The 103,072-nt window shown below is 39.2% G+C and overlaps 1 protein-coding gene across 6 annotated transcripts; it reads right to left on the reverse strand.

Moving 5' to 3' along the window:
• Positions 1-237: 237 nt before the first annotated feature.
• On the reverse strand, positions 238-65,492 carry ELAVL4 (ELAV like RNA binding protein 4). Of its 6 annotated transcripts, none has more exons than XM_074832082.1 (7): positions 65,292-65,492; positions 42,937-43,177; positions 20,054-20,157; positions 9,406-9,559; positions 8,787-9,012; positions 7,360-7,398; positions 238-2,983 (listed from the first exon to the last, which is right to left on the reverse strand). In XM_074832082.1, the coding sequence occupies exons 1-7, from the start codon at positions 65,337-65,339 to the stop codon at positions 2,656-2,658; spliced, it is 1,140 nt and encodes a 379-aa protein (XP_074688183.1). In that variant the 5' UTR covers positions 65,340-65,492; the 3' UTR covers positions 238-2,655. The 6 variants fall into 6 exon arrangements, with proteins under 6 accessions (XP_074688183.1, XP_074688182.1, XP_074688186.1 ...); XM_074832081.1 differs by lacking the exon at positions 65,292-65,492 and adding an exon at positions 64,858-64,992; XM_074832085.1 differs by lacking the exon at positions 65,292-65,492 and adding an exon at positions 64,632-64,745.
• Between the last annotated feature and the right edge of the window lie 37,580 nt (positions 65,493-103,072).

A 103,072-nucleotide genomic window follows, 5' to 3' on the forward strand; every position in this document is an offset into this window, starting at 1 on the left:
CTTCCACATTCAAATAAAGTTACAGTTTGGTATTTGGTGTTCAACATCATAAATGGCCAATTCTTTCTAACCTTCAGAAAGAAAAACGAATAATGAATATGCTCAATCTGGTTTGACTGGTATGTTTCTCTCTTGATGACCTTGCTTCTGAAATCAGACTCTAAAATCTACCTCGTTTGAGGTGTGGCTGGGATTACTAGAACATCTGAACACGGTTAAAAAGGTGGAAAGTCCATAGCCATTCTACACACTTTCATTTATTGTCTGGACAATTAAAGTACAAATAATTCAAACACAACAAGGTTATGAAAAAAACATTTACAATACTTTCCCTCAGAAATGATCTAAACTAGCAAGGTTAACATGAAGTCATTCATTATAACTAAAGTATACAACTGCCTGGTCCTAAGAAAGATTTTTTAAATTATTATTATTATTCAGATAGTAAAACACATCGTAGAGAAAAGATTCTGACATGCCTTCCCCACTAATGCTTAGCAAATGCATCAAAACTTTCCCAGCAAACTGCGCTCATTCATAGCAGATGATGTATAAAGGTTTCCCTGAACATTGAATGAGTGTTCCTTTAAACTAAAATCTAACATTGTTAAAGTAAAAAACGGATTAAATTATGATGCAGCCTTTGCTTTAGTTATTTGTCTACTACAAAAGTTTGCCTCTTCAGTGTGAAAAAACAATACTTAGTCTACATGCAGTTAGTGGGTATAGCATGGAAAAAATGCACAAAATAAGCACAAGTTATAAATAACCATAACGTTTTATTACCATTAAGACTAAACTTGTATTGAAAAGATTTTATATAACAAGACAAGAAAAGCAATAGCAAATTTAACTATCAACTAGATTATGCATAGCGAGTAACTGTTTCTAGTACTCAGGGAAGAGCATGACCCTTTTTTGTTTTAAATATATAACCATACAAAGCACAAACATACTAAAATGATCAGTGCACTGGACATGGGAGAGCACCCCCTCAGTCATTTTGTTCCCTTAGCTCTGTTTTCCCCAATCTGAATTACATTAAAATAAAGACCCAGTTGTTTTCTTTTCTACTGTGCAGTAAGAAAAAATATTCACAACAAACATGACAATATATCAAACAATATTTCTACACAAGTTACCTTGATACCTCTGTCACTTAAGTATCATAAGAAAACATTTTAAGACATATACAAACAAAACTAGCAAAGTGTTACAACTTATAATAAATTAACCAAAAGAAAAAATAACTTTATATATATATATATTTATATTATATATACACATACACACACAACAAAATGACACAATAATATGCTTCTTCCCATAGTTTAAGTAAACAAATAAGTAGACTAGCCAAACTAGCTATATTTGATTTTGGCCATATGCATCACATCGGCAATTAAATAAATAAGTGTTTCAAGCAACATAAACAGTGTTCCAAATGTGCCAACACAGCCCAATTATATTAGCTTGGGCTATAAAGTGAATTTGAAAATTCTTAACAAATTTAAAGCAAATGTATTTTTTCTAAACACATTACATTTAACTATGATACTAAGATATGTAAATAATTTTGTAGCACCTACTGCTCAAACCAAGGAAGTTTTTGATCAAAAAAATTAATTTTTTTAACTTTTGTTCTGCTGATATCCCATACTGATGACTTAAAGAAAAACCGTCTTGCAACTCATCTCCTTGCTTTTGGGTTTTGACTGTGGGTAACTGCGTGCCTGGGAAGAACACTCTCCCGTACTGTATTTAATATTTTTATTACATGCTATGAAAAGATACGAAGATCATCTGTTTGTAGCCCATCCTTCAAAAAACAATCTACTAATCCAGTTTAAAACACACATCTTGATCTCTAAAAAGTTACCAGTGCAGTATGAACATGACAAAGTTGTCAATTTCCCCTAAATTAGCCAGTCAAAATATTTTTTCTCAAATCCAGATTCTCTTGTAAAAATTCTTTATATTTTATAAAAATAGATTTTTCTTGAAACCCATTTTCAGCAAAGAGACCACCTCTTTGGCAACATTGTTAATGTTATTTAAATTGTTATGTCATCAGGTATCCCCCTTTACCCCATTCCCTAACAGAAGACTGTTTAGTTCACATGATACAAAAGAAAAAAGGAAAAATAAAAAAAGTTGCAAAATTATGTTCTTCTTTTTGCAATTTTTATTGTTCCTCTTTAATTTGTGGGGGGTTTACCAATCTGATTCAATCAATGTTTTGAAAAGAAGAAAAGAAAACAAAAATCTTTTTTCTCACTTTTAATCCCATTAGTTCGTAAAAATTGTTTTTGTTTTATTATTTTTTCAAATGAGTGAATGGTCATCTTAAAAAGACCCACCTTCAAGGAAGGTAGTAAAACTAGCTGGCCGGGTAAAAATCCCTGCACATTGTTATCTATGTATATTATATTCAACAACGACAGCTATGAAAGAACATTCAATGCATCAAAGGTTTTTTTTTTCTAAGCATTATAAAATCCTTTCCTGTTCCTCACAGGATATCCAATGTTTTAATACTTAGGCAACACTGGCTTATAAAGTCCATGGTTGAATATAAGCCTTGAAGAGTTTTTTTTTTGTTTTGTTCGTATATATATTTATATATATATATTTTAGTAAGTAAGGATATGAAATTCAGGATTTGTGGGTTTTATTGGTTTTAAAGGAAACTTGCAATACTCTGTCTCCTAAACGGTATCCATTAAGGCTGGCAATCGCCATGGCAGCTTCGTCGTAGTTGGTCATGGTGACAAAGCCAAATCCCTTGCACTTGTTGGTGTTGAAATCACGGATCACCTTGACATTATTGACTGCTCCAAAGGGACCAAACAACTGCCACAGCACGCTCTCATCGGAGTCGGGAGACAAGTTGTAGACGAAGATGCACCATCCAGTCCCAGTGTGACCAGGGATATTCATTCCGACAAGGCTCGTCATACCATCAATTGTGATCGGAGAAAACCTACCAAGTAAAAAGAGGGGTCTATTCTAAATATATCTCTTGGCACAGGCCACATGGAACCAAGACTTTAAAATAAATAAGCCAATGTTAATGAAGGTTCTTGATCCTATCCCTGGAAGATGACTACATAGCCACCCTTGGTCTCTAACTCCTACTTAAGTGGAGGGGAGCTGTACTAAACAAACAGCCCGAATCCGGGCATAAATGAGTCTCCCTTCAAGGATAAGCCTTACTTGGATGTATACAAAGATCTAATAAAAGAAATGCTTAAGGACTATCTAAGTCAAAAAGGGCCTGCACATGCTGCTATAAACACGAGTTCATTTAAAAAGACCTGTAGGAATCTGCCGCTTATTCCCATCGCTAAAATAACATCATTCAGGGCAATGGAGATCTAATGCTTTGCCTCTTACTAGTTTGCAGTGAAAAAACCCAAACAAACTTCAAGACTTATTTTGAAGATTAATATGAAATGCCATTGTCAGGATTCAGCTATAACAGTAGCCTCCTTAGCTAAAAATACTATTAGATTTAGAGAGACATCTGTAAGTAGTAGGTTTTAATTCTCCTCCTAACAGTCTTTAACTGACACACACTGGGAAAAAATCCAGTTAATAAAGAAGTCCTAAAGCTGGCCACATATTAAAGAAGATTTATGCAGCAATTGTAGAGCAAGTAAAACAGTGCATAACTAATGAGCATGTCAACTAATACCTTCATACCGTGACATTTCATGTCCGTGACAGGCTCTCAGGTTCTTTGGATAGTCAACGTAGAGATGCAAGCTCCTAGAAATCTAATATAGCACCCTAACTTTCCCCCTGCGTTGTCTTTTGGGACCCATTTTCTTTAAGTTGAACATCTGAACTGGGAAGCTAAAGCCAGGTAATGTTTATGAACACAGAAGCATCACAGAATAACACAGGCTGGGCAGGATCTATGGAGGTCACCTGATCAACCTCCTGCTCAGACCAAGGCTAACTTCTCAAATTAGATCTGCTGCTCGTGGCCTTGCAGAGGAAAGTTTTGAAAGTCTCCAAGGATGGAAACTACTTCTGCAGTTCCTGCTCCAGGGCTCCACCATCCTCACTGGGAATGATTTTCCCTTATATTCAGTTGAATTTCCCCTGATGCATCCTGTTACTGTTGACTCTTGCTCTTTTGCAGTTGACCTCTGAGAAGAGCTTGGTTTCATCTTCTTTCTAATGCCCCTTGTAGGTAGCTGAAGATGGTAGTCAGGGGCTAAACTCTACATTTGCCTTTCCTGAATTTCACTACATTCTTCCAGTTTGTCAAGGTCTCCCCAGTGACAGGCGTGGCCAACAGCACAGCACTGCCCCTGCTCCCTCACCAATTTTGTGTCACCCATTAATGCAAGCAGGGCGCATCGCAGCCCATGACTCAGGTTATTAATGAAGATGTTAAGCAGTATCAGCCCTCAGGATCAACACAATTTTCCTTTCATCAGTTTGAAAAAAAAAGTGACATGCTTTCTGAAGCTACACTTTGGGATACGTTTTTAAAATAACAACTGCACAGAGGAAATGTCTTAATAAAAATCCAGTTTCACATGTACTTTCAATATGATGAGTTTTAATACCAGAACTGAGTAATAATTCCTCAGGATTTTCTGACTGATGACAGAGGGAGTGGAGGGGGCAACTCAGTGTTGCTGAGTGAGGTCTTGTGCTCTCCAAAACTTCTCCTTTTATACTTCTAATATTTCTACACACATTTAGCAGTCTGAACAATATTATGCAGTGTATATTAAATAACCATAAAAAACTACACTCTTGATGGTGGCTCACCATTCTGTTGACTCCTGATGGCACTTCATATGTATATTCAAGTGAAAAAGACACTTGGAGTATATATCTTAAGCTGAGGAACATAACTGGGGTGTAGTTATACTATAAATGAGCAGTTCACAAACGCTCACAGCACTGGATCCTCAGACATATATACAGGTTTGTAGACAGTTTACTAAAAATACATGGCAGTTTTTCAACTGAACTTCATTTTTGCAAACCCTATTCTCAACATCTTTTAGTTTCTCTCCCGCATACTGAAACTATAGTTCAGTTCATAACAGTTCAGCATGGCTCTATCCCATGGTATTTCCCTGGCTGCTGAACACAAAGATGGCTGGACAAGGCCAATTTATACTAATCCTTCTGCTCTATGTGGGATTTTAAATAAAAAGGCCAGGACCAAGAGCTTGTAGAACCCAACAGCTTCAACTTTTTGAAAGCTGCAAGATAGGACTTGAAGTCCATTGCCAACAAGGGCCAACTGTGCTAGTAACATACTGCGCCAGCAAACGCTCCTCTTCTGCAATGTTTCACAAGTTAAGTACAAGACTAATGCATACACTACCATGTAAGTGATGCTATTGTAAAACCTGCACGATGTCACACAGTATGTTAAAAAGTTTTGCATTTTTAAGGAACACTGCACTGATGTAAATGGTTAAAAGTTTCACACAGTTCACTGGAGAGCAGCTTTTCCCTGGAAACCTTTAGGAGCTATGCAACTTTCAACTGTTTATGTACCACGAGCACAGGAGCTGCTGTAAATCTGAAAAACCATGCGCAAAACTACTGCAACTGTATTGACACAAGATAACCTATTGCGTAAGTAGCTTTGCTACTAGCAAGTGATCTGAAATTAGCATCAATAAAACCTTTGTTCCACATCAGCACATCTCACTTTCCATCAGTACCACATACTTAACACAGGGAAAGAACGAACCAACCCCCAAACCCAGGAATGCTGCACTACAGATGTTTCAGAAATCTTTACCAATACAGTATTTTTTGTGACCCTACACCTGTAAATACAGGGCTTGTTTGTGCAAGTACAGGTTTTCAAGATTTTCTGGGAAGAGATAAGAACTAATTTAAAATGCCTACAACACTGACTTAAACACTGTTGTGATTTAAAATCAACATTGCAGACTCCGAATATTAAGAAAGCAGATGCATAACCTATAAAGGCAGGTATCTCATTCTCTTTCCCTCTGCAGGTCCCATGAAATCAGAATTCAAATCCTCACTAGTTCAGACTAAGCCGTGTTTGTCCTGCACCACATGCCAGTGCAATTCTGTGGAAGCAGCAGCAGTGAAATCCCAGGGAACACTCCTGGAACAAACCCATCCTTGTGACACTGACTTGTACCTGACAGATAACCAAGGTTGAGAGTTTTGCCAGGTTTCTGGCAACGTATCAATAAACAAATGAGATGGGAGAACGCAGAAGCAGTACGTGATAAAATCAGGTAGTAAGTTCTGACTCATCGTATCACCATCACCACTAAGGATACTGCAGATGTAACAAATGTACTAATGAACACCAGAAGTAGTGCTTCTGGGAAGATATGCTGCCTCTGTTTTGGCTGTTGGTTTTGAAGGTAGTCTTAAGATTTGCAGTTTGTGTGACAGCTACTACGGCAGTAGTTAAAACCCATGTTACTGTCCACTACTAGCTAGTGTAAAGACATACTTACCATACCATTTTACAGGATGAGCTTTAAAAAGAAGCTCAAATAATTTTCAAGTGTGGTGAGTAGACCATTTCAGAAGATTAAGAAGTATTTTCTCATCTTAATTGTGGGGGATGGCTGGACATCTTACGGTAACATCAGGAATAAGACTACAGCTTTATTTTGCTGTAAGGTTCACTTGCGTTGATGTGTGCCATTAGAAGAAACACTAACACGTCAACTCATTTTAGCTATCAAACATTGAACATACTCATGAAACAGCATAAATGTTTACAAATCAGCTGAGCTTTATCACACATGCGTGCACATACATACAACACAGAACTATTTTAAACAGAAAAGAAATCTCAAGCATTGAGAAAATTTCAAAGTATTAAACCTGTAACAAAAGAAATTTAGGGCTGATTAAGGTGCACACAGCTGTATTTTCAAGTCAAACTTGAAGCCAGATGTAAGAGAAAGAAGGTCTTAATTGAGATTTAGGCAACAGTAGCTTAATTCTGGTTTTGACTGTTAAGTTTTCCATTATCAGATCGGAGATTAGTTAAAACCTTAAGTTAATAGTTCTGATTCTGGAAAAAGCGCCGTTTAGCAGGGCGACTGCAGTTTGAATGCTTGTAGCCGTTGCACCTAAACCATTTGAGAAGCCCACCTGTAAATAAAAAAAAGGTTGAAAGAAAACCCCACAGAATTTGCGTGTGTGGCCTTCAAAGTAACAAAACCAACTGAAGTCCAAACTTAAAAAGAATTTGACATGCTGGTGGAAGAAAAGAAGGAATTAAAAAAAAAATAAAGTTAGTGAATTAAAAAAAATAAATTGTAGCACCAATCTGTGCCAACACGGACATCTGGCAATCTGTGGAATTCTAATTACCTCTTTACGCCATAGGCCATATTAAGCAAATTGTCCAGCCTGAAAAGAGAAGGAGGGTCTTTGGGTTAATGTCTCACAGATGGCAAGATCGCTCAATGGAACTATTATTAATAGCGTTCCATTTTCAAAGAAGAAACGTTCAACAAGTTTCCCACACATCTAAGGAGCCTAACAACTCCCGGCCTGCTTTGTTAAGTTTGAGGTTGTGCTTAAATTTCCACCACAGTGTTTAAAGCCCTTTTTAACTTGTCTACAAGTCTTAGAGAAAACCTTAATTTCCAGGACTTGGTTTTTAAAAAAATCCACTTCCAATTTGTCTTTTTTAGACGATATTAGTACGAAATTTTTGCAAAAAATTCAACTGTTCACCTTATATTTACAATTAACTTGGACATAAAATGTTGCAATCCAGAATAGCTGGAACCAGAAAAATTCTTGATTTTAATGCTTTAACATAACACATTCTCCCCACTATATTACATGTATTTAGTATTAATCATACATGGTATGTCACTCTAAATGACCACCAAATTTTGCAAAATATAATCATCTGCTTTCCATGGGAGCACAATAAAGTCCTTCTATCTATTCAGTGATAACCTCAATGGATACAGCTGCGCGCCAAAGACAAAGACACATGTAAATTTAATGTATCCGATGACTGACTTCTTAAATGATCTTTAATTCATTAGCACTTTTCACCACTGAAAAACTAAAATTACTTTTGAATAATTCTCTAAAGCCAGTATGCAACTCAGTTATGCAAATATGTCCGAGTTTTTTCTGAAGGCAAACTTTTTATTTGAATGCTAGGTTGCCTGAAAATTATCAAATATAGAAGTACTGAGAACATCAAGTATTGCTAACTCTGGCTTATATGTCCAATGGAAACAGTCTATTCAGAATGCAAAGCATAAAATATCCCCGAAAGTATCTGAAGAATCACACCAAAGACTAATACAAGGTCTCTTTATACTAAGAGCAGATATCTCAGGCTAATAAATTTAATGATACTGCTGCTGACTAGAACAGACTCAGCTTTTTTCCTGCTACCAATCCACTGTCATTAACATCAAAGTCTAAGCTGCATCAAAACTGTAATAATATAGCAGAAAATAAGAGCATTACCAAAAAAATGAGAAAGAACAGGATAGCCGCTGCTCATTTGATTATCAGTATAAGTCTATTCTGTCCTCCCTTTTTCTATGAGCCTTCATGAGATCTGATTGTACAGTACTTCAGCTGTTTTAGTAAATACAACATGACTACAGCTGTCAGCAGATTTTCCTCCTCATTCTCCAGGAAAGAATATTTAATTTTACAAAGTAAATCAGGTCAGCCTATGCAACTAAAGCATGTTTTCCTGCGTAGCACCTGCCCCACATTGTCGTCACTGGTGGAACTTCAGTTCTTTTCCAGGTAATTACCTGAATCTCTGAGCCTGGTGGTGAAGTGGTCCAGGGTAGCGTCTGTTGGGAGACTGATACAGCTGTGAAAGGAGTGCCTGGCTTGTTTTCTGGCTGGGGTTATTGGCAAACTTCACAGTAATTGGTTCTGTAGCACCACTAGGCTTCTGGCCATTTAGTCCCTTTATGGCTTCTTCTGCCTCTATTCTCTTATCAAAACGGATAAATCCCACACCTCGAGAAACCCCTGGGAAGTAAAAACATGTGAACAGATGAATATTTGTAAGAACAGCCTCATCTATATAACGAACATAAACTGAATATTGGTTTTGACTTCGGAATACATGGCTTGCAAATTAAGGGAAGTCCTATAAAGAAAAATGCTCTTCCCCGTCTGTATTCTCCAAAATCAGCTGCTACCATATTTAATATAATGATTTTAAGTAAACAACATTCTGCATTTTGAGATTCCCTCATTAAAGAGGCAGCAGTTATGCCTCCAAACAGTTACACTTATAAAGAACCAGGTACTGCATTTCACACTAGAAGTCATTGTCTTAAAACCCAACTGCCAGCAAGCGTTTACAATTTTGCTATTCCCAGAAAAACATGCATATATCAAGAAAAGTTTTCTTTTAACCTGTGACTTGATCAACCAGAATCCGTGAGGTGATGATGCGCCCATATTGTGAGAATAACTGCTCTAATTCTTTCTGGGTCATTGTTTTCGGAAGGCCGCTGACATACAAGTTTGCATCTCTGATCGATGCTGAACTTGGACGGGCATACGACACCTATGGATTGAAGAAAAGGAAAGGCAGATTAGTGAACTAGAGCCACACTTTGCTTTTTAAACAGAGAGATTTTCTGTTCTTTCACAAGCAATAACCCTTGAGTTCAGACGCTACCTGTTCTGCACAACCAGAGCCAGGAAAGGCTGGAAGAATAAACGAAGAGCTAGAGAGACCTTAAAAACAGACGCAAGGGTTCTTTAAGTGCAGTCATAAAATAACTATTGTTCAGAGGTAAATTAACATGCATCTTCCTACGCACAGCTTTGTAAATTTACCCCTATCCGTTGTGGGTGTATGGATGATTTACTGTATCCAATGTAATAACCTTCACACATAGGTAGCACACTGAAGTTCTAGCATGTTTTTCTCTCTCCCCCCCCTCCCCAAGTGCCTGAAACAGATCAGGTTATTTGCAGAGTGATCTTTTGTGCTATCTCTCTTTGTGTTTCCATCCTGAGCTGGCAAGATCTGTTCTGGATGAACAGCAAAGTACTGGTGAAATTAGACTAAATGAACATCTGCTCAGGGAACTGTATACTGACACTCATTGTCATATCTGCAATTTATCACGAGAAGTTCCCTTGCACTATAATCCCAGAACCAAACCATAAAACGTTATGACCAAGCAAACAAAATCTAGCTGAGGCACTGCATGTATGCTGCTGGAAAATCATTAAATCAAGACTCAACTGCTCTTCTACCTATGAATCAGATTTATAATTATAATATGTGCATAAAAAGCCTTCTGCACTTTTAAAATAATATATACATTTAGAATACACACATTTAACATAGTAAAAATACTTCCTGGATAAAGCCTAATGGCAAGTATTCAGCACGGATCATTAAGAATTACTCTGCAGCACATCTGAAATAGCACTGGATCCAATCCTCAGTATTTTGCACTTCATCTTGATTTACTTAAATATAAACAGATCGGTACATTCCTGCATTATGTCTTAAAATGTGTCCTGGAAGGAAATGGGGGGGTCCCATCACAAATACAATGCGTTCAGCAGTTGTCTTCCCCTCTTCCTGAACCTTAGCCCAAACACAAGTGATGTCAAAATGGATGTCTTTATGTTTTATGTGTCAAAGAGTTGTCTTTATGTGCTCCACACCTAAAAATAGATGTTGACTCAACACAGAAAATGATGTTAATGACTAATATTTGCTTCTACAATCTTCTCTGCATAATAGCAGACAAACTCTAAAAGACTCTAGATTTTAAGGTTTTTGGCAACTTTTGTAACTTACATGTTTGTACGTAACCTTTTAAATCTAACATTTACGGAGAAGGCCAGAGAGAGGAGGTGGAAAAACTTAGGGAAAGAAATGTGAAAAAGAGGTTAGATAAAGCATTTGCCTCAACTGAGGCAAGCTCAGGCACTGCACAAAGGAACAAACAGATGTAACAAGCAGAGAAGCCTCCAGGTGCCCAGATCAGTGCTGAATAGAGAAGGATATTGGGGCAGAAACTATTCTGTGCCTCAGCAGCTCAGGACCTCATAGCCCATGGGCTCCTGATGGGGTGCAGCATTTAAGTCACTTAATCGCTAGTCCCAAACACTCCTCTGATGCTCCAGGACCAGAACACACATGGCACCGCCTGCCTTTTATGTAACTAAGATCAAGCCAGGTGCTTGGGGAAATTAGGGCTAACTACACTGTGCTTTCACCTACAGGTACTGTGCTGAAAATCACTGTTTTTGACTGTACTTGCTTTGGTGGTCTCATTGTTGGTGGCTTCTCATTTATACCCCGTGCCAGGGCATTTGGAAAAGCACTCTGCAAATGTCTTACCTTGAGAGGGTACTGTAAGGGTTCAGACACCTACGGTTTAACCTACTTTAGGAATAACAGTTTAAAAAACACTTAAGAGCCTCTCTGGAGTGGGGGTAGGGACCTTACCTATTCCTCAAAACTGAGAGCTGCAAAATTAATAAAGTTCCTGGGAAAACAGCCAGGGGTTTCCTTTGGGTTTTCTCACTCTGGCACATTCATTAACCAAATGCCACATTACAAGGAAGATGAAAAGTACTGGAATATGCAAAAAACATTACTTCCCAGAGCACCGAGTGCCTGACATTTTATATATATACACACTTCTACATACAGATGCTCTGTTCTTGTGGGCCATGCAGACACACAGTGGAAGGAGAGACTGCACACGCTCACAAATCCATCTACTCACAGCACACATAAACACGTATCGCCGCTCAGGTCTAATTTTTATTTCCTCCTGCAATCAAACATTTAGGTTGCAGGGGAGCCTGGGCCAAAGAAAGAAGCTGCCAAAAGCAACTCAGCCGTCTTTAGTATCAAGGAGAAAAGGTTGCGAGCTGAATGGACTCAAGGCTAGTAACGTCAATTATTTATCTGCTTTTGAATCTCTATCTTTTCTCTCAGGTCAGCCAATGACAAATCGATAGGTTGGGCTGTGTCATCCTGCTTTCAAGCTATTATTCAGTTAGTACTGAGGATGGGAAGTCTTCCTGTGTATAAATTATCAAAGGAAGAAATCGCCAAGCCTGACCCTCCACCAGACCAGAAGCTCCTTGTGCTGTGAAAGTTAAAATGGGAGCCAAAACTGGCTCCCATTTTATCACTGAAAACTGCAAAGCACTGGGTGAGAATGCTGCATTAATTCTTTATATTCACACTTAAGAATGATTTTTTTTTTTTTTGCTCACAGCAGTGTTAGCACCCTGTAATGAAATAGGGTGTTGAAAAAGAATATGGAAATCCTAGCCACCACAAAAAAAATCAAATAAATGAGGTAGAGAACACCAAACTACTGTTTGAGCCAGGCATTTCTCAGCATTAAAGTGTCTGTCCACTTGTATGACATTTGGAGGTCAAACAATGGCGTTATATTTCACTGCATAAGATCATTTAGGAGTTCTTCAGTCAAATTTGCAAGGAAGATAATAAAATATTGTACAATTCATTTCATGGGTTGCTGGCCCCTGATGTTAGTTTCTATAAATATATATATACACACTAACTGTGAAAAACATTTGCTAGGATATTTGTCATCCGACATTGAACATTAGCCTGTGTAAGGGCTTCTCTTCAGTATAAACAGCTATCTCAGGAGTCTGCACCACTGTCTCCAAACACTACTGCAGAGTCATAAGGTCCAGCATTTCGTATCTTCCATGGTAATGCACATTTTTGTTCAGGAGTGCAGAAAATACCTCCAAGTTAAAGTAATTATCTTCCCTATTGGTTTTGTACTCATTTTCCCATGTTAAAAACTTTTTGAAAAATTTCTAACCTCGAGACTCTTCAGAAGGTAAATTGAAGCAGTCTGGTCTTTCCAAGTCAGAGCCCACAGCAAAGGCACCCAGAGGCATGAACGCATCCCATTTGTCTTACACAGGCTGGTGCTGGACATGTAACAACAACCATTTAAACACTGACACTTAACCACTTCACTGCTGCTCATCATAATAGATGCCTTCAGCTCATATGCTAATCCTGGGCTTCTCAAACATTAAGTCCATTTCTAGAAGCCTCCTCCCAAAATTCAACTCCTGTCTGCTTCAAAGAGGAGCAGCATCATCCTTCCCTAAAATGATGTGCTCTGCCAGCACGACCACCCTGCCCCCATCAAAACATCTGCTGACAAGCAACCTAGCAGCTCACATCTTTCAAAAACTAAACTCCTCCACGGAGATGTATGTCTTGCTCTGCATCTAGTGTTACTCACCTGGGGAACATGAGACTAGCCAGAGGCCTTTAATCAGTGCTGATGGGCAGCACAGGCACAAAACCAAACCACAGGCCACCAAACCACCCACCAGTGGTACCTGCAATCCCTGGGACACCTCTCCAGCCACAAGCAGGTAAGGTGCAGTTGGTGTTAAGTGACTCCCTGGGCAGTTTTCAAGAAAATTTGTCTAACATTCAAAAAGCCTAAACTTCTTAGTGACCTTAATTCTGAAAGACTTCTCTTCGTCTCTTGGCGTGACATGCTCTGAGATGTAGGATTTCTTGCATGACTTTTGGGGTGAGTCACTTTGCTTTTTTCTGCCTGAGGTCCAAACATGCAAAATGGGGACAAGCCTTCCTCCACTTGCTGCCTCTTATTCCACTGGTATGCACTGGAAGTGCTTTAACACGACCATCTCGAAGAGCTTCACACGTGTAAATAAGCACAATCTCACTTGTTTCACACACAGAAGTAGAAATAAAAGCCTGATTAACACCAGAAGATGGGCTACAGCCAGAAAAGATGCTTCCCCACAGCCACTTCCAGGCCCTCATCCATGCCCTAATTTTGTGCAAAACACAGATTTGAGAAACCCTCCTGTGAAAGCTATGTGCTTTGTCAGAACACACAAAAGCCCTCTGGTCCATAGGCTGAAGACCAGAATCCAGAATATTTTCACATCCACCACTTGCACTGCTTTGTCCTTTCTCTTCTCCAAGCCCCTGGCTGGGGGATAGAGGGGAGTGACGATGCACTTTACTGTTGAGCAGTAAATTTTACTGGGATTAATTATGATTGCAGGTAAGATACAGTGGTCTATCCCATCATTTCAGGGAAGACATCCCTAGATAATAACCTAGAAGCACTCCAGCTGTATCAAGAGCAGGGCTAAGAAATAATTGCTCCGGCTCTGTGGAATGAAAAGGACTCACTGGCAAAACTGAAGCAGTTAAAAGAGAAATCTTGATTAAGAGAAGATGCACAAAACTAACAGGTAAAGACACTGGTGCCTGCTGAAAGCAGCAGAGTCAAATCTGAACCTTCAAACACAGCACTGAAAGGTCCTTCAAGCCACAGCTTCACTATGGGCACAAAGGGTGGAGAACGATTTGTTAACAAGCACTACGAAGTCCAAAAGGTTACACAGACAAGAGGCTCCTAAAGAGCAAAACCGAAGTAAATTTAGTTGAGGCTTTCCAGATCTGTGGTATCTTTAAAGTTTCTTGTCCAAGGCTTTGTCCTGGGGTGCAGCAGTCACAGCAGATGACCCCTCTGATGACTAACTCTGAGCTACCACAAAACAGAACAAGCAATTACTTTAATTTTAAAAGGACCTATAAAACAACTACATCCCAAATCTGCAGCTTGCAAAAGCTTCTAATCTGAATTTTCAGGGAAGGAAAAGGAGCACACGCTCTTCTACACTTCTAGCCTCTACAAAGCTTTGCCGGAGCTCGGGGGAAACGCAGCCCAGAGTGCCTGAAGGCAGCTGACGAACTGGGAGAGCACAGGGGGTGCGGCACACACTGTGCCCCTGTACCCACAGGGGTCCAATGCAACTGCATATATGGGAAACTTAAAACACAAATCCATCTTTCCCACAGCCCAACACACTCAGCTCATCCCAGTATCTTCCACTCCCCCCAGACCCTCCATGTCCTCTCCCTCACAGAACTAAGCCCTCTCTGTGCTTTACCCCTTTTTTTTTTTGTTTTCCCCAGCTCCCCACAAATCACAGTATTCCCAGATCTCTCCATACACCCTCTCTCCTTACCACCTGGCCTTGCACAACATTCCATTTCTTCACTGGAAGAAGCAGCTGCAGGTGGTGTCCATTCAGCTCAGTAGCAAGTAGCCTCTGGGGAGGCTACAGGAGAATACAGGTGGAGAACACAGGGTTTTCAGCAGAGTATTGCACCAAGGGCACCCAACACCAGAGCTCAGGTACCATAATTATCACTTTCTGGCTGCAATTCAAACTGCTGGGTTTAACTCCCCTCCATACCTCCCCCAGGCAGGTTGGGATGGGGTGCAGAAAATGCAGCTCTTCCCCATCACTCGCTGCCACAGCCTTCCACCTCCCTACCTTGTGCTTCCCACACCACCTCTATCGCTGAGCACAACTGGAAGGCAATCTTTTTGACAAATGACTTTATAGGATGGAGAAATCTGAGGTTACTGTTATTTGTTACCCTACAGTGACAGGTTGGTTTGTAGTTTTGCGGACAATTACAAGAATTAACATGGACAGACTTAGAGCCTAGATTTTATAGAAATATCTAGCATTTTGAAAAATGCCAGAGAAACCAAGATAAATAGGAAGATCTTTGAGCAGTAACATTACTACTTTAAAAACAGAAAAACACAGGAGTACTTCCTCCCACAGCCCTATTCACTGTTTTTAAACTAGGCCCATTCAGTCCTATCAATCAAAATACAAGAGTAAAGCAGAAAAACATTCTGAACTAACAACAGGAAGTGTTAAAATAGCAGGAGCTATATTCCATGTTATTTATTCATTTAACTGAAAATTAAAATAGTTACAGAAAGCCTCTGACCACAGAGGAATGATCCTATCTGTTTGGTATTTTATCATGCAATAGCTTTGATGGATTTAAAAACTGGAAGGCATCAACGGCTTGGAGAACCCAGATTCCTTTTCCCCTCACTGGAGGCTTCTCCCTTTGCTCCAGCAGTGTCACAGCATGCTACCTACTCCTGTGCAGGAAGAAAGAAACAAACCTATTTCTCAGGCAACAGAGAAAAGGAAGGAGAGTGGGACACAAGACTGCACTTCAGGGGGTCATTGGCTCTTTTTAGATTTCAAACTTCCTTTCAAAACTCTGTTCTGCCCTTGTTCCAGCATCCCCACAACATGAAGCCAGGTCACCTGAATCCCTGTGTAAATTGTAAAATGCTTCCATTGCATCCTTTCAGACGTCCTTTTTTCAGGGCAAACCAGCACAGTTTAAGCAATCTGTATCCCATGCATCACACATCTTACTCTCCTTAGAATATCTGATGCAACTGAATTGCCAGGCAATCTTCAACAGCAGCAGTGACCTTTCATATGCTTTTATGGATGGGCAAATTTAATTTCTAAAAATAGATTCAATTTCTGGAATATGTATTTATTTCACACATGCTGTATCTTCCCTCATTCTAAGCTGTTTTGTAGAATTATGTCAAGCTTTAGCTGTAAAAATAAAGTGAAGCCCTTCTACCTCACAAGATGATGATGCTACGAAATGGCGTAAATAAAACATGCACTGTGATCAGCTGAGAAGGAACATAACGTGTATAACCTATTACCACCAAACACACAACACTTCCTTCAATGCTTTCCCCAAACAGATATTCTGTAAATAGTCACCTCTCGACTTTGACTTGAAAGGGCATCATTGACTTAAATAAAATGCACATAAATATTTTAGCTGCTACAGTGAAAAGGGATTATTTATTGTAACAATGAAATAATAAAAAAACCTTTCTTTAGTTATTTTAGTCCGCACATCTGAGAGCAGACTGTGCCTAGCTGTTTTGCTGATCCTGCTATAAAACCAGTTCCTCCTGTGACTGCATGGCTGTTTTGCAAGGCATCAGGAGAGAGAGAACATTAAGCTGCCACGAAAATGTTACTGAAGTGAAAAGGACAGGATTTGGGGACACACACAGAGCATATATATAGTTTTCTTTAAACAGGAATTAAGCCTTGTGGGGTCAAAAAATGAGTGCAAACATGACCCCCCAGAGCCAGCTCATGTTCAGTCTAGGTACAAGGGACAGCAGAGCCCATGACTGTTTGAACAAGGAGATGGGACTCAGCCAGCAGGACCAAGGTGACCTTGGCAAGCAAAAGTAATTTGCCCCTGTAAAAGGGCTTTCACAGATTATTCATTTCGACTTTCCATCAAAACAGCTTCCAAACAAAAGGGTAGCCAGAGAAATGCTACCTGAAGGGCTGCAGCTACCCAGCGTACATGGGCAGAGGCCAAGGTTCAGCCTATCCATCAACAGGCCATTACAGATTCATTCTGGGGCATAAAAACCCACCACACTCATGAAGAAAACAGAATAAAGTAATGCTCAATACTGCTCCAGTTCAATGTTATTCCAGTATTTCATTAAATATTTTTTAGCCTACAAAACTATATGCCACCAAATCCCTTCCTGTACATTCTTTTGAGATAGGCTTTTTTAATGCACTGAAAGTGCATTTTTAGTAACTGTAAAGGGCATCTAGCTAGACTAAAGCAATCGGCTCTGATAATAAATATAGTCATTCCATAAATTAAAATACTTCTACCTTATAACGAGTCACAGTGAGATGCTGGAAAGGGGCGTATGGGGCAATAGGCAAGCCAGGAGACTTCAGTGGTGCCAAGTAAGATTTCTCATCGCTTTGCAACCCTTTGGAAACTAGGGGCATCTCTGGCAACAGGGGCACCGCCAGGAGCAGCAAAAACACATGATTCACCACTCAGTGTGAACACTGGGAAACCTCCATCCCCATCACACCGTACCAGGGAAGCAGACCTAATTTATTAAGATTTCTAAGAGCAAAACATAATTAAAAATACAAAAAAACCAAGGGGGTAAGGTGAGGTAATTGCAATTTTGCAATTAAAAATTGGGTTGGAAACTGCCAATTAGATGTCCATGTGTCCAAAGCTTGGCTATTTGAATAGAAGCTCCCTTGGGTTGGTTTTAAGCAACTGCATAAACACTTACTTGAAAACAGTTTTATTTAAAAAAGCTTACACATATCTTCCCAATCACTGAACAAATTATGCAGCTCCTGTGCATGTAGGTTAGGTCAATCCCTTTGCTGATTATTATTTTTTAACAGCTTTCAAGAGCCCAACAAAATGTCATGTATTCTATAAACATTTACTAGCTATTAATAGCATGAAAAACCCAAACCCAATAAACCATTTGTACTCGTAGAACTTACATCAAATTGAAAAAAATTGAAGAAAAAACATTCTGCAAGAATGTTTTAGAATGGGAAGTTCCTGGATAACAAGAATCTTACTGTACATGATAAAAAGGAAGGCATAAGCTTTTCATTTTGCATGTGAGATAAGTGTAAAATAATAGTTGAGGTGGGTTGGAGTTTTTGGAGGCCTTTTTGTACCTTACATTTCCTGTAACCTTGGCATATTATGAATACAATAGCATTGCTCTAGCTCACAAAATCGGAAACAGAGGCAAAGAACATAGGTACTTCAGAGAAGTGTATTGCCTTTCCTAACGCTGAATAATATCCAAAATATAGAAGTGCTGCATTAAAAACTGATCTAGATTTTTCAAGTTCCACTGAGTTTTTAAATAAAGTGTTTAGAAGATAGGTTAGTACTTTTAAAATATTATTCATTTTTTGATAATGTGCCTTTAAAAGCAATCTGGAGAGCAACTTACTGCTCAACTTTTCACTGTAAGCAGAAACTGCTGAGTCCGAGCATGTATTTCCACCTGCAGCAGTAGATAAGACAGTAGATTCTGCTGCTTTGCCTTACATATTCCTCTAAGATTTTCTATTTAACTCTACAAAACCATGCTGTGAGCATTTTGATCTATGTCCCACATACATATCCTATGGGATGGAACCTGGCTGGTCTGAGGGAAGTTTGGAAGTAGCCGTCTCTGTAATCCACACAGCTACTCCAACACTTTCATAACCCTCAGCTCAGGACTTCTGCTTTTCACTAATCAAACAGACCAGGGAAAAACTTCCTTGAAACAATCTTTAGAGATACACAGGAATCTAAAAAATATTTTTGCTTTAGGGAGTACCACTGTGTCCAAACCAAAACCTTTAGGTCAGAAAGAGTAAGTACAAACAAGGTATTGATCATAGTTTATCTTTTTGCAAGATGCAAAAGTCACTGGTATTATTTGTACGAATATTTTAAAAAGTAAAAATTATATTTTTGTACTCTAACATTTTTGGCTTTAAAATACAAATTAAGTACAGAAGAAAAATTAAGGAAATTGTACAAATCAAAAGCCAGCATTCAAATGTCCAAAGCAGTTTCAGATAACTTGAAACAGATCTGCTGTTTGTTATCCTTCAATTTTTTGATTCACATGCCTTAAACTGTATTTGTCAGAATTCAGGATGGGAAAATCTTCCATAAGCTATTTCAAAAAAGCTTTATCAGCCATGCAACAGAAAATGTGACAGTGTAGAAACTTGCTTTTCTTGTGAGACCACTAAAGAAGGTTGTTGAATAACTAATGGTCTATTACAACAATGAAATGAGAGAGTTCAGTGGGATCTCTAATCCCTCCAGCTTTTAAAAGAATAAATCAAACTAAGGATGCAGAAATTGAGAAAAAGTGGGTTTGTTTTTTTTTGAGAACGACATATTCTAACTTGAGAAACATACTTTTAACACCTGGTAATAACGTGAGTGTCACTAAAAGAGAGCTCCATGTCAAGGTATTTCTTATTAAAACACAAGAAAAATGTGTAACATGAATACACTGTCACATACTTCACCTCTGTTTATGGATAACAGTATCACTACGGCTGCTTTATTCTACATTTAAGCCTCACTGCAATACTTTAAGGAGCCTCCTGTTACTTTCCCCCCTTCAACAATAGCAGCAATTTCAGAGAAGAGATTTCATCCTCTGTGTCCTCCCACTGTTCCAAGGAGGAGCTTGTTAGCCAAGTGCCCCTTACAATGGAGATTAAAATACTGATGAAACTGTCCGAAATTATTTCTCTAGTTCCTGAATTGAGCAAAATGTGTTTTGTATTATCTTACCTTTATGGTTTTGGTCTGGAGTCTGAGTCCATTTAAAGTGTTAATGGCTTTCTCTGCATCCTTTGGATCAATATAGTTAACGAATCCATACCCTAAACTCTGCCCTGTTGAAACACAAGAAACAAAAAAAAAAAGACTCAGTTTTTTTTTAAGCACAGGAACAACTTCCAAGAGTAGAAACACAATTTCTTACACTGTTCATTTCATCTCTGCTTTCCCCAACAGTCTCTATGCCATTCTTCACCATTTCATTATCTCCTTAATACAGTGGAAGCCAACATAAAAATTCTGAATTGCTGCTCTGAAGACCCTAACTTTAAAAACAAAAAGCAGCAACCTCCCACCCTGCCTTCCCCAGAAGTTTACTAAAAAGCACATATGAGGCTTGAAAGCAGCAGAATTGTGTAATAGTTTTGTGCTGAGCTCCTAATAAGTGTAACCCCCCCCCCCCCCCCAATTTTGCTACTGTTTATGAACAAGTCCATAAATGTTTAAAATGCAAAAGTTAGGAAACAGTGTTTTAACACCAACCTTGAAGCAGCTGACAGAAACAGAGAGCCACCTTTACATCTCATTTTATTGCTCAGTGGTAAATAGGAGAAAGGACAGATCAAGTCACAGTAGGATAAGAGACGATATTTAAAGCTTTCCTCTGTGTATTAGAGATGACGGCAAAACCAAACAGTACAACTGCTGCTGCGCACAGGATGGCAGGAGCTCACTTTAGCAGCCAAAATAATTTCAACAGCTTCTGTTTTACTAGCAAGATCTGTGTTTGTGTTTGCAGTAGAAAGAGGAGACCTGGTTAATAACTGGGCTAAGTAACATGGAGCCGGAGAGGCCGCGCTGTCAGCACTACGGACACTTGTGCACACAGTGCAGGGACAGAGCCGTGGGTCTGCAACGGGCTGTGAAAACCCAAACCAGAGAGGTACCTTCTCCTGGCTGCCGAGAAGCAGTTTTGCAGCATCAATTCTATTAATGCAACGTGACAGACAGCCACTTCCAGTTCCCTCCCTTCTCAAGCCTCCTACTGAAGTTATTTTGCACATTTGGAAAACACAGCAATTCTTATGTTTTTTTTAAGGCACATACACAGATAATCAAATTTCAAGAATAAGCGAGCCCAAGTAGGCAGGCGAGCGGTCCCTTATTTCAACCACTCACTCTCTCATACATCCCTCTGTATCTGGAGAACAGCAAGCCGAGAGACAACCTGCCTCTGGGCACTGATGTGCAGGGGATCTAAGTGCTCCTGCTCACAGGCAGCAAGAAAGTAAAAAAACATGTGGAAAATCCCTCTCAAGGAGAAGGACAAGCACTTGTGGAAGAAGATTTCTATCTGCAGGAGCAGCAAACAGCAAACCAGCTCCTGCTCACCAGGAGAAAGTGGAGGCTGGGAAAGCAGCTGCACACCAAGTGCCTTGATGTACCCTGGAGGCACAGATCCTGCCTCCCAAGCACAAAGCTTTGTTTCTTTGTCTCCTGGACTACAAAAAAGCATCTGTGTGTTTCTCAAAGTCAGAAGCCACCAAAAATACAGCATTTGCTGCAACACAAATACAGGGAGTGCTTCTGTCTTACAAAATCAGATCAAAGCATTCAAAGCTGCTAACTATGCGATGGAAGACCTTAAAAATCCATGGAAACACCGCAGTTCATGCCTGAAATGCCCACATGCAAGCGTAGGGACAAGAAATAGCTGTTTTAATGTACACTATATCCAGGGAGCAATTCCATCCAATCAATTTAACTTCAGAAAAAAGTATAAAAACATATCCAGTCTTCCTGGAGAGCTGAATTAATATCAACAAAAATATTCTCACCCAAGTTACACGACATTAACCAACAATGAGCTGAAGTCTGACTGAGGATGAAGCCTGGAGCAAAAATACTGTAAAGATACTTTCCATGCCATGCCTTCCTGAGATATTTTATACATCCCCAATCCCTGTGCCACTGAACACATCAAATCCTTAATATATTTAATCCTAAACAGTCCTAGGCAGAAGGAAGCAAACCTCTTTTTACAGAGGAAGACACAAGGATCAGGGCTTGGATAACCAGAGTTCATGTCCCTATTTTTCCCATTAACCATCTATTGACCTTCAGATAACACGAGTAGCTGATGCAAGGCCTGGAGATTTTTGTCAGTCTGTCTTAACACGGGCTTCCATGTCCAGCCACTGTTATTGTCACAGCACATGGACTGACCAACCTCTACAATATGTACAATGATTTTTATTAATTTCTCATAGGAACATCCTCACTTCTGTAAACACTTCCGCAAGGAAGAAACCATGGATAACAAACCCACAGACAACACAAGCTGTAGGGAAGGAAATAATGGCAATACAAGAAAAGAATGATATGAAAATTTTGTAGACCATTCACTCCTTTCCTTGGAGTTCTCCAGTAATGTTATTCAAATTATTTAGATACCATCATCTCTGATTCTCACTACCAACTGGAAATATATTCTCTCCAAGGTGAGGGGTAAGAAGTACCAACATTAATAAAGCTGTCTGCATGCATGCCTGCAGTACCCGGTTTAAAGAGAACAATTACATTCTTATGCAATTTTGCTTAGAATAACAGGCATACAGAAACATGATTTTGTGTTCCTGAACATCAAATACATAAAACTCATAACAGAATTTAAGGCCTGTTACTCAGAAGCTATTGGTTATGACTTCCTATCAAATACATTAATAGCTGTATTGGCTGTACTGTATTCTCACAAAAAATGGTATGTCTCTTCAACATTCTGAGCACTGAATTTCTGTTAATTCAAGAAAATCCTCTTTTATCTTAAAACACCCTCAAATCCCACACCCTTTGCAGCCTACTGAAATCTTGGTGCAGTTGTTTCAATCAAAAAATTCCTGTTGCTGCTTTCTGCCATATGCCTCACTTTGTACCAGTGAAGCTGAAGGAAGAAAAATCTTTCAGTTAAGAGCTTCCCACTTCAGGGGTATGTTTTGTTTCGTTTATTTTGGTTTTTAGGGGAGGTGCTTGAAAATACATCATTTAATGGAGACAGACACCCCCCTAATATATAAAAAAATTTAAAAGAAAATGAACCCAGAAAAAGAAATAGTTTGTGAAAAGCTTTATGACTGCTGGCAGACATAATAAAGCTTTAATGTGCTAAACATTTACAGCTAAGAAACCAAAAAAATTATATATCCAGCTAAAAATATTATTTTAAATTACTCTCAAGAGCAATACACCTTATGTCAGACAGAACACAGACTCTAGATATGAAATAACTAAAAACTGTTACTGGTAGAGAATGAAGAGAAGGATTTGTTCCAGAATACAGTGAAGCAGTATGAACTTTCATGGGTGTTTTTTTTTCATCGTGTGCTCTTATTGCATGTACTCGAAAAGGGTAACATTTCTTTGGACGCAATCTGGCAGCACGAAGCAAGCAGCTGGACCTCTCAGTGGGATCCCACACAGACACTGAAGTTCATTCCCATGCTACACTTCCCAGGAACAGCATTGTAAATAGTAAATATTTTCTGTGATTTGGAACCCAATAGTGCATTGCATGCTGCGATTCAGTAGGGCAGGCAAGAGATATTTCTAGATGATCCTAAAACAACACCTTGATATATCACTATTACCATTGCTCTTTCTGAATGTTTTATCTAGCTTGCGGAAAATGTGTTGTCGACCTCCTATGTTCTGGTAAAGAACAGGTCTAAAAGTGAGCAATAACAGGGTTAAAAAATTATCAAGGACTTGACAGTCTTAAAACACATGCAAAGCCAAGCCCAAGCTGGTAATGCACATATTTCATATTTTAGAAGGCTCCATTTCAGAGCCAAAAATCACCAAGATTAAAAACAAACTATGAGAAAGGATAGAGAAAAAAACCTCAATACACCCTGTTTATAAACATTTACACATACACCCAAAAGCCTGCAACTATGAAAAAGGCAGTGCCAGTTAAAGACCTGTACCTGCCTTTGTAAACCAGTCTGCTTAGGCCAATTCCATATTTAGATTAAGAGATAAAGGGGAAACAGAAACTAGTGTAAGTTGGAAAAGAAAAAAATAAATCACAGGAAACGAGAGAAACAAACAAAAACCGACCTAGAAAAAATCTCTGGCTAGTAAAGGTTTGAGTAACAAAAGCTTTTTTTTAGATTACAGAAAAAAGATCCCTTGACATTCGTGCTGACTCATCAGCAGATAGTAATAGTAACAGTACAGAGAAAAGAGACATGTTATGTACACCTGAAGAAGCTATATGAAGTACTAACTAGCAACCCAGGTGGATGTTAAACAGGAGCTCCTAAAATTATACATGTTTAAATGAGATGATCTGGACTACTTGCACAGAATAGATTCCAAAAAAGGGGAAAACAGTGCTCTTTCAATTTTCAGTAATTCTTGCAGCACTGAACAAGTTCCAGGAGCCTAGGGGAAAGATAATTTTGCACTGAAATTCAAAAAGGGAGGAGTGGATAACCCAAGTAATTACAGGTCCATCAGTCTAATGCTGAGCAAGGCAAAATTACAGAATATTCAATACTGGACTCTAATAGTAAAGAATTAGAGAGGGGTAATAAAATCAATGTCAATCAAATTAGGTCTATGGAAAATAGATTCTGTCAAACTAAACTGACATCCTTCTTGATGAGATTACAAGTTTGCCTTACAAATTTTAAGAATGTCAATTTAATAGCATTGATATACTTGGTCTTCTATAAAGCACTTGATTTGATACTGCTTATTAATTGACTAAAGCAAAATTAACATGGTACACATTAAATGGATTAAAAAAATAATAAAATCAACCAACAGATCTCTAACTGGGAATTGTGCATAGGAAATCACCAATAAGATGTTTTCCTACAGGTCTCTCTCAGGAAATAGATATTGGCCCTAAGCTTTTTACTTCCATGGATGAGTGGAAAAAACCAAATTCCTTGCTTCTGAAGATCATCAACTGCAGAAAGGCAGGATGAGAGAGGGTAAAAACAGAGGACAGAGCAAAGGTGCAAAGTAATTTTAATCTCCTCAGTAAACTACAAATACATACATTTAGATAGCACAACCCAAGATTACATCCCGACAAACCAAGTTAACTGTGGCATACTTTCCAAATGGGAAATGAAAGACTCCGATACAGGGTGACAGATAATCAACGACATCTCAAGCTTGCAATGCTGCTAAAGGGGTTAAAGTGATTCTTCTTAGCATAAAAGCCACATGCTCAAAAAGGGAAAGAAAAATTGCTGCTTCTGATCTGACTGCGTGCTTCGCTGCCTAAGTGCCATGCCCAGTGCTGGTGTATGTACTTCAAGAAAGATACTGATGCCTTGGTGATGGTGTCATGAGAATATAGTACTGAAAAACTCTTTCAATCGAAACTGGGGTCAATCTGTCTACCTCATTGAAAAAGGTTAAAGTGAACCTTAACAGTACTACATTAGTCTTCATCTGAAGTACAGATTGATTTTTTTAATAATGCCTGTCCAGCAGATAAAACATGGAGTTATGGGACTTGGGATAAAGTCCCACTGCTTGACAGTTGAAATAAGAGAAACCAGACTAGAAACAAAGCAAATGCTGTTTTCCTGGGGAAGGCATTTGCTCTGTTTTTGACATTGAAGGTAACAGATTATTTTAGCTATCTACCAACCATTTTGTCAGCTCTTCTACCGCTGGAAATTCTGAAAGTTCAGACTTATTTTTCAGAAAGCTATACTCTAGCTCAAGCAGGAATTAATCCAGGGAAGGTTTTGGCAAGATGTGTTAAGTGCTCAATAATCTCTTCTACTCTGAAGCTCTACAAATACTGTTCCTGCTGGTTGTTCTCCATACAGCTCCTACTGCAATCATTCCCACAGGGAAAGTAGAAGAAAACTACTTTCTCAGACAAATTTGAAGCCTTCCTATTGCTGGAAACTATTCTAAAAGCAACTTATAGAATAGTACAACTTTTAATGGCTGACTTGCGACCAGATAAATTAAAAGAAACAGCCTTTTTGTCTTGAAAACATGTTACTCTGGAATGCAAAATCACATTAAAGGACTATGGTCAACACTATAAACATTCACTCATGAAAACAAGCACAGAATGGGACAGCAACAATGCAAGCTGCCTTAAATTGTGGTTTTGTTGTCCCCTGCCCAAATGTAAAACCTAATTAAAGCTGCCCGCCTGACAGCCATAACATGAACGCCACTGAGCACTGATGCTTTTCTCTGACACAATCCCTTCCTTCAGAAGTAGGCCACGTCTGACAGCTCATCTCATATTAGCCAGGCAGAAGCCGTCAGACAGTTAACAGCCTTCAGTCACTCCGAGTTTGGGACCAAAAGATAAAATAGTGCTCACCATGATTTCTCCAAGCCTCCCAGCTCCAATTTTTGCCTGTTCCAACCTTGCCAAACATTTAGGGATTAAACAGGTGCCAGGGTGAGCTTCTCCCTATCGAAGCAGCTGACCTCAACTTGCTGTCCACCTGTGACTCTTCCAAGCAGACCTGCACACACTCTTCAACCTTCCCCAACAGTTCTCAAACTGGGGATGTTCCTAATAAATACCACCTACGGATGGCTAGTAAGGAAAGCAGCAAGTAAGAGAGATTGGCAGAGAGACTCGTCATGCATTCCATCTTCTAAGTAACAGTAACAGAAGAGACTTACTGACATTCAAGGTAAGCCCTGCTCCAGCTGGTAGTCCCAATGCAGAGCCTCCAAACTGTTTCAGAAGTGTTTTAAACACATTCTTGGAAGGACAAAGAATGACTACAACTTTTATGAAAAGCTGTATGAAGTAGGGACCTTCAGAAAAGGTTACATAAACACCCTTGAGAAAATACATTCAAAATGTATAAAGAGGGTCAAGTGAATTGCCATTTTTTGTTGTTGTTGTGTTTTGTTTATTTCTGAGAGTTATCAACAACTAGAGCTGTTTACCTAAAAAAGGAGGTAAGCTATGGAGAGAAGATTCAGATCAAGGGCAAAGGAGATCTGATCATGAGATCATTTCAAACCCTGCTCCATGTCAGCTGCTTTTTTTATACCAGTAACATCGGTCTCATTCATAGTCCATCCCTTTATCAAGGAGAAGACCTGGTGTCACCCCAGCAATGCACCTTGCAGTCACAGCAGAAGCAAACCAGAGAGGAAGGAGCTTCTGCACACAGTGTCCCTAGGACCAATTAAGACAAGGCTGTCGCTGTCACAATTCACTGTAATCCAACTATGAAGGTAACTTGTTCTTTGCTTAGCACAGCTCTATCACAGCAACCATTTAATCTATTGCTTATTTAGAATACAGACTCCTTATATTTGTACAGACTAGGATGTAATACATGTTGTACATGAAAGTATCCTCCTCTTATTACAATGTAACTATGACTTTTGCAGGAGTTTAGGGAAAAATGTCTCAAAGCAAAAATGAGAGAAGGATGAGTAATAAAAAGCTTGGGTTTTGCCTTTTGCAGACAGGTGACTGGGTACAAGTTTTGTTTGGGAACCTTCCATCAAGTTACTGTATGTCAGTGCCCTTGTTAGTTCTTTTGAATCTCCTTCTAGATTAGGAAAAACCAGCTGTATTTAAATGAAATCCAATCTAGAGCCCCAGATATGCCTTGATGCTACAGTGCACCTACAATTAAGGAACACAATTTATCCTTGGTTAAAAACAGCCATCAGCAAAATTTGACTGTCAGTAGATTCTTTTTCTTAAGATCCTACTGAGGAAAAGCCAGGTTCCAGACTTGCACTGTGATACACTTAGAACAGATCCCCCCCTAAAAACCATGTTTGCAGTTTCCCAACAAATAAATAAGCAAACCCAAACCTCAGGGAAAATCCCTCTGCATTCCACAGGCTGAAGCCTAGCTCTGGCTAGAGCACCTGTAAAAGTGTACATGCTGACACAAACCTCCTCAGATGGGACAAGATTCCTCAAGCAAACTTTCTTCCCCATAAGCATCAGAGCCCTGATACCTAAATAGCAAAGGCTGGGCCCTCCCTACAGGGAATCTGCAGGGGGAAAAATCCTGTCACTGCCTTAATCCTGGCAGTGCCAGAGAGACTTAGATAAAAGCTCATTTGCACAGGAGACGGGCCTTTCTGGGGGGCTCGGGGGGAGTCATGACTTTGCACAATGAGCTCCCATTGGAGCCCTATGCACATAGATTTAATAAACTCCAGTCCAAGTGGAAGTGGCTTCTTTGCACCAGGCCTTCTCCAACAGAGACACTGCTACGTGATTAAAAAAACCCCAAAGGAAGCCCTTGCAAACAGCATGCTACATCCCACGTAAAACTCTCCCTCGGGGAGAGGGTAAGAGAGGGAAAATGAACCAGACATACAGACACCACTCACTCAATTTTAATATCTGAATGGGAAGTGCCAGATACCATGACAACAAGCCTAGGAAAAAAAGAGGGGAATAAAACAAAGCGTTGCCCAAAATGTGAAACAAATCCTATGAATACAGCTAAAGCAATCAGATGATTAGTGCTAGTGAGGTGACTGCAACCCCTCCACATCCACATCTCTGTCTGGAAGAGAACAGCCAGGACCTGAACACTGTGACCTCAAAACCAAAGCAAGACCCTCCCCAAATCCAAGTGCAAGCTCCCCACAACAGAAAGCAACATCATTCAACCAGCTCCTTGCAGAGTTAGAAAGCTTGACTTAGGAGATTACATGAGTTTTGTCCTCCCCTGTAGTTTTGACAAATCCCTTAGTGTAATTTAGTATCTTGATTTTCAGAGATGCTGAAGCAGCAGCAGTTCTCCTCTAAATTAAATACCAATTGACAGTAGCTGCTATCCATCAAAATTAGATACAGTAGTGACTCTCATTCTAGAATAGCCCCACACATCCACGCAGAACATGGAGCATGCTTTGACAGAGCCTGCTGCTGCCCAGCAAGACTCGATCCTTTCAAAAAAATCCTACTCCCACAGAAGTTTTAAAAACATGCAATTACTCCATTTTAAACTTGACCACACAAGCGATATAAAACATACCTACTCTTGCAAATAGTGCCTTACAGTCTCTTAAAGGCTTCTAGCATTTCAGATGTTCTGTATCTCACCTGAAACAAGACTTTGCTCTTACCTGCGTACTACACAGAGTTTTAACAAAGTCAGCTGTGTAATTACTGTACTTGAGGACATGAACTAATCTGCATGCAAAGCTTAAGTGGCAGTTTGAGACAGATGCTGCTGACTTGGCGGGAGTCTTCTGCAGTTCCCCCATTACTGTAGCATGGAAGCATTTTATCTCTGTAACACACCTTTCCTCACGAACACTACTGAGGAAAGCACTTTTATTCCTATTTGGAGGAGAGAAACCAAGAGACATCAAGATTTCCAGGGTGAACTTGGACAGCGTAACAGTCACTAGAACAGGGATCTAAAACTGTGTCTCCTCCACCCTAAGACAGAAACCTTATTATTGGACCAGTGTGAGTTGTGCATGGAAGTATCTTGTAAACAACATGCACATTTCATGCTGCAGAACATATTATCCTCCTTTTTGTTTTCCTACTTTTATCAACTTTCTTTAAATGTAAAACTGTATTTTAAACATGTCTTGGTCCGTACTACTGCAAACAACTGATTAAGTACATTTTCAGAAGCTACTGCTCCCAGCATACGTAAGACAACTGAGTTCCATTTCTGAACAAATATTTGGATCTTCCCCCTCCCCCCGCAGTTGACATCTCTTGGTTCTCTTCTTTTCATCTTCTCCTCCCTTGTCCTTCAAGGAGCACACAGCCTCTGAATCAGCAGCTGTTCTGAGAAGAGTACGGCTGCACTCCTCCCTGCTCGGTCCCAGAACAGAACAGGGACTGTACTATAAAAATCCAGTGTTCTGGGGACAGGCATGAATGGACAAGAAACAGCCATGACTTGTCTATCCCAAACAGTAAATTCAATGCTGAAGAAGAGATAAATTAAACACAAGAAAACAGACATTAGAAACAAACAGGCTAAGTTAAAACAATATTCAGTAAGAAAAAGTGAAAACAAATAGACCCAGAAAAAAAAGGACATACCAGCACATAAAAAATGGTAAGCAGCATTGTGAAAAATCTGCAACAGGAATTAAAGAAGTCACTACATTATATAAAGCATGCAATAAGTGAAAGGGAGGAAGCCTTTTACATCCCAAGTAGGCCAGTGTCACTGGACCAGTGGTACATAAAGAATGGTGAAGACTGCACTCAACTATAACAAGAAATGTATGTCCTGGAGATAGGTAAAGCAACAAACGGAAGGCAAATTTCAGCAACCACCAGGTTTTTAAATCAAGAATGACTTAAGGCTTGAGAGTACCTTAAGATGCAAGATTAGAAGTGTCCAGTGTGTTAAAACATTGAAATATGATAACCTTTGGTTAAACTGTGACTAAAAGGAGATGCAAAAGCCTATAGATACTTCAAATGTGTAAAGACTATGACTGGATATGAAATATTAACACTGTGCTACTTAATACCATTACTCATAAGAGAAGATGAAGTTAAGAGGGTAAAAAAATTACATGGTCTGAAACCAAAAGAGAAAAGGTAGTGTGAAGCAGTAGGTCATGGAAAAGGTACACAGTTCACAGCAGACTTATCTTCCCTTCCTGTATCACATCCCAAATACTAGTATTTCTGAAATTCAGATGGAAGTGGAAGGCAACTTAAAAATAGTGAACAATGGAGCAGAAGCAAAGCAAACCAGAAGCAGCAGTGATTTTTCACTGCTCAGGCTTCAAAGTGACAGTAAGTTCAGATCACAGTGATCCCATACTGTTCCATGTGCACAATTTGGTGCAAATGTACCAAAGTTTTGCACACAAAAGTGATGCCAGGAACCCAGATTCAAAGCTTAGGAGAAAACCCATTATTCTAGAAGATGACAGTAAGGAGTGGTGGAGTGATGGTAAGAAGAGCAGAAAGACAGAACCACGACAGAGCCTGTGCACTGACCAAGGTCCCCACTTCTGTGATGGGTCTGAGAACTGCACAGGCAGAGTGAAAATCAGTTGTGGCTTAATGAAGTAAACTTGGTTTATAGGAGAGATTTTTGTTAAAAGGCCAAGAACATGCTCTCTTGCTGAGAAGAACTATGCAAGCACAAGAACTGAGAAAGGCAAGGCACAGCTAAGATATGAAAACCCGGTGCATCCTCAAACCTTGAAGCATTTTATGTGGAAATAGTGCCAGTAACATTTCCAGTCTAAAGGAAATGGCAGAAGCACACAAAACTACAGAAAAACAAGAGTTTGTTTTGCAAAACAAGGATATTAAATGGGACATAACATACCGCAGCAGCAATAGCTGAAGCCTGGCTGACTGCAAATTCAAAAAGCCCTATTAATTTTGTCATTATGATTTAATTCAGCAACATTTAAGGTTTTGTACCTCAGCCTCTGTCAAACAACAAAAAACAAAAAAGCCACAACACTAAAATTTCACAGTAATTCTGAACAATGACTCAGAATACCTATTCTGCCTCAAACAGCCTACTAATTAAACTCTTTGAGCTCTACTAACCAGTTTTTCCAATGCACAGAGAAAAGTAATTTGTTAGGGACCGGAATAGAAAATTTAATATTAACAACACAACCTGTGTCTGCAGCATTTTTAATCTGATCAGCGAAAACATAAATAAAAGCTGCAACCTGACAGCTAAGAAGGTTAATCTGTAATAGTTAGATTTACGTAGATTACTTTACACAGCATCTGGAAAGATGCTGAGAAAAGTAAAGCCACTTTATCATATTCCGAAATGTGCTACCTATAAAAATTTTGCTATCCATCAATACTTGCGACTGCAGTGAGCCTACTTAATAAATTTGCTTTGGCTTTAAAGACAGAACTTTCAAGAACTTTAAAGCAAGAACAGGAATTTAACTATGTTTCCAATGTCTATAAGATTCGTTTTAGGTACTTGCAGGTAATAGCAGTAATGAAAACTGCTTAAAGGAGCAAATATTATGACTTTGTTGTGTGCACATACTACTTAGTTCTACCACTTACATATCTTGATAGTTTTGTTGAAAAGAACATCAGCATGAATATACTCCTTGATGTATATTCTCCACACTGAAAAGCAAGTATTTTCCCTTTTAAAGGTGGCAGATTTCATCTGTATCAGCCAACACCTTCCCCTATGACACTATCCACATGTTTGGCATTGGACGCACCATGTGTGGATGTCATGACTACAAGCTGTTCTTGCTGGCTGACCACCACCAAACCCATGGAGATTTTATGATACACAACTCCTGTAGAAAGGCTTTTCACAGTATTAAACATGTAGGTTGTGAACAGAGGAGAGGGAAAATATACTTATTTTTCCTTTTGTCTCCAGTTTGGCAGAGTACCTAAACATACCTTACCTAGAACAAACAAGTACCACAATCCCACCAATAAACAAAACCAAGGTAACAAAGCAGCTATTCCAGTGTAGTGGAAAGCATAAGGGAAAAAGTGTTACCAGTCAAGCTCAAGTTGTTCATGTTTGGGGTTGGGTTTTTTTTTTTGGTTTAAGACAGAGTGGCTTCCAGAGTAGGAAAATATTTAGAGAAAGAAAGTAGAGAAATGGGAGAAAGATGTACTGGTAAATAGAAATGACACAGATACAGCATGTAGGAGAACAGAGGAGTCTAAAAAAAGGAACTGCTGGAGAATACTTCTTCCTTGTTACATGTCCTACCTACCATCCTCACAACAGGGAAAGTTAAAACACCCCCTATATCTAACTAACAGCATCCTAAGGAAGAGGAAGGCAGCCTCATTTTGTGGGCCCTAGAATGCTGTAGCAAGAGGAAACCCGTTGATAACCAATTTAAGGTGCTTTAAAATGTATGTGAGCACAGACAGTTATCCATATAGGGCAGCAGGCACATTAGACCTTCTACCGCAGAAACAGCAGCCCCTCTAGTACAGTAACAATTAATCATACTGGCGATGCTGCCATTTGTTTGCTCGCAGGTGAGTATGACGCAGCTTTTTGTCCATCTGCTTTTGCAACACCCCTTAAAAACCATCTAACTGAAAAAAAACAGTCTGGGCTCTTGTGAATAAAAACCCATTCATTTTCCTTCCCCTCAAGCTGATATATTCCACTGATTAAGCAGATACTGAGAGTCATAAGAACAACAGTACTGGGTCAGAGCAGAAGTCTGCCTACTCCAACATCCTGTCTCCAGCAGCACCTGCAAGTCAGTAACTTGCACTGAAATTCCTAGCAGGGACAAGTAGGAGCATCTGCAATGTCAAGTGACAGATCCTCCTCAAAAAGAATGGAGAACAGCAGCTATGTCCAACAAACCCCAGCAGTGAGTCTGCCAAAGCAGAGCCAGTGGGCAAAGCCAAAGAAATGGACTCAAGACTTCAGTGACATGATGCCTTCTTCCCCTCTTTACCTCTTTTTTAGAATCAAAGTCTCACAGGGATGAGAGGGACCACAAGATTGTAGCATCACAGAAATGAAAAACATGGCACCTGGACAAAGCCTGCCTAAACAAGCATGCAGAGATGCAAAAAGGAATGAACAAGACTCAGGCTGTACCACAAATGGTTTAAAAAGTCAGAGGCTGCAATACCCTATCAGTGACCACACCAGGAATGAAGCACAGGACATGAAGTAGGATGCTGCTGAAATCCAAAAATGTATGCTTGCCTGTTGGCAAAGGTAGAGCATCAGAGCAACTTCCAATAGCCAACAGATTACTGAGAAGCTTGTCAGCACTGACAATAAGCACAGAATTACCAGTGAGCCGCATACAAAGGCTGCTGGTATCCTATTTCAGACAGCAAGAGAAACTATCCTTTAAGCAGGAGAAAAGAATGGATGGTAAATAGCATTAAGGGTACGTGTAGAAAACAGTGGTAAATCCCCCTCTCCATACATTCTTGTGCATAACATAACTAGAAATTAACACTTCTTAAGGCAAATTAAGATGATACCCTGAATTTCAAAGCATTGGGATTGAACCTCTGAAGTTTTCTGGGAACAAGAGAGAAGGAAAGGATTTGAGGCAAGGCAAGACCTCCATGCAGTAGATATCCCAAGGGGAACTCTGCCCTCTACAGATGGCATCTCACTTGACAAATAGAAAACAGGTTGGCTTGATGATGTAAATAGGTCCTTGCTCAAGTCACAGTTAAAATAACCCCAAAAGCAAAGAAGATATGAAGGATGGGGTCTAAGTGAATTGAGTCTCAAGACATACTTTGTTTCATCAGTATAGGGACTGCACAAACTGAGCTAGCAGAAAGACAGGTGTGCTGAGGACATGCACTCCCATGGGCAGCAGATCCCAATACTGATCTGAAGACTTCAAGCTGACCATTCCCAGAAGTCAAGGTAAAGGTCTTGCAGGGCTCTTCCGGCTGTAGAGAAAAGCACCTGCATGCTGATGATGTGATGACAGACCAGCTCTGCAACAAAGAAGGGGCAAGAACTTACCAGCTCACTGAGTCCAAGAAACAAGGTCAAATAACCCTGGTCACAAGTTTGCTAAACACCATCTTAAAGCCAAGAAGAAACTCCTAATGCAGCACTGGTAAAAAGCAGTTGTGTGAAAAAGGAGAATAGGGATAGGTCACTTTCAAAACCATTTAGACTGCTTCTACATAGGTCACTGTTGTTCTTGGACAAGTTGTCCAGCAAAAGCACTGGGGAGACAGGCGGATGTGACAGCCACAGTGCAGCTGTGCTGCTCATTGGTAGGGCTGAAGGGCAGAAGGTCTTGAGTAGCAAGGAACAGATAAATGCTGGGTAAAGTCAGCCCTAGAACCCTGAGAAGTATCTCTTGGTGTGCTGTCCACTGCTGCCCTGAAAGACCCTGCCTCAAATGGAGAATAGCATATTGTTAGTGGACACTGCTGGCAATCTCCCAGAGATTTCTTGGAGCTCTCTCATTCCTTTCCTACCCTTTCTCCTTGTCCTCCTTGGGCTAAAAGGAAATAAAAGAAAAAGGGTTAGGAGCAGAAGCAGCTGTGCATGAGTGCTGAAGCACAGACCCTGTGAGGGATGGGCAGAACAAGGGAAAAAGGACAGACAACACTGGAGGTTAAGGGTGGTGGAACCCTCTATTTGATGACAGTCCAGTTCAAAAGAACCACTTCACCTGGTTGTTCTCTAGTAGATAGTTACCTTCAATGCAAATGACATGAAGGATGGAAGAGTTGTCTCAGACCAGAAGGTCAGCATACACACTGAAAAGCCTCTAATAACCTCGTATCTGGGTCACAATTCTAGAGGTGTAGGTGTGCTTGTGCTGCTGAGGAAAACGATACTTCCTCACTAGACTTACTCAAACCAAGCAGTTAAAACTGAAGAATAAACTAAGTATGCATTAAAGGCATTTAACACACTTCAGAACAAGCTCAGGATTGAAACTGCTGAAGTTAATTAGAAAGCTCTTTCACAGCACAAGGGTCATGCCTACTTGCTTTCTGCCTATTTGCCCCAACACTCATTTCAAGAAATCAAAATTCTTTTGTTCGCCAGAACAGAGTATGCACCAGATGACTGCAAAGAGGCGATAAAGAAAATGCCGGATGAAAATTTGTCCATTTTACTCAGCATTTAAAACAGACATGAAGCCATACCAAACATTTCAGAAATCTAGCACCAAGACTCTCACTACTATTTCTGTGTTCCCTCCCCCACAGTGCTAATGAATTTAGTTCAGATACTTAATGCAAATGTTCATTTAGATAATAAATATTTGGGGATTGTCTTGAATCTGCAGCCCTTAGAATAGGATATGCAACACTGAAATCAGGTTCATCTCTACTCAAGAACAGATACACTTCAGGAAATAAGCAGCTATAAAAATAAAATAGCTAGGCTACCAAATTAAGATCAACCTAAAGGTCCCTAATGACATTCAGAGCCATATATTTAGTCTTAAAAAATCATTCTAGATTTTAGGTTTAAAAGACTGAAACATGTCTGTTTTTTCATGTTTTCTAATATTTTATTCTCTGCATGCATTTGGAAGTACCAAAGATTAGAACCAAAAATTGAAGCATGCTCTGTATTCCATCTGATTCACAGAAAGAATTTTTTTTCATCTCTAACACATTATTTTACACTTCTTTTTGGGCATTTGACTTTCAGCTCCTGGTATACTACTCTGACCACTCCTTCCTTGCTGGATTTTGACCATGCATTCAACTCAAAGAAATAACTCCCATACAGATCTCCTGCACCTACTGAAATACAGTGAAGCCAATCTACAAGTCACTTCCTGAAAAACTTAAGGTAATTCACTTAATTTGGTATTATTTTTCAGAGAAAAGAACTCTTTTGCAGAGTACCCTGCTGCATGAGTGTTTTTCCTATTTCCACAAATACTAAGTCTTTTGCTTTCAAAGAAGTCAAATGCAGAAAACTGCACTGCTTACAGAGCTTCCATATACGCCAATTTGAGGGGCACTACTAAATATGGCCTTTATATGCAATCAAACCAAATGCCAGAATTATATTCACTTTCTAAATGGTGATCACTATAACACGTAAGTCTAGGTTGTTTCCTGTTCTGAAGGGTTGTGTTAATCCTTCTCTACTACTGGAGCAAATCAACTGCTGCTAACACTCAATCTAACAAGATCTGTACCAAATAAACGATCAAGAGATCAGTGACTAGTTACCACTGCTTTACAGAAAATTACTAAAAAACCCTTCCAAGTCAACAAGGGAATAAACTACCTCTACAAGGTATTTTTCTCCTAAACCCTGTTATTAGGTGGGCTTATGCCATAAGGCATGAGTGTTTACATACTTTCTAAAGAGTTTATAAGTCTTATCTAACATAATCCCTACATTCTATAATCCTATCTGTTTAATGTATTTTAAGTGGGGGAAAACCTCTGGAACCAGTAATATCTCAAAATGGAAGGCACTTTCAAAGCACAATCAGTGAATTGGACATCAAGTGTAGAAGTAGTTTATGCTCAGATTAGACTTTCGGTCATTTAGGATTGGGTAACTTAATGCTGGGTTTCACAGTAAGCTATATTTACCTGCATATGGGTCATTTTTTTCTTCCAGTAGGAAACACTTTGGTATGCCCTTTTACAAAATTCCTAGAGAAAACATATACAAAACACTGGTATCCTTTGTATGTGAAATTTTCAGTGAATACACATCCTATCTGCAGCTTCTAAACATAAATAGCTTTGAACTATTTCCCTTGAATAAAATAAATATTTTCCTCCCATGACAGAGTGGCACAATTTTACTAATATCTCTGCAATTGCCAGCCTGAGTCTTTCAAATGCAGACTTAACCGTGCAACAGTTACCTACTGTCATGAACTATATTACCAAGAGGCCTCTTTCCTGTAATTAAATTTCACCATTAATCCTGTTTTTGCTTTCTGTCTTTCCATTATGATGAGTTTTCAGAGTCTCTCTTCGATCCAAGATGGACACCGTGACCTCTCACTCATCTACTCTATCAGGCATCACAACCTCCCATTAGAAAAAGGTTTAGCTGTTGCCTGCTGCAAACACTGGGCCAATACTAGAAGATGTCTGTTTACTAAGGAAAGCTTAAGTAGTGTTTTCCTGCTACTGCACACCTGCCATCAGCTTCAATACCTTCCCTCCTGGAGGGCCATACTCTTGGAGAACATGATCATACCTGGCTTCCTCGGGTCACTGCCAGAGTGCAATTAATGGCTTCTGCTCCCAAGGACACAGACCTTCTCCATCCACTGCTTTCAAAAGAGTTACCGATTCCAGATGCTGAAATTAAGGCTGCTTAATTAAGCCCCAAATTTCAAGAAACTCCAAGCATGCAATCTCTGAACAGCATGTTCCAGATAGAAACACCAGTTCAGTGCCATCATTCACTGAACATGCTTGGTTAAATAAAATCTGGCTCTGCGTTTTACAGCAGCACCTTTTTGATATGTGCAGGTAAGCTGCTCATTATACAGGGAGATAGGAAAAAATTTTAGAAGACAGATGACACCAACTTAATGTACTTCTGGACCAGAAGGGGTTCATGGTGGCTTGCTCAGAGCACAGGCAGAACCATCCTGCCCAGGTTAGGAATTTACTGGTTCTATGGAGAAATGAACATTGAATGCTTCTCCACACATCTAAAATACTATTTTCCTGTACCCTCTCAATGAATTATTTCTGACTGCCATTTTGCTAACTTCGGGTTTGTACGGTTGAACATTTGAAGAGTAAGGAATGGATTCTACACTATAGGTAAACCAATGAATATTTCTTTCTCTCCTAACATGTGATAACACACAGATGCTACTGCTTCGAGTCAATAGCTTGCCTGTCCTGAGTTTTCACTGGGATCATCAATATTTGTATTACACTTACAATGCCACGATTACTTCTGAACTGCAGTTTTAATCTAAGTCTGCATCAGCCCTATTATAAATACCTGAAATTAAAATGAAATATATAATATTTGTGTATAATCTTAAAGGAATTGCAAATTCAAAAGGAACAATTTCAAGACAGAGCTGCATTTTGGGCAGAGGAGCAATGAAGTTCCCGATTATGTAAGCAACGAACATCAAATTGTACCACACAGCAGGAATATGCAAACTCTGTTAGAAGTGATGCACAGAAATCCTCTATCAATAAATATTCTGCTTTACAGTGTGCCTAGATTGTTTTAAGATATGAAAGATAGAGATCCAAAGACTTTAGGTACAGATCACTTGAAGAATACCTGTGTAGATTACAGAGAAACAAAGATACAATTCTTAAGAGCTCAACTAAGGTCACCAAATCAATTAAAAAAAATTAATAACAGACATCCCCTTCTCCCACACACAAACTATGTCAACAAGGACAACTCACTTGGCCAGCAGCAAGTACAGTGTCTCCGACAGACACTATGCTGACTGGATCTTTTGTTTTCAAACATGGGACAAAACAAGTTCAGCATTTCTTCTCTCAAGATTCTCTGATGAATTCAAGCGCTCTCCTTGCCCAAGACAGGAGGGTATTTATCACTGGCTTTCTTTAGACAAAGTAAGAAATAAAGAGTATCTGCAACTCTACACAGCTCAGCATTGCTTGTAAGCGCTGAGTCTCACATCCATCTGAAGCCACAGTATTCCTCCGTGAACTCACCCCCCTTCATCTAATGCTGCTCCAAAATGTTTATGCCATTTAGTTTTTTTTGACTCAAGTTCCTTCTCATTTTTGAGAGCAGCTGATTAAACCTGAACAACTGGGTTGTTGGACGAAATATGCTGTAGCTATGAAATGGTACAGCAGGGACCAGTTTCACTGTTAATTTAAAATGCTAGAATTAATTAGGTAGTGTAAATGAAGAATTTAATAAGCACACTTTACAACCACAAGTTCTGCTTTTATTAAACACCCCTGCCAAATGAAAGCAGCTATCTTCAGTCTGTTTTTCCTTGTCTCATTCCCTTAAAATCTCTGCAGTGAAAAAAACCATTTTTTCTGTTGCAACCCCTCCCCCATAATTAAAATGTATGCCTGACTTCCATCTCCTCTTTCAAGTCATTAGCATCTTTTAAAAATGCTACTGTATATCCTGCCTGTTCTGAGCAGCTACCAAACAAAACCGAAGTTTACAATTTTGGTTTTGAATACCAAATTAAAGGCTGTCTTAGAAGCTGTCATTCCTATTCAACTCAGTACGGTGTACTACCAAATTAACATATTTTTTTAGTAAAGGAATATGCTTGTTTAAACATGTGTCTTTCCAAAGCGAGGGGTAACATCACGAATCAATTTTCTTAAAAACCCTACTACTGTTCTAAGACTGCAAAAAGACTTGGAGCAGATGATTTTTCCTGACATATATTGTTTAATCCATTTTAAAATTAACAAGAGTTCAGATCATAAATTCTCTCAAAGGGATCCTGTATGTCTAACAGCCTTTATTTAGCTTTGAACTCCTTGATAAAAGTATTTTGGGAGCCTAAACATTATTTCACACAACCTGGGCAATTCCTTAACAGGACAGGGGAAACAATCTTTTGAATGAACCAATTCAATTCCATCTAACCTCAGAAATACATTCAATATTTTCTAACATGGTTTTGCCAGGGTAACTATTTAATGATGATGATTTGATTTATGACCTTTTCTATTTTTCTTGAAGCAACCTCTCTACAGCTTTTTACTCTGGCTTTCCTGGATTTACCTGATATTGTACCTTAGCAAGGAGAAAAACTTACTATCTATAAAGACAACCCATATTTTTAAAGGGAAGAGCTCCAACATTTGTTTAGAGGCATACTAGAACAGCGCACGCCTGGCTGAGATTAAAACCACAAAATTTTCAACAGAAACAATGAAAAATCCAAAAGCAGACAAAATCTAAATTGTTTCAGACCTTCACCAGTTCAGCAAGAATAGCTCAAGAATTTACTGTTTCTTCTGCAATATAGCTTTCACTGTCAAAAAATCTACCTTGATTTTTAACAAGAAAAAATCAGAGTACCCCTAAAAGCCAGTCATTCCTATAACAGCCTACTGGCATGCTTCCACCTCTCCCCTCCCAAAAACCATAAAACTCCAGAAAGCCTAATGAAGAGCACTTACATGATGATCCAGAAAGATGAGCTAGGTATGACCTCAGTGCATTTGTTACTCTCAGTGTTCTAAGAACCTTTAAAAACATGGACTGCTGCTGGCAGAGAACTGCATTTGATTTACTAACTGAATTCAATGTGAGGGATGAACATACATCCTAAAATTTAGTAATGTTGCACAATGCCTCGATAACAGACCTGAAAACCTTGGCAGATTAAATTCTGTTTTCAAAAATGGCAGAGATACTTTGGAGAATATTTTTTTCAGATGTGGTTCTTTTGTACTTGTATCACTTTGAAACAACATGTAGGCCCCTCAATCACTTAGGGGTGATGTCCTCAAAGCGTCTGTGTATTTTTTTAAAGAACGTTTCCTTTAAAGTATTTTACTGATCATAAAGATTTATGCACTTTGTATGAGAAGAAAAAGCATAGACAAAAAACTACCCAAGAATATGTCAGAAGATCACATAGTAAATTTCTCACATCTTCAAATATAGAGACAAATGCCTGGAGATGGAACAAAACAAAAAGAATACTGTTCCTAGCCGATGAAGTAATGGGCTCTCTGTCCAAAGACAGACAATTCTCTATGAAAACAACACTGAATATCTAAAGTCTTGAAGTTATATTGCAAGGAAATCACCATGAATTTGAGGTATCTGGGAAGCAAAAAAGCTTACAAATCATAGGACCTACCACGATCAAAATTCAAGCTACGCATACTAGACTCCTGCAGACAAGGGTTAGGTATTCACTTCTGTCTGAAGTAACTGAAACAACCAGCAATTTTATTTCTTTGATTATTTTCACACTAAAAGAAAAGCTGCAGTCTGAAGCTAAACTGGTCTGGTGGCAGGTATCAAGCATGGTACATCACACTGGGATACTGGGCCAGCTACACTTAGAAAAGAAGAGGACTTGAGTTATTTGCACAGAAATTTTTGGAGTGGGATGTTATAAGGGATTTTTCTTTAAGTAGAAGAATAAAAGTCAATTCCATTTTTCAATCTTCTTCCTTTAATACCCCTGATGCTGTGGCCCAATCAGAAGATATACTGAAACAGATACATCATGGTCAACATGCTGAAGAAAGCTCTGCTGGACTATAGTGAGGACTTGAGCTGCCCTGCAGCTACTGCCATTTGTTATGTGCCTTGTGTTCAACCAGAACATTGCTATATGTCAGGAAGTAAATAAAAAAGAAGCATTGAATGTTTAAAAGCACTAAGCAGATCATCCTAATGCTGCCAGTCCAACGGATGCCAGGCTGTTATGGAAGTCGGTACAAAGATTTGCATTTTAATTCCTCATCTTTACATGGTGCCTCTGTCCGCAGCGCATACTCCCAAGTTGCCAGGAGTGCATCTGAGATGAGACTGCTCCTTTGCTAGAACCCTTTCCTTCCCAAGGCTGGTGCTCTCTATGCTAAACATAACAGCACTGGTGATGCAGTAAACAGCAGTGAAATTTCAGCTGTTCCCCACCTACAGTGCAAGTAGACACACAACCTATAAAACTAACCTATAAAGCAAGCTATAAAAGCTGATTGTTCATCCCATCATCTTCTTGTGCATCTGTGAATTCCTGGCTGTGGCAGCAAGGGTACAGAGTAGACTAGGTGCATCTGCACCCATCCACATCTCTAGCGATAGTGAAGACATCTCTTATTACCTGTAATAGGAGGCTTTTCTTATTTTGAAGGCACCTACCAACAGGTATCACTTCACACAGAAAAAAAATCACGGCAAATCAAAATGTTTTCAGGGAACAGAGTTCATTAACCAATATCCACAAATATCTGAATGAAATCCAGAGCAGCAGCTCCCAACTACAGACCACTGCTGTTTCAGACCACCACAGTACATAAGCTGTGATGGGCATGCAGAACCACCTTTACACTGTTGTTAATAGGCAAAAATTTGATGAAGGTATGGTGAGGTTCTAAAGAAACAGAATTAGGAACGGTCAGTTGGCTCAAGACATTTAGACTACCCTCCTACAACTCAGGTCAACGTTAAATAGAAATCAGAATGATCAGGATAAAGTAACGCCATTATTTGAGCTCTGCTGCAAGAAGCTGCAGTGTTACACACTTGCAGACTGTCAATGCTTGTACTTCTCACATCTGTACTAAGGCTGAAAGACAAGGGGCTTCACCTCCAGCTGTTTTGGATCCAGCGTGCATCACTGAAAACTAAATGTTTACCACCTGAAGGAGTATTTACAGTGTTCCCTCTGCTAAGCACTTGCAATATAAGCACCGAGGTTTTGCTGACCCCAAATGTAAACTGACCCTAATGCACATGAAGTCAACAATATGAAGCACTTACCTGTAATTTTGTCTCTCACGAGCTTGCAGGATTCTATTTCACCAATGCTCCCAAAGAGACTCCTGAACTCCTCCTGGGTCATGTTCTGGGGTAAATAGTTGACTATGAGGTTGGTTTTGCTGTCATCTGTAGCAGCCCCTGTCTGCATGGGGGAAGGGCAGTTTCTACTGTTGCTGGAGGGTCCATTGGTTGTATTGGAAGTAGGGCCATTCGACACCTGAGGCTCCATGGTGCTAATTATCTACATCAAAATAAGAGGAGAAGAGGAAAAAACCCTTAAGTTTCATAGATACAATAGCTATTTTTAAAGATACTTACAAACGAATGAGTAGGTAGCATTCATGGCCAATTTAGATACTTCAACAAAAAAACCCGGCTTGATTCCTCTGTTATTGTTGCAAAGTAGGTCATGCTAGTCTTTGGCTGTGAGCATATACTAAGATGCAGTTAAAAAACCTTCTTTTTTGTTAATGCGAAGCTGATTTCTGCTTTCATCACGCAGCCATTTTCACAAATGTAAATTTAAACCACATAAATTTAATTATAATTTAAGGTAATAATCATAATTAAAATTATAGTTCCATTAAATCAGATGAAGTAAGTGTACGGCTCTATATGAAAAGGTAAAATATTGTACCTATTTAATAACTGTATCACAGAGTGCAATGACAACAACATTAACCAGGTACAGTCAATCTGCAATGTGTCGTCATTCAGATTGCCTTCAATTAATAAACTCAGTGTCCCAAGACATACCATTTACTGGTTCCAATGATGACCTATATTCTCCGGTTATATTTTTCACTAATGAACTGACACCTCTTTAAATAATAAAGCCCTGGATTTGCAAACTTGAGATACAAAGGTCTTTAGATATTTACTGGAATCAAAAAGGTTTAATCAGAGAAAGGCTTATCAGGCACAGGTGCAGGCTGGAATTTTAACAAGCACATCTATCTTGAAATGTGAAACTCCAATTTTCACAGAAGAGACTCAAATAGACCTTTCCAAAAAATGACAAATAAGAATCCAGCTTAGCAAAGTGCGTACAGGACAGTAGCCCCTTTGTCGCCAGTGCCACCGGTCACGTGAGTAAAGCTGCCTGCATGTTTATCTGCAGGCTGAGGACTGAAGAATGTAAGTTTTCATCTGCAAACTGCTTAGGCAGACAAAGGAAACAGAAAAACCTGGGTATTTCAAGCCTTTTCTATATAGCATTTGCCTCTACTATGGTTTCCAGACTGCCTTCACTGTCACCAGTGCTGACAAGGGAAGGACATCATCTCACTCTCAAATCTGGATAAATTAAAGCAATGCAAATGGTGGCTTTTGCTGTCTACTGCGGAGTTTGTGACATGCAGCTTCACTGGTATCTTTTACCAAAGAGCATCCCTCAGATGGGCTCAGCCTCCCTCCAAAGACTTAAGAGAGTCAAATGATGCAAGAGACTCCACAGCCCAGGGACAGAGACAACTGAAGCATAAGACACCACCTACTTTGAACCTTGTGTTCATCTGATCCTGTAATTATTGTAGTAATTAGTCAACTTAATTTGCTTTCTTTTTTAAATCATGGGGTACATGTGACAAATTAGGCCTGTAATTCAGCAGGATGGGGGACACACACACACACACACCAAAAAAGGGGTGTCTATTCCAAAATTAACTGCATGAGGGTGGCTCAGACTAAATAGGTTATATTCTGATCAATTATTTTTTTTTAATTGAAATGCTTCAGTGTTAGCTTAATACCTCATTTAAGAAATAATGCTCATTTTTATCAATGGAAATAAGTTTTGAATTACCATTATTTTTTATTATCAAGCCCCGGAATAGCTACTCGGTTTAACAATTTTTAAAAAGAAACCTTGCCACATTGTGCTTAACAGAAAGGCCTTAAACTACACAGCAGAATAATTTTGAAAATAAACTCCACAAAAATAGTAACTTATTGAAAGAAGTCGGCACATCCAAACCAGAATCCCCCTGACAATTTTACCAGCCACATGGCACTGAGCACTGCTGATATCCTCTGTCAAACTGTACCAGCCCCGTACACTCCTCCCTTGAAGACTTGCCCTTTCACCTGGTATCAGCTGTATTTCCTTTTTCCAATCTGATTTCATACATGTATTTATTTGCACATACTACTAAATGCTTCAGATGCTAAGTCTGTTTAGCTTGGGACTCCAGCTGGAAGATCATCCTCTGATTTCTGCACCTCTATGACCCCACAGCAGACACCAACACCAGTTCTAAGATTTACTAACAGCCTGCTGCAGAGTTGGGGTTTTGCACCCCAAGGCTGACGTGCTTCAGCTAAGCACAGTGTGCTCATATATGCTGTATCTGCATCAACTTGATTGAAATGGGGGGGAAGAAAAAATTCCAGTTCTGACAATAAGATTTGGTCAGAAGATGAGTGAAGCAGCTGATAGGGCTAACTGCAGCTTTCTGTATGAATTTACATCATCTGACCCTGTTCTTTCCAACATAAAAAACCCACAAGGTACACTGCAATTTTAGGGACTGACCCTGCCCTTCTAAAGCAGACAGGAATACCACACCACTGGTTTCAGTTACAGCAGAAGCAGGACTTCAGCACAATGCACTGAGGAAGGTACATCATCTATTATTAGCAACAGACACAAAAGCTATCTATAGTTCCCCATGATAAACAATAACCCTGGGTCTTTTAAAATCTGTGAAAGAAAACAAAATTCAGAACTGGCTGATGTCCTATTTATGCATTTTGCAAACTCTTTTTAGTTACATTTTCAGCATGCTTACCTTCCACACCAAGCAAATAAACAGAATTCAACTCAGGTATTTAAGACATTCAGAACATTAAGAGTAAGCTGCTGTGTAAAAATCCATTCTGCAACAATTAGATTTCCTCATATCATACTTCATCAAAATATCTTGGCATAAACTAATGTTGCATCAGGTGTCAGGTTTTCTTCTTAGTTACTCTCACTCAACTCCAATTAACTTTTCCTGATTTTTCAATAGCAGAAAAGAGAATCAAGGCACTTATTTGCCCTTCAAATTATTGCTAAGTTGTAGGTTACTGAAAATCGATTTGATGTATAAAAAAATTAGATAATGGATAGAGAAAAATGCCGAAGAATTATTAAAAACATTTCTGATAAAGTATTTCAGATGTAATTTTTTACTGCATAATTTTAAGCCTCCATTTACAGAGCAATTTCTGTGCAAAAGCACTTATGTACCAGAGCTTGCATTCAAAGTTCTTACGGGCACAAAGGAATAATACTTATTTTAGATGTACATACTGATTCACATCATTAGTAAAGACTTAAATTATTAATGTTAACAAAGAGGTAAGTCCTTAACTCTCCTTTCCAAACATTTTGTCCTGTCTCCTGCATGTCTGAAGCTCATATCCAGTGTTAGTAGTTCAGTGTGCATGCACTGGGACATTCATTGTCCATGACTGTTTTTAATATTAAAGTAGTTGTTGATCCCATGTCAGTCAGCACATTACATAAGAGTAGCATTATTTAAAGAATAGACTTCAACATGCCATTTGCTGGTTTTTTCCTAGCCACAACACTAAGATTTAGATTTTTAATTCAATACCTGGATCACAATATGAACATTTTTAAATAGATACTCTAGTGTCGTGGACACACAGTTAACTTTCACTATGTTTTAATTACTGGTAATAACTTTACACAAGGAAGTACTGGACTGTAATGCAATTCTACAAAAATTGAAGAAAGCTGTTAGGAACTCATCAAGGGCTTATTCGGATAAGGGCAAAATACATGTGACAAATCCAACAGTGACCTCACCCCAACGTTGTTTTTTTTTAAAAAATATATCCTTACCTCTTGAAGATTAGACTTACACCTCTATACATGCCACTTAATTAGCAACATCTCTATGCTTATGTAGACCTTTTCTGACCCAATTTAGGCAGCTACTACTGGTCTTGAAGTATTACAGTGCAAACGTCACATGTGATGACATTCACATGCTACTGGTATAAAGAGACATTCTGTTTTGTTTTTTGACAACAACTTGCCAGATTCTCAATACTGAAACACCATGTTCTATATACAGCTTAACAGTATAAATTGCAGTCACTGTTGATAGACATTGATAATTTAGCCACCAATAATTTGAATATTCTATCTTTGTAACTTTGAAAAAATACTATCTGTGACAGAATTTAGAGACTGCAATTTATAAGTTAGGGCAACCCATATTTCAAATTCTGGATGTATTTAATCAGACTGCTACTTTTAAAAATGACTTCTTGGTGTACTACTTTTCTCAGTATGGTAATGTATCAGCAAAGTACAAGGTATTTTAGTTTGACAGATTTCAAAGAAATGCTTTGCTGCTCAGGAAGACAGCATAAGCTTTGCCAGTGTTTTGCAGAACACTGCTTACCAAAAGGTTTGGTATAACCCCTCCTACAAAATATCAGTGACAAATATCTGTTATAGCAACTCTGACATTACAAGTAATGTTTCAGAAATACTTCTGTTGTATCTTCATTTTTTTTTGTTAATTCAATTAATTTCAATTTATTCCTGCTGAAATATTCGCTCCAACAATAACGCAAAGAATACCTGTATGTGTAAACACAACTATTACAATGCTTAAATAAGCTAGAATAACTGACATTAATCTTCAGTTATTACAGTAAATATGTGACATCCATCTACCATTACAAAGCACAGTTAATGAATCACTTGGAAAACTACCCACAGACTGATTAAGACAGTCTTATCTCCCTATTGCATGCATAAGCAATAGCCAGTGGCTTGATAAATGTAAATATACATGCTTTATATTTACAAAATTTGTTCTCCGCAGTCTAAAAAGGTCTGCATGCTGAACTGAAAGACTGTCACATACATACACCAAAAAGAGCTTGTATTCAGAAGATAATTAGCACCCATTCTTGTTATCTGAATTACATATACTCCACTGCCCATATTCCATGATAAACAGAAATTAATTTGATATGTATGGAAAAAAGGTAACAATTAAGAATCTTATTTATAGTCACTAGAGAGAAGTGTTTTTAAACTTATATACCACAAGCAATCTTTTCCTAAAATCAAAATCTGAAAAAAAATTCTAAATCCTGGAGAATTCATGCAGACATACCCATTTTGAGGACGCAGAAGTCAAAAAAGTTATCTGAATAATGAATTGTTCACAGCACCTAAATGCCAAGAAAAGTGATCATGGTAAATTACACCTCATGAGGAATTCATGAGGTCTAATTTTATATTATTTTTAAGTGTTCATTAATGAACAAATTCAGAACATCCTCCCATGAAGAAAGAATATAGATAAATAATGCAAAGCTCTTTATCTAAAATGCTCTTTAATTAGCATTGCAAGTTGTTTGCTTTTACAAACAAAAACAAATGGTGCCATGGCAAAGGTCCCATAACCATCTCCTGAAAAACAATGACAAAAGGAGAAACAAACAAAACTTCTCAAAGAAAATAAACCTAGGTTCACAAAGATTTTCCTTCTATGAAGAGAAACAGGCTTTAATTCCCAGTGTATCTGCTCTTGTAAATGGAAGTCACCACAGCAGAAATATCTGTTCCACAAGAACTCTTCTGCAGGTGAGGAAAAACCCAAGTTACAAGAGCTGCCTTGACTGATCCATCCAGTCCTCCCCACCTGCTGATCTGTATGGAACAGCTATGCCAAAGCCAGAAGGTCTGTCCATAGGTATGGAGTGGAACATGCCAATACATCCAAGACCAGGTCCCTCAGCCCTAGACCAGCAGCTCACACCCCCACCCCACCATCAGATGCAGCCACTCCTACTCACTTCAGGAGGATTAAGCACATCTCCACATTTTTGCAGAATGAGGCCCTGGATTGTAATATCTTCATGACAGATCACATCTTCTTCCCATAGGAGTGTTAAAAAGGAAACACTGATTTCAAGTATTCATTGGTTCAAAACCACAACTCCAGCAAGAGCAAGAAGCAGGCGCACCTGAACCTCACATTACACATTATGTGGGTTCTTTCTAAAGCGACCTTAGGTGAGGCAAGGGATGCTGTGTGCAGCTCTAGTACAGATTTTCTTCTCTAACACAACTGTCAAATTTCACTGTCAATTACATTTTTATTAAAGCTTATGTACTGCACAACTAGACTTTGCTATTATTTACCTAATAAATACATCATGAACATGAAATAAAGGAGGAAAATGAAGCTTTTGAGTAAATCTGCCTAGAGGCAAATCCAATATCCCAGAAACGAATCATTATCTAACCCTCCATATTGACACGCTCCCCTCTCCTATGCACTTTTACATGCTCCATCTTTACCTTCAAGTAAAAATCGTATTTATTATTTTAAATATAGATACAGCTGGAAGTCTCAGCTCAAAACTAGCAGTCTCTGGCTCTCGTGGCAGGGATACAGTCATCTTACAAAATCTTGGTTTCAGAGTGCACTGCACTCAGGTTGAAATGGCGTTCAAACATTTTCAGCAAGTTCACATTTATGGGTACCACAGTAATTGTACAGAGCACACAAATGATCCAAATGGAGAAGACAACAAATGCATTCATTTTAAGAGGCAAGCTTCAGCTCAAATAAAGGAGAAAATTATTTTCTTTAATAGCTAAATTTATCCTGATCTAGTCCATTATAGGCTTTTGCATGAATACGTTAAACCAAAATATTCTGTCCCCAATCTGCAGTGAAATGAATGCAAAGTTTATTGGCAATATTACTTGTTATCACAGCAGTGCCTGAAGGATATAACTGATACCAGCACCAAGTTGTGCTAGATGCTGTACAAATGGGTACTAAGGGCAGGGATTGTCACCGTACCAACACGGTGAAAAAAAATAGGAAGGCAAAACCTGTTATTTTTATTCCAAGTTTCGCAGAAGGCAAAAAAAAAAAATCAAGCCAGAGGAAAGTATCTAGGCAAACTGCTGAAGTTATAGTAAGTTGTGACAGCTCCATAACACACCATATCCTCAAACCTGGCCCAGTAATAAGGTCACCACCGCTAACAACTTTTTCAAAAAGCAAACCAGCATAATGATGTACAAAATTGTCTTTTTTTTTGAGAAAGTTTCAGATAAATGTTTTCTGTTCCCATGGAGTATGGACTCTACAGTTTTGCATTTGATTTCAAGGACAAACAGGGAATGAGTGGGGAAAAAGGAGACACTAAAGTCACAACCATTTCAGTGTCAGTAACAAAGGTATCAGTAAAGAAAACCACTCTCAGAACTACATATCCAATAACCACACATAACATAGGAACAAAGGCATGATACCACACACTTCATATGGTCTCTTACTCTTCCTGCAGGTACCCTAGGGATAAGAAATTGGAGGAGAACTACAATTAGCATACACACAGCTCAGTACTCGCCGAAGTCCAGAGGAAACACAAAGGACTGGTGAGTAGATGCGTGGACAAGCGCTCTGTGCACCGTGATTTCTGCGAAGCACAATAGAAGTGCTGCACTGCACATTCGTAAGGACAAAAATATTCCTCCAGAAGCCAAATATAGTTATAGCTCTATCATATGTATTACCTCAACTCACAGTATTTGAGGTTCTTTATGAATTTCTACTGGGCTTCATTTTCAATCGCTGCTTCCAGCTTCTTCACCTCTTGCAAAGACTATGGAGAAGCTATGCATGTTTGAAACCTCAGAGGTGTCTGGCTCTATTCTTCAGTGTTCTCTAAACATCTTACGGAAGTCTGCAGCAAACATGCTCAACAGCACTAATGAAACCATATGCAAGGAAAACTAGTATAATAAGTGATGGTCACAGAAATTTACTACCATCCCTGTATTAGGGTCATCCTTTTCACTATGGCAGACTGACTTCTAGAAAGTCAGCCAGCTATCCCCTTCTTTAGACTGGTTTCACCAGAATTTGTTTGTAATCATTTTGACCCTTAAACATAATTTATATATGACAATATGGGAGAACACAGCCTTGATTTCACAGCATTCAAATGCGGCTCTGGAACACAGCTTTGGAGAAAGCCAACATCAAAAACACCCAGAGAGGGAATCTGCAGTCTATTAGATGGCTTACACAATTAGCTCAGGTTAAAACCCCTTCTGTCCCACACACCACAGACCATTAACAAAGGCCAGTGGCAGGGAGGTGTCCTACTTCTGTACCAGGACAGGGCCATCAATGGCTCCTGCCCACCCACATCCCCGCGGGTCACTGGCCACCTCCACTCCACAGTCTGCACTGTTTTTAAATGGGAACAAAGGCAATGCAGTCAGGCTCTGCCTTCTGAAGGAACATCTATTTCCTCTTTAATCACCCTTCTACTTCTGCCAAATTTATACCAGGCAACTCTGTACCTTATATTTTACAAAGGTTTTATTTATTTCATCGTCCTTACTGCCTCCTGGCTTTTCATCTGGATCAACTACTTATTCTTTCGAGATGCATATGAATGCTAAAGGAGTCTGAAAAAAAAAAACCCCAATCTCAACAATAAGATGAGATCTTTCTTTGATTGATGCTCCAAGCCAAAATTTGATGAAAACATCCTCTTTCTCCATGGATTGCACTTTATTAGGCAGATACCAAAGGCAAGAGGTCTCCCTGTGACTGCCTCGTCCCTCTTGAAAGAAACAGTGACTAACAAAAACCATATTTAAAATCTGTGCTAGCAGGGTGATAAAAGAAACACCACCAAAAACATTAAGTACATGAGGCAAACCCTGAAAGATTGGAGAGGGTTTCTCAAAAGCCTGAATACTAGATAATGGCAACACAAGAGCATGGTAGAGATCAACATTTAAGACAGGACCTCAGTCTAAAGGACATACTGCCTAAAAATACACTGAAATGAAAGCAAAGGAAACTGAGAAAGTCTTTATATTTTTGGTTACTTTCTGAATTTTATTTTTAGCTCAGTTTTTGTTTCCTAATCACTACCTACTTGTTTAGTTTACTGACTACATTACTGAGTTATATATTACTAATCTGTAACTGAATTCTATTACTGACTCGGGAGTATGTATGTTGCACTGTACTGATGCACAGATTCCCACGGGTACGTACATGTTCATGTAAGCAGCAGACAGCTGCAAGTCTTGAGCTGCTGTAGACCTGTCACAATTCCAGTTTATGCTTTTCCCTTTAAGAAAATAATTTAAAAATCATTTGCAACCCAAGAGTTTAGACAGTGAAAGCTATATTACAAACCTAACATACTGAAACCTAACGTCTGCTTATCAGAAGGGAGAGCAAAGCAAGGACAGCACAGGCTCTCCGTGAAGCCTAAGAACATCCAACCCCCCATCACTATTATTTCTACTGAAGTTCTAGAAACAAAAGCTACAGTTTCCAGAAGACCTTAAAAGCTATTTAAGATTTAATGCTCACTGCAATAGGATTTCAGCTCCTAAGCCATAAGTTCTTCTGAAAAATGTTGCCCATATATTTTTTGTGCAAAGACAGGCTTATATTAGGCAGGAATAGATGGCTTAGCAAAACGTATGCCACAACCAAGATGTTTTAAGGCTGTCCTCAACAGGACCCTTATGAAGACACGCTGGTAAATGCAATTAGAAAACACTAATCAACATGTGTACATCTCAACTGCTCGCAGCAACATCTCTATGGATACTGCTGCTTGCAGGTCTAAGTGAGACAGACCCCAAACCAGGACTTAGCTCAACAACATAGTTTCCATCTCCATCATCAGACATGTTACCTTACCACAAATAAATATTATATTTCTCTTAAAACTTAAGTGGATTAATAATAAAGATTTACATACTTTCTAAAATTCACCTTAAGTCTACTGCCCTGTACCACACTAATATTGCTCATGGAAATAATCTTTTCATGAAATACAGGCATTCCTGCCTCTATAACATACCTATGTTACACAAAGTTACAACAAATTACTCCAAAATAATATGGCCATCACCATCTTAAAGGTCATGAACAGATAATAAAAGTTGAAGACTTGAGAAATTTCTGGTGGAAAAAATGATCAGAAGTTACCTTCTATTATGCAGGGGCAGCTGTTTACTCTGATGGTCTCACAAAAGTATCTAGACAATGGCTTAAATGAGAGTAAGATTTAATGTACTGTATGGGATAAATATCTCAGTAATACTTAAATTCAAAAGATCTCATGCATAAAAGCATCTATGCTAAGCTCAAAGACCCATTACCATAGATTACTAACATATTATTATTCATCGATGAAGGACAAAATACCAAGTACATATGCGTGTCACAGGTCAGGCTAACAGATCTTAATGGCTTATCCTGGACATAAACTCTATTAATAATCTCTGTACTCTGTACTAAGGAAGCGACTCATGCCACAGGACAAATCAAATACCCTCCTTATTCCAATTATTAAGATGCCTCCTAAAATTTTCAAATTAAATTATACTAAAATTCACCAAATTCTCATCTGTATAAACAAACATACCCTGAACACCAAGAAATTAAAAAGCTTTCAAAACTCCTCATAAACAAACCTGAGCAGACCTCATGGATAATATACTCCTGCTACAATTCTGCTAACGCACCCAACAGGAGCCCTGCGACCTCTGCCCCTGCTCAGATACAGGCACTTGTGAACAGGGTGGGACCCACACATCCCAGCCATCCCGGCACAAAACCCATACATCACATGTTGCTTAGACATCAGTAGGCAACAAGAAAAATGGCAGCATTATTATGGATTACTAGGCAGAAATGTCCTAAGAGCCTATATGTGTAAGAACAGCTTACCTGAGTATTAACGAGAGTCAAAATAACCAAGTTACTGTCCTTTCTATTGGCTAGCTTTTCCTTACAATACCTGGCACTCATAGGTAGACTCTTTAAACTTAAGAGCTGGATCCGCTCTATCTGTCTGTTTCACCTCAAAGAAGGAAAACTCTGTGACAAAAGTGACATTGTGTCATTATTAAAGCTAATATATCACCTAAGCATCCCTGACCACTGAGGCATTCAGCCTAAGTGTCCTGGTCCAGCCTGGTGTTGAAATGCTGGAAGAGAACATGGCTCCTGCAGCGGCTGCAATGGCTACAAGCTTCTTGATAATCACAAACATCACACAAATAACATTCATTTTTGCATACAGCAAAGACTAATGATGAAAATTAAACTCAACAATTTCTACCCCAGTGAGCATCTACATTTGTGAACACTGCTTTCAGTAGTTGGGTAATAACAAGCACAGACAATAAAAAAAGGATTCTAAAAATATACTACTCTTTTTCCCTGGATTAGTGTGTCTACAGTTAAATATAAACTGTGCTCTATAAATTATCAAACACAATGTCAAATTCTGAAGTGCACTCCGGAATCTCACAGAACACACGAAATACAGAATGATAATTTTGTCCTGGCCCAGTTAGTCTAAAGAACAATATGCTACTGTGCTAGATCATGGAGTTAGTTCCCGTCAACAGTCACAGCTAAAAAATGGCCACAGTCACCACCGTAGTTGCGCATTGAATTTTTCAGGACCCTCTGCATCAAGCAAAGAGATTAATTCCCTGAACAGCTGCTCTCACAGGAAGGGAATCAACAGCAACATTGCCACAGTATAGCTGGCACACGCATATTAGGAAGAATTTCCAGCATTCATGCTTTCTGCTAAAAATCAACTTCCCCCTACTCATCTACTGCCAGTAACTTCATTTGGAACAAAGATATACAGGGAACAGTATTAGAACTATTTTTATTTAAGGAGCATTTGTTTACATGCATTATTACTTCTACGGTGTCGTGACTGTACCTTCTGCTCTACAGAAATAACAGGATGAATCTTTGCCTGCAAGTTCTTCTGCATACAGTACAGCAAAAAGTCACTGACCACCATTCAAAGATCAAGGATGACCAGTAGAAGACAAATACAAGTACAGCAACTACAGTCAGTTTTACAAACCCTTCAATCAAGTAAAAAACCTGAACCCCAAATATCTCTGGTCCTAAACACACAATGAGTTAATACTTCACCACAGTGTAGTGACTTAAACATGGATTATTTCATGCTATTGAGTTGTGAATTTCCTACTACCTAACATCAAACTGCTGATGGCTACTGGAGTCTCCATGTCAGTTTAGAAGGACTGAGAAAAGGCATGGCCTCCTCCCCAGATTAGCATTCAACTCGGTACACGTTCATTAGTATTTTGCCCATGGCGTTTACTACGAGCCTCTCAAATCACAACTACTATGAACAGGTTGACTTCCACACACCTTAAACACATCATAGACATCAAGAGTTTAAATTAATCCACATATTAAACAAAAAAGCCCCAGTGCAAAATCTGAGGAAGTTTAGTCTAGCTATAATAATTCTCAAAGTCACAAAGATTAGTTTCGCTTTTAATAGTGGTACGGAAACGTGGACTTCTGGCAACTGTCCTGACAAGAGGACAGAGTTGGTTCCTGGAATTCCACATCCTCACTGGGCAATCAGACATAACATTACAATAAGACTCAGATCTACCTTAAATTGTAAGTTACGAGTATTGCTGTCTCTGCTAGTTCTCCAATATGCAACAATGAGATTCATATGTGGAGGAAAAATAAGAAGGACAAGCTTCCTTCATACATCATGTCCCTACACAAGCTTTTCAACAGCACTCAACCTGGGAGTAAATACTTTACAGTGCTCAGAAAAGTGATCGGCTACTCCAAACAAGTGCTCATGCAATTACAGGCCAACACGTTGGGCCCAGGCACAACGCAGTTACCTGCTCCTGCAGCAGTCTTTTGGTCTTTACATGGAGGATTAGATGAGACGTTCTCACCAAACGTCCCTCAGGAAGCAAAAACCAGAGGGAGCTGTTTGGTTTTCCTTCCACGGCTTGGTGAATGCACTCGGGTACGCAGCAGAGTGGCTGGATCTGAAGGACTTACGCTACTGGAAATGCTCCAGTGGCATTGCTACCCTCTGCCAACAGCAAAAGTCACTTACGTGGACAGAGACACATTATGTGTGGAACCTTCTTGAAGCACTGTGAATGACAGAACCACTTCCCATAGTCATTTGCGTCTGTTTCGAAACAAACATACATTATCATATTGCCTTTACCTCCAAGAGTTCTGAATGCTCAGAAGCCATCAAATACACTACCACCCAATTCCAAAAAATACTGGAGCATGGCTCCAGACTGGGAAAAGTACCAACCGTAATGTATAAGAGCTTTCATATCAATAAAAAAAGTTTTAATATTAAAAGAATAAAATAAATGCAACTAAGTATTTTTTTTCCTCAGAATTCAAGGACATGTTATTTCCCATCACAACAGCATTGCTGACGCAACCTCATGTGTGCCTTAGCAACAAAGGCGTACTACAGAATTTTATATACATCATGACTAAATATTGGCAAAGCCAGGCTTGTATTTTACTGTGCAACTAAGCCATTTCCAGAGAGGACATGCAAAGGTTTAGCTATCTTTTTAAATTAATTTTATTATTATTCTGTCTTTTCATCCCATTTAATTAACAATTCTTAACTGGTTTGCAGCCTTTACTTTTACAGGTTTTCTTCTCCACTGAGGGGGAAGTCCTCACATAAGACACAGTCAAAGGTAGAACAATAGGTAAGGCAGACACTCAGCTTCCTCAATTTTTGGGGCCCTAAAGAAGCAATAATGCATTAGGAGCTCCAAAAAGGTTACGGAAAACAGATTATAGTGACAGAAAATAAAGATCAACCTAACATCAGTTCTATTGAGCTAATTTTTAGTGAATTTATGCAAGCAATGTAAATGCTACAAATAAGACAATGTTAGGGAGTTGCAAAAATTAACTGCATTCTTATTACAGTCTCATGTGAAAGTATTTAATTTCTAACACTGATGTTCCAACGCTATTGCAAACTCTGTCAGAATACTTAAGTAAATAACAAACAAAAGGTCTCATCTTCAGTGCCCCAAGCTATCGTTCAAAACTGGTTATAATTAAAGGTGTGAACAACAGAGTAACAAACCTGCAAAGTCAAGGTTCTGAGAAATTAATGGGCATCACACCACTGCACCAGTTCAAATTTATCACTCATTATCTCCCCGACTAGCACAGTGCTGTTTCACATATTAGTGCCTCCTTCTCTCTCCTCCAAGCCTTTCGTGCCTTTTCTAGATGGCTAATTTTAGACAATTACTGCCTCTGACACATTGAAACCTTCTCTCCCTCCTTTCTTCTTCTTGCTGTAAAGCTAGTGACCTACAAAGGTCCCTGCACCTAAAATATTCCAGTATTTTAGAAAGTGAAGATTGATCATTTGAGGGGAAAAAAGCAAGCCGTCTTAGAATATCCGTTTCTCCAACATCTTCACTTTCCTAATCTCACATGGTTAAACGTATTCAAATGCAAAGGCTAAGGCAACGCACAGGTCCCCATTAAACGCTACTTTTACTAGGATTAAATCTACTGTACTTGTTGAATTGAAGCACTACCCTCCTCTTTGCAAAATTCTCTGGAAAATGAAAAATGTGCCTCGCTTTTAAAGTTACTTGGAAGTCCTATGCTTCTGGTAACTGGGCATTTACACAAACAATTGGAAAGCATTACGCTACGCAAAACGCCCTTTCCCTTCTCATACAAATCCCAGCATTTTCCTGAACATCCATTCAAACGAGAAGGGAACATGCATGAACACACACATAAATACATCTCTTCCTCCATCCTACTCAGAAAGAAAAAGAGAAAGAGCAAAAGAGGGATAGGAGTGCAATGGGGGAGGGGTGACTTTCCAGCCCAGATTAGCAAATTTTGCAAAATCTGGCCTATCCTTTACAGATGTACCATGCTTTTTAACATCGCCTCACTTGCAAAAAGACTGTTTGCGCCCACTTCTCCCCAAAAACCCCAATGACATTGAAAAAATACTGCATTGCAGTATTTGCCAGTGCATCGGAGTGTATCCAGTTAGCTGTCCCACAGACAAACAAATGTACATTTTAATGTGTCCAGGCATGTAAATGAGTTGTCTAGTGGACACAGATTGCCAAAACAGACAAGTGGATTTGTCAAGTTATCTGTACCTCTCTCCCTCTCACTATAATATTCTCTGCCACTACCCATTTCTTGCCTGGGGTGTTTCCTGAAATTATTGTGAAAGTGCAAGTTCCCAAAGAAAACAACAAATCCCCCTGCCAGAATATGGGACACAATCATACTTTATTTCTTTTGAAAAATCTTGTGCTGTGGAGTGGCTCTAGGTTACGTACCAACAGTATGACAATTACACAGAAAATAACCTGCATTTAATTAGTACACTCCCAGCATACCAAGTAGGAAGGTTGAGGAAAAAATTTCACTGTAACCTAGAAGATATTATTTCAAAAAAAATAATACATTAAATATATGTAAGATTAACACAACTGGATTTTCTTTCAATAGAGTCACAATATTTAACAGGACCAAATAAAGATGGTGAAGACTATTCCAAACCCATTCAAATGGGATTTTTAAGTATACCCCTTCTAGCTCATTGTAACCATCCTTTGTCACAACAGCTTGGGCTCACTTTGAGAGCGCTCAAAAAGGTAAAATTAATAAAGAGTAAGAAAGCAAAGGAGGCAACCAAGCCAGTCAACAGTGGATAGACATCCCTGTACCTAACATGGGAACTTGATTAGTAGAGTACACGAGGACAGGATTTTAAACTGATGGCTGGTATTCACATTGCATCAATATCCAATTGTAAAATTTCATCCTTTCCGACTAGTAGTTCACCAAGACAACATTTTTTTTTAAAAAAGTCACCTCTAAAAACAACTTCATTTTCTCTACCTTTTTGTCTGAACAGAAAGAGGCTTTACATTTTAATCTTTCTTTAGCATTCGTAGCAATCTTGATTCAATTTCACTAACTTAATAGCTATTTTTCTATACAAGGATTTACAATGTGATCTTTTACATGCAAAAAGAAAATGTCACTATGTACATGCAGGCTGTATTCATTAATATAATCTTAAAACAAAGAAAAGAGGAAGATCGGGGCAGGAACACGTGCGCCATAAAACAAGGATTACATTATTTTTAAATCTTTGTAGAAACACCAAATTGAACAGAAAATGAAAATGTAACTACTAGCTGATGACTCTTAAAACAAACAATGCAGCTGTGTATAATAAAAGGCACCCTTATTTATTGTCATGACTAAGTTAACGGCTTTAGAACACAGTATCTCTGTTTTGGACAGAAGAAAAATTATTTTACTCTCACGTACAACTACAATGCATGTCAGAACATCTCTGTGCACATGCAGACTGTAAAATACAGAATTTTACACACTCACACCCTCAAGATTCCCCCCCTACATTGTAAAGCAGTGCAGTTTTCAGAGGGCCATTCAATTACTTCTTCACAGAAAGGATTGCAGCAGAAGCAATACTTAAAACAAAGCAAATTAAAAGGGGGATTTAATTTCTTTTTATTCCTATTTAAACTAAGCACTACCATTCCTGCTTGAATTTGCATTCAAAGTAACCCTGCACCAGAGAAAGGAAGAAAGTAAAAATATCTGAAAATCTGAAGACAGAAAGAAAGGCGTGTTCTGTATTCTTGCTTTGCTTCTCTTGTGCCTCCTGATGTGTGATAGATGAGCATTTTCTGGGCAACCACATTTTTATATCTTTTACGCTACTGTCTATCACTTACTTGTCTACTACGCTTTTTTAACACTTCTAGCACCAATAGCTATTTCCTATTATTGTTTGCCACTACAATAAGAGACCACCACAATTAGCAAAATATTCAGCTGCAGTTTAAAAAGTAAAGTTGCCACAAGGAGTCTGACATTGGAAGTGGATATTGCTCCAGCAGATATAATAGACTGTGGCTAAAGGTGGGGCTGGAGAAGAAGAGAAGAATAATCTCATTATTTTTGTAAATTCCACTCAGCACATAAACCCTAGGATATGGTGAACTCCCCTGAACTGATTATTCTGCCATATAACCATCTGATTTTGTAAAAATACCAATATCACTTAACACAAAATCACTGCTTAGGGTAAATTCATTCTACCTACTGTTCTCATAGGGACATTTGCTGGAAAATTCTAAGAAATGATTTGCAGAAGCTATCAGCTGTGGGAGTTCACTATTATACCTCTGTCAACTTCATTCAATATAATTTACATTTTTTTTTATACTGCCTCACAGGATCCCTTGCAATTTTTTGCACGTACAATTTCACAGCAGGGAGGGGGAAGAAAAAAAAAGGAAAGATAACCCTCTTTTGCAGAGGAGAAAGAACAGATGCTTAAAACCAGATTTCTAGAAATCACTGTAAGCCTGAGCCAGAAATGTAATTAACACCTATTTATAAAGAATAATTAAAGTTGTGACTGCCACAAAGAACAGCAGAGATAATCGAGGTAGCCCCTGCTTTTTTTTTTTAGATTTTTTTTTTTTACACTGTTTGCAGTATTCCCACATGATTGCCACCTGCTCCCCCACTCAGCTTCCCCTATGCTCGTTTCCCCGGCAACCTTTCATTGGCTTTTCCTCCCAGCTATCGCTTTCAGTTCGGCTGCTCAGTCTAATCTTATTTGTTTTACACCCATCAAAACAAGCAGCTAGACAAAGACAATCCTGTAAGAATGGGAAAAGACCGTCGCTTTGTTTCCCCGGTTATAATAAATATCCGCGGCAAAAGTCTGCAAAACGTTAAATTAAGGGGAAGGGGGGGACCCCCACACCCCCACACCCCCCAGCATCCCGTGGGGCTGGCAGGAGGGATGGGTATTGTGCGGGTTTGGTCCCAGCCCCCACCCCGGGTCGCCCCGCTCGGCACAGCCCAAAGTCCCCGGCAGTTGTATTTGATCATGCCATTTTGCACAATCTGTAAGGAAAGCACAAAAGAGGGGACGAGACGAGCACGTCCGGGCTCCTCTGCCAGGAGAATATAGCCTAAAAATAGAAATACTATTTTTCACATAAATGGCTTTGACTTCTCCCGGCATTTAAAAAAGCACAAAACAACACGGCACCCCCCCAGCCCCCACCCCAACACAAAAAAACACACCCTTCCATCCACCCATCCATCCATCCTCTACAGCACCGGCTCCATAGGAAACGCAATACCTGAATTTTAGAGGCGATTATTAGGTTTGTATTTAAGGCTGGTGTAATACAAACGGAGATTAAAAGGCATCATCGGCTGCCTGCTCCGCCAGGCACATGCGGTACAATGACACCGTGACTGTCAGCAGAGACCATCCTCGCTCGACTGAAATGCAACGTTCAATGGAAACGCCGTGAAGTGCCATCACAGTTAGATACGTTAAATAGATATATAGATATATATACACACACAGGCAGACATATCCCACAAAAAAATAAACAAGGCTCTCTAATTTTATTTTATGACTCACAATCCACCGCCCTGAACAAAAGAAATTCGCGAGGCACATGAGAAGCAAGACAAAACCCCACGAGCAGGCTCTCCCCGTTCACTTACCATTTTCAAGCCATTCCACTCCATCTGTGATCACAAAGATGGACCCTTACAGCCCCTCACAGAGTCAAAAGCAAAAAGAGCGTTATGTAAAAGCTGACATTCCTTCTTACAGCGCTGCTGCCCAACGATGCAACAAAATCGACATATACTAGGCGCTGCAACACATACAAGCCTCCTCCTCTTTTTATGAGGTCATGACAGGAAACTCTTTGAAATACAATATGCAGCATTTACTGAAGCTCATATAAATCACCCTCACCCTCTTTTAAAATTACCATACCTATTGCGCAGTCCACCAAAAGAAAATTACCAATCTCGAGGCTTTTTTTCACCACCACCCCCCCCACCCCCCCCACCAGGATTTTGCTCTGCATTTGTATCTCCAAAATGTCAATGTGGAAATTAACTGCCCCCCCCCCCTTAAAAAAAGCCTCTTCCTTTTGCATTTCAGTTAGCCACATACCAGCCCTGCATTAGAAATGAGCTTTTTTCTTTATTCTGAGAGAAATCGCAATTACCTTAAAATGACAAAGTACATCCTTTATTAAAGGATACGCACACATTAAATATGAAAGAGAGAGCGAGAGAGAGGGGGAGAGAGAAGGGGGGGGAAGGGAGAGATCATGTACAAACAAATCAGTAGCAGAAAACTAAATTCATGTGAAAACACAGACTGAGAATGATGCAGATTCGGGGAAAATCTGTATGTTAGCTTCTATATCTACCTCTATATAAACCCGCTACAATCAGATTTTAAATCTACTAATACCTACCATAACCATTCTTAATGGCAAATATTGGGTCTTGAAAGGCTTCAACTCTTCTACAGATTTGCTAAAAGGTTTCAGGGAATTATTTTTATTATTATTTTTTAAAGATCCACAAAGCACAGTGCTAGACGTTTGTGCAGCGAGAATAATAGCAATAATTAATAAATAATAATAAGAATAATAATCACAAATAGCTATTCTGACGCTCTCTGCTTTGGAGAGCCCCGGTCCCGCTGTCCCCGTGCGGCAGCCCCCGGCGGCGGGCGGAGCGGCGCGGCGGAGCCCTGCTGGAACTGCCTGGCGGCGGCTCCCCGTTACACCCATTTATGGGACCATCTGTCAGCGGCGGGCGGGCGCTGATTGGCCGCCGCCGCGCGGGGAGGCGTTGCGACATCAGGTGCTATTGAAATTAGCCGCTGCCAGATTGACAATGTTAATGATTTGGTGACCTCTACAACAACAGAGACCAGATTTCTGAACTGCTGCTTGTGTCTAGTAATTAAGGCCCGGTTGAAGAAACAACACGCATCCCCGTATTTTCTATTTTTTTTTTATTGTGGGTTTTTTTTTTAATACCTCTTCCCACCCCACCAGCGCAGGAGCCCTCGGCCACAGCGATGTCATACCTCGGCCATGCTTCAGTGCCTACATCTTCTTACCTCCTGCACGCCCGGCTCCCAGGTCCGGCGTATTTTAACTACCTTATCTTTTTCGACAGTTGCTTTCCGGAGAAATGCATATTTAATGATCTGCCTCTAGGCTTAAAGGCACAACAAAAGCACTTTGACGTGCATTTAAAGCTGCATTTATTTTCAGGTACTATTGATTTTAATAATCAACCCATCTCTCCTTCCTTCAGCCCTATGAGGTTTTTTAAAATACATATTTTTAGAGTGGATTTGGTATTGCTGCCACTTGACACTAAGGCACCGCAGACACCTATTTATCAAAGCACTCCCCCTGAACGACAGTAGTATTTCAGAATTATTTCACCACCTCACTTCATTATTCTTCAGCACTACAGGAAATAAAACAGCAGCAAACTTTGGGCATTTAAAAGAAATTTTTTTCCAGCCTTAGAGGGGAACGTGCTCAACTTAACAATGCACACTCATTAATCCTCCGCTCCCTGCCACTGACAAACTAACAAAACTTCACTTCCAAACAGCAGTATTTTACCCTCTCCCAACCACAGCAAGTTTATTAAAAATTCTCACAAGTTAGGAAGCATTCATTTCTTTCTCTTACTTGGAGTTATTTTCCTAAAGCATGTTTTGGCCAAAGTAATAAGGCATGGCATCCTGTAATTGCAACTAACATTGAATTTACGTTCATCTCTACTAAAGCAACCGAGTGTTACTCTACTAACATATGTAGGAATCATTTAATTTTACCTTGCACACATTCATTTCAACAGCCAAAGTGGTTTTTTTTTTTTAAAAATCAGTATCATTGCAAGCGTTTTTAAACATAAGAGCTAGAAATAGAAAAAGCTAGGATGGGCCATGTTATAAGCTCACTTAGCTCTTTCCTGGAAAAAAATAACCTGGCTACAAACCACCAAAACCATTTTCAAAAATATGTAATCAGATTTCTAAAAGGTTGGTTTTTTTTTTAAAGTATAAATATGCCCTCAGAACTGCTAAGCTCTGAACTGACTTTCTGTAGATTTACAATTTCTTTAAACCATAGACACACTCAAAACACACACAGACTAAACACACAAATAAAACAAATGAAATACAGTAAGCTTATAAAATCTAGCTATGAACAAACCAAGCAAGGAGAAAAATCGCATTTAAAAGACACCATACAATCTATTTGTGGAATGAGCACTGAATTCAATTAAAATATGAACAATGTAAAAGGCTGCAGAGGATTTCTCTCACCATGCATCTTTCTGAGCACATTTGTAGCTTGGTAAAAACTAGTAAAGATTAAACTAGCTCATAAGATAGATTTCTTAACTCAAATATTTAAGTGATCTATTAAACTGAACACACAGGCATCAAAATGCTACAGAGCTAGTATATTACCATACATTCTTGTGCAAATATACATCGAATATTAAAGTTAGATTTGTAATGCAAATTTTTACTTAAGGTCTCTTCAGGGGTTAATAACACCAAAGGCACCCAGAAATTATTTTTAAGTCTTTTCAACTTCAGCCTACTTTGTTACTATAAATTCGTTATGCATATCAAAAGATTCAGCCATTTTTCTGAAACAATAATTGCACGCTGCTCCTCTAAAAAATTAGCTATCTTATCCGTCTATAAATCCAAGTACTCTGCACACTGACCACTTTCCCAAAAAGCACCCCACACATGCAGTCTTTCCAAGGAACACTAAAACAAACGCTCAAACGTCCTCAGAGGCCTCTCTCTGTAAAGACAAAGGCAGAATCCTATTGTTGAAAAAGTCAACCTTATTCTCGTGTTTCCAATAGTACCATTTATCTTTCAGGGTAAGGGACTGACCACCGCATCACGGTTGTGACATTTGTAAAGCATCAGATTCTCAATACAGTCTCTCCAGCATCAGCCAGCAACCCCTGAGCAAAGCATATTTTTAATGCAATCTTCTATCCCCACAAAAAGAAACTTGTCTTAAACAGCTAATCCAATATCAAAATGAAATCACAGGGTTGTTTCCCAGCCCCCCCTCCCTCTCCTTACCATAAATGAGCAGTTTCTTGACTCATTAATGACAGTTTCCCTTAAAAGAAGTGATCTCATATCACTGAGCCCCTCTCCACCACGCATACATCCCAAAGGTTGCGGGTATCTTAGCATCAGTAGCCGCTAGCAAGCTCTCTCATACAGAGCCCAGATGGACTATACCAGAAGCCAATTCAGCGTTAATAACTACCTACTCTGTGCAGTTTAGAAGCCTTACGTGGCATAATGTCCTAGGCAACAGCAGCCGATTGAAACCGCAAATAAAAGACAACCCAATTCTCCAAAAGCATCAAAAGGAAAAAAATAATAAATTGAAGAATGATTTTTTTAAAAAATCTCTTACTTTCATAAGATTAAACTGAATCCTTCACAGACATATGAAAAAGGAGAAAAAAACCAGATGCTGCCCAGAAAAAGTGACAAAATATTACCTCATTATTTAACAAAGCAGCATTAAGCGTCCTGCTGATTTCAAACATCTTGCCACAGATTTTGGTTAAGAGAAACAGAAAGAATCCTTTGCAAGCCCTCTGTCTGCAAAGGGTTCTTCAATTTTCTTGCGCACAACAGAATAGTCAATATGTTATTTCCCTAGAGTTCGCACATTAAAACATCTAGTCAGTGAGCTGAATTTTCCCCTTATCACACTGTAGACTCCTGTTATATGTACTGCTCTCTTTGCAAGATTAGCCTGCCCCAAACATGGCTGTTGTTTAAACTATTCTTTAAAGTAACAGTTCACTCCATAACCACCAGGTGGGCAGTGTACACAGATTCAAGTAACCATCTTAAAGATTTTTCTTGGAATAGCTGCTGGTTGTGATATACAGCATAAATCCCCCCTGCACTTATCAAGGAGGAAGAAAAAAAAAATTTGCACTGTTTTATGCCCTTTCCTCCCCAGAAGCAAGCCCACACACAAACACCCTAAAATCACTTAACTTTTACCATTTTTTTTTTTTAAATGGACCTTAAAATTTATACAGGAGTATTTCATTCAGCAAAAATGAACTAAGTGATAAAATCCAATCAGTTCTGAGAACAAAGTGTAATTAAAAGGGAAAGCACACCCTTAGAAATGGTCTGTACTGCAGAAGAAACAAAATCAGCATCAAGTTCAGCACAACGGTGTTCTTTCATGGAAACATGAAACAAAATTCAGCATGTAAATAATTCACATGTAGGAAGGGTCTGTTAGAACATATGAACTATACCTTCACGTAAATTTGAGGACAACTTGATAAGATACTGCTATGATGTATTTTGGTTTAAATTAATTTATGAAAACTACTGTTGCATGCATCAGAGCACAAGACTGAAATACACGGAAAGGATCCAGTTTTCAACAGCACCCAAGTCTCCCAAGTTATCAAACTGTCCCTATTCCTACGTGTCCACAAGCTATTTAAGTTTAGGGGTTTTTTTTGTGTGCTTTATTTAAGGTCAAATACTTCAGGGAATACTTCCATTACTATTAAAAAAATATGAATTCACTCAACGCTCCACAGCAACACCCAGAGGCTTGAATGAGATTTGGATCTTTGTGTTAGGTGCTGTACAAACACATTTGAAAAGTCATTTCATACTGAAGGCTTTACAAACAACATTTACAAGACCGAAGCACAAAACAGAGGTGTGAGAAAGAACAATAAACAAAGAACATCACAATGTCTTTACCAGCTGGGATGAATCACTGCAGAATCAAGGCATCTCTGGCAACTACCTGTGCTAAGACAGAACCCAAAAGGTTATTTACTGAGGTTAAAGAATCAATGCACTATATGGACAAGGGCTTCTTCAGATTTATCACCTACAAAGTACCATCACCTAATTCTTTCATTTATAGCAATCCTTGCTGACTAAGTATACGCAGAGTAGTGATTTTCTTTGTTGGCCGTTAACTAATATTAAAGTGATGCAGTAATGACTTAACCTTCTTGAATATGTATTGAGTTTCAAGTCATTCCTTTTTATATGAGGAGAAAGGTTATTTGCATCGATTTCTGTTTGCATGAAATAAGCTTATTTTCTCATTCACCATATGCCTTGAACACTAATTAAAAGTGTCACTTTCTTCTAATGTAAAAACGTAATCATTTAGTAAATAAGTATTCTTGGCTCTTCAGTCTTTGTGATAATCTATTTAAGGACTTTTTTATTTCCAGGTAACTTCAGTGCTTTGATTACCACACACCCCTCTGATATAGAGAAGTGTTTTATAAATATACTTTTTTCCCAAAGAAAAAAATAATCTAGAAGTGCATCTTTAAGGACCCACACTCCTCTTACCCTGAGGCAAATCCATCCAATCAATATGAAACCATTCACATGCCACCATCTGCCAAGCTGTAGAGCAATGTGGCTGGAACAGACCTCTTATAAAGCAGCAGTGGTCTCATTTTCAGTCTATTAGGGAAGCACCAGAGCTCTCATGTGCAAGGACACAAAACTCCCAACTCAGATCCTCTCACACCAGTTTCTCCATGCACTGCTGCAGAACTCCTGTAATTTTTGCTGCTTGAGTTTTCACACTAATCAAAGCAAGAGGGAGACGAAAATGATCAGTAACAGCCCTATTTCACTGCAGTACAAAATAAAGAACTCTGTTTAATTCTATCCTAATATGATTACAGCAAACCATTTAAGTGCTGCTGCCTGTGAACTACAACCTGGTATTTTCTATCACCTCATTTTCCCCTCTTCCAGAGGACTAAACATTTACACCTCGGAACTGTTATTCTTTTCTAAGACATTTCTATCATAAAGTTAATATTTAATTCTGATCAAAGAGTATTTTGTTGTTTGACAGATGGGATGGTGCAGGTGGATGAGGAACAAAGGAGATGCATGTGAGAGTAAGAGATGGATTTGAACTACACAATGATTTAACAGAACACAATGGGCTGGGAAAGGACATTACACAATGCAAGCACTAGGGTTTGCCCTATGCAGTAATTCAAGAACCTCTGCAGAAACAAGTCTCCAGTTCAAGATCATCACATCAACAGGAACTTTACTGAGCTCACATATAGCCCTTTTTCATCAGCAGATCTCAATAATTTAAAATATCCTCTACCACCTATCACTGGCAAATTTACTGCATGACTACTGAAAAGAGCAATAGAAGAAAGGGAACATGAAGGGGTGCAAACCCCTTACAAATGTACACAGAGAGGAAAAATGAACTATTTTAAAACCATCCATGAAAGGACAAGAAAATGTGAGACGCTAAATATGCAATTCAGTGATGCTGAAAGTCACAGTCTTGGGTGGAAAAGGTAGGGCCACACTACTAGGCCACACCTAACCCAAAGTCAGACTTCAGGAAGAGAAACAAAACAACAACAACAAAAAAATCAGTCCAGTTAAGCAGACTGCCCTTCTGTGTACACATGTGCAGGAGATGGGATGGACCGGCAGGGTGGGGGGAAGAGGGAAAAAATGACAGTTAAGCAGGTTATTTACCTATACAGGAAGGTTTCTTCCACTGTTACTTGAACAGCTTACAATCAAGTATATATATAAACAACAATATAGTTTGTTTAGCTACTGAATACTTTAAAAACCCAGCAAAATAAATCACCCTACCAACTGCCCTGTGGAAATCAAGCAGGAGTGAGTGACCAAGACTGTAACACTGCATGACACTGAAAATGTTCTTCATTAACTGCTCTTTAAGGTTAGTGAATTCATGTATTTGAGGAAGAGTAAAATTTTTAAGGTTTCACTATAAAAACATGTAACAGTCATGATAATCAAACACTACCACAAAAAAGGCTGAAGTATGATACAATTTGAGGAAGTAGTAGGTAAAGACATGACTGACATGATTTCAAGCTTTTATTAATTTCTTTTATTTGATGACCGTCCCGGGAACGCAGGAACCTGCCCTTGCTGATGCAATGTACTATCTGGTGCACAGAGATTCCTCCTGATGGAGAGATTAAATATGCCACGGATCTACATGAAAAAATTATCACCTTTTTGATCTGTGCCCAGAAGAAAGAAAAACCTTAAAAAAAAAATCAAACGAGTAGTTAGAGATCTAGCTCCTTAAACAGGTCTGGAATGAAAACACTAGATGCAAAACCAGACAAAAAACCCTCCTATATACTTAAAACTCTAAATGAGGAATTTAGATACATGAAGCTTAAGCAAGTAGTCACAGTTCCCACAGAGATGACACTTCAGCTGCTTTTGCACAAATATGCTATTCAATGTTGCTTGCCCACTTTCTTTTTCATGCCTTATGAGATGTGTAATTTGGATGCTGCATAGCTGCTCTAAGTATCACACACCAATTTTCCAAAGATGTGTATTTGCAATTCCCACTGTGGATACTTATGTTTGAACGCTGGGAGACTGGAACAACACTCTCTGGGGCACGCCAGAGCACAGAAGTAACAAAATTAATAGATGTAAATAGCTCTGATGGAGAGAGAGGTCTTCTTGATACGAACCACAACCTTATTTTCAAAACTGAAAGCTGGGCATCCACACAGATTTAGACACTCACGTATGTCAGTGAATAACCTCAGCAAAGATTTTCTATGAACATCAGGGTACAGGCCAGATGCGGAGGTGGGCCAGCATCAATGCAAGAAAGGTTTGGGAAAGATGATTCAGCATCTTCCCAGTGTGTCCAAAGGCCAGCAATGTCCTTGGCACCTTGGCGCCACACTCCTCTCCCAGCTCTTAACTAATGCTTTGCAAAACACAGCATCCACTCGGTCACACAGTACACATCTTGCTTGGCCAATTTTCAATACATTCAAAAGAACCCACAGTCAGTGCTGTAAGACTGAAAACCGAAAGGCAGCATATCTGCTAGGTAAACATGTTAATACAGCAATAACAGATACCAGCAATTTTCTCCCTCCCCAGTTCCTTTACTTTTGGCTCAGGAATATACATTTTCAATGCTTTCAGTCCCCTGATTTTGTTTTCTTCCTTTTAACTATTAGAACTTGTATTCAGCAGACGTCCTAAATTCTACAGTTTGCTTTCCTATCACTACAAGCAGGATTCAACCCTACCTACACAGGGAGTTAAAACATTTCTACATTGCTGTCAGTGTTGTATAATACAGTTAGCAAAGTTTCAGCTGAGCAAATGAAGACGTTTTCAAAGATTTATAAGTGCATTTTTAAAATGTATTTACTTGTAAATAATGGAAGGACCTAGACAGTGAAGAAGTCTAGACTTACCAGAGAGATTTACATGAGTTCAGCCATTTTTAATGTGCCTATGTATGAGCACAAAAACCCTCATAAAAAAATGTGAACAGGGTCTTTTAACCAGTTTTGCCTAATTTTAGAAAAGTTAATGGATTTGCTTTAAACCAATCTGTAATACAGTGTGCTATATGCCTTGCACTCAGGCCAAATAATATCAATAACAAGAACAAAGAAAAAACCTGAAAGGGGGATTAGCGTGCTGATGTTTCCAAGCTTTGAGACAGCGATCAGAAAAAGATCTGGGGAAGAGTGTAAGGTGCTGGATCTGAAAAGAGGTACAGCAGGAATCAAAGGAGATCGACGAGCAGCATGCAGAAGGGTTATGTCTCCTGCAACTTGCAATTACACAGGAAAGATGCAGAATCAGGGAAGATACAAGAGAGAATAAAGACAATAAAAAGTGTCAAGAGCTGTTAATTGTCCCAATTACTTCTTGTTAGAACAGCTGGCACTTTACATAGAGTATTTTAGTATCAGTAGGCAGAATGTAAATAAGTATTACAATTTCATATATAAAGAAAATCTCAATCACATCCGGGTCAACCCTATCATGCAACCTATCCCCAAACCCTTGCTTAAAAGGAGAAAAGAAAGCTTAAAATGTCTTAACTAAATAAATCCAGCTTGCCTCCTGTTCCAAAGCTTACACTCGTATTTGCAAGTCTCAGGACTTGTGAGAAGTTTCCTGCATACATCTATTTATTCTACTCCTTGAGAAATAAGGGTTAAACAAGGTGACCCAATAAGGTACCCCAAAACTCAGGTATAAACAGTTCTCATGAACATGGCTCATACAACTCTTTAGTCTATAATTTAGATACAGAAAGAACAATTTTATAATAAGAACAAAAAAGGTAAAATACAGAGAGGGTAAGAGGTAGAAAAAACAGCAAAGATGATATTTAAAGGACCAGTGCTAACTCTGAACCTTCCATACTGACACAGCAGGAAGGGGTTAAAGAAAGGCAACTAAAAATAATCATCTGTGGCTCCTCTTCTTGCTCTCTACAGTTGATAGAGCTAGTCTCTTGGGATCTGCATAACTCTGGTCAGGAAGTCCTAAGGTTTTTCCTACCCAATTCTCACAGATTTCCATATGCATTTATGGTTTTCTTTAAACTCCTCTTTGCAAAGTGTCAGACATATCTTAGCAGAAGATTTTTAGCTTCCTTTAAGGTAGGACAGATGAAGACAATGGGTATTTTTAGCACTTTTTTAAAAAAAGAAGGCCATTCAAAATATGCTAGTAGCTATAAAAATTGAAGGCCAAACTTCCTAATAACTTTGGTTACAATTACTAAACAATGCATATTTGATGATTGGGTTTCAAGGGATCTGTACAGCTCAGCTGGAGAAGCTGGCAGGTTAGCACCCAAGAGCAAGTTTACTTCTGCTCTGAACCACCTCTTCCACAGCCACAGGTGGTATGCTTTCTTCACTACTTCAGACTGACTTTTAACTCAATAGGCAGGTAAGAGAGGTGAAGCAGTAGCCAGGTTGCTTTTGTTTTTTCCAGTCTGTGGACAAAAACCACGTATGACACGATGAGCTCTACCAGTCCTCAGTTAGCATGGATGAATTAACCTCATCTAAGGTTACACATCTGCAGGGAAGCTAGTCTTTCCAAACTCCTTTGTACAAGCAGTTACGGGAAGTGGTTACTTCCAAGGCACAACTCATCTGTCCTGCTCTAGAAATCTCTTTTGGAGCAAGATAAAACATGCTCTTCACTTCACTGGCGATGCATTAAGTAGATCTCCAGTCACCACCAAGAGAGTCCAGCTCAGGCAGAAAGCCTGTCTCTGGTCAAACCAATCCCATCATGGGTTGACCACATGGCCAAGGGAGATGGTCTCCTTTTGATGTTCACCTAGATGCAAGTTTACCTGAACTTCAGCCACCCTGGGGGCTCTTACCACCACAGTGCACGCTTTGGTGTAACTCAGCATAACCATTCTTAAGTATGAGCAGCAATTCAAGGAAGGCAAGCTTCAGACAGCCCTGGGAACCAGATCACAGACCAAGACACACCACCAATACTAAATGCACCTGTAACAGCTACACACAGCAAATCTTGCAAGACTATGTTGGTCTGTACATGGGAAAAGCCTAACATCTCTGGAAGCACATAAGCATCTTGTCAAAAGAAAAAAACCCACCAAGGTTTATTTCATGAACTCTAGGCTAGATGCTCCCTTCAGTAACAGAAGCTTTCATTCTGAACCATAACTCCAAACAGCAGAAGCCTCAAGAAAAAAAGGGTTCCAGTACATCCAATTTGTGACTGTTGGGAAAAGCAACAGTCACATCAAAACAGCTACCTGAAAACCTATCCAGCTACAGGCCATCACCCTGCAGTTTAAAGAGTATTTCACACCATTGCTTGAACACATTTATATTCTTCCAGGCAGTTTTCCTGATGTTTTATAAGGATTCCCCAATGCAACAACAAACGATCTTTCTTTTAATAGTATCACTGGATGCGTTGTAACCTGCATCCAGGGACACCCTGCTCTGCTCAGATAAAACTTAATTGTTCTTCTGACATCGAACAATGCAGGAACTTTAATCTCACCTAATAAATGAAACAGGCCTCTATTTTTAACATCTTCCATAGCCCAAATGCCTACAAGAGCATGTATCAAGTAAAAAAATATCACAAAAAAATGTTTCAAGTGAGCATGGACAACCAACATACACCTAGTGAACAAAGAATGTATTTACTTTTTTAAATGGTGTCAAATAAGAGATTAGATTTTATTCTGCTGTGGTAGAGGCCCTACTTCTGTGGGTAAAGGAAAAACAGATCAGTGATGCTGTGGAACATTTTACAAAGAAAATTTCAACTGCTCGCAACAACTGGCAAAATCCCTACAGCATGTCTATATTGTCTCTTTCCCCAGATTATTTCCTTCAGCTTCTACTCCTTGGACGATCTTTTGCTTTCTGTCAAAATATCATATAGTATAGACATACACCACAAAATGATGTGGTTTGATAGTGGAAATTTCAGCTCACGACCTTTTAGGTTAATGGCACTATTCAAACTTAAGACAAAAGGAAACTATTAACCAATTACTCCCACTGACCTCACTGGTAACTGGAAGATGGTCAACACTGAGAATGAGGTCAATTGTTTAGGTGCTATCATCTGTTCAGGAAGCCACCCTCTTCAGCTGGTTCAGAGACTATCCCAGGCTGGTGGATGATGACACGGCTTTATCTATTCCTGACTTGTCACTTCTCAGCTGCCATATGCTAGCACACAAAAGACTTTGATGCTTAGGAAACATACTAGCACATACGCTCTTCAGCAACCCAGGTTACACACACCAAGCCTTTTCTTTTGCTCTTTCCACTGGCATCAGTCAGGACTTAAATTCAAGACCCTCCATACACATGGCCTGTGCCCATGACACTACAGATTATGAAAACTTCCATGATAAAGATTGCAGCTCTGCACATGTTGCTGACAGATGCAAAGTTTCCTCAAGTAATGAATTCCCCAAGTCTTATCACTTGCTGTTCCATGCGGAAAGCAGGGCTAACCTTTCCTTCTGTATCATAACAGTAATTTATTAAAAAAATATGTCAAAACTAGAGACTATTGCACATGTGTCATCAGCTTTTAAGTAATGAATGAAGAAAACATCTCACAGACACAGTCACATCAACTATGCAAACCAAAATAAGACCAGATACTAAAAATGAATGTTGGGAAAAAACAACATGTAAGTATACACAGTAGTATCTTGCTCTGAATGCTTCCACAAGACCCTGATAGAAACAATTTTAAAAACACTGCAGTCAAGCTTAATGAAGGCTTTATTCAGCTATTTAAGAAACCAGAAAAAACTTCACAATTTCTACAGAAGAGATTGCTTGTAAGGTTCAGATTAAGATGGACAGGCCATATGCTCTGGTGTACCCAATTTGCTCATCAGCACTTTCCTATCCTGTCCAGAAGCTCAGCCTAACCATTCTGTTAAAGCATGACTGCTGAGCATCAGAGCTTATAGGTTAACAGAACGAGCAAAAAACCACGTCAGCCTATGACAGTCCCATACCACAAGAGGATCCCAAATGCACTGTTTGATGCTACATAAGCAACACAACCTAGCAAAATTTCAAACAGGTTTCCAGTCAAATGATCTGCAGAGAGCAGCATGAGATTCAGGAAGTCAAGCAAGGAGGAAGACCTGGGGCCATGCCACTGCTAGGTGTGCTCCTGGGTCTTGAGTGCTCTGATCCGTCCCACCTGTAGCCCAGGCACCTGGTCCACATGTTCTATTTAAGCTCGGTTGGGGCACAGTGGGCAGGGGGAATAAAAAAAGTCAGCCTTTCACTTTGTAAGGAGACCACCCTTGAGAAAGTGCATGGAAAAAAGGACAATAGGTTGCATACCTCCAGCTGTGATCTCCAATAACACATCTCAAGTACAGGGTTGGGATTTTTTGACAGTCAAACATTTGTAGGGTAAACAGGTTAGATGAACTGACATGCACACAGATCCAAAAAAGTGTGTCTGTACTACATGCAGCATCCTAGTATTACAGATAATTTAACTATGTGGCTCCATAAAGGGTAGTTAGTTCTGGGTGTTAATAACCCTGATTCAGAACTCTGTTCAGCAATGTACTCTCATTAGCTAGACCATCTGTGTAAAGGGAACAACCTACGCTGTCACAGCACACAGAGCCTGGGGCTGACCTTAATATCTTCCCCCACATACCAGTGGAGGACAAGAGAAGAGAAGTCTGGCATCAGTTTCTGCCCTTTCTGCTGCCAGAGGAAGATATCTGTGCTGGAAAGCAACTTTCTCACCCCCCCAGTCACATTGCCAGCTGTGGGAGATGTGGAGTGGCAACTTCTCTTCCTCCTAAGGTCCCACTGGTCAAGTGGGAAATTTGGCTGTCCTGTTAGCATTAAGATATCACAGTACTCTGACTTACTGAGAAGATAGGCTTCACAAATCATGCTAAAAAAAAAACCTCCTGACATTATTCACAGCCAGCGTAAATTACGTTGACTAGAAAGTGCCCAGCATGACATGGAACTGCATTGCAAATACACAGTATTTGTTGGTTTTGATCTTCTTGCTCCTTCCTCTGTATCACACATCTGCTATGACAAGCTACTACACACTGCCTGGTGGACATTCCTGGAGGTTCTTCCCACCTGCACATAGGTCCTACTCAGGACTCCAAGATCCCTTAGCCAACTACTGCAAGAGCAACCTACACAGATTTATGCAGGTCAGAGGGACTATGAGACAGTATGGATACATCCCATCACTCAGCAAAACATGCAGTCACATCCAAGGCATCTTTCTTCAAGTTCAGGTTTAGTCCTCTTTTTCTAGACACACCATTCTGCCAGAATCTGCTTTTCTGGTCAAATACCACACTCTCCCCTGAGAATGGAAAAAAGTGAAACAAACCACCCAAATCAATCTGCTCAATGTGCTACACACTTCAGAAAATGCCATTTTTTCCTTCTCTACCAATCTCTTTTCATCTTTGATTCCCTGACCACTTTCATCTATTGTATTTGTTAATTTCATCTGGCTCCCACCATGTTGAAGTACAAATGCAGAGAGCAGTGCCAGTGCTACTGCAAGCCCTCTGCTTACATGAGATCCTGAGAAGAGCTCCAGTGAGCCAAGTACAAACCATGGTGTGGAGCACTGAGTGAAAGGAAGCTCACAAGGAGAAGGATTTCAATGACTCTTCCAAGACATAATTAAAGCTGATGTTTTCCTTAAAGCAGTCAAATTCAGCAATGAGTACATTAACAGAAAGGCTAGTATTGCAAACACCAACAGAAAACAGGCATCTCGATTCAACCAAAAAGTAAATTGCCTGGATTATGAGATGCTACCTAGGATGTCAATAAGTGTATACAAAGTGCTTTATCTCTTCTCATCATAGCAGAGAGAAAATCTCCCACGTATCAAGGCTGCTAGCAGGAACCTTGTCCCATGGAAACAATGCTTCCCTTAAGGTTTCAGCATTCAGTTTTGCTGCTGTGCAATTCCGTTCTAAGGGATGAGCTCAAATTAAGGCTTTTCTTGGATGTTTGATTTTGCTAGGTTTGTAGTAGTTTAGAATCTTTGAAACTTCTATCTTTCTGTCATCCATTCAAGACTTGCCAGTGGGTTAGAAAGCTGTTAAGCAGGGAATATATGACCAGCAGACAAGCAGGCTAGGATAAAGACTTTTCTTAGAAAACTAGGAACAAAACCAAAATAAAAGCTCTTTAAACCACATAGCTACTTGAAGGAGGAGCAATGACTAAAAACTGTTGGCAAGTAACAGACCTGAAAACAGGAGTCTGAGTATCAGACCAGCTTTGCATCATGTCAGCTTTATATCAAAACTTCCGTAAATGAAGCTTGCTAATCTCAGATCTAGAAACAGTAATAACCTCTCTAGCAAAGCCATGGGTGCTTATACAGCTCTACAGCACAACTTGAACTGGAGCAACCCAATGCTGTTTGCACATCCCCCTAAGCAGCACAGCAGCCACCCTTCTGCAAACCCACAGAAAGCCGCACATAGCCAGCTGCTGAGTAACTCAGCCTATCTCTTAAACTGAAGCAGATTAGCTGGGGTATTATTACTTCCATAAATTGGTAGGCATGAGGAGGTGAGGCAAGTCTTTTGTAACCTACAGCTAGGTATACAGCAGATGGGGGCTTTATGATCCTGTATCTGGTAGGAGAATCCTTCCAGATGTTTTGAAATTTTAGTGGGCAATGCACACACGAGATGGGCAAGTTTTCTTTGCTCCAAGGGTACCAAGCCTTCTCTTTTGACCTAGAAAGCTCCTCCAATAAGAGTATTTCTATTAAACAATAACCTTTTTTATATACCTTAGAGAATCTGGTGGTCTGCTTAAGCAATGAGCCACAGCTTAGCCAAAGGTAGCTTCACATGGGTTACTGCAACTAAAGAAACTGGCAAGGATGTCAAAATGCATGAATTGGGTATAAAAACACTTACTAAAAGAAATATGGAATTATGCATTTGTAAGAGAAAGTAAACACAAAAGTATATACAGTGAACATGCTGCTTGTGAAAGTCAGGAAATCCACCATTTATATATTACCCATAAGAAAGCATCAGTGCTTAGATATTTATTTTATAGCAAGCCTGTGTGCCTAACTGAGAAAGACCTGAAAACCAAGGGCAGACAAACTTGAACAACAACAAGATGCAAAGACTCTTTAGCTATACATCGCACAGAAGTATGGAGGACAATGATTCAAATAAAGTCAACTGTGTTGGAAATAGTGCATGAAATCCCAGAAGTGACAAAACTACTAGTCAGTGAAGAAAATGAAAGGAGCCAAGTGGAAGAAATCAATCAAGAAGAAAAAGTAAGCTTTTTTTATAAAGGCAGGCAAGGGGCCAGATAACATAGATGGACACACATGCAAAAAAAAACCACCACAGAAAAGTGTAGCATTATCTAGAAGTACAGCAAGTGATAAATTTGATGATAAACTAGGAAGCTGGGACAAATTTGCTCCAAACTAAGGAATGACAGCATGCAGTGAGGGGTGCAAACAATTTTTCTTGTACTGGAAAAAACAACCTTCTAATGCAAATGGATGAGCTGATTAACAAAGCTTGCAGAGACTGTTGTGAAAGACGGGTGAATGGAGAGAACCCAAGGGAGACACTAAGAGCATGTAAACCAAATCAGGGAGCAGCTGACTGCATTCAGAAGGAAGAGGCTATAGGAGCACTTAGAAACACGAAAACAAGAATATGACCTAGGCTGTGTGAAGCACCAGTAAACATACTGAAGTGGATGGCAATAGGAGGCATCTGTTCAATGTATTCTTCAACTAGAGAAGTATCAGCAGTTTTACTAATAATACCATTTATTATTACTTTTTATAATTGGGGGGAGGCACCAGAATGCTTCTTTTCACCAAAGTCATACAAAACCCACACAGAAACTACATTTGTTTTTCAGTACTAAAACCCAACTGTTGAAAGGTGGGAAAAATCCTTAATTTATGGAAATCCCAAACCCAGTCTCCCATGCATTAACTTTAAATCATTATGGAAACAAAGGACGCATATTTTCTCTACTGTGAAGATACAGAAGTATGTTACTACTTAAAAAAAATAGTTTACTACGGCAGTGAAATTGCAGATGCTTCTGTGCACTACAGGGACTTCAAACATTGCATCAATTATCTGAATAAGTAATGAAAAGACATTGTGAATAAAATGGTTCACCAAGCCTGGTTCACAAGTCAACTGCTTTTTGAATCCAGTAATATACTGTAGTATTTGACATGTTACTTCTTTTTGCAAGAGGTTAAGGGTTCTCTGTACTTTTATGCTATACCCGCTGCTGTTTGGGGAGAAAAACAAACTGACAAAATATAAAATGCTGCAAGTACAACACACATTTAGATCCTCACTGTAGCCCTCCTTCCACACCAAAAAACCCACTGAAACCGTAAGCCTGAAGTCCAACAGAAGGGGAAATATGAAAATCTCACCAGCAGTTCAGGCTAGCGATAAGCAATTTAATGCTTTATAATTCTGTCTTTGACAAACTGGACTAGGTGACGGTAGAACACGAAATGTCTATTTGTTGAGCTATCGTTTTCAGAGTCTCTCTTACTGGCACCTGGAAACAGAGCAAGCATAAGGCTGATTATCATTTCTGTAACCCCCAAGGAAAACTATCATGCAAGATGTCTGAGTAAGAGCAGTGTAGTTCCAAGACAGCATTTATAAACAGAACAAAGACTAAACAAAAGGCTAAACAAGTACATCATAATTAACAACTACAACCAAACTTTTAATTAAGATATGTAAGAAAAATCAAGGAAAGCTAATTAAAAAGCGACCAGCGTGTATACTTTCTTCGAAAAATCTGAATTGGTACTGTGAAGTAAACAGGCTAATTGGAAGTGACCACAATTACTTTGTCGCTGTTACTGAGTTTAGTCATGATTTTTCAGCTTGCTCTTTAATCCTACATCTTGTTTGTACTCCTTTGTTGTCTGAATGCAGGATTCTTCCACCCAGATTCTTCAAAAACTGAGCAAAAGTGAAGAAAATACCACAGAGATTTAACATTGTATGACAGGCATATTTTGTCATTAGTTTTGAGACACTCTCTTTTCTGCCTAGGACAGTATTATTCTTACAGGGCCAGAATTATAATTACTATATACTCCCCACATTCATCCTGAACAAATCCACAGTTACTACAAATGGATCCTGATACATTGCTACATCAATAGTGCTATACTCCGCATGTTTTTCTTTTATCCAGGCAGCTAGACCAGTATAAAAATATGATGCGATTTCACACAGATTTTACTGTTAGGTATGAACTTCCCTTAAGGCCAAAAAGCAGTTACAGATAATAGGAATCTAACTGGCAATATTAAGGTTTTACTTCTTTCCTCTTATATACTACCATTCCATGAAAATACATCCATTCTCATTACTTTTGCCATTCTTCAAAACTGGTACCAGGCTGATTTGAACAGTAACAGTTAGTTAATGCTGATAGAAACAAGCAAAGAAAAATGCTGACACAACTTAGAGTTACTTAAGAACTTATTTGCTACACATCTATTTCTAGAAAATTAGTAAGAAGTTGCTGACTCCCAGCTGTAATAAACCCAGGTATACCCAGGCAAAATAAAAATAGGTAAAAAAGGAATTCCCACCCACAATCCCAGAATTTAAACAGCAAAATGATATGCAGCTAACAACTTCCACCTCTCCTCAACACACTGTTGGCATGAAACCCAAGGCCCTACTAAGATACATCAACTATTTCTGATTAGCAAAATCTTAGCAGGAATCATCTTTCAGAAAGTTATTTCTGCAGCTACATGAAACCAAAAATCTACTTTTTAAAATATGGTCTTACATTTAATACAAAGTGACAGCTTTTAAAAAAATTCTGCTCTGGTGTATCACTACACATTAGCCCAGTGTAACCCTTAAACTACCCAGGAAGAGTTCTCCGCCTGCAGCAATGTTTTTCCCATGACCATTTTTAAAGTTAGAGGCTGCAGGGCCACCACTAGATTGCTGTCCTGCCTGTAGGATCTCACCTTTTTTACCTCCACAAACCCAGGGTACCCTGAACCTGTAATGCAGCCTTAACTAATGCCACAGCACACTTCTTAAAGTCATCCCTTTTAAACTCCTAAGTTTGGTGTACTGAGCCAAAAACATATAAGAAGTCCTTCCAGTATATGGTTAAAACATTAACGGTGTTTCAAACTCTCCCCCCCCCCAACCCCAGTTAACGATGTTTCAAAACATACACACCTGTGCCATGTACCTCACTAGCAACACTGAACTGGAATGGTGCAGGAATCTCCATTTCCAGGCTTCTCTACTGCCAAAGCCAGACAAGCACTTTCTGCCTAGTCTCCATTTTTCTGTTCAATAGGTGGAGTAAAGTAAAAGACTTATTTCTGTGCAAAAGCTCCTTCCCCTGCATAGCAATAAGGCTCACGTTGTAATTGATTTTTTTTTAAAATGTCATTTAAATTATTTTGGTATGATTTATCTTTCCTTACTTTTTCCTAAAACATCTCAGAATATTAACAATGAAATAAATGTAGTAATACTCTAACATCTTCAAACATTACCTAATTTAAAAATCTAATTTACTTTTAATCATTTAGGCTTCCTTACTATTTTGTAAGTGGATAGTAAAATTAGACTATCAATTTCATTTTTGCTTTGAATATGTTGCAGGTTCTGCTTCTCAACCACTAGAACAGGGTTCTTGTTTAAGGTTTCCAATATTGTTCCAGACCTTTTAAATTAAAACAATGGGAACTGCTTTAATTTTATTAAAAAAATTCTCAACTGCTCTCCCTGGCCCTTTTTACAAGAAAAGGCCAAGTGTTGGCACAAAACTAAACCTCCAATGTACCTGTTAAATAGTGTTATGTGGCCTTCTACTAACACAAAGAGACAATAGAAGCCTTAAATGGTGCTGAGGGTGCCATTGTGTACAATGACCTTCCAATGAAGCCAGTGGGAGACCTGCTTAAGAACCGATAAACAAATTGAACAAGTAATACAATATGAATTATCCTACTCTTGCTTTGGCAAAATTTAAAAGATGATTTATCACTATAGCAGCCCTACTTCCAAGTCTCCACAGCCAGTATGAGTCTACACCTCTTATTCAACATGTGCCATCACATTTAAAAAGCACTCAAAGAAAAATTATTTAGAGAAATGTATTCTTTTAACACAGGTGTTCACTGATAACACTTACTTTAGCAGTATCATTTTTTATATTATATGGAATAACAAACAAACAGAAGTTTCAACTATATCAAAGCTACCCTTTCAGTGTCTTGGAATACTTAATATTACGAGTCCACTGCTGGAAAAAGTGCTACCGGCACAAAACCGGTGCTAACTTCCATAGTAAGTACTATGCAATTAAAACTAGACTGTCATGGGTAAAAATTTTAATTAAAAACACCTTAATTGTGCTAATCACAGTAAACTAGAATGAGCCTGAAACTCTTTCAATTCGCCATCATGTTACTGAAATAAAGCAAAGCCATTTGCAGAGTCATTACACCGGTGAATTTAACCTCTTTCTTTCTGGTTCTTGCACATATGATGCAATCAAGCCTCTAAACCTACTCAGTCCTTAAAGATCGTTAGCGGCCAAGCCAGCATCAGGCCGCACTGCTGCCCTGGGCCTTGCAAACCCAGAGCAGCCAGGGGCGGCCATGGAGCTGGGAGCGCTCCGCTGCGGGGACCCGGAGCGCAAGAAGCCTCCAGTGCACCCCTTTTCCTTCCCAAAACACTAGTTTAGGAAACACCATGCAAAGTTACCGCCTCTTTTTAAAAGGCATTTTTTTTAGAAGCAGACGCGATGCCCCTGGGGCAGTGCGGGGTTGGCGGCCTAGCCGCCCCCCAGCCCAGCCGGGCACCACCGTCCGACCTCCCCCCTCCCCCGGGCCGCCCTTCCCTCCGCGCCCCGGGAGCCCATACAGAAGGTGGTAGGGGGAATGGCGGCGGCAAAAGGCGGCGACAAAAGGCGGCAGCGGCAAAAGGCACCGGCGCGCGACCCCCCGCCGCGATCCCGAAAAACCATGTTTCCCCCTCATTTCCACAGCTGCCGGTGCTGCGGGGACCGTGCCCCCCCCCCCCCCGCAGCACTTCGCGGGCAGCAGAAGGGGAGGGGGGAATGTCTCCTCACCGCGCTCTGGACGCGCATCTTCTGCCGCGGGAGAAGCACGAGACACGCGCCGCCGGGCAGAGCGCGACGGCGGCACGTGGCGGTGGCGCCTACGGGGTCTCCCGCGCAGTCGGGAGGGGCGGGGCGCGGCGCTACAGAGCGGCGTGAGGGGGCGGCGGCGGCGGCGCCATGTTGGTAGCGGCAATGCCCGGGTGGAGGAGGGGGTGGGGGGGGAGTAGGCAGAGCGATCGCGGAAGGGCTTTTTATGCCTCACGGGAACGTTGCGAAATCGGCGGCAGGTGTGTGTGTGTGGGGGTCGTAGGGCAGCTGGAGTGGGTGGGAGGGCACCCGCGTGGGCCGCTGAGACCCACGGAGGGGTGACCCCCGTGGATGGGGGTTTGAAGGTCAACACCGGAGCCGGGGTAACGTACCCAGCGGGTCTGCACAGCTCTGCTCCCTCCCAGGACCTCCACGCATCCAGGTGCCTCACGATTTGGAAACGAAAATAAATAAAGTGCAGCAGGCAGGATGGGGTTTGTTCTGGTTTCCTGCTTGGAGGAGCTTCCCCTGGTTTTGGCCGGGTCCGTGACCCTCGCTGGTAAAGATGTACGATGAAGAATTCTGAGTAGGTTAAAAAGCCTCTTTTTCAATCAATGCTCAAGGAAAGGATAAGATGATGTGACACAAATGTATGATCGTGTGCCACAAATAGAACATTGTGGGAAGCTTTCCCTTAAACATAAGCTTTGTCCTATATTTTTTCAAACAGTTTATTTCCTTGCTGTGTAGGTCATTCTTAACATTAGGCTAAATTTAGCTGAAGATACACCAACAGCAAAGATAGACTGTCTCAGAAAGCTGAATTAGACCCACAGTCTCAACTGCATGGCCTGGTCAGGAGTCCGCATGCAAAAGTATTTACATTTTTACTGACTTTTTTTCAGGGAGCTTGGTTGCAGGTAACAAAATATGAGCCCTTTAAATAAAATATGTTGTGTCTAGAAAATTAAAAGTGTATAGGGCGGTTTGCCTGGTATACTCTTGTGCTGTATACATCTTGCATTAATTTCAAGGGTATTTCTACCACAAAGTGAGGAAAGACTATAGCCCTAACATCTCAGGCCTTTTGAAGATCTGTACCTGAAACTTCAAAACAGTGGTCTAATCTCTGTTTCCAGTAAGGATGGCAGAATTTCTACTTGTTTATGCACTTTGATTTTCAGTTCTTTGTGTATAAATTTAGCTGTGGGTGGAGTATCCTGAGCCAGATTTCTCCCTATATGCTATACATACAGAATGACAGAAAGACATACATGATTCTGTGTTAGATTGACAATGAATTACATTTGCTAGCAAATACTGGATCAGAGCCATCTGTTTCAGAAATTAGCATTGCAGCAATTTGTTTGTTTGTCTTCATCTGTCTATTAGTTCGGTCAAAACCCTCTTGTTTTAGAGACACACTATCACATACAGAAAGGACCTGTGATAAACTTTGTGCAGGCATCCCCCAAAATACATAAATTATTCTAAAAAGTGGAGATATAAAATGCAATTGTTAGAAACACAGACAAAGCTAAATTAAGGTTTGTTTTTTTTTTTTTTCCCCTGGAAACAAATTTGACTTTTTCAGTGCACTCTATCTTATTATATTAAAAATCATCTACCCCTAAACAGCGTACTGATATCAAAATACTTCTCTCTGTACCAGAGTAGTGTTGCTGTACTTGTAGGTGCGCTGTATCTTTTCCTTCTGTATATTTTGACAGAATTATGGAAATCCTTCCTGACTTACAGCCTCTACAACTTTCTTTTGAAGAGGTATTGATATTCTTAAAAGTGGAGAAGTCTACCTCCAAACAACAGTCAAGAAAAGGGCATCAATCTATTAAATGATAAGGTATCACCCCATTAGACAACAGCTTTTCTAAAAGCGGTTCACTTTGAAGCTCTCCATACCTAAAGAAAATGACATCTCTTGCACAGCTTTTTTATTTGCAGTGTACTGAGTTTGCACTATTCGGTATTTCAGTTATTTGCCTAGATTTTTTAGGTCTCTGAAAAAAAAAAAGTTTTGAAAATTATACTCCAAAATGTTCTGTCTACCATTTTATAATTCCTACTGGATCTGGTTACAGTGCAAATATTTCTCCACAGGCATAGCAAAACGTCTACATTGTTGTACAACTAATGATCATTATGCGGCATTTGCTTGATAATACAAGTTTAGATTCAGAGATGCTCCTAACTGCTGTTTAAAAATATAACAGAAAATAGTAACAGAAAAGTCTTCTATACTCTTGACAAGTGTAAAGCGTGATATTGTTAGTCTGAAAAGAGAATTCTACGTAGATCTGCTCAAATATGAAGAAACGTGAATGTTTCTTACAACTGAATACTGCTAATGCATGATTTAGATACGTACTATGCAAAGTAAAAGATTTCGTTCATTTTCATGTTACTTCATACCTCAGTTACATGACAAAACCAACAACAAAAGCACCTTCTAAAATAAGAACTTACGTTTCTTCTTCAGAAAAATGAGTCGTATGTTGTAGGCAATGAAAATGATGTGAAGTCTCAACTCAAAGGACGCGAGTGCTCATTCTACACGTGAATTAGAAAAGCACCTGTGTTGCTTTGTCTGTGTGCCTCTATCTGCCTCTACCTGAGCATCTAATTCACGTTACTCCTCCCACAATCCGCCCCGTTTCTTTGTCTAATCTGAGCAACCAACAACAGGATCTACAGAAGTTTAGAAACCCGGACAGAATGGAGGGGGGGTGATTTGTTAATGAGAAGTGGCTTACCTAGTTCACTGTTAAAATCGTAACACCTCATGCAGAATTTTGCTTGTATTACTTCATGATGAAACAGCAGGACTAGCTAAAGTCAGATGGTGACAAAACCTGATAGCTTCACTGTGCTATTAGAGCACAATGATGAAATTGCCTATTCGGAATATCGCATTCTGGATCAATATATTGTTAATGCATACCACTGTTTTTAGAATAAATAGCAAATGTTGTCAGAAGTAATTATTTATGTATTTTAAGCAATGGAAAGAGAATATAAGTGCTTTTGCAAGGTAAGTGTAGAAAGCCATTACAAAGCTTATCTTTGCAACCGACCTATAAAAGCTATAAACACATCAAAGGCTTTGAGGACATCAGATACGAACTTTAATTCTTCACACAGTCAAAACTCCCATGAAGCCAGTGGCCCAGGATCACAACTCTGAGTATGCTCAGTAATGCTAATGGAACTCAGACTTACCTGGGCAGCTTCATTCAGAATTTTAATTTAGTTCATGTTACAATTTATTAAGTAATGATTTCTTTTAGTGATTTTTTTTTTTTTTTTAATTGCTGAATGTAAGGCAACACAGTTTTTTAGAATAGGATTTCTTGGAGGTTTTATTATTACAGAATAAAAAACTTCTAAAAATGTAGCTGCAATACTTCTGCTTCAAGACAGCAGCTTTTTGTTTACCGTGGGCAGGTTAAGAGGTTATACTTGTGTCACAAGTAAAGACAGCCAAAATTTCTTCCAGGCAAAGATTCTAGACTTTTGTAGCAATCTCAGATTTTAGCAGCAAACAGTTTTTCTTATCTTTTTGTCCAGCTCTAACCATAAGGCATTTAGTCAATCATAATACTATTAATTTTAGTTAATATGTCTTTTTGATTTTTTTAAATACTATACAAAGTTGTGCTTTACTATAAATACTTAACAAGTCATCCAGATATCATAAGCTACCAAATACAGAGGGGATGAAAATGCCAGTGGATTGCACTGAATGATTTAGCCTTAAGGCTCCTGCAGGTTTTATTCAGATTCAGGATAGTAGGAGTGGGGAGGAGGAGATAAATAAAACATTTGTTTCAGAAAGTAGGTGACTTTGACAGAGCACTGATTTAAACCATGAAGACTCGCAGATCAGAAGAATATTGTTAACAAGTGAAGCTGGTGAAGAAAACTCAACACCAGCCCCCCAAGTGACGCTTATCAGTAAATTTGTTTTTCTTTTAACTATTATTGCACCTTCTCTGAAGTTCTGTACATAATTTAGTCAGTGACTCCCACTGATGTATCACAGTCACTCAAACACGTTTTTACACCACTCATTGAATATTTCGGTAAAGGTCTAATCTCATTTGGATTTATTGCGATTTATGTTGGATTAAGCATTTATCTGCTAAGGATTATGACCTGTACTATGAGGTACTGATGAACCATCAGAGTTCAGGAATGTCTAAGCACATTAGAATGAATCAGCAATATTCTTTTTTGACACAGACTTCACACATCTTTTTTCAATCAACTTTGCAACATTCATACAGATAAGTATCTAATTTTCATTTAATACGGGCAGTAACCTGGAAAGCCCTTAGCATCCAGTAAGAGCAAAGCTGCATTTAATTAGGAGCAGCTTAAAAGATCAGGCCTCAGAGCCACATGACTTTGTATTCACTGCCTTCAACAGTCAGTGCAACGTTACTGATTTTTTTTTATACCAGTTTAAATATCTTCCCTTCTTTTTGAAAAGTATTTTGGTGAGTCTTCCACTGCTACCCCAACTTTCTACTTTTTTTGATTTGCACAGACAGAGGTGGAAAAAGAACAAGGATAAAGAACAAGGATACATTGTTTATTGCCTTTCTGCACTTTTAAGATATTTTTCTTGTTTGAATAGGTTTAAAGTGCTTCCTCTATTGGTATGTACAGTGCTGCACCTCAGGAAGAGTGCTGGATTTCTCATGTGATCGAAAGAAGTTCATCTTTGTCTTTAGTTTGTGGCAAAGCCACCGCTGTATGCTATAGTTGCCCCCAAATAGGTTCCTAGCTATTTTCATACTTAATTTTGTATATTTATCACCTCTTAGAAATCCCATTTTATGACACTTTAATTGCACAAAAGTTAGAGAATTCCAGTGACCACTTTAATTTTGTATGTTTGTAAATTTTCCTTACAGTTTGGGATTTTTCTTCATGATGATACAACACAAAGAAGGTTTAGATACTTTAAAGTAGCCTTTCATAATACTGCAAATAAGACCTCGGATATGAAACTTCACAATTTAATGTGTTTACACACTCTTACTAAAGGAATTAGGAAGAAAATATATGGTTCATTTTCAGTATACATTTCTACTATTTGCTAAACACCGTCCTGTAACGAATGACTATATCGTAGTATTATTGTTCATTTTGAGGATTGCCTGCAATGTCTTACTTGCTAACCAGGGAGTTTACAGTGTGAATGTAACTGTAAAGAGATGAAACCTAAGGTTGTAAGAGGATGCTAGTTCCAGTATGACTGACTTCATTAAATGGAGTAATAAATAAAATAATAAAATAAAATTAAAAAAAATAAAAAAAATTGGTTTTCATGAGAACAGTTCAAAATTCATATTTCTTTACAGTGTTGAAATATAGCATGCTTTGTTATCAATTTACATCACAGTTTCTTACACAATTAATGTTCAGAAAGTCCAGACCTTTGGACATAGCAGTGTGTGTGAAGCCATAGCTTGTATTTCAGTTATGCAAGGAGAAGATTCAGCTGATGAAAAATTGGACGAAACAGAAGACTAAGAAGTGGATGATCATAGAAAATAATTGATCTACCATAACTAAAAACATTTATGAATAAGCTTTAAAGGGACATAATCAAAGACAAAATTATTTTTTGGTACCTTTTCTATAAAACATCAAATAGAAAACCATCTGGATTCAGAAGAAAGAGTTCCATGATACAATGAAATTCTTTACCCACTTTCACATGGTACATGTGCAAGGAAGGAAAAATACTGAGTAAAAGGTATTTTCTGGTAATGGGATACATTAACGTTGCAGTGGAATTTGGGATCAGCATGCACAGGATATTAATTTTAAACCTGCTTCTGAGATACAGGGATGAGGAGGACATGTTAATTTACTTTCTTTTGACATCAGCCCAGAACTACACATGTAAAGTGTCAACCCTAACGATACGATGGATGGCAAAGTCTAACTTTGAAAAGACTCTTACATGTACTCAGAATCATAGAATTTTGAGGAATTCAATCAGTTGGAAGGAACCTTAGGAGGCTTTCTAGTGCAAACTCCTGCTCAGATCAGGGTCAACGCTGAAATCACATCAATTTGTTTAGGATTTGGTGCAATGAAGTTTTGAAAACCTTCAAGGATGGAGATTCCCCAACCTCTCTGGGCAACCTGTTCCGGTGCTTAAATATCCTTGTATTTATTTTTTTTTTTTTCCTTATATCCAGTCGCACCTCAGTAATGAGCCTAGCTCCATCTTTCTGGTAGCCTCTTCTTAAGTATGGGCAGGTTAGTTTTAGGTTAGACTAAACAAACCCTCATCTCTCAGGCTTTCCCCAAATAGCAAGTGCTCCAGCCCTCTAAACACCTCAGTGCTTGTCTGCTCAGCTTTCTCAAGTTCATCAGCATCCTCCTTGTTCAGAGGCCCCCAAAACTGCACATAATATTCCAGGTACTAAAATAGCCTAAAGAATACAGAGTAAAATGGAATAATTACATCTCTCATCTACTGTCTACGCACCTGTTGATATAGCCCAATATGCTGTTAGCCTTCATTGCTGCCAGAGCGCACTGCTGGCTCATGCTTAGTGTATGATGTCACCAGGACCCCCATGTCCTTTTCAGCAGAGCTGCTCCTCAGCCAGTCAGTCTGATCCTACACCATTGTAGGGGCTTAGTCTGTCCCAGGCGCAAGGCCTTTCACGTGTCCTTGTTGAGTTTCATGAGGCTCCTGTCAGTCCATTCCTCCAGCCTGTGTACATCCCTCTAAATGACAATTCGAATCTTGAGAGTGCTGATGGCATCCCATAGTTTGATGTTTTCTGCAAGCCTGACAAAGTTGTGCTCTGTGTTCTCCTCTTGTAAAGGCCACTTGTAAAGATATTCAATGGCGTAGGTCTAAGGATAAACTCCCAAGGAACGCCACTTGTAATCTGCTGTCGGGTAGAGTACGAATCGTTAGCCCATTGTGCCTGTCCAGCTAGATTTTCTACCCATCCATGCCGTAATGTTCCAACTTGGATACAAGTGTGCCGTGGGAGAGTGTGCTGAAAGCCTGCTGAAGTCAAGGTAGACAACATCTACTGCTCTCCCTTTGTCTGCACGTCTCGCCGTTTCATCACAGAAGGTAATTAGGCTTGGCCAAGCATGGCAAATCTTGGTAAATCCATGCTGGCTACTGTGTCTAATCACCTTTCTTCTTCAAAAATGGCTTCCACAGGCTTGCACCATTATTGTCCCAGAGAACAAGCAGGCGCTGACTTGGTCTGTAGTTCCCTGGATCATCCTTCTTGTCTTTCGTTACCATGATGGGTTTTTGTGTAGATTTAAGTGTGAAATCAGTCTTTCACTTCACAGTTAAGAGATTTGACATAGTCCACAGTTATACACTCCCTATAAACTGGGACTAAAAAGTCTATAAACAGTTATTGATCTCCACATGCTACTGGGGAAATTTTCCAAGATCAGCGACAGCTTGGAAATCACTGGCATTTTAAAATTATAGATCACTGCTTCACTTTTTTGGCATTTACAATATTGCATTATGGCAATGAACATGCTAGATGTGTGTATAAAAAAACCAAAATGCTTTTAGCGTTTTAGTATTTTTTATCTGAGCAATATTAAAGATGAAAATTTCCTGATACAATTCAAAAATAATGGTTTTGTTTATTAAAGATATACACCCATTAAGATGAAGTTGAGAGAATGCTTGTTTGTGTGAAAATAATATCTGCTTTCTCAACAACAGCATCTCCTGAGGTTTCTTTGATTCATACCTGATTACTTTAATGACTAAACCAAGTTTTAACTCCTGTTAACACTGCAGAATGCAGACAGTTACAGAGAATAAGAAGTATTTTGCTGTCCCAGGTCACTGCCAACACAACTCTGTTAATTTTTTATTCTTGAATTATTTACAATGGAGAGGATTGGTTTCAAGTCATTGTCCAGTGTAGAGATTGTCAAAGCCTATGGTCAGCCACCGAACTTTCATTATAATTTGGGAGGAGCTGGGCGCTTGCCTATGAAAGGACATGGGTACGTGAAAGGAAAAGATGTGTTTATAATGTGTTAGTTAACACATGCTAAAATCACCTCTTTGCTGGAGAAGACAAAATGTTTGGAAATCCCAAGCTTGTTTTATGGTGCCCAGGGCAGAAAGGACCTCATATTGTTAACACAATGATTCTTCCAGCTGAAGAAGGATCAGCTCTAGTGCATTCTGAAGGATGTTGCATATGCCTTGGCTGGAAAAACAGTGTTTTCTGTGTATTGGTTGAGGGTAGAAAAGAAGGGGAAATGGTGGGAGTGGTGACTTGGGTGATCTTTAGAGAAAAAAATAATGCAAATATGAAGATGAGCTCCATATACTTCCAGGTGTAAAACTAATTAGCAGTCACAGAGTTCATAATTTATTGTACCAGATTTCTGCACTGCAAAACCACACATTTTAAAAAAGATTAAAAAATTGACTAGTAAGATTAGCTGGCTAGTAATGTTTTAATGCAAAAAGTATGTCATAGAAAATATTTCTAAATCTGAATCTGGAATGAAAAAAACAAACAGCAAACAACAGGCTGATTTGAGGTAAGAACTTTGAATACAGACTTAAATCGTTCAAGACAGAACAGATCTTATTTTATTTCTATGACAGCATCATTTCATGCACAGTCTCTCATGACGTGAGTTACATAAAGGTATGTATTTTGCCTTCTCAGCTTCTTTTAGAGAATGATTTGTGATTACTTATCTAGGATTAGGAGTACAGAGACTATTTCAAATGTCTCTTAAAATATGTGGTATTGCAAACAACGGATATAAAATGAGATTCACACACATAGCTTTGCTGGTGGCCAAGAACTGCGTTGCAATATGCCGGAAATCCAAACATCCTCCTACTCCCAGAGCCTTGCTGACAGATCTACAACAACTTCTTTCTCTTGAAAAAGCTACATACAGAATCAGAATAAGAAACAGAGAAGCCTGCTTATTCTGAGAAACTAATGTAATCTATAAAATGGAAGGTTAAAGATTCCTCATCAATATGAAAATCACATTTGTTATTGAAAATTTTACAGTTTCAAGTAACACCTAGATTATCTAAAATCCCCCCAAAACAGAGAGAGAAAATCTTGTCATCCTTGAAAAAGCATCAACAGCAAGCCCTTAGGATTAGTGTCATTGTTTTCTTGTGTAGCCTTTTAGACCTACAAATCATTGGGCTTCTGCGTAAGTACAGGGGTGTGCATTAATGGAACTTGATACAGAAATAGAACCTTAGTTCAGCAGATCCTCCTTTGTTGAAACACCAATTAAAAAAGCAAACACAAGGGAATAGAAAAACAAGTAACTTTTATGGGGATGTATTTTTTAAACAGAGCATACTTTGCAAGAAGTGCTGTATTAGATGCTACATATATTAATTAGCTGTTTAGAAAATCAGGTTGACAGTGTCCTTTAATTAGTAGACATTGACTTATTCCACGTGCATTATGGCATAGTGAATCTATTAAGATAAATGTTTCTCTCTGAAGATATGAAAAAAAATCCACTATCATTTGTTTGCTTACTAGATTGCTTACCATCAATACGGCTGCTATTTAAAATGATGAATTTTAGTCACATATTTAATTAGCTAATAGCTGATCTCACTGTAGGGTCTTGATCCTCCTTACGTGTGTTCTTTCATCCTGAAAAAGTCTTTGGTTGTATCTTGTTTTTGAAGTTTTCGTTTGAAATTGTCCTTCCTACTTTCAAATCTAAAATGCAGTAAATTAAATTATTAAAAGTAAAAATTATTGTGAAAACATTTAAGGTTTTGAGTATAGTTTTATACCTACTGTTCATTATAATATATTGCTAGAGGCTATGAATTTAAAAAGCATTAAAAGTTTTTAAAGTTAGTTTTTCCACTTGGATTGCTGCAGATATTTGGTTTGTGAGAAAATTATGTGCACTTTAAAAGGCTATTAACTAGCTTCAGATTTCAGTGCATTTGTGTACCACTGCAGCATTCTCACAGAATTCAAGTTGTTTGATGGCCGTAGTTGGAAAGTACAGCAAATGCACTTTAGTCTATACTGTGTCAAGATAACTATTTTTTAAAAAATAAAGATGTCTTAATAGTTTTCACATGAAAGACAGTAAAGCTCTCATGGACATCATTGTTTGGAAGAGGACTTCTTGTGATTCTTTAGTATTAGCTGTTCATATCATATGACAAAGGGCACTTCTCAATCCCATGGATTATACCACTGCACAGAGTGACATTCAAGGGAAAATACTGCTCTCTCTTCACAGAATAGGTACTATATACCTGGCCTCTAAACCTCTTATTTTCCCTACAGTTTGCAGAGGTACGTCATTCCACCAGTACAAAGATGATAAGCAAGAAGAAAGTTAATAAAGCAGAATTTTCTTTGTTATGAAGACTGCATTTGAATGGATTGTAATGGCAGGTGTGGTGCTGCCAAGTAGAAACAAAACCAGAGATGCTGCAGAAGCTTGAGGCTTTCCTGTGAATAACCTGGAGGCAATCTGGGGGGTTAGGAAAACCCAGGCTGCTGTCCATTGCAAAAGGTCTGAAGAAGCTCTGTAAGATGCATTTGTCACTGAATTTGTAGCTACATGGATGTGTGTGTATCTGCCATTTAATTTCCGTTAGTTCAACAAAATATATGTATAAATATCCCTATCATTTGTAAAAGAACTTTCTTTAAAAGGACATTTTGAAATAATAAATGGTCAACAATACAAGTTTCTTGGAAACTGTTATAGGCCAGATGGCTCAAAATCAGAGAAGTTACTCTGAAAGCAAAGGGCATGCAGGTGCCTAGAGCTTTACAGTGATGGGCTAATAATGTACTGCCGAATAGGGTGGAATATCCATCAGGCTGGTTTTGCTGCTTTCAGTTTCCTAACGAACGCTGAGCAGTAATCAAGCTTCAATCTCTATAGCAAACTGTCTATGTTACTTAAAGAAAAAGTATTCTCTGACCTCTGGAGCATGTTATTACTAAAAGAAGGACATAATTGACTTTTTGGATACACAATTATGTGTTCTTGCTGTTGTTGTCCCATAACAGCATGGATTATAAACCTTATATCCTAGTCATGCAGGCAAAACTCTCTGTTACCTTAGCCCTGCTGTTTAATTAGCTTTTACAATTGGACATTGTTTATATCCCAATAAATGTTGCCTGAGTAAAGACTTCCCCTCAACCAATTATACCAGATGTTTTTCTGTGAAGGTCCTAATTAAATAGCATCCATTCTTGTGTTTGTTTTAAATCCTGCCTATTGTGTAAATCTCTGTAAGAGTGCAGTGCTATACTGGGACACTTTACCAACATTTCTGTCACATTCTGGTTCACTGACTGGTTGCACTGGTTCCCTTTAGAAGTTCTTGCTTACTCTATGGGAAGAAGGTCCTGATAGGTAAACTTGAAACTTGGGAAACCAGATCAGTTCCTTGCTCTCCAGTGGGCTTCTCAAGTGATGCTAAGTCATGTACAACCCCATCAGGATGGTATCACTTAAGGTGGCTGATGGGGTTACCACTCTAGTGTCCAATCCTGCAGTTTCCAGTACACAATTTTAAGCAAAGATGGAGTTTACTTGTAAGCCCTCCTCTATAGGCACTGTCAAGTTGCAGATATTGCATCTGGTTTGTGAGCAACTCTGCCACCCATTTTAATTTTGGCACAGTTTCAGGAACAGGCAAGGTAAGCTGTTCTAAACAGTGCTGTGCCCACTCCTTCATCAGACACTCAGTATACTTGAACTTCAGTTCTCCTGTATAATGGAACATCACTTTCTGTCAGGTAAGATTCTAAGTGCTTTTATATTCCAGGTGCTATTTCTAAGAGCTGGTTCCTAAGTTGCCACCACTTTTGTGTGTGCTCAAAATATGAAAAGGAAATCAGCTTCCTTTCTCTGGTACAGCAGCCACCATCCTAAGTGAGTCAATGAGTTCCCAAATGTATTATTTCAGTGCCATGTAAAAAAGTAGAAGGAGTGAGAGATGTATTAATGGGAACACTGTCTCACTGCCAGTCCTTATGGGTCAGAGGATTAAGAAATACAGTAGCCCATCTGTGCTTCACCCAATCTTCATTTAGAAGATAAACATCGTATGTAACTATATTTTTTACTGTGTACTTCCTTCATCCAAACTTCAAGACATTCTAATTTCATCTTAATGTCTTAATTTTGAAATTGTCCTCGATTTCAAGATGGATTAGGTATGTCCTGGTTTTGGCTGAAATAAAGTTAGTTTTCTTCCTAGTAGCTGGTGTAGTGCTGTGTTTTGGATTTAGGATGAGAATAATGTTGATAACACACCGATGTTTTAGTTGTTGCTAAGCAGCGTTTATACTAAGTCAAGGACTCTTCGCCTTCTTGTACTGCCCTGCCAGAGGAGGCTGGGGGTGCACAAGCAGCTGGGAGGGGACACAGCCAGGACAGCTGACCCAAACGAGCCAAAGGGGATTTCCGTACCATATGACTTCATGCCAGTATATAAACTGGGGGGAGCTGGCCGGGGGGCACCGTGGCTCAGGGATTGGCTGGGCATTGGTCAGTGGGTGGTGAGCAATTGTATTGTGCATTGCTTGTTTTCTATTATTATTTTCCTTTCCTTTTCTGTCCTATTAAACTGTCTTTATCTCAACCCATGAGTTTTACTTTTTTTTCCCCCCGATTCTGTCCCCCATCCCACTGCGAGGGGGAGTGAGCGAGCAGCTGCATAGTGCTTAATTGCTGGCTGGGGTTAAACCACGACAAGGTAGTGATTACATTAAATGTTTTCTGCAGTTTCTGATCAAATACATATATACCTGTTCATTTCCTTAAGATCTTAATTTAATGGATTTTTTTCTTCTAGAGGACCACTAACTCTTGCAGAGAGGGGTGAAAGTTTGCATGATTTGAGGGCCCCTGAAGCTCTAGATTCCGAAGAAGATGTTATGGGTACAAACTTAAAAAAATTCATGTAATTTTTTCTACAGACTCTGTATTCAAGGTTGGGGACAGATAATTGGGTGTGATTATGCCTTACTGAATATCCACTTCTCAGCATTGCTAGTTGTAACAAGGGAAACAATGGTTCAGGAAATGCAGTGTTCACGAATACCTAGAATTTTATATTACTTGGCCAAAACACATAGAAATTAAAGATGCTGTGTGTTTTATGTCTTCAAACACGTAAAATAGCAATTTTAAAATACTATTATGAATGTAGTATTGATTCTCTAATGTATTGATTCTCTAATGACACTAAAGCTAGATCTCTGCTATCTCAAGATGGTCAAGCTGGAGTTTGCATGGGTGGCACTAATTCCCCACCATCTTGCTAACCATCACCCGTTACAATGTTGTCCTTAGAGGTATAGTGACCTTCTTTGCCTGAGTTCACATTATTTTGCCATAGCAGATAGTACCTAGGACTAGATTCACCAACCAACGCTATTTCCTATACTCTCTAGGGAAGGTGGCTGGCCTTGGTAGGCTCCATATTTTGTTTTATTCTATACCCTGGATTCCAGAGAGAACGGCCCTGGCTTGCTATTACCCCCTTTCTAAGGTGTTTGGAGTGCTGCTATGGGCTTGATTTTTCCTTATTGTACTATTATTAAAGGCCAGCGTTCATACTATTTTGCACTACAAGGACTTCTTTTGGTGGCACTGCATGGGTTATGGAATAACTGGCAAGCCAACAGTGTTCCTGCAGAAGTACAGTGCAAAGCCAAAAGGCGTGAGAACTAGGACCTTGATGGCTGACAGTCTCAAGCCATCTAGTGCACTGAACTCAAGCCCACACATGAACTGAAGCACCAAAGGCAATCTACTTGCAGCCTTTGAATTCATTCCTTGGATTCTTTTAAAAGGAAAAATAAAAGATAAGTTTTAGTCCACGTGGCTTACATTGGCATATATCTATTTTATTCCTATCTGAGCACTTGTAGGCCTTGTATATGATAGGAGAAAAAGATGGTTCCTTGCCACTTAGCATGTGAAAAAAATCCCGGGGAAGACAACTGTTTACCATGATCTGCTAACAAATGTGAAAACTAAAAATGGCCTTTCTGCACTGGGATTTTATTGTGTATTAGTTGCCATGTGTTAGATAACATAATCTTATTGCAGTCTAAAGTAAATTCCTGCAATTTCAGTTTACCTCCTCTCTCCTAGCTGCTACATGTAGTGATTGTCTCTCAATGACTTGCTGCTCCTTTTTTTGTGCCACTGGAGCCTTGAGAAATTGTAACTAAAAACAAATAATGAATTTACTTAAAAAATACGGAACTTAACATGGTTCATAAATCCATTATGAACTCTCCTTTCCTCTAAAGAATTAAATTTCAGTTGGGGACCCAATAATCAGTTTCAAAACAGCGAACAATTGTTTACTTCCTCCCAAATTAAGTTCTGATTCTACCTCTCTCATTTTTCCAGATGTTCATTAGCCACATCAAAAGAATTTTAACAGGGTAGATGCTAAAAAGGGTTAAAAGATAGAGGAGAATTGTAGTGTTTATAGAATATTAAAATGCAATGCATAAAATGCATTTGTATATATAAGTACAGGACAGAGTCTAGAAAATGTCCATAATAATACAGAAATACTAATGAAAAGCTAATACTTAGATTTTAAGTATCGAATTTTTCTAAATCATTCTAAATTCTAAATCTAAATATTTCAATAAATATATGAAAACATCACATGGGCATATATTTTAATTTCTAGGCATAGGTGTAGTAATCACTGCCACCAGGACTGTATCAGGATCACGCAGACCCCTTGGAAACATCCTCAAAGTAACAGACCGTATTTTGCAGCTACATGATTAGAAACTACTTGAAAGTGCTTTCACCACTGAGGGCTTCCAGGGAATGGCAGGATTCCAGCATAGAAGAGTTCTCTGGGCCCCCTCTACCTGCCTCTGAGTGGCACAGGATTCTAGCTTAGCACTGTACTTCAGGTTTGAAATTCCTCAACTGTCTTGATCCACATGTTCAAATCCCAGGAGAACTGACTTGGCTTTTCATCTTTCCCAGATAAAGTGCACTTTTATCGTGTATGTGCGTACACCTTTCTGATGGGAACTTAAAAATGAAGGTTCTTTATTTCCTGAAAATAATTTAAAAATATTGGTTTTGTAATAGCAAGGGTTTACTCCTGCCCTTGGGTAACATTTCTTTTTCCATTCTGCACCCAGGTAGCTGGCACTGACCTTTCTTTCCTTTCCTAGTCAAATGCAGGGCATAAATGCACACTGGCCACCAACCCTCATCAAAGCTCTGCCCTGCTTATAGGAACTGTAAAAGAGGAAGGAAGTGTGTCAGAGAAAGTGCTATACATTGGCGGTCCCCTGCTTTTACAAGCTCAAAAGCGCTTGTGGAAGAGTGGAAAAGCAAAGTAGCATTCAAAATCCTGAAGTCACAAATTGCTCACCTTCCGTACTCAGTATGGTTGTAATTTGCAGATTGGGTTCCTTCAGGCTGACGGTTTCTCTGTGTAATTACACAATATTGATGCACATCCGTGAGGACAATCGTTAGGAACAAACAGTTCAAAATATCCATAAAACGTAAAATTAAAAAACATATTTTCAGGATTGAAATGAGATGATGCTTCGCCTGCATGGGCACAAATTGATCCAAGTTTTGTGATCACGGTGTCTCAGGTTTCATATCAGTTATCTCAGCGTAACTTTTTGATTATTTCTGAAGTCATGCACAGAATGAGAGGAGACACAGCTTGACCTTTCTAGACTTGCTGCATTATAATTCTTCCTATGCTTAGAAGTAATACAGAAAAACCCAAGAGGTAATATTATTTTTGTGTAGAACGTTTGAAGTTATACTAGGCATGTTCAGAATACATTAAAAATACTGTCCTGACACAAGAAATTTACAATTTGCTTTTAGATATTACATAACTAATGAGAGCAATAAATGCTGGAAGAAGAGAAAGAGTGGATCAAGGTTACCATAATAAGATTATAGCATTCCTCCACTATGTATGCATGTTTAAATTTCACTTCAATTTTGCTACCTCAGTCTAGGCTTTCGTTTTTCATTTTGGCTCTCTTTTTTTATTTATCTGATTTAATTTTCTGTCTGAATCCACCAGATCATAACATCCTGGCTAAAAACTCTGGCCAGACATTTTTTTTCTTATTTTTTCTTTCTTATTTTTAATTTGGATTGTACCTACTCTGCTTGCACAGCCAACATTGATGGCCTGTTTGTAGCAGAAACATTGTCATGGCCTTTTCTCTGACCGTAGTCAAAGTTGGAGCACTGACATAAACTTGAATGCATGCGCTATTTATTCTACACAGGGAAAGTGATAAAAAAAGGTAATTATATGATTTCTACACAATTACACCTGGATTTTTAAGTCCCCACTTTGAAGAACTATACCATACACCATACCATATATGTGAAACACAGGCAAAACTCATGTTAATACTCTATCTTCTCATTCTCATCCAGCCTTAACAGTCACTTAAAAACGATTTGCGAAAAATCAATAGTGCACCTTACTGGTTTTTTTGTAATGTATAAAAAGGGGTGTTTTTTGCCAATTTTTTAAATATTCTGAAAATATCAGGATTGTAAAATTGGATTTTTATTGATTTTCTTGGAGGATCTTTGGGGTTTCAACAGATATGTATTGACAGCAGCCACCTCTAGTTGAATCGAAAGTATTGAATGTGCGATGCAAATCATTCTATCTTCAACATATTTGAATTATACTCATGTTAAAGAAGAAAAAAGGTGATCAGAAATCTTTCTTCCTTTCAGTCATTGCTCCTGTGGTATTGTGCTTTCTCACGTTCTTTAGTCACCACACAGTCTTGTGGGCTGCAGATAAAAGATAAAAAAACAAAAAATTGAACATCTAACGTTTCAAATATAAGCACAGATAAAAAAGTAAAATGTACTCCTCAAGTCCTTATAGATTATAAATAAATAGAAAAATGGCACAAATCTGTATTTAGAAAAATAATTTCTTTCTCAATATTTGTAATGGACTTGTCCATCACATTAATTTTTATGTAAATTTACCTAAACTGGTGAATCATAACTGAATTATTGCCTAATCTTCCTGGTTTTGGCCAGCATTTCCATTTTTATTTCCATTGCCTCAATTTACTTTCATTTGTTTATATAATGGATTTTAAGAGTCCACTTCAGAACTGATAACTAATACAGCAAAAAGAGGCGGCCTGCTTCAACTCACTTTCAGTCCAACACAAGAAGAGACAGATCAGAATAAGACAGCACTAGTCACCATGATAGACAGTAATCTTGGCACACAGCTGACTATTCATTATCATTTCTTCAGTAGACATCACAGCATAGGAGGTTTTTAGGGAGGGATTTGAAGGAGGAAAATTAGGTGAGTGGGAGTGAGAAGCAGCAGCGAGGGAAAGCATGAAGGTGCTGGTTTGAAAAATGTAACAAGTAGAGAGTTATTACTGAATGAAATGTGTAGGGGGAAGACGTTGATTTCTCTATAGGATATTAAAAGATGATAGGGTGGGAATAAGCTGTAAAGAGCCACAAAAGTGAAGTAGCTTTTGCTAGCTAAGATGCTGAAGGAGGGGGGGATACACTGATATAAAGAATATGGCTGAAACAATGATTATGAAGATAACCAGGGCAGCAGTGTTTCGCAACGGTGTTTTGTTATTCTTTGTTGTTTTGTGATGCCCCAAATTAGATTATTAGCTTTGGAAGGGCAGGGACCAAAGATATCTTTGTACTAATGAGCACCCCAGCATATTTTCAGGTGCTTTAAAAATGCATAAATAAATATGAGCAATTGCTTTTCCTGAATACTATTTCCCTCATTCTTCAGCCCTTATTCTTCAAGTTACACCATTCAGTTTTCTGTTTTCAAAAGAACTTTCTATATGAACTTTCCAGTTCTCTCTTGTCAAATTATCTTACTGTTTTTGGAAAGACTGCATATCATCTATATTTAACACCATTTCAGCTTGGTGAGGTGACTATAATATAGCATTGAACCCAGATTATAAAAAAAATGAGTGTGGCATTTCTAGGTTTTTCAAGTGTGTTAACTCAGAAGAGCTAATTTGACTGGAAAAAGCACTTTCCCCCAGATGTCTTGGATTTCAATAGACCTTCTTGCAGGTATCTGAGTTAACAGCATGGCAGTTAGATGCAAAAGGCCTTTCGATTAGTATTTGTGGTCACCATAGAAGTAAGTCTCTCAGAGAAATGTGAATAAAGAAGAACTGATATGGAAGGTTTCTCCACAGGCACTTAGTTCTTAGAAATTTACAGATGAAAAATGCTATATGAGTATTAATAGATAGGAATGAAATATGAATGAGGGGACACTAAAGCTGGAATAGCAAGTAGAACAAAGGGAATAAGGGGACATGGGGACATGATAAGAAACCAGACTTGAGCTGCAGAGTTGGACAGAGCTGTCTAAGACCTCAAAAAAAAAAAAAAAAAAGAAAAAAGAAAAAAGAGAAAAGAAAGTTTAGATAAAGGAATGAAGAGGTAAGTAATATGAGAAATTATTTGAAGGAGGGCTGGGATGGAACATGGCTATTAGGGAACCCAAAAGAAAGGGGTTGTGGCAGGATAAAGGATGGCCAGAAGCAAAAAAAGGGTCCTAGCTACTGATATGGTCAGCTTTTCATAGAGAAAGAGACGGGCAGAGTTGACAACAGACTAGACAAGTATAGAGGGAAACAAACAATCAGGTTAGAGAAACAGACAGACAGGTACTGTAATGCACATACATGGAGAGGTTCCAGGAGAGAATGTTTTTGTCTGTGTTAAGCCTGAATTGGTGCCTATGATGTTTCTCAATGGATGTGCAAGAACATTTAATATAAACAGTCAGCCATGAGATCTGAATGGACAGAAGAAAAAGATCAGATTACATGCAGCATATTCTGAAGAGGTATGTGCCAGGATCATTTGCCCAGCAGCAAACAGGGAAGAGCACAGGCCTGGGTGATGTGCTAGCCTGGAGAAAGAGTGTAAGGGAGAGATGTGAAGGGGGTGTGTGTACTTGCTGTAGTTCACTGTCAGCAGTGAGACAAATCAGCCTTTGTAGTACGCTAGTGACCACCTATAGTTTATGAAGACTGCAGAGGAAAAGTCTAGAAAATATTTTCCAGAGTTTGGATATAGATGGCCCTTGCTAAGAACAGTATCCACACTCCAATATTCTTCTGTGAAAGGGTGTATCTTCTCATCCCATCTCAAAGCCCCCTTGGTACACCACTTTAGACAGGTATTTCAAGTCACTGGCACAGGAACGTGGCTAAAGTAATATTAAATTAGCTTATATAATACTAAAGTAAGATACTCAGAGTGAAGAGAAGTTAGATGAAGGGAACAGGCCTAAGTGCCACTGACAAAGAAAGAAACAGCAAAGGAAGAGAAACCACAAAAATAGATGCTGCAAAAATAACCAGAGAACTATGAACTGAAAGAAGAATGAACAAGGCCACAAAAGCCAGGGAGAAAGGAAGTGACTGAACCTACAGAAAAATCTAAGCATGTAGAACCTGCAGGTATTATCCATGTGAGTCTTGTTAAGAGGAGTGGAACTGGAGCAGAAAAGGAACATACCAGATAGGAAGACAAAGGGGTAAATTGATGTTAAAGAACAGAACTTTAGCTGGAGAAAGATACAATTTTACCTGCCTTGATTTTTAAGCTTGGGGTGTTTCACTAACTAATCATTGGTCACTAGGAAGTGGTTGCATTGATTTACTAGCTATAATGAAGCAAACACGTAAGCATGTATGTAGCCATAAACACAATCCCAACCATTTCCATTGCCTAGCATCGCATCCATACTCCTTGTTTCAGTTTTAACATCCACCTAGTTTGGGGTGCATTCACCTCCATGTCTGCCTGTATGTGCAAATAGACATGATTCTAGGCCTTGATGCTTGTAACACTGTGCTTGTCCCATGGCTAGCCTCGCTTCTGCGAGCTTGGAGTTTGTCTGCGTTGAGGATGTACAATGAAGCTTCTCAGTCTTGCATTAGTGAGACATGCGTGATCAGACCCAACCTGCAGGGTCTCTTGGGAAACACACACACATAATTAGCCCCTTTGCACCAAAGATTTCACTGCTGTATTTGTCACATGGTGAGTGTCACCCAGTGGGCCTGCAAATGCATGCACACAGAAACCCTCCCGTCCCCAGGAAGCATCTCTGTATTTGCCATATGGTCAGGCTCACCTGCTAGGTCTGGAAGAAGGAGACAGACGGGCAACACTCACACAAATAATGAAGCTACCCACTGGGCTGCCTTAAGAAATTAAAAAAAAAAAAAATAAAGTTGACATAACTGCCACCTGATCAGACTCACCTGCTGAGTTTTGGGGCAGGGTGGGGTTGTCACACACACACATAAATTTGCCGTGTCTGCCCCAAGGGCTCCACCTCAGAGCACCAGGCTGGACACCAGGGCAGGAGGGACGCGATCCCTTCCCCGCCGGGGCCGCAGGCCCCTCTGCCCCCCACTCCCCTCCGGGTTACAAGGCTGTAACTGCTCCCTGATCTGGGTGGAAGGGGACATGCACCTCCACAACGAGCCGTTCCTCCTCAGAGCCCCGAGACTGCCACAGCGCCAGACCCGGCTCCCCGCGGGCGGGGAGCGAGGCCCGGGTGGGGGCTCAGGTACCCGGCTACTGCC

This window comes from Strix aluco, chromosome 8, assembly GCF_031877795.1.
Source record: "Strix aluco isolate bStrAlu1 chromosome 8, bStrAlu1.hap1, whole genome shotgun sequence".
Lineage (NCBI taxonomy): Eukaryota > Metazoa > Chordata > Aves > Strigiformes > Strigidae > Strix > Strix aluco.

Coding starts and splice junctions, on each gene's coding strand:
- ELAVL4 (XM_074832081.1), bottom strand. CDS start 64,974: ATGCTAAGATACCCGCAACCTTTGGGATGTATGCGTGGTGGAGAGGGG. Junction 9,013..9,405: donor TCTGGTTGATCAAGTCACAG/GTTAAAAGAAAA, acceptor TTTACTTCCCAG/GGGTTTCTCGAGGTGTGGGA. Junction 7,399..8,786: donor CACCAGGCTCAGAGATTCAG/GTAATTACCTGG, acceptor TTCTCTTTTCAG/GCTGGACAATTTGCTTAATA.